Here is a 144179-nt window from a genome sequence, read left to right as displayed (position 1 = left end):
TGCTGCCATAGATTTCGGCTTTTCCTGTCCAAGGTGCCGGGCCAGCCACTCGTCACGGATATTGTGCTTGAAGGCTGCTAGGGCCTCAGCGTCCGGACAGTCGACTATTTCATTTTTCTTTGTTAGGAACCGTGTCCAGAATTGCCTAGCCGATTCCTCTGGCTGTTGAATTACGTGACTTAGGTCATCGGCGTCTGGGGGTCGCACATAAGTGCCCTGGAAATTGTCGAGGAATGCGGCTTCCAGGTCCTCCCAACAACTGATTGATCCTGTTGGCAAGCTGTTAAGCCAATGCCGAGCTGGTCCTTTAAGCTTGAGTGGGAGGTATTTGATGGCGTGGAAATCATCGCCGCGGGCCATGTGGATATGAAGGAGATAATCCTCGATCCATACCGTAGGATTTGTTGTGCCATCATATGATTCGATGTTTACGGGTTTGAAACCCTCGGGGATTTGATGATCCATTATTTCGTCTGTAAAGCATAGTGGGTGTGCGGCACCTCTGTACTGGGCTATATCATGACGTAGCTCCAATGAGCCTTGTCTACTGTGTTCGGCCCTGCCGAATTTGTGGCCGGCGTGACGGTTACCGTCTCGAGCCGTGGGGCGCCCACGCGATCCATAGATCGATCTTGTTTGCCTTGCCTTGTCCTCCAACGTGTCTCGTAAGTCCGGCGCATATTCCCGTGCCTTGGTACGGGGTGCGACTTGAGTGGAGGGCCAAGAGGCCTCTCTGTCGCGGCCACGAGGTGGCCGGTCGGCCGCATCAAGTGCTTCCTCCTCTAATCGGGGTAGCAACCTGCGCTTTGGGTAGCTCTTGGAGGGGCGTTCGAGTTTATGCTCTTCGGCCGCAAGGACATCAGTCCATCTGTCGACTAGCAAATCTTGATCAGCTCTAAGCTGTTGCTGTTTTTTCTTGAGGCTTCTTGCCGTGGCCATAAGCCTGCGTTGAAAATGCTCTTGCTCGACGGGATCCTCTGGCACGATGAATTCATCGTCGTTGAGGCTTGCCTCGTCTTCGGAGGGAGACATATAATTATCGTCCTCGACCTCTCTGTCTGCCGCTCTCTCATAAGGGCTGGTTTCTCCATCCTCCTATGCTAACTCTTGCTGGAGGGGATTTTCTTCGGCGCTTTCCGGAGTATTATTATCTCCCGTGCTGGAATCACCGTGTTTGTTTTGGCGGGATTTTGAGCGGCGCCGCTGGCGCCGGCGCTTAGGCTGTTTCTTGGAGGAGTCATCCTCCGCTGTTCCATCGCCATCTCCCTCTTTTGGGGTGTCCACCATGTATATGTCATATGACGAGGTGGCTTTCCAGGGCCTAGTAGGCGCTGGTTCTTCATCATCTCCTTCATCGGCGTCCATACCGTCGATGTCTTCGGAGTCGCAGTCGAGCATGTCGGTTAAGTCGTCGACAGTGGCTACAAAGTGGGTGGTGGGTGGGCTTTGAATTTCTTCATCGTCCGTACCCCAACCTTGCTGACCGTAGTCCGGCCAGGGCTCTCCCGATAAAGAGAGAGACTTCAGTGACTTCAGGATATCGCCGAACGGCAAGTGCTGAAAGATGTCTGCGGCAGTGAACTCCATGATCGGCACCCAATCGGATTCGATCGGCAGGGGAGCGGAGGGTTCGGAGTCCGGAGAGGAGTCCGGCTCCATGGAGTCACGAGTCTCGCAGAGTACGGGGCTGGTGTTCGGCTCAATCGCCGTTGGGGTCGCAGCCCCGAGGTGGCGTCCAACCGCCCATCCTCGATCGGCGCAGTTGGCTCCGAATTAAGGGTCGGAGCCGATGCGGGTGCGGCCTCCAGGGCACTGTTCGGCGGCAGAGCTAGATCATGCTCGTCGTGATAGTGCGGCGCGCTCGGCAGTGGCTCGAATCCGTCGAAGATCAAGTCCCCGCGGATGTCAGCCGTGTAGTTTAAACTTCCAAATCTGACCTGACGGCCAGGGGCGTAGGTTTCGATCTTCTCCAGATGGCCAAGCGAATTGGCCCGCAGTGCGAAGCCACCAAAGACGAAGATCTGTCCGAGGAGGAAGGTCTCACCCTGGACTGCATCGCTATTGATGATCGTAGGAGCCATCGAGCCTGACGGCGACGACACAGAGGAACTCTCAATGAAAGCACCAATGTCGGTGTCAAAACCGGCGGATCTCGGGTAGGGGGTCCCGGACTGTGCGTCTAGGCCGGATGGTAACAGGAGGCAAGGGACACGAAGTTTTACCCAGGTTCGGGCCCTCTCGATGGAGGTAAAACCCTACGTCCTGCTTGATTAATATTGATGATATGGGTAGTACAAGAGTAGATGTACCACAAGATCGAGGAGGCTAAACCCTAGAAGCTAGCCTATGGTATGATTGTTGATGTGTACGTTGTCCTACGGACTAAAACCCTCTGGTTTATATAGACACCGGAGAGGGTTAGGGTTACACAAAGTCGGTTACAATGGTAGGAGATCTTCATATCCGTATCGCCAAGCTTGCCTTCCACGCCAAGGAAAGTCCCTTCCGGACACGGGACGGAGTCTTCAATCTTGTATCTTCATAGTCCAGGAGTCCGGCTGAAGGTATAGTCCGGCTATCTGAACACTCCCTAATCCAGGACTCCCTCAGCCACTGTCGACACCGCCGGTGGAGCCCTGGCGGCGGCCTTGCCCCTGCCGGCATTGGCGGAGCAGTCGCTAAGCGACCACTCATCGCCAATCTTGGCGAGCTTGTTGTCAAGGTGGAGCCTGTCAGCCCTCTTTGCGATTGGGATGGAGTGATCGAGCACCCACGAGGCGGCGAGGTATGGGTCATTGCGAATCCATTCCGGCACCATTCCGCTCTTGGTGAATGCGGAGCGGCGACACCGACGGTGCGTCAGTCGTACTGCGCCTACTGTCTCGCCACCCGGTCCTCCTCGGATATGAGGGTCCTCGAGCCCGAGCCACCACCGTAACCACCTGCTCCGAGTGTTGGAAATATGCCCTAGAGGCAATAATAAAATGGTTATTATTATATTTCTTTGTTCATGATAATTGTCTATTGTTCATGCTATAATTGTGTTATCCGGAAATCGTAATACATGTGTGAACACATAGACCACAACACGTCCCTAGTGAGCCTCTAGTTGACTAGCTCGTTGATCAAAAGATAGTCATGGTTTCCTGACTATGGACATTGGATGTCATTGATAACGGGATCACATCATTAGGAGAATGATTTGATGGACTGTAGGATCGAAAGTATGTCTAGGGGGGTGATTAGACTACTTGACAAATAAAAACCTAACCTTTTCCCAATTTTAGTTCTTGGCAGATTTTAGCTATTGTAGGACAAGTTAAGCAATCATCACACAATTCAAGCAAGCATGCAAAGAGTATATTGGCAGCGGAAAGTAAAGCATGCAACTTGCAAGAATGTAAAGGGAAGGGTTTGGAGAATTCAAACGCAATTGGAGACACGGATGTTTTTCCCGTGGTTCGGATAGGTGGTGCTATCCTACATCCACGTTGATGGAGACTTCAACCCACGAAGGGTAACGGTCGTGCGAGTCCACGGAGGGCTCCACCCACGAAGGGTCCACGAAGTAGCAACCTTGTCTATCCCACCATGGCCATCGCCCACGAAGGACTTGCCTCACTAGCGGTAGATCTTCACGAAGTAGGCGATCTCCTTGCCCTTACAAACTCCTTGGTTCAACTCCACAACCTTGTCGGAGGCTCCCAAGTGACACCTAGCCAATCTAGGAGACACCACTCTCCAAGAAGTAACAAATGGTGTGTTGATGATGAACTCCTTGCTCTTTTGCTTCAAATGATAGTCTCCCCAACACTCAACTCTCTCTCATAGGATTTGGATTTTGTGGAAAGAAGATTTGAGTGGAAAGCAACTTGGGGAAGGCTAGAGATCAAGATTCATATGGTAGGAATGGAATATCTTTGTCTCAACACATGAGTAGGTGGTTCTCTCTCAGAACATATGAGTTGGAATTGTGTATCTGTTCTGATGGCTCTCTCCACGAATGAAGAGGAGGTGGAGGGGTATATATAGCCTCCACACAAAATCCAACCGTTACACACAGTTTTCCAATCTCGGTGGGACCGAATCAACAAACTCGGTCGGACCGAAAAGGTAAACCTAGTGACCGTTAGAGATTTTCGGTGGGACTGACATGCAACACGGTAGGACCGATATGGTTAGGGTTTGGGCATAATGTAATCTCGGTGAGACCGATTACACAAACTCGGTGAGACCGAGTTTGGTAATAAGCTAACCAGAGAGTTGGTCAGGTAAACTCGGTGGGACCGATTTGCTCTTTCGATGAGACCGAAAAGTTACAAAAAGGAAACGGAGAGTTTACACTGCAATCTCGGTGGGACCGATTCGCTCTTTCGGTGAGACCGAAAAGTTACGAAAGGGAAACAGAGAGTTTGCAATCCCATCTCGGTGAGACCGAGATCCCTATCGGTAGAACCGAATTGCTAGGGTTTGGCAGTGGCTTATGACAAGTGAAACTCGGTGGCGCCGGATAGAAAGAATCGGTAGGACCGAGTTTGGCTTGGGGTTTAGGTCATATGTGGATATGGGAAAGTAGTTGAGGGTTTTGGAGCATATCACTAAGCACATGAAGCAAGAGGCTCATTATGTAATACCTCATCCCTCCTTGATAGTATTGGCTTTTCCTAAAGACTCAATGTGATCTTGGATCACTAAAATATAAAATGAAGAGTCTTGAGCTTTTGAGCTTGAGCCAATCCTTTGTCCTTAGCATTTTGAGGGTTCCACTTTCACATCCATGCCATGCCAATCATTGAGCTTTCCTGAAATAGTCATCTTGGAATAGCATTAGCTCAATGAGCTATATGTTGTTATGAATTACCAAAACCACCTAGGGATAGTTGCACTTTCATGGACAAGACCCAATCCTAAGCTTAGCTCAAAGATCGTGTAGTTCGTTTGTTGTAGCTTTTCTGAATGTCAAGTATCATTCCCTTAGACCATGAGATTGTGCAACTCCCAGATACCGTAGGAGTGCCTTGGGTGTGCCAAACGTCACAACGTAACTAGGTGACTATAAAGGTACATTACAGGTATCTCCGAAAGTGTCTGTTGGGTTGGCACAAATCGAGACTGGGATTTGTCACTCCGTATGATGGAGAGGTATCTCAGGGCCCACTCGGTAATGCATCATCACAATGAGCTCAAAGTGATCAAGTGGTTGATCATGGGATCATGCATTACGGTACGAGTAAATTGACTTGCCGGTAACAAGACTGAACGAGGTATTGGGATACCGACGATCGAGTCTCGGGCAAGTAACGTGCCGATTGACAAAGGGAATTGTATACGGGATTGATTAAGTCCTCGACATCATGGTTCATCCGATGAGATCATCGAGGAGCATGTGGGAGACAACATGGGTATCCAGATCCTGCTGTTGGTTATTGACCGGAGAGCCGTCTCGGTCATGTCTACGTGTCTCCCGAACCCGTAGGGTCCACACACTTAAGGTTCGGTGACGCTAGGGTTGTAGAGATATGAGTATGCAGTAACCCGATAGTTGTTCGGAGTCCCGGATGAGATCTCGGATGTCACGAGGAGTTCCAGAATGGTCTGGAGGTGAAGAATTATATACAGGAAGTGCAGTTTCGCCATCGGGAGAGTTTCGGGGGTCATCGGTGTTGTACCGGGACCACCGGAAGGGTCCCGGGGGTCCACCGGGTGGGGCCACCCATCCCGGAGGGCCCCATGGGCTGAAGTGGGGAGGGCAACCAGCCCCTGGTGGGCTGGTGTGCCCCCCCTTGGGCCCCCCATGCGCCTAGGGTTGGGAACCCTAGGGGAGGGGGCGCCTCCACTTGCCTTGGGGGGGTACTCCACCCCCTTGGCCGCCGCCCCCCTAGGAGATCCCATCTCCTAGGGCCGGCGCACCCCCCTAGGGGGCCTATATAAAGGGGGGAGGGAGGGCAGCAACACCTCAAGTCTTGGCGCCTCCCTCTCCCCTGTTACACCTCTCCCTCTCGCAGAAGCTCGGCGAAGCCCTGCTGCGATCACTACTGCATCCACCACCACGCCGTCGTGCTGCTGGATCTTCATCAACCTCTCCTCCCCCCTTGCTGGGTCAAGAAGGAGGAGACGTCATCCGCTCTGTACATGTGTTGAACGCGGAGGTGCCGTCCGTTCGGCACTTGGTCATCGGTGATTTGGATCACGGCGAGTACGACTCTATCATCCCTGTTCTCTTGAATGCTTCCGCTCACGATCTACAAGGGTATGTAGATGCACTCTCCTCTCGTTTCTAGTTGACTTCATAGATTGATCTTGGTGAAACATAGGAATTTTTTTTGTTTTCTGCAACGTTCGCCAACAGTGGTATCAGAGCTAGGTCTATGCGTAGTTACTATGCACGAGTAGAACACAAAGTAGTTGTGGGCGTCGATATTGTCAATTTGCTTGCCGTTTCTAGCCTTATCTTGATTCGGCGGCATCGTGGGATGAAGCGGCCCAGACCAACCTTACACGTACGCTTACGTGAGACCGGTTCCACCGACTGACATGCACTAGTTGCATAAGGTGGCTGGCGGGTGTCTGTCTCTCCCACTTTAGTCGGATCGGATTCGATGATCAGGGTCCTTATGAAGGGTAATAGAAATTGACAATTCACGTTGTGGTTTTGGCGTAGGTAAGAAAACGTTCTTGCTAGAACCCTATTGCAGCCACGTAAAACTTGCAACAACAATTAGAGGACGTCTAACTTGTTTTTGCAGCAAGTGTCATGTGATGTGATATGGCCAAAGTTGTGATGAATGATGAATGATATATATGTGATGTATGATATCATGTTCTTGTAATAGGAATCACGACTTGCATGTCGATGAGTATGACAACCGGCAAGAGCCATAGGAGATGCCTTTATTTTTGTATGACCTGCGTGTCATTGAGAAACGCCATGTAAATTACTTTACTTTATTGCTAAACGTGTTAGCCATAGTAGTAGAAGTAATAGTTGGCGAGCAACTTCATGGAGATCATGATGATGGAGATCATGGTGTCATGCCGGTGACAAGATGATCATGGAGCCCCAAGATGGAGATCAAAGGAGCTATATGATATTGGCCATATCATGTCACTATTATTTGATTGCATGTGATGTTTGTCATGTTTTTGCATCTTGTTTACTTAGAACGACAGTAGTAAATAAGATGATCCCTCATAATAATTTCAAGTAAGTGTTCCCCCTAACTGTGCGCCGTTGCGATAGTTCGTTGTTTCGAAGCACCACGTGATGATCGGGTGTGATAGATTCTAACGTTCACATACAACGGGTGTAAGACAGATTTACACATGCAAACACTTAGGTTGACTTGACGAGCCTAGCATGTACAGACATGGCCTCGGAACACATAAGACCGAAAGGTCGAGCATGAGTCGTATAGAAGATACGATCAACATGAAGATGTTCACCGATGTTGACTAGTCCGTCTCACGTGATGATCGGACACGACCTAGTTGACTCGGATCATGTTATACTTAGATGACTGGAGGGATGTCTATCTGAGTGGGAGTTCATTGAATAATTTGATTAGATGAACTTAATTATCATGAACTTAGTCTAAAATCTTTACAATATGTCTTGTAGATCAAATGGCCAACGTTGTCCTCAACTTCAACGCGTTCCTAGAAAAAACCAAGCTGAAAGACGATGGCAACAACTATACGGACTGGGTCCGGAACCTGAGGATCATCCTCATAGCTGCCAAGAAAGATTATGTCCTACGAGCACCGCTAGGTGAAGCACCTGCTTTCCCTGCAGAACAAGATGTTATGAACGCTTGGCAGACACGTGCTGATGATTACTCCCTCGTTCAGTGCGGCATGCTTTACAGCTTAGAACTGGGGCTCCAAAAGCGTTTTGAGAGACACGGAGCATATGAGATGTTCGAAGAGCTGAAAATGGTTTTTCAAGCTCATGCCCGGGTCGAGAGATATGAAGTCTCCGACAAGTTCTTCAGCTGTAAGATGGAGGAAAATAGTTCTGTTAGTGAGCACATACTCAAAATGTCTGGGTTGCATAACCGATTGACTCAGCTGGGAGTTAATCTCCCGGATGACGCGATCATTGACAGAATCCTTCAGTCGCTTCCACCGAGCTACAAGAGCTTTGTGACGAACTTCAATATGCAGGGGATGGAAAAGACCATTCCTGAAGTATTTGCAATGCTGAAATCAGCAGAGGTAGAAGTCAAAAAAGGAACATCAAGTGTTGATGGTGAATAAAACCACTAAGTTCAAGAAAGGCAAGGGTAAGAAGAACTTCAAGAAGGACGGCAAGGGAGTTGCCGCGCCCAGTAAGCAAGCTGCCGGGAAGAAGCCAAAGAATGGACCCAAGCCCGAGACTGAGTGCTTTTATTGCAAGGGAAGTGGTCACTGGAAGCGGAACTGCCCCAAATACTTAGCGGACAAGAAGGCCGGCACCATGAAAGGTATATGTGATATACATGTAATTGATGTGTACCTTACCAGTACTCGTAGTAGCTCATGGGTATTTGATACCGGTGTGGTTGCTCACATTTGTAACTCAAAGCAGGAGCTGCGGAATAAGCAGAGACTGGCGAAGGACGAGGTGACGATGTGCGTCGGGAATGGTTCCAAGGTCGATGTGATCGCCGTCGGCATGCTACCTCTACATTTACCTATGGGATTAGTTTTAAACCTCAATAATTGTTATTTAGTGCCAGCTTTGAGCATGAACATTGTATTAGGATCTCGTTTAATTCGAGATGGCTACTCATTTAAATCCGAGAATAATGGTTGTTCTATTTATATGAGAGATATGTTTTATGGTCATGCTCCGATGGTGAATGGTTTATTCTTAATGAATCTCGAGCGTAATGCTACACATATTCATAGTGTGAATACCAAAAGATGTAAGGTTGATAATGATAGTCCCACATACTTGTGGCACTGCCGCCTTGGTCACATAGGTGTCAAACGCATGAAGAAGCTCCATGCAGATGGACTTTTAGAGTCTCTTGATTACGAATCATTTGACACGTGTGAACCATGCCTCATGGGTAAAATGACCAAGACTCCGTTCTCAGGAACAATGGAGCGAGCAACCAACTTATTGGAAATCATACATACTGATGTGTGCGGTCCAATGAGTGTTGAGGCTCGCGGTGGCTATCGTTATGTTCTCACCCTCACTGATGACTTGAGTAGATATGGGTATGTCTGTTTAATGAAACACAAGTCTGAGACCTTTGAAAAGTTCAAGGAATTTCAGAGTGAGGTCGAGAATCAACGTGACAGGAAAATCAAGTTCTTCCGATCAGATTGTTGGAAATATGCCCTAGAGGCAATAATAAATTGATTATTATTGTATTTCCTTGTTCATGATAATCGTTTATTATCCATGCTAGAATTGTATTGATAGGAAACTCAGATACATGTGTGGATACATAGAAAACATCATGTCCCTAGTAAGCCTCTAGTTGACTAGCTCGTTGATCAATAGATGGTTACGGTTTCCTGACCATGGACATTGGATGTCGTTGATAACACAATCACATCATTTGGAGAATGATGTGATGGACAAGACCCAATCCTAAGCATAGCACTAGATCGTGTAGTTCGTATGCTAAAGCTTTTCTAATGTCAAGTATCATTTCCTTAGACCATGAGATTGTGCAACTCCCGGATACCGTAGGAGTGCTTTGGGTGTGCCAAACATCACAACGTAACTGGGTGGCTATAAAGGTACACTACAGGTATCTCCAAAAGTGTCTGTTGGGTTGGCACGAATCGAGACTGGGATTTGTCACTCCGTGTAAACGGAGAGGTATCTCTGGGCCCACTCAGTAGGACATCATCATAATGTGCACAATGTGATCAAGGAGTTGATCACGGGATGATGTGTTACGGAACGAGTAAAGAGACTTGCCGGTAACGAGATTGAACAAGGTATAGGGATACCAACGATCGAATCTCGGGCAAGTACAATACCGCTAGACAAAGGGAATTGTATACGGGATTGATTAAGTCCTTGACATCGTGGTTCATCCGATGAGATCATCGTGGAACATGTGGGAACCAACATGGGTATCCAGATCCCGCTGTTGGTTATTTACCGGAGAACGTCTCGGTCATGTCTGCATGTCTCCCGAACCCGTAGGGTCTACACACTTAAGGTTCGATGACGCTAGGGTTATAAAGGAAGTTTGTATGTGGTTACCGAATGTTGTTCGGAGTCCCGAATGAGATCCCGGACGTCACGAGGAGTTCCGGAATGGTCCGGAGGTAAAGATTTGTATATGGGAAGTCCTGTTTTGGTCACCGGAAAGGTTTCGGGGTTTATCGGTAATGTACCGGGACCACCGGGAGGGTCCCAAGGGTCCACCAAGTGGGGCCACCAACCCCAGAGGCTTGCGTGGGCTATGTGTGGGAGGGGACCATCCCCAAGTGGGCTGGTGCCCCCCCCCACAAGGGCCCAAGGCGCCTAAGAGGTGGAAAGGGGGCAAACCCTAAAGGGGTATGGGCCTTAGGGCCCATCCTGGTGCGCCTCCCTCTCCCCTCCCCTCTTGGCCGCCTCCCCTTTCCCATCTAGGGCTGCCGCCCCCCTAGGGGTGGGAACCCTAGAGGGGGCGCACCCTCCTCCCTCTCCCCTATATATAGTGAGGCCTAGGGGCTGCCCATGAGACGCGATCTGATCTCTGCCTGTTGGTGCAGCCCTCCCTCTCTTTCTCCTCATGTCTCGCGGTGCTTGGCGAAGCCCTGCAGGATTGCCACGCTCCACCATCACCACCACGCCGTTGTGCTGCTGCCGGATGGAGTCTTCCTCGACCTCTCCCTCTCTCCTTGCTGGATCAAGGCATGGGAGACGTCACCGGGCTGTACGTGTGTTGAACGCGGAGGTGCCATCCGTTCGGCACTTGGTCATCGGTGATTTGGATCACGACGAGTACGACTCCATCAACCCCGTTCACTTGAACGCTTCCGCTTAGCGATCTACAAGGGTATGTAGATGCACTCTTCTTCCCCTCGTTGCTAGTCTCTCCATAGATAGATCTTGGTGACACGTAGGAAAATTTTGAATTATTGCTACGTTCCCCAACAGTGGCATCATGAGCTAGGTCTATGCGTAGTTACTATGCACGAGTAGAACACAAAGTAGTTGTGGGCGTTGATTTTGTTCAATATGCTTACCGTTACTAGTCCAATCTTGATTCGGCGGTATTGTGGGATGAAGCGGCCCGGACCAACCTTACACGTATGCTTACGTGAGACCGGTTCCACCGACAAACATGCACTAGTTGCATAAGGTGGCTGGCGGGTGTCTGTCTCTCCCACTTTAGTCGGATCGGATTCGATGAAAAGGGTCCTTATGAAGGGTAAATAGCAATTGTCATATCACGTTGTGGTTTTGCGTAGGTAAGAAACGTTCTTGCTAGAAACCCATAGCAGCCACGTAAAACATGCAAACAACAATTAGAGGACATCTAACTTGTTTTTGCAGGGTATGCTATGTGATGTGGTATGGCCAAAGGATGTGATGAATGATATATGTGATGTATGAGATTGATCATGTTCTTGTAATAGGAATCACGACTTGCGTGTCGATGAGTATGACAACCGGCAGGAGCCATAGGAGTTGTCTTAATTTATTTATGACCTGCGTGTCAACATAAACGTCATGTAATTACTTTACTTTATTGCTAACCGTTAGCTATAGTAGTAGAAGTAATAGATGACGTGACAACTTCAAGAAGAGACGATGATGGAGATCATGATGATGGAGATCATGGTGTCATGCCGGTGACGATGATGATCATGGAGCCCCGAAGATGGAGATCAAAAGGAGCAAAGTGATATTGGCCATATCATGTCACTATTTGATTGCATGTGATGTTTATCATGTTTATACATCTTATTTTCTTAGAACGACGGTAGTAAATAAGATGATCCCTCATTAAAATTTCAAGAATGTGTTCTCCCCTAACTGTGCACCGTTGCTAAAGTTCGTCGTTTCGAAGCACCACGTGATGATCGGGTGTGATAGATCCTTAAGTTCACATACAACGGGTGTAAGACAGTTTTACACATGCAAAACACTTAGGGTTAACTTGACGAGCCTAGCATGTACAGACATGGCCTCGGAACACAAGAGACCGAAAGGTCGAGCATGAGTCGTATGGTAGATACGATCAACATGAAGATGTTCACCGATGATGACTAGTCCGTCTCACGTGATGATCGGACACGTCCTAGTTGACTCGGATCATGTAATCACTTAGATGACTAGAGGGATGTCTATCTGAGTGGGAGTTCATAAGATGAACTTAATTATCCTGAACATAGTCAAAAGGTCTTCGCAAATTATGCCGTAGCTCGCGCTTCAGTTCTACTGTTTAGATATGTTCCTAGAGAAAAATTTAGTTGAAAGTTGATAGTAGCAATGATGCGGACTAGGTCCATAAACTGAGGATTGTCCTCATTGCTTCTTAGAAGGCTTATGTCCTTAATGCACCGCTCAGTGTGCTGAACCTCGAACGTTGTCTGTGGATGTTGCGAACATCTGACACACACGTTTTGATAACTACATGATAGTTTAGTTAACCGGTTTAGAATTAAGGCACCGAAGACGTTTTGAAATGTCGCGAAACATATGAGATGTTTCGAGGGCTGAAATTGGGATTTCAGGCTCGTGCCCACGTCAAGAGGTATGAGACCTCTGGCGATTTTCTTAGCCTGCAAACTAAGGAGAAAAGCTCAATTGTTGAGCTTGTGCTCAGATTGTCTGAGTACAACAATCATTTGAATCGAGTGGGAGTTGATCTTCCAGATGAGATAGTGATGTTTCTCCGAAGTCATTACCACCAAGCTGCTAGAGCTTCGTGATGAACTATAATATATCGGGGACATATATGATGATCCTTGAGATATTCGCGATGTTTGACACCGCAAAAGTAGAAATCAAGAAGGAGCATCAATTGTTGATGGTTGGTAAAACCACTAGTTTCAAGAAGGGCAAGGGAAAGAAGGGATACTTCATGAAACGGCAAATCAGCTGCTGCTCTAATGAAGAAACCCAAGGTTGAACCCAAACCCGAGACTAAGTGCTTCTGTAATAAGGGGAACAGCCACTGGAGTAGAATTACCCTAGATACTTGGTAGATTAGAAGGCTGGCAAGGTCGATAGAAGTATATTGGATATACATTGTGTTGATGTGTACTTTACTAGTACTCCTAGTAGCACCAGGGTATTAGATACCGGTTCGGTTGCTAAGTGTTAGTAACTCGAAATAAAAGCTACGGAATAAACGGAGACTAGCTAAAGGTGAGCTGACGATATGTGTTGGAAGTGTTTCCAATGTTGATATGATCAAACATCGCACGCTCCCTCTACCATCGAGATTGGTGTTAAACCTAAATAATTGTTATTTGGTGTTTGCGTTGAGCATAGACGTGATTGGATTATGTCTATCGCAATACGGTTATTCATTTAAGGAGAATAATGGTTACTCTGTTTATTTGAATAATACCTTCAATGGTCTTGCACCTAAAATGAATGGTTTATTGAGTCTCGATCGTAGTGATACACATGTTAATGCCAAAAGATATAAGATAGTAATGATAGTACCACCTACTTGTGGCACTGCCACTTAAGTCATATCGGTATAAAACGCATGAAGAAGCTCCATGTTGATGGATCTTTGGGCTCACTCGTTTTTGAAAAGTTTGAGGCATGCGAACCATGTCTATTGGTGTATATGCATGAAGAAACTCCATGCAAATGGAGCGTTTGGACTCACTTGATCTTGAATCACTTGAGACATGCAAATCATACCACATAGGCAAGATGACTGAAATCCTCGGTTTCAGTAAAATGGAACTAGAAAGCAACTTGTTGAAAGTAATACATTTTGATGTGTGCAATCCAATGAGTGCTGAGGCATGTAGTGGATATCGTTATGTTCTTACTTCACAGATGATTTGAGTAGATGTTGAGTATATTTACCTGATGAATCACGAGTCTGAATTATTGAAAGGTTCAAGTAATTTCAGGGTGAAGTTGAAAGATCGTCGTGACAAGAGGATAAAAGATCTATGATATGATCATAGAGATGAATATCTGAATTACGAGTTTGGCACAGAATTAAGACATTGTGGAAATTGTTTCACAACTAATACAGCCTAGAACACCATAGTGTGATGGTGTGTCCGAACATCATAACTGCACCCTATTGGATATGATGCATACCATGATGTCTCTTATCGAATTACCACGGTAGTTTATGGGTTAGGCATTGGAGACAACCACATTCACTTTAAATAGGGCACCACGTAATTCCGATGAGATGACACCGTATGAACTATGGTTTAGAGAAACCTAAGCTGTCATTTCTTAAAAGTTTGGGGCTGCGACGCTTATGTGAAAAAGTTTCAGGTTGATAAGCTCGAACCCAAAGCGGATAAATGCATCTTCATAGGACACCCAAAACAGTTGGGTATACCTCCTATCTCAGATCCGAAAGCAATAAGGGATTGTTTCTAGAATCGGGTCCTTTCTCGAGGAAAAGTTTCTCTCGAAAGAATTGAGTGGGAGGATGGTGGAGACTTGATGAGGTTATTGAACCGTCACTACAACTAGTGTATAGTAGGGCACAAAGAGTTGTTCCTGTGGCACCTACACCAATTGAAGTGGAAGCTTATGATATTGATCATGAAACTTCAGATCAAGTCACTACCAAACCTCGTAGGATGACAAGGATGCGTACTACTTCAGAGTGGTACGTAATCCTGTCTTGGAAGTCATGTTGCTAGACAACAATGAACCTACGAGCTATGGAGAAGCGATGGTGGGCCCAGATTCCGATAAATGGCTCGAGGCCATATAATCCGAGAGAGGATCCATATATGAAAACAAAGTGTAGACTTTGGGAGAACTACTTGATGGTCGTAAGGATGTTAGGTACATATGGATTTTAAAGGAAGACGGACAATGATGGTAAGTATCACCATTAAGAAAGCTTGACTTGTTGTTAAGATGTTTTCCGACAAGTTCAAGGAGTTAACTATGATGAGACTTTCTCACTCGTAGCGATGCTAAGAGTCTGTTGGAATTATATTAGCGATTACTGCATTATTTATGAAATCTTGCAGATAGGATGTCAAAACATTGTTTCCTCGACGATTTTCTTGAGGAAAGGTTGTATGTGATACAACCGGAAGGTTTTGTCAATCCTGAAAGATGCTAATAAGTATGCAAAGCTCCAGCAATCCTTCTAAGGACTGGAGTAAGCATCTCGGAGTTGGAATGTATGCTTTGATAAGATGATCAAAGTTTTGGGTGTATACAAAGTTTATGAGAAACTTGTATTTCCAAAGAAGTGAGTGGGAGCACTATAGAATTTCTGATGAATATATGTTGTTGACATATTGTTGATCAGAAATGACGTAGAATTTCTGGAAAGCATATAGGGTTATTTGGAAAGTGTTTTTCAATGGAAAGCCTAGATTAAGCTACTTGAACATTGAGCATCAAGATCTATAAGGATAGATCAAAACACTTAATGGTATTTTCAAATGAGCACATACCTTGACATGATCTTGAAGGTGTTCAAGATGGACCAGTCAAAGAAGGAGTTCTTGCCTGAGTTGTAAGGTATGAAGTTAAGACTTAAAGCTCGACCACGGCAGAAGAAAGAGGAAGGACGAAGGTCGTCCCCTATGCTTTTGTCATAGGCTCTATACGGTATGCCATGCTGAGTACCGCACCTGATGTGTGCCTTGCCACATATCTGGCAAGAGGGTACAAAGGTGATCTAGGAGTAGATCACCAGATAGCGGTCTAAATTATCCTTAGAGGAATAAGGATATGTTTCTCGGTTATGGAGGTGATAAAGAGTTCGACGTAAAGAGTAGAGATACCGGATACGTATAATGGAGCAACAATTTATAATAGCTCCAAGTAGAACAGTTATTTGAAATGGCTCCAAATATAGTGTAGTAGCTGCATCTACAAGATGACAAAGAGATTTGAAAAGCACACACGGATCTGAAAGGTTCAGACCCGTTGACTAAAACCTCTCTCACAAGCATAACATGATCAAACCCAGAACTCATCGAGTGTTAATCACATGGTAAATGTGAACTAGATTATTGACTCTAGTAAACTCTTTGGGTGTTAGTCACATGGGGATGTGACCTTGAGTGTTGATCACATATCGATGTGAACTAGATTATTGACTCTAGTGCAAGTGGGAGACTATTGGAAATATGCCCTAGAGGCAATAATAAATTGATTATTATTATATTTACTTGTTCATGATAATTGTTTATTATCCATGCTAGAATTGTATTGATAGGAAACTCAGATACATGTGTGGATACATAGACAACATCATGTCCCTAGTAAGCCTCTAGTTGACTAGCTCGTTGATCAATAGATGGTTACGGTTTCCTGACCATGGACATTGGATGTCGTTGATAACGCGATCACATCATTAGGAGAATGATGTGATGGACAAGACCCAATCCTAAGCATAGCACTAGATCGTGTAGTTCGTATGCTAAAGCTTTTCTAATGTCAAGTATCATTTCCTTAGACCATGAGATTGTGCAACTCCCGGATACCGTAGGAGTGCTTTGGGTGTGCCAAACATCACAACGTAACTGGGTGGCTATAGAGGTACACTACAGGTATCTCCGAAAGTGTCTGTTGGGTTGGCACGAATCGAGACTGGGATTTGTCACTCCGTGTAAACGGAGAGGTATCTCTGGGCCCACTCGGTAGGACATCATCATAATGTGCACAATGTGATCAAGGAGTTGATCACGGGATGATGTGTTACGGAACGAGTAAAGAGACTTGCCGGTAACAAGATTGAACAAGGTATAGGGATACCAACGATCGAATCTCGGGCAAGTACAATACCGCTAGACAAAGGGAATTGTATACGGGATTGATTAAGTCCTTGACATCGTGGTTCATCCGATGAGATCATCGTGGAACATGTGGGAACCAACATGGGTATCCAGATCCCGCTGTTGGTTATTGACCGAAGAACGTCTCGGTCATGTCTGCATGTCTCCCGAACCCGTAGGGTCTACACACTTAAGGTTCGATGACGCTAGGGTTATAAAGGAAGTTTGTATGTGGTTACCGAATGTTGTTCGGAGTCCCGGATGAGATCCCGGACGTCACGAGGAGTTTCGGAATGGTCCGGAGGTAAAGATTTGTATATGGGAAGTCCTGTTTTGGTCACCGGAAAGGTTTCGGGGTTTATCGGTAATGTACCGGGACCACCGGGAGGGTCCCGGGGGTCCACCAAGTGGGGCCACCAACCCCAGAGGCTTGTGTGGGCTAAGTGTGGGAGGGGACCAGCCCCAAGTGGGCTGGTGCGCCCCCCCCCCCACAAGGGCCCAAGGCGCCTAAGAGGTGGAAAGGGGGCAAACCCTAAAGGGGTATGGGCCTTAGGGCCCATCCTGGTGCGCCTCCCTCTCCCCTCCCCTCTTGGCCGCCTCCCCTTTCCCATCTAGGGCTGCCGCCCCCCCTAGGGGTGGGAACCCTAGAGGGGGCGCACCCTCCTCCCTCTCCCCTATATATAGTGAGGCCTAGGGGCTGCCCATGAGACGCGATCTGATCTCTGCCTGTTGGTGCAGCCCTCCCTCTCTTTCTCCTCATATCTCGCGGTGCTTGGCGAAGCCCTGCAGGATTGCCACGCTCCACCATCACCACCACGCCGTTGTGATGCTGCTGGATGGAGTCTTCCTCGACCTCTCCCTCTCTCCTTGCTGGATCAAGGCATGGGAGACGTCACCGGGCTGTACGTGTGTTGAACGCGGAGGTGCCGTCCATTCGGCACTTGGTCATCGGTGATTTGGATCACGACGAGTACGACTCCATCAACCCCGTTCACTTGAACGCTTCCGCTTAGCGATCTACAAGGGTATGTAGATGCACTCTTCTTCCCCTCGTTGCTAGTCTCTCCATAGATAGATCTTGGTGACACGTAGGAAAATTTTGAATTATTGCTACGTTCCCCAACACAGATCGTGGGGGAGAATACTTGAGTGACGAATTTGGCACACACTTAAGAAAATGTGGAATAGTTTCACAACTCACGCCGCCTGGAACACCTCAGCGTAATGGTGTGTCCAAACGTCGTAATCGCACTCTATTAGATATGGTGCGATCTATGATGTCTCTTACCAATTTACCGCTATCATTTTGGGGCTATGCTTTAGAGACTGCCGCATTCACTTTAAGTAGGGCTCCGTCGAAATCCGTTGAGACGACACCGTATGAATTATGGTTTGGGAAGAAACCTAAGCTGTCGTTTTTAAAAGTTTGGGGATGTGATGCTTATGTCAAGAAACTTCAACCTAAAAAGCTCGAACCCAAGTCGGAAAAATGCGTCTTCATAGGATACCCTAAAGAAACTATTGGGTATACCTTCTACCTCAGATCCGAAGGCAAGATCTTTGTTTCCAAGAATGGATCCTTTCTAGAGAAAGAGTTTCTCTCAAAGGAAGTAAGTGGGAGGAAAGTAGAACTCGATGAAGTATTACCTCTTGAACCGGAAAGTGGCGCAACACAGGAAAATGTTCCTGAGGTGCCTACACCGACTAGAGAGGAAGTTAATGATGATGATCATGAAACTTCAGATCAAGTTGCTACTGAACTTCGTAGGTCCACAAGGACACGTTCCGCACCAGAGTGGTACGGAAACCCTGTCTTGGAAATCATGTTGTTAGACAACGGTGAACTTTCGAACTATGAAGAAGTGATGGCGGGCCCGGATTCCGACAAATGGCTGGAGGCCATGAAATCCGAGATAGGATCCATGTATGAAAACGAAGTATGGACTTTGACTGACTTGCCCGTTGATCGGCGAGCCATAGAAAATAAATGGATCTTTAAGAAGAAGACAGACGCGGATGGTAATGTGACCATCTATAAAGCTCGGCTTGGCGCTAAGGGTTATCGACAAGTTCAAGGGGTTGACTACGATGAGACTTTCTCACCTGTAGCGAAGCTGAAGTCCGTCCGAATCATGTTAGCAATTGCCGCATTCTATGATTATGAGATATGGCAAATGGACGTCAAAACGGCATTACTTAATGGTTTCCTTAAGGAAGAATTGTATATGATGCAGCCGGAAGGTTTTGTCGATCCTAAGAATGCTGACAAGGTGTGCAAGCTCCAACGCTCGATTTATGGGCTGGTGCAAGCATCTCGGAGTTGGAACATTCGCTTTGATGAGATGATCAAAGCGTTTGGGTTTATGCAGACTTATGGAGAAGCCTGCATTTACAAGAAAGTGAGTAGGAGCTCTGTAGCATTTCTCATATTGTATGTGGATGACATACTGTTGATGGGAAATGATATACTCCCTCCTTCCATCTATATAGGGCCTAATGCATTTTTTGAGGTAACTTTGACCAAATACTAGAGCAATAATATATGACATGCAACTTACACAAAGCACACTGTTAAATTCGTGTGTGAAAGGAGCTTTCAATGATATAATTTTCATATTGTGCATGTCATGTACTATTAATCTTGTCAATAGTCAAAGGCGGTCTTAAAAAAATGCATTAGGCCCTATATAGATGGAAGGAGGGAGTAGAATTCTTGGAAAGCATAAAGGCCTACTTGAACAACTATTTTTCAATGAAGGACCTTGGAGAAGCTGCTTATATATTAGGCATCAAGATCTATAGAGATAGATCAAGATGCCTCATTGGTCTTTCATAGAGCACGTACCTTGACAAGATATTGAAGAAGTTCAAAATGGATCAGTCAAAGAGGGGTTCTTGCCTGTATTGCAAGGTACGAGATTGAGCATGGCACAAAGCCCGACCACGGCAGAAGATAGAAAAAAGATGAGTGTCGTCCCCTATGCCTCAGCCATAGGGTCTATCATGTATGCTATGCTGTGTACCAGACCTGATGTAAACCTTGCCGTAAGTTTGGTGGGAAGGTACCAAAGTAATCCCGGCATGGAACACTGGACAGCGGTCAAGAATATCCTGAAGTACCTGAAAAGGACTAAGGACATGTTTCTCGTTTATGGAGGTGACGAAGAGCTCGTCGTAAAGGGTTACGTCGATGCTAGCTTCGACACAGATCTGGATGACTCTAAGTCACAAACCGCATACGTGTATATTTCGAATGGTGGGGTAGTAAGCTAGTGCAGTTGCAAGCAAAGCATTGTGGCGGGATCTACATGTGAAGCGGAGTACATGGCAGCCTCAGAGGCAGCACAAGAAGCAGTCTGGGTGAAGGAGTTCATTACCGACCTAGGAGTCATACCCAATGCGTCGGGCCCGATGACTCTCTTCTATGACAATGCTGGAGCTATTGCCCTTGCCAAGGAGCCCAGGTTTCACAGGAAGACCAGGCATATCAAGCATCGCTTCAACTCCATTCGTGAAAGTGTTCAAAATGGAGACATAGAGATTTGTAAAGTACATACGGACCTGAATGTAGCAGATCCGTTGACTAAACCTCTCCCTAGAGCAAAACATGATCAACACCAGAACTGCATGGGTGTTCGATTCATCACAATGTAACTAGAATATTGACTCTAGTGCAAGTGGGAGACTGTTGGAAATATGACCTAGAGGAAATAATAAAATGGTTATTATTATATTTCTTTGTTCATGGTAATTGTCTATTATTCATGCTATAATTGTGTTATCCGGAAATCGTAATACATGTGTGAATACATAGACCACAACACGTCCCTAGTGAGCCTCTAGTTGACTAGCTCATTGATCAAAGGATAGTCATGGTTTCCTGACTATGGACATTAGATGTCATTGATAATGGGATCACATCATTAGGAGAATGATGTGATGGGCAAGACCCAATCCTAAGCTTAGCTCAAAGATCGTGTAGTTCGTTTGCTGTAGCTTTTCTGAATGTCAAGTATCATTCCCTTAGACCATGAGATTGTGAAACTCCCGGATACCGTAGGAGTGCCTTGGGTGTGCCAAACGTCACAATGTAACTGGGTGACTATAAAGGTACATTACAGGTATCTCCGAAAGTGTCTGTTGGGTTGGCACGAATCGAGACTGGGATTTGTCACTCCGTATAAGGGGAGGTATCTCAGGGCCCACTCGGTAATGCATCATCACAATGAGCTCAAAGTGATCAAGTGGTTGATCACGGGATCATGCATTACGGTACGAGTAAAGTGACTTGCCGGTAACGAGACTGAACGAGGTATTGGGATACCGACGATCGAGTCTCGGGCAAGTAACGTACCGATTGACAAAGGGAATTGTATACGGGATTGATTAAGTCCTCGACATCGTGGTTCATCCGATGAGATCATCGAGGAGCATGTGGGAGCCAACATGGGTATCCAGATCCCGTTGTTGGTTATTGACCGGAGAGCCGCCTCAGTCATGTCTACGTGTCTCCCGAACCCGTAGGGTCTACACACTTAAGGTTCGGTGACGCTAGGGTTGTAGAGATATGAGTATGTAGTAACCCGAAAGTTGTTCGGAGTCCCGGATGAGATCCCGGACGTCACGAGGAGTTCCGTAATGGTCCGAAGGTGAAGAATTATATATAGGAAGTGCAGTTTCGGCCATGGGGAGAGTTTCGAGGGTCACCGGTGTTGTACCGGGACCACCGGAAGGGTCCCGGGGGTCCACCGGGTGGGGCCACCCATCCCGGAGGGCCCCATGGGCTGAAGTGGGGAGGGGAACCAGCCCCTGGTGGGCTGGTGCGCCCCCCCTTGGGCCCCCCATGCGCCTAGGGTTGGGAACCCTAGGGGAGGGGGCGCCTCCACTTGCCTTGGGGGGTACTCCACCCCCTTGGCCGCCGCCCCCCCTAGGAGATCCCATCTCCTAGGGCCGGCGCACCCCCCTAGGGGGCCTATATAAAGGGGGGAGGGAGGGCAGCAACACCTCAAGTCTTGGCGCCTCCCTCTCCCCTGTTACACCTCTCCCTCTCGCAGAAGCTCGGCGAAGCCCTGCTGCGATCACTGCTGCATCCACCACCACGCCGTCGTGCTGCTGGATCTTCATCAACCTCTCCTTCCCCCTTGCTGGATCAAGAAGGAGGAGACATCATCCGCTCCGTACATGTGTTGAACGCGGAGGTGCCGTCCGTTCGGCACTTGGTCATCGGTGATTTGGATCACAGCGAGTACGACTCCATCATCCCCGTTCTCTTGAACGCTTCCGCTCGCGATCTACAAGGGTATGTAGATGCACTCTCCTCTCGTTGCTAGTTGACTCCATAGATTGATCTTGGTGAAACGTAGGAAAACTTTTTGTTTTCTGCAACGTCCGCCAACACCGAGGTCGTGGAGGATGTGGCCATGCGCCTTCATCATTGTGGGTGGCAACTCCTCCTTTATCGGGTCGTTGCATGATCTGGGCCGACAGAATGCGGCGCGACAAGTGGCGCAGGCGACGCGGGGGGGATTTTTGGGTCAGCTAGGGCAGTCAGAAGCAGACATGGCAGCGGTCCAGATGCCCGCACCCCCCACTTTGTCTCCGGTTTACGGGAAAAGTGCATCCGGACCATCGAGTGGACCGATACAGGACCGCGCTGGATGGCAAAACATGTTCGAACCGCATGGTCCAAATGTATGTTGACGCTTTGAGGGACGGCGTTGGAGATGACCTCAGGGCACTTACACTTGTTGATGTCTACTACACAACCTTCTTCTTATAGACGTTGTTGGGCCTCCAAGTGCAGAGGTTTGTAGGACAGTAGCAAATTTCCCTCAAGTGGATGACCTAAGGTTTATCAATCCGTGGGAGGCGTAGGATGAAGATGGTCTCTCTCAAGCAACCCTGCAACCAAATAACAAAGAGTCTCTTGTGTCCCCAACACACCCAATACAATGGTAAATTGTATAGGTGCACTTGTTCGGCGAAGAGATGGTGATACAAGTGCAATATGGATGGTAGATAAAGGTTTTTGTAATCTAAAAATATAAAAACAGAAGGGTAACTAATGATAAAAGTTAGCACAAACAGTATTGCAATGTGTTGAAACAAGGCCTAGGGTTCATACATTCACTAGTGCAAGTCCTCTCAACAATAATAATATAATTGGATCATATAACTATCCCTCAACATGCAACAAAGAGTCACTCCAAAGTCACTAATAGCGGAGAATAAACGGAGAGATTATGGTAGGGTACGAAACCACCTCAAAGTTATCCTTTCTGATCGATCTATTCAAGAGTCCGTAGTAAAATAACACGAAGCTATTCTTTCCATTCAATCTATCCTAGAGTTCGTACTAGAATAACACCTTAAGACACAAATCAATCAAAACCCTAATCTCACCTAGATACTCCAATGTCACCTCAAGTATCCGTGGGTATGATTATACGATATGCATCACACAATCTCAGATTCATCTATTCAACCAACACAAAGAACTTCAAAGAGTGGCCCAAAGTTTCTACCGGAGAGTCAAGACGAAAATGTGTGCCAACCCCTATGCATAAGTTCACGGAACTCGCAAGTTGATCACCAAAACATACATCAAGTGGATCACGTGATATCCCATTGTCACCACAGATAAGCACATGCAAGACATACATAAAGTGTTCTCAAATCCTTAAAGACTCAATCCGATAATATAACTTCAAAGGGAAAACTCAATCCATTACAAGAGAGTAGAGGGGGAGAAACATCATAAGATCCAACTATAATAGCAAAGCTCGTGATACATCAAGATCGTACCATCTCAAGAACACGAGAGAGAGAGAGAGAGAGATCAAACACATAGCTATTGGTACATACCCTCAGCCGCGAGGGAGAACTACTCCCTCCTCGTCATGGAGAGCACCGGGATGATGAAGATGGCCATCGGAGAGGGATTCCCCCTCCGACAGGGTGCCGGAACGGGTCTAGATTGGTTTTCGGTGGCTACGGAGGCTTCTGGCGGCGAAACTCCTGATCTATTCTGCTTCCCGATGTTTTTAGGGTATATTGATATATATATATATATATATATATAAGCGAAAGAAGTCGATCAGGGGAGCCACGAGGGGCCCACAAGGGTGGGGGGTGCGCCCAGGGGGGCAGGCGCGCCTCCCTACCTTGTGGCCACCTCGAAGCTTCCCTGACGTCTACTCCAAGTCTCCTGGATTGCTTCCGTTCCAAAAATAACTCTCCCGAAGGTTTCATTCCGTTTGGACTCCGTTTGATATTCCTTTTCTTCGAAACACTGAAATAGGCAATAAAATAGCATTTTGGGCTGGGCCTCTGGTTAATAGGTTAGTCCCAAAAATAATATAAAAGTGTATAATAAAGCCCATAAACATCCAAAACGGGTAATATAATAGCATGGAACAATAAAAAATTATAGATACATTGGAGACGTATCACTTGTCTGCTCCGCCTCAAGGTGTCTTCAAAATTAATGCATATGGTGCTCTTAGTAGGGACAATCATCGGGGGAAGTTGATGCAGTTTGTCGGGAAAAAATATATGGGATCATCTTCCATTACTCTCCATGGTGTCATGGATGTCCCTACCCTTGAATCCATGGCGTACCGGGAGGCATATGTACTTTCTCTCGACCTATTATCGTCTCGAGTTCTTATTGCATCTGATTGTAAGTCGGTCATTTAAGATATTGAAGCGAATATAGGAGGAGCCCATGCTTTGGTGATCAAAGAAGTTAAGAGCACTACAGTCGGGCACCTCATACCCATCTCAATCGCCCGGACCAAAAACCTGACCCACCCAGACGCCTCATACCGGCCTCAAATGTTCGGACTGACCGACAACACTCATATCCAGCCCAAATTTAGGAGCATATGGGGCTGCCCGGGTGAAACCCAACGGCTCGGCGGGTGACTCCTTTGGGGGTGTGAACGTCGTGCGGCGCCGCTCCGGCTCGCCATCAGAGGGTTAAAGTCTAGCTATTTAAGCCAAACGACGGCCCTCGGCCCTAGCCACATCCGCTTCCTCTCTGCGCCATCTACCCGAGCCAAAATCCACTCTTCCCTCTGTGCCTCCCTCTCCGCTCGCCCTCCGAGCTCACCATGGCCCGACAGAGGTGACCACGTACGCGATTCTGACGCCAGTGCGGCGCCTCCAGCTCTCAAGGAGATCCGAGCTAGGCGTGCCACCTGGATTGCAGCTGGCCTGCCTACGGACTCGCCAAAGCAGGAGGAGGAGGAGAAAGAGGAGGAGAGAAGGGGAGCCACAACCGGAGGGGGAGCCGCAGCCGGAGGCGGAGTAGCAACCGCACATGGAGGGGGCAGATCCATAAGAGGAGGAGGCAGTGAAGCCGAAGTTTGTTGCGACCTTCGCCCTGAGGATGTCATGGTGAAGTTTGAGGTTGCTCAAGCACCGGAGATGGCAGAGCAAATCACCATGTTCGAGTCCAATCAGGATAAGGCCTATGTGGTGGCCAACCGATGCTACATTCGGCAAGAACATGCGGAGATCGAAGAGCATTTGGCCGAACTAGAAGCAAAGGGCGAGGCGGAGGCCGACTCGGAGGCAGAGCCGGAGCAGCCGGAGTTACGGCTCCGTGCATGTGTCTGGAGCCCAGCATGGAGACCGTGGACATCTCTGATGAGAATGATAGTGTAGTGTAGGTTTTAGTTGATCTACGTAGCAGTAGCACGTATGTTTTCCTTTTTCATGCTTTGTATGGATTTAAGGTTTGAAATATGAGGCATTCAAATGCAGACAAGGAAAATTGAGGGTTGCTCGGTCACTGTCTGCGGACGCTCCTAGGCACGTCCGTGGGTGTTTGTGCGGACGGATCTGATGTCCACAACTATAGATGCTCTAATAGTAGAAAAATGGATTTTCAAGATTGTTATTTTATTCATGAGTCAAGATGTAGAAATTATGAAACTGACAGTGTAGCCAAAAAACTTATCTCTAGATTTTAGTAGAGATCGTGTGGTTCGGTGTTTCACATGATATTATAACCATTCCTCCGAACTTTATTGCATAAATAAGATGAGGTTTCTAGAAAAATGTATTAGTTAATGAAAATTTTATGGTTCATACATAGGGACCATTCATTATGTACTCGTAGAAAGAATTCCATTTTTTTGTTTAACCTTTTTTCCTAACGTAGCCCGGCAAGGTGCGAAAATGCCGTAGTCGTTCTGCTAGCTCTAACGGACTAGACTGTCTAGCCTCCTGTAAATAAGAATATATATAACCCCACAAAAAAAATTAAGAATATATATAGCTAGGATCTGATGTCCGCGGTTGTAGATGCTCTAATAATAGAAGAAGGGATTTTTAAGATTGTTATTTTATTCATGAGTCAAGATGTAGAAATTATGAAGCTGGCAGTTTGGCCAAATTTTCTTTATCTATTGATTTTAGTACACACGTGTGGTGTCAGGACCCTGATTCCAAGCCACATCAATCTAGCCGGTAACACCTCATATCACTTTGCGGCCTCACGCACGGTATCCCACGGGTGTCGCCTTACCATTACCCGGGACCGTTTGCGCCTTTTGGCTCACGTATATGATAGTGTCACTAGCATCCATATGACAGAGAACCCGGGCCGACATGGCTAGTCGTGAACCCAAAGCGGCACAGACCTATGGAGACAGGCATACATGAATCACATCGAGCATGTCGGTCATCAGCGAGTAATTCTGGGCTGTAGCACTGGGCTAACAGGACTCCGGGGAACCCGGGCTGTAGCAGGCTAGGCAGGACTACGGAAGTCACCGCGTGACATTTCCCTGAAGGGACAGACATAGGAACGAAGTGAAACACATGCCGGCCAGTCAAGTGTCCTGAACAGTAGTGCTGGGCTAGCAGGACTCCGGTGAACCGGGCTGTAGCGGACTACTATGGCTCGAGGAATACTAGACTACATTTCCCCATAAGAAAGGCTGCTAGATTGTCGGATCCCACTCATACCAAGCATTTCAATCATACACACAATATGCCCTATATGAGTACATACAACATGGCATCACAACAAAACTCTACAACTCAAGTACTTTATTTAAAGGCTCCAGAGAGCCATACATAATATGTTCATACAGATAGGGGTCACATGACCCGACACTCAAGTCATACAAACATACAAGCACAAGCGGAAGCAACTAGTCTGAGTACAGACACTAGAAAGAAAGAAGGCTTCTCGAAGCCTGATTATCTACATAGGGCCCTTCATGGGCAGGATCACCACCTGGGTGGCTAGTCACTCATCGACGTCAAGGTCTACGTAGAACCCATCGGAGGGGGCGGTGTTGTCGTCTGAAAACAGTAATTAAGCAAACATGAGTACAAAGGTACTCAGCAAGTCTTACAACAGAACCTACTATACATGCTTATTCTCAAGAAGGTGGTGGGCTTATTGCAGCAAGCCAGCTTTGACTCTTGGCTAAGCTATCCTACGGAACTCCACTAGTAAAATAGTTTTCGCACATGAGTCCACTACTCACCAACACAATACTCCACCAGGGATCCTCCCTCGTCATCCTACGAGAGGGCCATCCTCCGTACTCACACTTATCTTGAGTCTTTTAGTAGTATCCATTAACTTGTTTATGAACTGTATAGGCAACCAAGTAGTCCTTTACCGCGGACGCGGCTATTCGAATAGTTTTATACCCTGCAGGGGTGTACTTCGTCATACACGCTTTCACCACTTACCGCCGTTTACACGACATGTACTCGGCAACCTTCAAGTGGAAGCCCAGCGAGGGTGTCGGCCACGGCCTACTTAAACACTTAAGTCTCTAGTCCAGGTTTATCACCTATCCAGGTTCCATCCGCAGGGAGTCCGGCCGAGGTTTCCACATACGGCCCCAAACGATGTGAACAGGGTTCCCAGACACCAAACGGGTGACTCGGTACACCGTGTCACGGTGTATCTACCGCAACATAGCCCACCCCTAGGGTCAGCGCTACGCACGGCCGCCAACACATAACCTACAAGCACCAGAAACTATTTGCAACTCCTGGACAAAGTACTAGGGTGATTAAGAAGCCGAGAGGGTCCATTGGTTTCGGGCCCAATGTACGGTAGTAACTGCATCTTAAATCACACATACAGATCTCAGTTCTTATGGACGGCCTCAATGAAACAACCCACCATGTACTCCTACATGGTCTCTCATCGATACCTTTACCAAAACATGTTCAACACATTCCTCATATTACCGACATAATCACGTCACTCTAGCCCATCACCCAGATGAACCAGACCTGACACAACTCTAAGCATAGCAGGCATAGCAAGGTAGGAATCAGATACATGGCTCAATCAACTCCTACACATGCTAGTGGGTTTCATCTAGTTACTGTGGCAATGACAGGTCATGCAGAGGATAAGGGTTCAACTACCGTAGCACACAGCAGTTTGAATCGCGATGTCTTAATGCAGTAAACAAGAGCAGAAGCGAGAACATGGGTTGTATCGGAATGATCAATGGGTTGCTTGCCTGTTGTAGAGGTAGTAGGGTACTGCCCTTCAGACGGATACTCGGGGTTATCCTCGGAGGCAGAACCTACCACGAAAGACACACCAAAACATAATCAACACATGGCAATATGCAACAATATGATGCATGCTATGACATGGCAAGATGAAAGTGTCTTGGCCTAATGCAAGCTAAAACAGAAGGGAATGAACTCATTTGAATCAAAGATTCAAATATTAGCTCATTAAACATGGCCTTATTAGTGCATTACCTTATTCTTCTTAAACAGCAAGGTTAACTTGTTTTGTCATGCATGAAACCATTACAGATGGATAGATTGAATTTTTCTGATCATTTTTCATATATAAATCTTTGCATTTGGAACTATGGTTGATTTTCTATGATTTTTAGAAGTTTTGATTATTTTCTGGAATTTCCTATTAAAGAATAAATCTAGAAATTGAATTAATGCGTCAGCACTGCGTCACTGTGACGTCAGCGGGTCAAAGGCGCCATCCCAGGTCAAACCTGACTGGTGGGCCCCTTCTGTCAGTCTCTCAGCTAACTAACAGAGTTGGTTAGTGTTTAGTTAGCACTAAACTGGGTTAGTTAGGCTCTGGGCCCACATGTCAGTGAGAGAGGGTTACTTAACGACGTCATTAACCTCTAACAGAGTGATTAGCTCTAATTTAAACTAAACTAAATTAGTTAGGAGCCGGCCCCACACATCAGTGTCTCAGATGGAGTCAAACTGGGGTCAAACCCGCCGGACCAGGTCAACGGCTCGTCGCCGGCGACGACAGAGACGGCGGAGGGCTTCGGATTTGGTCCTCCGGAGGCCAAATCGCCGGTGGAGACGTGCTATGCGTAGCTGGGGAGCTGCCGCATCCAGTGGTGCAAGTGGTTGGACACGGGGACGCCGGAAACGACGCCGGCGAGCTCGACAGCGGCGGACGGAGTTCGGACGGGGTTGGGTTCGACGCTACGGTGCACGGGAGAAGGAGCTGGTGGTGGCTACGGGCTCCTGGTGCTGCGCTGAGCACAACGGTGAGCTTGGCTTCGAGCCACTGTGGCTCTAGCCACGACGGCGCCATGGCCGGCGGCGGGGAGCTTTCGAGTGCGGTGGAAGTGGCGACTACAGAGGCCAAACGAGCACGGGAGCTAGGGGAGAGGAAGAGGAGCTCACAGCCGTCACGTAGAGATGGACGGCGCCGTCGGGGACGAGCTGATGCAGTGGCGACGACGAAGAGGATCTCCGGCGATGGCGGAGTCGGGCGAGGTTGTTGCAGAGGCTGCGGGGCAAGCGAGCGCTCGGGGCTCGGCTTGCTCGAAGGAGTGGAGGGCGGCGGAGCTTCCGGACAGGGTGGCTCGGCGCGGGGACGACGGAGAGCGCGACTACGGTGGTGAGACGGCGACAGGTGCGTCGGCCATGGTGCGGGAGAGCGAGGGAGAGAGGCAGGGGGCGAGTGAGGTGTCCGCGGGGTCGGGGCGGCGACGTGGAGCCTATCCAGCGTCCAGGCGCGTGACGCGGCAAGCTGCTGGCGCCGTGGCGAGCTCGCGCCCGCCGGCGTCAGCTCTCTGCTTGCCTGGCGGAGACGAAGCAGCTGGTTGGCATGGGCCAGCACAGCGCTGGGCCGCCAGGTGGGCCGGCTGATGGGCTGCGGCCAGGTAAGTTCTCTCCCTCTCTTTTAATTTCTGTTTTCTATTTTTATTTATTCTGTAACTGTTGGGCTTTATTAAAAATACTAAAACGTTTCCAAAAATCCTGAAAATAATTGTGGGCTCTGTTTAGAATATTTCCAACAGCCCACACTTATTACCATAATTATTTGAGCATTTAAATTATTTTATAGCATTTAAATGCCCAAATTCAAATACTTATGAATTAATTCAATGACCTTCTGTTGACCTAGAAAATTGTGCACCAATTTTGCCAGAGGTTCTAACCCAAGACAAAGAGAGTGAACTTTTTAGAAGGGCATTCCAGGTTCATTGAAAACAATTTTAGTAAACCCTAGTTGTTTCCAGGGGGTGTGTTGGGGATTCTGTTTTCCCCATTTCAAATTTAAGAGAAATTTAAACATGATGCACACTCTAGTGCTTAAACTAACTAGGGTGTGACATGTGGTTTGGAGTTTCACACGATATTGTAACCAATCCTCCGAACTTTATTGAATAAATAAGACGAAGTTTCTAGAAAAAGCATAATATTAGTTAATGAAATTTAAGGGTACACAGAGACCATCCATTATGTACTCGTAGAAAGAAATCTAATTTTTATTGGATTTTTTTTTCTCCAACGGAGCCCGGCAAGGTAGGAAAATGCTTCACTCGTTCTGCTAGCTCTTACGAACTAGAATATCTAGCTTCGTCAAAATAAGAATATATAGCTGGGATCTGATATCCACGGCTGTAGATGCTCTAATGATAGAAGAAGGGATTTTCAAGATTGTTATTTTATTCATAAGTCAAGATGTAGAAATTATAAAGCTGATAGTCTGGCCAAATTTTCTTATCTCTTGATTTTAGTACACATGTGTGGTTTGGTGTTTCAAACGATATTGTAACCATTCCTCCGAACTTTGTTGAATAAATAAGACGATGTTTCTAGAAAAAAACCATCATATTAGTTAATGAAATTTGAGCATCCATTATGTACTCGTAGAAAGAAATCCAATTTTGTTGGATTTAATTTTTTTCCCCAACGGAACTAGGCAAGGTGCGAAGATACTGCAGTCGTTCTACTAGCTCTACCGGACTAAAATATCTGGCTTCCTCAAAATAAGAATATCTAGCTGGCCCAAAATTTAGATAGTGGGCGCCACGCATATAGTAGAAAGTTAGTCTCGACGTAGGCATCTCGAGATGGCAGCTCACCCTTGTGTGCAAGTGCAGCGCGCCACCATGGCCGTTAAGGGGGAAAAAAAATCTAATACAGGATCTTTTTCAGTTGAGTACGGTCGCAATGGATTTTTTTCCGGCCGTTAACGTAACCGATTGTATTGTTGCTTGGCATGGGAATCGCCCAGCCCTCCTTCCTCGGCGTCCTCGCCATACCAAAGAAGGGCGGCGCGTCGCCTCCGTTTGCACTCACGTACGTACGCACGTCCATCGGCGAATTTACATGGGATCCCTCCTGAGTAATGCTACACGGTATAAATGAGTTACAAAGTTTTATAAAAAAGATTAATTTGATTGATCAATAGATGAAAAGGCGGCCCATCTCTTGAAAATCGGAGGGAGGGAGGAGAGGACAAATTTGTGATTGGTTAATAGATAAAAAAAATTCTAATCAGCGTGTAATTACATGTAACTCTTTATATGTTTAGCATTATTGATCCCTCCTCTCCTCTTCAAAATACGCGCCGCCCCGGACAAGGGGAATCAAGCCAAACACCTGCGCCACGCTAGCTAGCTGCCTCCTCTCTCCTCTTCCGCCTACAGGTGCAGGAAGAAAAGAAAGTACGCGCAGCCGTCGCACGTCTTCGGAGATGCAGTCCATTGGCGCGAGCCAGCCGCGCTGCACGTTGTGCGATGCGGGGGCGGACGTGCACTGCCATGTCGACACGGCGTTCTTCTATGCGACGTGCCATGCCCAGGCGCGCTGGACCAGCTCCCTCGCATCCCACCACCGCCTCACGAGCGTCTAACCCAAGCCCAACCACGTACGCGCGGAGGTTTCGGCCAGGGCGATGGACCTGGAACCCTGGGTAGCGTGCCTACGTGCCGCCGCAGCTGGTAGCACGCGTGTGCCGCCGCCCAACGACGTACGCACGGAGATTATAACCATGGCAATGGACCTCAACCCTAGGCTGTGTGCCTACATGTAGCCGCCCAACGACGTCTGCATGGAGATTACAGCAAGGGTGATGGGCCTCGACCCCTGGGCTGCGCGCCTACATGCCGCCGCAGCTGGCAGCATGCGTGTGCCGCCGCCCAAAGACGTCCACACGGAGGTTACAACCAGGGCGATGGACCTGGACCCTTGGGTAGCGTGCCGCCAAAGCCGGCCGCACGCGTGTGCCGCCGCCCAACGACGTCCGCACGGAGGTTACAGTTAGGGCGATGGGCCTCGACCCCTCTGCCGTGCACCTACGTGCCGCCGAAGCAGGCCGCACATGTGTCCCACCGCCCAGCGACGTCCGCGGCCGCTGCGGGGCCACGCTCCTGCTTTTGGCCAGGCGGGTAGGCCTGGACGTGGGCTCTGCGCGCATGCGTGCCGCCACAGCCTTCCACACGCTCCGAGTCAAGTTCGCCGCCGCGCCGCGCATGCCCGCGATGGCTGCCGCACTGTGGAGGGAGGTGGTGGCTCACGGCGTCGTCCACCAGCACGGCTATGCGCTGCAGCGCCTAGCAACCTGGGCACACGTGCCGACGAGTTACCTTGTAGCGGTGGCGACGGCGATCGGGGGAGCGCGTCAAGTAAGGACGGCCGCAGTGGACATTGAGGAAGATTCGGTCAACTGCGTGATCGGGAAAGCGCGCTAAGTAAGCATGGCCGCAGTGGAAGTTGAGGAGGACTCAGTCGACTGCGCGATCGTGAGCCCACGCAGGATACCACAGGAGCTTTGCTTATTCGTTTAGCATATCTACTACTGGTCTACGCATATGGGTTGCAACAAGAGAAAATTGACGTATTGCTATGAAAAAAAGGCTAGTTTCGTCATCACCGAAACACCAGCACAAGCTTCGGAGTAAATGTAATATTTCCCGTCCATGCATTTAGTTGACTTACTCAATCACCCTAAGGGAACTTTTAATAAAATTATATTGTAATCTTACATATCATTTTGTATTAAGTCCAAATCTAGGGTGCAAATGTTTCAATGAACTACTGGCGTGACCCCTTTAACAAGGTCCGATTGGTTATGAGCATTGATACTTCCTCGTGTACGATATTAGCAGGCAACAATGAGAGTAGTTGATTTATGATCCACATCAGCTAGTCCCAACATGAATAAGAATTATGTGCTTCCGACATGACCATCCTTGCAAGACGGTTGTTTGCCGGTTTTCTAGTTTTTATTTTGACATCCTAATGATGCACTAATTGGTCAGGGTTAATGTGAGACATCGTGGTTTGAGAGAAAAAGAGAAGGGAATTAATGCTGAAAATATTAGCACCTTTTCGAGTAATCTAATCTATGAGTAGATAACAAACATGACAATCACAGTATGCAACTCATGCTCATACTCATACTTACGGATGTGAGCACGTACAGTACATAGAACTCAAACATCCAGAATATATATATACAGTTAGCACAACAACGGTTACTGAGATTTTTCTGTCGATCGATGCTAATACAATCCTAACCATCCCTATTAGCACAGTGCAACACGACGATTTTTGGGCGTGGGGTGAGAAAAGAAGGGTATCTTCACTGTAAAATCGGCATACCGTATGTTGATCTCTACAAAGATCCATTGAGAGGCGTCGCTCGAGGGTACTGGTGATTCATCGGATCCCATCAGAGAGCAAAAGTCTTGGACTAAACTATGGCATATGTTGATGTTCCATCGAAAGTGCGAGTTTTCCTATGGAGTTTAGCTCAATAGTCCATCCCTACTGCTGATCTAATAAACCATATAAATATGTCTACTTCAAGTAACTGTCAGATATGTGCTTCCGGGTTTCAATCCTTGATTCAGTGCACACACGCCCGATGCGTTTGGTCTCTCTGTGAAGACGACATGTGGTGCATCATGAACCTTTGGCGAGGAACTAGCTTTTCTCTATGTTTGAATCTCTAAACCATATTGAAGTGAGTAGGTTGGTTGTCACCATGTGGGATATTTGGCATGCCCAAATGAAATTAACCCACCAAGGGGAGCACCAGAGCCAAGCTAGTATGCACGGATTTTGTCAACTGTTTCATTGACGAGTTGCCAGTTTTGAAGAAGCCGGTTCAGAGATCGCACTTGCCATCGTCAGGCGTTGCACCACGATGGTTACCACCTATAGCTGGAACTTCAAAAGTTAATGTTGATGGTGCAGCTTTCATGGATGGCACAAGGGGATCATTCAGTGCAGTAGCTCGTAACGAGGCTGGAGCCTATCTAGGAATCAGGATCATCTTCTGTACAACGATCAAAGGACTGAACAACTCTGAAATTTTGGAAACTGTGGCATGCCGACAGGGGCTGGCTCTTGCAGCAGACTTGAAACTTGTCACATCTCTATTTCCAATCTAATCTAATCTAACCTAATTCTAATTCTAATAATAAAGCACGGGTGCTTTTGTCCCACCCGTCGCATTTTTTTGCAAAAAAGCCCATGTGTTTTTTAAAATCAACCAGGAGTCTGGACTTAAGTCACACCCAAACCGTTATTTTACATTTTTACGAAATCCCTTTGACCTTTTAGGTAATTCATCCGCAAATCATATTTAAGTCAAACAAATGCTTTTCTAAATTATCGATATTTTTTAAACTGTAACTCCGATTTAAATATGTTATATATGAAATTTGATTAGAAAAATATCTAGAATACAAATATGAGATTATTTTTACCTGTTAAGTATTTTTAAATATTATTTTAGAAGATATTTAAGTAAAAAAAATGATTTTCTAAATTATTAATATCTTTTAAACCGTAACTCCGATTTTAACATGTTATATATGAAATTTGATGAGAAAAATGTGTGTAATCTGAATATGATGTTAATTTTACCTGTTAAATATTTTTAAAATATTTTTTGGAAGCAAACTTATAATCTATAGCGCACGATCCGTTTTTCTTGTGTACCGGCGGCGATCCAGATTGTAAATAAACACCCACTATAACCATATAGGAAAAAGAAAATATCGATAACTACACATGCATACCTCTGAAAAATATCGCAGAGGAAAACAACAGATTTCTCATCGCAGGAGTGAGAGGAAGCGAGAGAGAGAGAGGGAGAAGGAGAGATAGACGTCTTAAGAATAACCACATTCAAACACGTTTTAATTTGTGTGAACACTGAGGCCACCGCCGGTGAGGGTGAGAAGGAGGATAAGCGGCAACACAAATATGATACCTTGCTAAAATAAAGAAGATGAACCTATTATGGTCTTGAGTGATGGTTGTTCGGTTCAGAGCGTGTGTTATATTTTTTTTTCTCTCATTGCAACGCAGGGGCTCTTTTGCTAGTAAATACTGTATAAAGCAAGCATCAGATTGCAAAGTTCTTCTCGCTGATTTGGCGAAGGGATCTTCAGAGAGCAATGCGACAATTATCTAGGAAATCCAGCAACGCGCACAAGCATTCAGTTCATGCACCTTTGCCCATGAAGGACGTGCCTCGAATATGGAGGCCCATAGTTTAGCAAAACACATTCTTTATTTGTCTTAAGGGCGCCATGTGTGGTTCTTAAGCACGTATGTCATTATTCTAATCCCTACAGAACTTGTTTTAGATCAATAAAAGTGAGTGTGTTAGCCCTAAAAAGAGTTAATGAAATTTTTAGGGTACATAGAGAACATCCATTATGTACCCGTAGAAAAAAAATCCACTTTTTTGGATAAAAAATCCCAATGGAGCCCGGAATGGTGTGAAAATGCTGCACTCGTTCTGCTAGCTCTAACAGACTAGGTTATCCAGTGTCGGGCTAGAATATCTAGCGGGCAAAACCACGTTCGGTACCGCTGGACCAAACTTCAGATAGTGGGCGCCAGACGATGTTCTAGAAAAACATCATTAAAAAATCTTATAGGTACATAGAGACCTTCTTTTTCTTCTTCTTCTTCTTCTTGTTGTTGTTGTTGTTGTTGTTGTTGTTGTACACATAGACCATCAATTATATATGTACTCGTAGAAAAAATTCCATTTTTTTGGATTTTTTTCAACGGAGCCCGACAAGTTGCGAAAATGCTGCACTCATTTTGCTAACTCGCAAGGACTAGAATATCTAGTGTCGGACTAGAATATCTAGCGGGCAAAACAACGAGGGTTAGCTAGACCAAAATTCAGATAGTAGGTGCCAGACGCCAGATGTGGTTTCTAGAAAAACATCATGTTAGTTAATGAAATTTTACGGTCTGTACATAGAGACCATTCATTATGTACTCGTAGAAAGAAATCCATTTTTTGGATTTAATTTTTTTTCCCAATGAAGCGCGGCAAGGTGCGAAAATGCTGCACTCGTTCTGCTAGCTCTAACGCATTAGAATATCTAGTGTCGGACAAGAATATCTAGCTTCCTCCAAATAAGAATATCTGGCTGACCAAAATTCAGATAGTGGGCGCCAGACGCCAGTCAGGTATAGTAGGAGTAGTTTGGAAGTCTAGTCTCGGGCCGTAGGCATCTCCAGCTGGCAGCTCCATACCATGGCCGTTAAGGAAAAAATAATCTTATACAAGAATATTTTTCAGTTGAGTACGACCAGGCCGCGTAGCGCGTAGGATTTTTTCCGGCCGTTAACGTTGTCGATGTTGCTTGGCATGGGAATCGCCCAGTCCTCCTTCCTCGACGCGTCGCCTCCGTTTGCACCAACGTATGTACGCACGTCCACCGGGGATCAAATCTGCACCGCCCAGGGCGACGGGAAACAAGCCAAGCACCTGCACCACGCTAGCTAGCTGCCTCCTCGTCCTCCACCCCCGTCTCTCCTCTCCTGCCTGCCTATAGGTGCAGGAAGAAAGAATGTGCAGCGGTCGCACGTCCTCGGAGATGCTGTGCACTTGCGCGAGGCGGCCGCGCTGGAGTGTGTCGCTCCGAGTATGATGTGTCAGGTGTCTTCTAGTGATTCGTCGTTGTTGCTATGTTATTTGCTTACGTGTTGCATCTTGCCATGTCATCATATGCATTGCATTTTTATGTTTTTAAAACTTTCATCCGATCACTTTCTTCGTTATCCGTTTCGGAATCCGACACTCTCACATGCGCCCGTCGCACCTCCCGGATCTTGTTTCATGAGCGGGAGAAAAACATTCTTAGAATGGGCCGAGATTTGTCGAGTGGCCTTGGTATATCATCAATAGACCGTCTATCAAAATTTGTTCCATTTGAAGGTCGTTTGACGCCCCAACGGTTAACCGCGTTAACCGCCAGACCACTTCTCTTTGCAGCCCAACACCCTTCACAACAGCCTACTAACTCATCTAAACCCCCTCCATGATCTCCGTCGTTGGATCACGATCGTGTGGGCGAAAACCGCACCCCAATAGCCCTCTCCTAGCTCCCAGAATCTATATAAACACCAACTCCCCTGAAATCTCAGCAAACCCTAGCCTCTTCCTCCTCCACGCCAACGGACGCGTCCGCGCCGCTGCCGGACATGTCCACCGCCCGCCCACGCCAACCGGGGCACGCCACGTGTCACCTCCACCGCCGGCTGTACCGCACGCCGTCGCGGCCCGCCAGGCCCATCGCGGGCCCGTGCGATCCCGGAGCCGCGCGCCGCTGCCCGAGCGCCCCGCTCGCCCCGCGCCGAACCCCATCGTTGTGCGTCGCCTCGCCGGTCGCCGCCTTCGCCGCCTCCCCACGCCGCCCCTCAACTCCGCCGCGGCGCGCCACCGCCGTCTCCCCGTGCCGCCATGCTCGCCGCCCGATCCGGCCACTCCGGCCCCGGATCCGGCTGGATCCGCCCCGTCCGCCGCCTGCCGACGACCTCCGGCCGGGCAGCCGCCCGCCCGGCCTCCTCCGAGCTCCGACGTCGCCTTCGCCCCGCAGGTCGCCGGAGAGGCTCGCCGATCCCGCCGTTGACCACCTCAGCTCGAACCCTAACCTGTTGAGGTCGTTTTTTCCCAAATCCCTAATTTTTCAGCTCATGTGTGCATATTGTGAGGCTCATAACTCCGTGCCCGTTGCTTCGTTTTGCGTGCATGATATGTCAAAATGTTCATCTCTGATTGCTCTACATGCTAGTGTCATTTGTATGCATGTTACTACTAATCTTGATGCCTTAATCATTGTTGTAAGAGTGCTGAATGATATAACCTACTGAAAATTGTTATAACTTGTTGATTTATCTTTTTCATAGCATTTTGTGTGTCTATCTTTTGAGCATCATGTCAACATGTTTTAGAAGTATATTCATACCATCTTTACAGTGGTACAATCCATGTATTTTTATATGCCCTATGGTGACTAGCACAAGCATGCAAAGTAGGCTATTTGTTGTTGCTGATTTCAGTGACTTGAAGTTTTCTGCCAAGTCTGAGCCTGCTACATTATGTTGCCATGTTGACTTGATGCTACAACTGAATCTATGCATCTTTTGAAGAGGCTCAGTAAGGATATTGTGTAGATCTTGTTATGCGCTACCCAACCATGCCCTTGTTTGCAATTATGGCCTGTTGTGGCTTGTCATTATCATGCTCTCAAATTGCTAAATAGTGTTGTTGTCAGTCTGTTAATAGTAAGTTCATTCTCGCCATGTGAATAGCTAGTGATCTATGCATACTATGACCATGTTCTTGCCATGAGTAGTTGGAAAAATATGTCTTCTTGCTGTTGGTTATATTCACATGCCATGATATGCTTTGAGATAAGTTGCACGAGATTGCAAACATGTCTACTTATCGCTGCTTTCTGCCATGTTCTGTAATTTTCACTAGTCTGGGAATTTGTTATAACTTGCAATCTTTTCTTGATGATTTCTATTGATCTAAAGGTTATATGGAGATGGTTAGTAATCATGTTTTGCCATGTTTAACCTTTACTTTAATCCCATGCTCCTGGTTGCTATGATCTTGCACTGTAGCATCCTTGTTTCATGCCTCCAACATGTCAACCTGTTATTCCTGCTCACTTGTATGCCATGTTTTTCACTAAGTCCTAATCTGTGATATTAAGTTGTTTCTTGCATTGATCATATTGGATTAATCCTGATGTCTATGAACATGAACCTTGATGTTATTTGAAGCATGTAATCTGTACTTTAAGTGCATGTCATGTTTGTGCATAGCTTGTTCTTGTAGCATGTCGTTATGGTGCTTGTAAGATGCCTAGTTGCTGTTTTGGAAAACTTGTCCTTTAAACTTGTATTGAGTGTATGTGTTGAACCGTGGCTCCGTTTGGAGCATGCTCCACATGAAACTTGCTTGGTTTTGCATGTACTTTCATCATGCCATGTTGCATCCATGTTTTGACATGTTTGTGATTGTGTTTTGCTTGCGTTTGCATCAATGTCATGTTTAACTTGTTTTGCTTATATCTTCTAGGCCGTAACTCTGAATTAATTGAACCTTATATGTAACTTGACTAGAAAGACGTGTAGATCATCTTGGTGCACTTTAACTTGTTGTTTAACAACTTTAACATAATGTTTTGTTCAGATCAGTACCATTTTCTAAATTTGCATATGAGGACTTACCGGAGTTGTTATATGTTGTTTCCGGCCTCATTTAAACTTGTTTTGATGTGTTGCTCTTGTATGCATCATCTCTTTCCATGAGTAGCATCATTTAGACTTGTCATGCATCATACTTGGTTGAGCATCATGTCATGTTTATGTGTTGTGTGTTTACCATGTTGTTTGCTTCTTTCTGGTTGTGCTCCTTCACGATAGTTCCTGTTTCGTTGCGATTGTGAGGATTCGTTCGACTACGTGGGATCGTCTTCTTCATGGACTCGTTCTTCTTCCTAGCGGGATTTCTGGCAAGATGACCGTCACCTTGGATCTCACTACTATCTTTGCTATGCTAGTTGTCTCGATGCTATCGCTATGTCACGCTACCTACCACTTGTTTATCAAGCCTCCCAAATTGCCATGACAGCCTCTAACCTTTTCACCCTTCCTAGCAAACCGTTGTTTGGCTATGTTACCGTTTTGCTCAGCCCCTCTTATAGCATTGCTAGTTGTAGGTGCAGTTGCAGGTTGTTCCATGTTGGGACATGGATATCATGGGATATCACAATATCTCTTATTTAATTAATGCATCTATATACTTGGTAAAGGGTGGAAGGCTTGACCTTTTGCCTGGTGTTTTGTTCCACTCTTGCCGCCTTAGTTTCCGTCATACCGGTGTTATGTTCCTTGATTTTGTGTCCATAACACGATGATGGTTTATGGGCCCCTCTTGACAGTTCGCTTTGAATAAAACTATTCCAGCAAGGCCCAATTTTGGTTTTTACCATTTGCCCAACATAATAATTAAACATGATAATAAATTTGACGCATAGGGAGTTAGCGCTACCTGAGGTTCGTTATTCAACCTAATACTGGGGGGCCAGTGCTGATGGTGTTGGTCCCAAACAGAGCCACTTGCGGTGCCGCCCCCTTCACCCGGGGTATTTGGTTGCCGTTCGTAGTGTTCATCCGGACGTGGTCTGAGACGAGATACACGCGGCTACTATCAGGGTGTCGGCACGCCGGGAGGTCTTGCTGGACTTGTTTTACCATTGTAGAAATATCTTGTGCACCGTGATTCCGAGTCTGATCGAAGGGTCCCGCGATGGAGGATTGTCTCCGCGGATCATGAGCTTGTCATTGGCTAAGTTGGGACACCCCTACAGGGTTTAAAGTTTTGAGAGCCGTGCCTGCGGTTATGTGATAGATGGGAATTTGTTAATATCCGGTTGTAGTGAACTTGAAGTAAACTCAAATAAAATACACTAACCGCGTGCGTAACCGTGACGGTCTCTTTTCGAGTGAGTCGAGAACACGGTGGGGTTATGTTTGAACGTAAGTAGTTCAGGATCACTTATTGATCATTACTAGTTTGCGACCGTTTGTGTAGTTTCTCATCTTACTTTTGTACTCGTAAGATAGCCACCATACAATGCTTAGTCGCTTGCTGCAACCTCACCACTTATCCTTTCCATACCCATTAAGCTCTGCTAGTTTTGTTATCCATGGTAATGGGATTGCCGAGTCCTCGTGGCTCACGGATTACTACAACAGCAGTTGTAGGTACAAGTTATGCGATGATCTGACGTGTGAGCGATGTTTGCTTGTGTTGAAGTAGTTCTTCTTCTTCGTCGATCTTGGGATAGGTTCAAAGCAGGATGAATGTCGTTTGAGTTTCTGTTTGTGTTTCATCCATAGTCGGATGTTGTTCTGATGTATGATGTTCGATGTATTCATGTGGCATTTGTTGCCTTTATATGTACCCCCAACTATTATGTAATGGTACGATGTAATGATGTCCACCTTGCAAAAGTGTCTCCAATATGCGCTTCTATCCTTGGTGGGACCTTCGAGTTTCTTTAGAATAAAGTCGCATATTGGGCGTGACATGCACGTTGCGCGGCGCGAGGGCAGACGTGTACTGCCATGCCGACGCGGCGTTCTTCTGCACGCCGTGCCATGCCGAGGCGCACTACAACAGCTCCCTCGCGTCCCGCCACCGCCTCACGCGTGTCCCGCCCATGCCCGGGTACGTCCACGCGGAGGTTACGACCAGGGCGATGGACTTGGACCCTTGGGTAGCGCGCTGTTACATGCCGCCACAGCCAGCCGCACGCATATCCCGCTGCCCAACCACGTCCGCGTGGAGGTTACGACCAGGGCGATGGGCCTCAACCCCTGGGCTGCGTGCCTACATGCCGCCGCAGTCGGCCGCATGCGTCTCCCGCCGCTCAACGATGTCCGCGCGGAGGTTACGACCAGGGCAATGGGTCTCGACCCCTGGGCTACGTGCCTACGTGTGGCCACAACCGGCCGCACGCGTGTCCCGCCACCCAACGACGTCTGCGACTGCTGCAGGACCGTGCTCCAGCTTTTGGCCAGGCGGGTAGGCCTGGACGCAGGGGCCACGCGCCTGCGTGCCGCCGCAGCCTTCCGCACGCTCTAGGTCAAGTTCGCTGACGCGCCGCGATTGCCACTGCGTGTCCCAATGGCAGCCGCGTTGTGGAGGGAGGTGGCGGCTCACGGCAGCGTCCACGAGCCCGGCCATGCACTCCAACGCCTGGCAGCCTGGGCACACATGCCTGCAAGTTTCATTGTGGTGGTGGCGGTGGCAATCGGGCGCGCGCCAAGTAAGGATGGCCGCAGTGGACGCTGAGGAGGACTCGATCGACTACGCGTCAGAGGAGCTTTGATTATTTGTTTAGTATATCTTCTACTACTGGTGTACTGCTATGTCAGTGCGTTGCAACAAGAGAAAATTGATGCATTGCTATGAAAAAAAAGGCAAGTTTGGTCATCCACAAAAACGCCCAACAGAACGGTGCAAGCTCTGCAGTCAACGTAATATTTGCCGCCCATGGACGCTAAGAGAACTTCTAACAAAATTATACTGTAGTATCATTTTATACTAAGCCTAAATCTAGGGTGCAAATGTTTCCATGAACTACTGGCGTGACCCGTTTAACATGGTGATGCTTCCTCGCGTACGACATTAGCGGGCAACAATGACGGTAGTTAATTTAGGCTGGTCGTAATGGGTAGCATCATAAGTTAGTACTATGCATCTGATGCTAGTGTATGATATTAGTACCTCCGTAATGCATAGTACTCCCTTTATTTTTATATACAATGTCACAAACTCAGTTACGGATATCAATGTAAAATTTAATGCCTGCCTTGTAAGTCGGCTTTTCTTTTCGTTTACTGAGATCATTAACACGCGGCATGCATGCAAGGAAACCGAGTGGAGGAAGTAGCGACTGTCATTATGACTACATGCATGCAAGTACGAGAAAATATCATTAATTTTACCTCGATTACTGTTGATGGCCTTGTATATATGCAAAATATATATTCCATAGCCTTGTATAAGTAAGTGGAGTATCAAACATTAGTACTACCCCCATCCTGGTTTATCAGTCCTCTTTGTATTTTGTTCCAAAGTTTGACCTTAGATTTTAACTAACAAAATGTTAATTCATATCGTAAAAAATAATGTCATTGGAAACTATGTTGGGATACGAATCTAACGATATAATTAGTGACATACACTAATATTTTGTTAGTTAGATCTATGATCAAAATTTTACACAAAATACGAATGGGGCGAATAAGCCAGGACGGAGGTACTATCTTATAGATAACCCTGAATTATTTATGCCGATGCAAGACACATAGTAGTACAGTAGTACTATTTATTATGATACGGTATCATGATATGATACTTAATCCTCTCTTTTTTTATTTAGTTCTATGACACATCATCAAAATTGCCTAGTTAACATGTATGATACTTTCACATTTTGTGCTTCGGACATGACTATCCTTGCAAGATGGTTGTTTGCAAGTATTTTAGTTATTCTAACCTCCTAATGATGTATTAATTGCCCGTGGTTAATGTGAGACCTTGTGATCTAAGAGACAGAAGAGAAGCGAATTAATGCTGAAAATATTAACACTTTTTTTATTAATCCAAAGGTGTGGCTAGGTCTCAGCTGACTAAAACTTAATTAAGTCGCAGCCAAGTGATATAGTATGTAAGAAGAAAAGAAAAAACTAAAAATAATTTTTTTACGAATCTCCATGCAAAATAAAAAAAGATAAGCATCGATTGAGATATAACAAAGTCTCAGTCATAGCAAAACTGTTAATCTAATCCACAAGAACATAACTAACATGGCATCGGGCGGCGCGACTCTGCTCCGTCGTGAGACGTGTGACACTGTGCGCCGCCTGAGACTTCTTCGGAGCCATCTTCTCCGACTCCTTCAACGCCATGTTATACAGACGCTCCCCTACTTTTTAAGATATTTTTGTTAAGATAAGGATAGTCGTAATGTGAGTATCATACTCCCTCCTTTCCGGTTTATAGGGTTTACTCAAAATTTTAGTTTTTCCATTTTATAAGGCTCAATTTGGTTGTTCCCCATCACATGTTCAGACTTCAAGGTGCATTAAATCATTGCATGCAAGTAAGAGAAAACTGACCAATGCATGCACTTTATGCATGCATGCATTGCAATTAATGCATTCGTAAACATAATTTTTTAAGGAAAACAAGAACATTAATTAGGTGCTTTTGCAAACTACAAAAAATATTCCACCACTCATCATCTACCTTGGCTGGTGAGATTTTTGAATTGAGCCTTATAAACCGGAAAGGAGGGAGTAGTTAGTATCATGCCTGCCAACTAAGCAATACTGATGAGGTGGCATAGAATTAAAGAAGAAAGAGATGTTTGAGTATTATATCACAATACCTTATCATATTAAATGATATGCTACCTTGTGTCATGAGGTAGTAAATATAGTCCGATATAATACTATCAACATATGATAGCATGCAGTATGAATGTAGTATCATACACTAGTATCATACGCATGATATTATATTTTTTCCAAAAGTATGCCAATGACATAGCATATTTTCATAGACATGATACTAATATATAATACTTCCCGTTACAACAAGTCTAGGAAACTCAAACTTGATATGGCCCGTTAACTAAAGCAACCACGTGGCTGGTTGGAGAGGATGGAGCTCACTCAGATAGCGACCGGCTTGTGTAGTAGGAGTACGTCCTAGTCCGAGAGGGAAGCGGTTTCGTGGCCAAAGGATCACTCTAGTCTAGCCATCCCATCCGTCCTCGCGTCGGCGCATCCCACCGATGGAGCCCCCCTCCAACTCGCGGCTCACGACGTTCCACCGCAGCCGCGCCGCACATGCATGGCCGTGGTTGGTGGTCGGAGTCATCGGTCATGGACGGGTACGTGGGAGTCGCGCGCGCGAGTGGCCCTCGCCACACCGCCCAACGTCGCTCTCGCCTCCGGCCGTTTGCATTGCATCCACGGAGTACAAAGCCGACCCCACGGGCCATGGGCTTCCTCCGTCGCCTTTAAATACGCGCTGCGACGAGGGGAAGCACGGCACGCTGCCGCCTCGCTCGCTCGCCGCCGGCCGAGGGCGCGTGGATGTGTACTACCGCGAGGGCGCGCTGCGAGCTGTGCGGCGCGGGAGCGGACGTGCGCTGCGAGGCCGACGCGGCGTGCGACGCCGAGGTGCACGGCGCCAACTTCCTCGCGTTCCGCCACCGCCGCACGCGCGTCTCCTCACCTCCCGGCCCCGAGGACGCGCTGTCCCGGACGTCCACGGCCGAGTCCGCGACCAAGGGCCAGAGGAGCCGCGCGCGGGGCAACGCGGTGCTCGAGGGCTGGGCCAGGCGAATGGGCCTCGAGGCGGTGGCGGCGCGACGACATGCCACGGCGGCCGGCCGCACGCTCCGGGCCCAGGTCGCCGCGGGGCCGCCACGCGTGCCGCTGCGCGTCGCGATGGCGGCCGTGCTGTGGTGGGAGGTGGCAGCTCACGGCGGCGTCCAGGAGCCCGGCGACGCGCTCCGGCGCCTGGAGGCCTGCGCGCGCGTGCCGGCGAGGCTCCTCCTGGCGGTGGAGTCGTGCATGGTGCGCGGCCGCGCTAAGAAGCGGACGGCCGCGGAGGGCTGGGGCGAGTGCTCACCACCCCACACACGAGACAAGACCAGACACATCTTCTCCAAGACATGACATGACTCGTTCGCTTAGCATATTTTTTGCTGTAAATAAGCTAAGCAGAGGTTGATCAAATCTTGTTGTTTTCCGCTTCTTCTTCTTCTTCTTCTTCTTCTTCTTCTTCTTCTTCTTTTTGTCGCTGATGGAGTATTGATGTTGGTTAGATGTAACCCAAATAGAAGAGCAAAGTGACCGGCTTGTTGCAAAATTCTTCTTCCAAAAGATAGCATTCGTCAGCCTATATGTACGACAATAAAAAGTGCTATATCTTTTCTTCTTCTTAATTAATCGATGAGGCAAAACTTTTGCCTCCGTTTCAAAAAAAAAAAACAATTCTAGCATAGCCGCATTTTCGGAAAAAGAAACATCCTCCTAGATTTCTATGGTATATGGAATTTATGGTTTCCTTTGGTGCAAATCCAATTATCTAAATTGGAAATAAGAAGCAATTCTCCCATTGGTAGCAAATGGTTATTCACTAGCAATACCCGCGCAGCGGCACGCCGCGCCCCGTCGATACGTTATGTGCATGCCTTGCTTTTTTGTGACTACAAACATATGCTCATTCACATGAGCATATGTTTGTAGTCACAAAAAAAACAAGACATGCACATGAACAATTTACAAAGGATATATTTATTATCAGCATGAGTGCTACATCTTGCAAGATGGAAATTACACATTGGCAATTTTTCCTAGCAACACTGGACACATTACAACTATTTGTAGCTTATATCCTTCTTGTGAATCCCCCCGTGGGATTGGGCACATGTGATAAAATGATAGAGAACCTTTACAAATTGTTTCAAGCGACCTATGGGTGCTTAGAAGCAGTGTATCCAACAATGATTATGAACAAATAAAAGAGGCATCAATATGATATGCATTTAGTTTAGAATTGACCACATTTGCTCTATCAATAAACAGAAAAGTGAGTTGAAACAGAAGCAAAATTTCTCATTCAAGCATATTTTCCCTCTTTGCCCTCCCATATATTCTATTATTTTTTGATGTTACATAATGATGTTCCTGGCATGTTTCATGTAAGATTTCATATGAAAGTTACATTTGTTAAAATAGTAATTCAAATAGTGTCATGTTGATTGCTATCAAGAACGAAAAGAAAATATACCAAATAATAAACTAATACTTAGCATTGTCAACACTGTTAATCAAAATGGATACTTCTTAAATTTAGACAACACTTTATAAAATCCAAGCAAATCTTTTGGTCCAATGTATATCCTAGCCCTTGATATCAAATTGTATATTTTAATTATTTTATTTATTATTCAGTTTTTGTGTGTTAACTTTTTTTTATGTTATGGTTTATGTCAAAAAATTATGTTCGTACGGATGCTGAAATATTCCAGCAAGAAAAACTTTATTGAATGAAAGGAGTCGGTGCATTATAGATAAATGGGGTACATAGTGATATTGCATGATATATATTTGATTCTTTGGTAATTCACAGTGTCCTTGTTCGACCGCCCACTGGATTTGTACCAGCGATAAGATGATACAGAGTTTTGTCTATACTTTGTGTTGAAATTCACACATGATAAAAGGAAGACTCATGTATTCATTTTTCAACTGTTTGATTGATTGCTAGTTTGGACATCATTTTATGTTCAGACGTACTGCATGTCATAAGGTGATCAACGAACCATGCTCAGGTGAACCAAAGTACTCGGAACCCAAACACCGCAGGATTCCGAAATTAACTTGTAAATATATTTAAGTGGGAGACACAAACATGACATATTTCAATGGAGCACCAGTTTTAGAATCATCTTCCCCGCCAGTAGCTAAAGCAAGAACCACCACAGAAGTAGCTCCGCTTTTAGGATTTGAATCATCTTTTGAAATGTTGACATAACCATTCCTTCTCCGGCAAAATCACTTTCTAGAATACACAAAGCAAAATCTCCTATCCCGAGGTGTAGTCCCACAAATTATGAACTCCTGCACCCCCATTTGCAGGTGCTATAGCATCATTAGGTCACAATTCTACCTGGCTGGCATCGAATGAGTTTGATAACAAAGGAACAACATTTGAGCTCATCTTTTTCTCTATCAGCCAAGGTGTTCCAACTTTCAAATTTGCGGAGTTGGAAGAAATGATTTTTGATTTGCCGTAAGTAATTGCCTCAGGCTGGTCTTGTATTTATAGTCAGGAGATATACATGGTGCAGAGTTTGTTACAACAAACATTGGCCGGATAGGAACAACTCTATCTCGTGCTAGATAAGCTATAGGAGATACTAACAGACTAGCTATACTAACTGACTAGTATCCTGGCTAACTCAATACGATTGCGTTAACATTCCCCCGCAATCTTAACCTATATGAAGGTTCAGATTGGTTCGTAATCGATTGAGCATGATCTTCGTGAGAGGTTTGGTGAAAGCGTCCGCCACTTGGTCTGCTGTTGAGACGAACCGAACATCAAGTGCTCCCATGGCGACCTTCTCTCTTACAAAGTGAAAATCAACTTCAATGTGCTTAGTGCGAGCATGAAATACTGGATTGGCCGTCAAATACGTAGCACCGAGATTGTCACACCACAGCACAGGAGCTCGGGGCTGAGGAACTCGCAGCTCTCTTAGCAATGACAGTAGCCAAGTAGCTTCGGCAGTCCCATTCGCCAACGCCTTGTACTCAGCTTCAGTGGATGAACGGGACACTGTTGGCTGCTTCCGTGCACTCCATGATACAAGGTTGGGTCCAAAGAAAACCGCAAACCCACTCGTAGACCTCCTGTCATCGCTGCAGCCCGCCCAATCGGCATCAGTAAAGACACTCAGAAGAGTGGAAGGTGATCGCCGAAGGGTTAAACCAGTGGACAGTGATCCTCGCACGTACCGCAAGATCCGTTTCACGGCCTCCCAGTGAGCATCAGTTGGTCTTGACAAGTACTGACAAACCTTGTTTACGGCAAAAGACAGATCAGGCCGTGTCAAGGTCAGATATTGAAGAGCTCCAATTGTACTACGATATCTGAAAGCTCCATCTTCACTAAGTCCATGACCTGAATCCCGTGTGAGCTTCTCATGAGTGCACATGGCGTTGAGACTGCTTTGCAATTCGCCATATCTGTACGTTGCAACAAATCAAGAGCATACTTCTGTTGTGTAAGAATAATTCCCCCGGAATTGGGAAGCACCTCAATGCCAAGGAAATAATGGAGAGAACCAAGATCTTTGACAGGAAAAGTAGCTGATAATTGGCGTTGCAAATGCGTCATAGCCGAAGAGGAAGAGCTCGCAATGACGATGTCATCAACATAAACAAGCATGTAGATGGTGACACTGTCTTGGGCAAAGATAAACAGCGAGGTGTCGGCAACCGAGGGAACAAAACCGAGCTGCTGAAGACGCTCACTGAGACGAGCATACCATGCCCGAGGCGACTGCTTCAGACCGTAAAGCTCTTTATGGAGCTTGCAAACATAATCTGGACAAGAGGGATCTTGGAAACCCGGTGGCTGCTGCATATATGCTTCCTTAGCGAGAATTCCATGGAGAAAAGCATTGCTGATGTCCACCTGCCGGAGATGCCAGCCACGAGAGACGGCAAGAGAGAGCACAAGACGCACTGTGGCTGGTTTGACTACCGGAGAGAATGTTTCCGAGTAGTCGATCCCATACTGCTGAGTGAAGCCGCGAGGAACGAGACGTGCCTTGAACTTATCCAGGGAACCATCAGCTTTGTGCTTGACCTTGAAAACCCATTTACAGCTAATGATGTTCTTCCCAGGAGGACGAGGAACAAGTGTCCATGTCTTGTTTTGCTGAAGAACCGAGAATTCAGACTCCATGGCTGGACGCCAGTGATCATCGACAAGTGCCTGACGATAGGAGCGTGGTTCGGCATGAAACGCCCGCCGACGTGGATCATAGCGAACAGTGCCGTCGCTTGGCACCAGCTTTTTGACGATGTTGTCCTTGAGCCTGGTCGTCATCGGATGTGGCGCACTCGCGGGCGCGACGTCAGGGACGGCCTGGGCGGTCGATGGAGACGGCGGGTCGACGAATAGCGGCCCACGTGCCGAGCTGGATGCGGAGTCGCTCGCCGCACTGCCCGCCCCGTCAGCAGCGGAAGGGCCAGCCGGTGACACGGGCGAGACCGGGGCATCCGGCCCAGTGGGAGTCGATGGAGACGTGGGCTCATGCGGCTGCTGAGAAATCCCATCTACATGGGAGTGACCTGGCGTGCATGCCGACGTAGAGTCGCTGGAGGCCAATCCAGCAGCACCTGCAGGAGACAAAGACGAACTGCACGTAGCATCAGATAGCAAAGTCGTGTCATAATTGCGCATGCGATCATCCATTAGAGCCGGCTCTGTGATAGGAAAAAGAGTAGGCGGTGTGGAGAGTATGGAGGAGGAATTTTCCGCTGGCAAACTAGTGGAGAACGGGAACACATGCTCATCAAATATGACATCACGTGAAATATAAATTCGACCGCTTGAGCGATCCAAGCATTTGTAACCTTTGTGCATGGAACTATATCCCAAGAAAACACATTACTGAGAGCGGAATTCTAGCTTGCGATTATTGTAGGGGAGTAGGTTTGGCCAACAGGCACAACCAAAAGCGCGAAGAAAGGTATAATCGGGTTTGTCACCAAAAAGACAGGAAACTGGTGTGGAGTTTTGGAGAACCCGAGTGGGCATGCGATTGATAAGATAGCAAGCTGTGAGAAAAGCCTCATCCCAAAAACGAACCGGAAGCGAGGAGTGAGCGAGAAGGGCGATGCCTGTTTCAACGATATGGCGATGTTTCCGTTCAGCGATGCCATTTTGTTGGGAGGTGTGAGGGCAGGAGACCCGGTGCGCAATGCCTTCCTTTTGGAAGAAGCGAGAGAGACGGCGATACTCGCCACCCCAATCCGTTTGTACAGTTTTAATTTTAGCATCGAGCATGCGTTCAACATGTTTTTGAAAAGTGTAGAAGGCTTGTTCAACATCGGATTTACGCTTAAGGAGATAGATCCATGTAAAACGGCTATAATCATCCAAAACTCACATAATATTTGAAACCACCCACAGAGGTAATAGAAGGACCCCATACATCCGAATGAATAATTTCAAGAAGAGCATGAGTGACATGAGTAGAATCTCGAAAGGGTAGCTGATGAACTTTTGCACGTTGACATGCATCACAAACACTGGAATTGGTAGAGGGTGCACAAGCAAATTTATTTATCCTAAGAACTGAATCAACGACGTTTTTGGACGGATGACCTAATCTTGTATGCCACAAATCTGAAGATAGCCTGACACTGGAGAGAGCTCGAGGACCGGACACGAGGGACGACTGCTTGTAGCTTGGCACCGGGTAGAGGCCATTGCGGCATCTACTTTGAAGAAGAACCGCCTTCATTGCTCGGTCCTTAAGACGAAACACATGAGGGTGAAATTCTCAGCAATGGCATCATTATCAGAAACAAGTTTGTGCACAGATAGGAGATGTTTGTTGACGTGTGGAACATGCAGAACATTACGTAGATGAAGATTTTTGCATGAGCCGGGTATAGTGGATTGACCAACATATGCAATAGACATACCTGCTCCGTTGGCTACGTGCACCTTGTCCTTTCCATCATAGCGCTGATGGAGGCTAAGACGATCAAGGTCGCTTGTCAGGTGGTCGGTGGCGCCGTATCTGCATACCAGTCCATGTTAACGGAGTAGGAGCCAGAGCCGGTGCTGGCGACGTTGCCAGAGCGCTCACGCTGCTCCTCCGGCTGGAAGGCGTGGTTGAAGCGATTGTGGCAGTGGAGAGCGGCCGTGCCGAATTTGGAGCAGACCTGACACTTCAGGTTACTCCGGCCATTGCGTGGCCGCGCCCTCCCCGACCACGTACGCCCTGATCGCCTTGTCCACCGCGTGCGCCTTGGCCGCCTTGACCGCCGCGGTGACCATCAGAGTTGCGTGCAGCAGCGTTGGCGGATGGGTGGATGTTGTCGGACGAAGCTTGTTGCTCGAGGCGAAGCTCAGCGCTGAGGAAGAAGGTGTAGAAGCTGCTGAGGCTAATGGGGTCGCCACGCGTCGTAATCGACGCGACCAGAGGCTCGAACTCGGGACCCAGTCTCCGGCGAGTATGTAGCCGAGCACCTCGTCGTCTTGGAGCGGCTTGCCGATGGAGGCCATGGCGTCAGCAAAGCCCCGCATCTTGCGGTAGTACTCCGAGGCAGTGAGGTCATTTTTCTTCAGATTGGAGAGTTGATAACGCAGCTGCATGATGCGTGCACGATTCTGTGAGGCAAACAAATCATGCAAGGTAGTCCAGACCTGAGCGGAAGTGGTGAGTTGGGTCATTTGCCCAAGGATGTCCTCGGTCATGGAGCCGAGGAGCGCGATCATGACGAGCTGGTCCTTCTGGTACCAGCTAAGGAACTCCGGGTTGGCGACCTCGACAGCTGCATCGCCGGTGCCCTGTGTGAGGGTCTGCGGCGGCGCTTTCTCGGTGCCCACGACGTAGCCGAACAAACCGGTCGAGGCAAGGGCGGGGACGGCTTGAGTCTTCCACAACAGGAAGTTGTCCCGCGTGAGGCGAAGCGTGATGAGGTTGCCAAGAGTGGTGACGGAGATCGGAGCGGAAGAGGAGGACCCGGCGGCAAGGGTGCCGGCGTTGATGGTGGAAAGGGCGCCGGAAGTGTTCGAGATGGGAGCAGCGGTGGAGCCAGCCATGATGGGCGAGATTGGATCTTACTGCTCTGATACCAAGTTGGAAGAAATGATTTTTAATTTGCCGTGAGTAATTGCCTCAGGCTGGTCTTGTATTCATAGTCAGGAGATATACATGATGCAGAGTTTGTTACAACAAACATTGGTCGGATAAACATTGGCCGGATAGGAACAACTCTATCTCGTGCTAGATAAGCTATAGGAGATACTAACAGACTAGCTATACTAACTGACTAGTATCCTGGCTAACTCAATACGATTGCGTTAACATGCGGACATCTTGACATCATTAAACAATGTTGGAAATATATCACTTTTGAATTAGATAAACTAACCTCTATCTATTGTCCCCGACTGCCCTTCATGAGGATATAAAACTAACTAAAAGTGTGCCTTAGCACGCATCAGCCATATACTCATATACACATAAACTATGAGCCAGGCCGATCACAACTGGAAAAACCTGATACAGTACGTACCCCTTGAAAGCCTTGGAGATGCACATGCAGGGAGGTAAATACACCAGTGATGCTTGAACTTGCCATGGATGTGCAGTTTAGTGCCTGAACTTGTAAAATACATTGAACTGATTCCATAACTTGGCATGGACGTGCATATACGGTTCAAATGACGTTTGTATACGTCCGCGACGCTGATGAGGCGTGCCAACATGGCATGGCACCGTTGTCAATGACTGGACAATGGAGACAAGGGTGTGTGGCCTGTTTTTTTTCTTTTGCAAAAACCCCTCCAAAATTATTTTTCGTACAATAAGGCCCTTACAGAAAAACTGACAAATTTTTTGCTTCATGATGATTCATAACCTTGCGCTACAATTATTTTTCATACTATAATTATAAAATAATAAAAACTAGCGCCGTGGTGGTTAGAAAGGGCGACCTACTAGTCAAGTGCATGCTGGGCTAGCCAATAGACCACTTCACATTTGCTGCTTCATGATGATTCATAACCTTTATAAACTAGGCGGAACAACATAAATAAAGGAATTTTTTGTGAAGTATAAATAAAAGAAATTTAATGAACCAGCAAAAATAGTACCAACTATATGACTCGAACATCCGACCAAAGCTTATAGACCAGGTACAGATGCCATTCCAACCAATGAGTTCTCATGTATCAAAAGTACAAGTAATCTATATGACTGTCTAACAAACATAATTTCAAAAGAATGCAAAAATCTTCATGTCATTAAAATATCACATGTTATTTTAAGACATGCTCATTCAATTGAAAATATTTATGAATGATAAACATGTTTATATGATTCAAGTATTATTCATATGAGGATCCGCAATCTAAGGGCGCACTAGGCTTGTATTTTTTTTAGAAAACACACAGTTTTTACTTAAAGCATTTAACACATTTATATACTACGTGACTATTTTATTTCGAATGTGGAAACTTTAAAATTATATGAGAATTTATTTACATATATGAACATTTGTAAAACCAATATAATATTTTATTAAAAGGCAAACTTTTTTTTCAAATTATAAGATATAATCTTAATTCATAATTTTATTATGTGTATTTTTGTTAAATTATTGCATTGGTATTTTATGAAATTATATGAAATTTTTAATGTAATTTGTTTTAAATATATGTCTATTGTTTGTAACAAATGATTATACTTTACGTATTTTTTACAAAATTTTGAAATAAAAAAACTGAGCCACGCCATGGTCTAATTTAGTGAGAGGGGCTTGTTATGTTATAAACCTAAATTTATCATTTTTATCATTCGATGTCGTCAGTTGGAGTGGTATGTGCGTCGGCTCTATAGCCCCTGGTTGTAGGTTCAAATAAACAGGGCTATATTGCTGGAATAAATTTTTAAATTTATGTTGTTCAGCTTTATATATGTATACAGTATGAATCCTTTTATGACGCTAAATTTGAGCCGGCCTACTGGCTAGCCACACTCACTTGCGCGTGTCAGGTTGCTGTCTTGAACCCCGTATGCATTTTTAATTATTAATATATTTTTTATAATTTATCTTTGCAAGGAAAAAGTATTCTAGAGGGTTCTCCAGAAAACCCAGGCCACACATCCTGCCCATGTCATGATGGCGCGATCGTCATGGACATGTAGAAACGAATTTAAACCGTATATGCATGTTTATGCCAAGTTAGAGAAGCAGTTCAATGTATTTTGCAAGTTCAGGCATTAAAGTGCACATTCCTGGCAAGTTCAAGCATCAATGATGTATTTACCTCACATGCAGGTAGTCACATCAGCTTTTGCTAGTGCATACAAACGCTGGCCAATCACAACTCTATGTAAACTAATAGAATACGTGGTTGCCATGCAGCAGACTAACTTTATTCAACAAGATAAAATCAAGTGGTACATAGCTTCAAGCCCGTAAAAGTACAGATACTCAGGAGCCCGTAAAAGTACAAACGCCTCGGCAGCCCGCGCTCCTCCCACGCGCGCTCGCCCTGGCCGCCGCCGATGGCAAACACATGTGTCAGCGACACGGTCCTGTACTGAAGCAGCCTGCGGCACCACGGCGGCAGCACGAAGGGCTGCCCTCGGGTCGGCAGCACGCGGCGGTGCTCCCCGTCCCGTGATGGCGCCCAGGCCGGCGCCGCTTCGATGCATCTCAGTCTGAGCACAGGGACCATGGCACTATGGCAGCAACCGACGCAGGAGCACACGGAGGCATCCCTCGGCATCGCAGACCGTTGGCATGCGCATTGCACACAGCCGGTGCAGAGGCGGACGTCGTCGCCGTGTGCCTTGGTCGACCGGGAGTGAAGCGACGGCGCGAACATGGCGTCTCCTCGCCAGGGAAGGTCACGGCTGAGAGTGCGATGCCTCGACTGCGTGAAATAGAGCATACATATGGACGCGACGGCGCAAACGCAGACGCTGTACTGACACGCCTTGGTTGACCAGGAGGGAGAGGATCGCCCGGACGTGCCCGCCACTCGCCAAGGAAGGCACGACGCTAGAAACCAACACTATGCAGACTGCTAGAACCACGTGAAGAGCGGCTGGCTACCGCCACAGGGGAGCACTGACAATGGAGTCGCGATCGAGCGCCACACGACGCCCGGAGGGAACCGCGCCGGGAGGTCGTTGCCCCCACGTAGCGCGCGCCTGTAGGACCATGGCCACGGTCAGCCACGTCGGAGGGCGTCGTTGTGCCGCGCGTCATGTGCCGGAGGTCGCTCACTGGATGGCCTCGCATGCCGCGACACCGCTCCACCACCGGGATCTTGGCCGAGAGTCGCCGCCTGCGCGGGGTGCTGCTTGTTCCACGTCGAGATGGGTCTTTCTCTGAGACCGGGCCAACTGCACCGACGGCCTACCCAGTCGGCCAGAACTGCAGGTTGAGGCCGCTGGAGCAGGGCTGCCCCGCAACCCGGAAGATGCCCTCAGCCTTTGAGTTGCTGCAGGTGGCCGACATCGAGGGTGTGCTCGCGAGCAGACCAACCTGATTGTGCTAGTGGGAACCGATGGGTGAAGTTGCCGTTGTGAAGCCGCCGCCACGCCATATCGGCTCCATCCGGCCGCCGCATCATGGTTGTAGTGCCTGGGCCTGGCTGGGAGGAGGGGGCGCGTCCAAAACATATGAAGCTGCAGCGACGGAGGAGAGAAGGGGGGAGGGGCCGCCGAATGGAGATGATGCCCGGCAGTGGGGGCTCCGGTGATGCACCGGCCGTGGGCATTGTCAGGAAGGATGATGGGTGTTGTGAGCTCGAAAGAACGCGTGAGCCTTTTATAAGCCCGTACAGCGGTGGCTTGGCCACGCGCCGCATAAGCGGTGGAGGGCGCATGCCATGCTATTTCACGCGAGCCTTCCATAGAGACACGCGGAGAGATTAGTTCATGTAAGCGCACCGTCGACAAAGCAGGGCGCCTACATACAACGGTCGAAGCGGTGAAAACGATTGTACGTGGACTGCACCGGAACAAACAGGAAACAACAACCGAACCAGCAGCGCCACGCATGCAACGATAGCGACAGGAACCAACAGCGGCAGAGATCGACAGCGACCAATCACAAAACCAAAGAAGCATCTGAAGCCAGAAAGCGACCCGGGCCAACAGCGGCAAAGATCGACAGCGACCAATCAGAACACCGAAGAAGCCTCGAAGCAAAAAGGACTGTCAGGAGACGAACTTCACCACAAAAACCAACCCACACACAATGGAAAATAGTAAACCAACCAAATCAACCTACACACACGTTCAAAAAATTTGAAATGAAAACCTAGACACACCACTCATTTGTACACATCCAGGTACCAAAATAATACACGTGCCAGATTCAAACCTAACCAAGAGTCACTTTCAACCAAGTGGGTAAATCTCAAGCCAAAAACTTTGCCTGGAATAGATGTTTGGATATTAAGCGGAGGAAATAGTAATAAAAAAAAAGGCTTATGCTCCTTTATCTTAAAAAAAGGACTAACAGAGTCAGCTACTTAGCCAACTTTCATAATTAAATACCGTCACTGTATGGATAAAGGTCGACCCGACGGAGAAGGTATTTTTTTCCTCGGTCAACTGAGTTAAAACGGTGCGTCGGCGTGGGCGCCGGGCAGTTGGAGTGGGACGAGGTTTCGTGGCCAAGGACGCCTCTATCGTCGCCGCATCTTCCCCCTCCCCTCCAAAGTACAAACTCGCGGCTCACGACGGTCGACCCGAAAATTCTAAATCAACGGACTATTACGGGGTCTCTTTGTTAACTAATCTTCCCCCCGATTTTCAAGGGGTGTGGGCCCCTCATCATTCTTTCTTTCAATCAAATTGTCCCAGATAAGCTTCCCCGTAAAAGCCCGTTGTCATCTGTCCGTACGTGTAGCAAAGCTCCGGTCGACCGCAGCCGCCAGCTTGTGCAAGCGCCGTGGAGTTTCGAGTGGCCGCGGTTGCGTTGCGTTGGAGTCACGGTCGGGTCAGGTGCGTGCGTGGAGGAGCGGAAAAGATCTCGATCGCGTGTTGCGTTCCAACTATACCTACTGAATGAACTTGCGCTCACTAAATCCACGTCGGCTAGACGCTCGAGCTGGTGCGAAGCCGTAAAAGACGATCGAGTTGTAGTCTGTTGTACTATACTTGTATTGAAGATGGGCGGCTGCATTTGAATCTCCCACCAAGCGGCGGCTCAACTTAATAAACTGAATAATACTACAATGTAGTGTCGCTTCAGTTTGGTTGGGGCCACATTTTTGTTCTTGTTTTCCCAAAAAAGTTATTTGGGGTTTTGGTTTCATGCATTTCATGGCCCCGATGACAAAGAGTTCACGGTAGAGATGCATCACAGGGGAAATACCCCTTGATTCCGGGTTGTATATACACCCTATATAAGGGGGAAAATACAAACAAAGTTAGAATAGCTCAGAAGTTTTTTTCTAGAATAAACGTGACTTTCTTTTGCACTAGCTAGTATATAAATTTTCACGAATAATAAACCAGTGTTGACTTCAATGCAAAAAAATAAATTATATATGCTATATAGGCATCGTTAAGGAAAATTTCCCACTGTTTTGCAGGGTTATGACACCACATGCTATGTGATTCCCTGCAACGCTCAAGTGCATGCAGTTTCAGTTATGAATACAATTGTGATTCCCTGCAACGCTCAAATGAAAGAAAAACTAAAACAGATCAAAAAAATTGTGAATGCGCAAAAGACTTGCATATCATTGTATTGATAGGGGGAAAAGAAAGTGATTGTTACAGGAGTGATCTCGTGAGCACATGCGCAAAAGAGATGGTGTGAATGAGAAAAACAAGGGCGCGGCTATGGGGGCCGTGCGACCCGGGAAGAACACACTATGTCTCGTCAATCAGTTGGCCAAGCCCCTTGGCCCCGGCGCGCACCCAAGCGCGGGCGTCTTCTTTGATGCAGTCAGAGAGTCTGGCGACAGAGGGGCTGGCAGCGTTGAACATGCAGTCATTGCGGTACTTCCAGAGTCTCCAGGTAGTGAGGATGATGATGGTGGCAAGCCCTCGACGAAGGGCGGTCGGAGAGTCATGTATGGAGGCGGAGAACCACTCGCGAAACTCGCAGTCCGGGCTGCGAAGGGTGGCAGTGGCGTGGCGCCAAGATAGGGTCTCGTGCCATACCTGCCGCGAGAACGAACAACCAGCAAGAAGATGTTGCATGGTCTCCTGCTCCTGGTCGCATAGAAAGAATCAATTATTGGCATTGATATTACTCTTTGAGAATAAACAAATGATTAAAAATCAATCAATGAAAACATTTGCACGCAATATTAACAAAAATTGTGCTTTTCTATATGTGCAAGACTAACCTTACAATAGCCCAATTTTCAGAGAAATGTATTTCACAAGAAGAAATGAATTAGCGGGATTGATATTGGTCTTAAACAAGAAATAAAATAAAAATAGTAACTGAAACAAAATCCATATAATGAAGTTTTCTAAGAAAAAATGAATTATTGGCATTGGTATTACTCTTTAAGAAGAAAGAAAATAAAATAAAAACCTAAACAAAATCTAAATGATGAATTTTTGTAAGAATGAATTGGTGGCACCGGTATTTCCCTTTAAGAAAAAAGAAAACTAAAAAAACTAAAACAGACAATGACAAAATTTGGAGATAACATACACAAAATTGTGTTTAAAAATATATGCATATATTAGTAGAATTTTCACAAAACTAAAGTTTTCTTAGAAGGAACGAATTAGTGGCATGGGTATTGCCCTTAAAGAAGAAATAAACCAAATAATAATTAAATCAAAACAGAATAATAAAGTTGTATTAGAAACAATGAATTAGTACCATAGGTATTACTCTTTAAGAATAAAGATAATGAAAAAGTTAAAGGAACTTGCACACAACTTTGCACTAAAGTTACACTTATGTAGTATGCAAACACCAATCATAAATTGTGTATTTTTTCTCGTATTGCATAGTATTTATTTATTTACATTTATACTCATCCAACATCTAAAAAATATCTAAAAACCTACTAATAAAGAAAAACAAAAGGAGAAACACATAAAAACAAAAGAAAAAAAAGGGAAAGAGGGACCGACTGGGAGGTACAAGTAATGGGCTTCAGCCTGATAGCAATTCGACTGACCCAAAATATGTGGCCAGTCAAAAGAAATAGCCCAAAGAAACTCATAGAACAGCCCGGAAGAAATGAAAATGTAGCATGAATCTTAGAGCAAGAATCAGCGGCCAGGAAATTGACTGACCCAAACTGAAAATTCAGGCGACTTGCATATAGCTAAAGTCAATGTTATTATCTTATGAATCAGACTATCTTTGGAGTCCTTTTATGATGCCTTGGTAAATATGGGCCGTCAGTCGGACTAGATTGGACGGTCCAGATCGGATGCAATACGCTGACGACGTGTATTATATTGCGGCCCGACGAGCATTTTCGGTAAAAAAAAACTCAAACAAATCAACATTTCCCTCACAAAGTATTGTAGGGGTATTTTTGAGAGAGAATTTTATCCATTTCATTCCCCTCACTGCAATTCCCCCCTATACCGCGACCATTCGCGGTAGTAGGGCTTGACCTCTAGCCGGCGGTAGGGTTTCATCCCTATCCGACAGGTTGGAGTAGCACATCTGCTGCACCCCATCACCCGCTCCGCCCCTTCCTCCCATTCTAATCCACTTCCCCTCTCGCACCTCCTCTTCATCGAAGAACATGAGCAGAGGCCGTCCTTCCTCCCCGCGGCCGCCGCCGCCGATGATCAATTCGTCGCCATCCACCTTCCGAGTCCTCTATGTGTGTGCCTCTAACCATGAGGTGAGCCGCTACATATTTCCTCCTTCCCCGTGGTTGTTTGCGTCCCCATGCATGTCCTCTGGCAGCAAAGTGGTTGCGTACCAAGGTGCCGTTCTCACTACTAGCGTGGTATTGCGGGACTAGGATGAAGCCGGCCGGCCTAGATGGTGAGCCCCATTTGTGCGAGCTCATCCACCTCACGGCCAAGATCTAGGTATGTTCGATTGTTGATAATGTACAATTATTCTGGAGTTCTGATACAATTATATAACTAACTGAATCTTTATTCCTTCAATTTGGCTGATAGGTGAGACTTGGTTGGTTTATTTAGGAAGAGGTGATAATCTATTAATTTCATATTGTAGTATAAACAATTGATAGCTTATGTTGGTCAGTATTTATGGTGCTCGCTTCTTCATATGCAATTGCTGGACTGGGGTAATCTATGAGACAGTATGTATGAGTGGTCGACTGATTTGGGCATGTGGTTTATATAATTTTAAGATTCATAGGGGATATATCCAGCATTTGAGGATAAGCGTAAATTCTTATTACGATGATTTAGCTTTGTTAAAGAGAGAGGAATGAGCATTGGATTGTAAAACCGTTGCTTTTGATTCTTGGAATATTAGTTATGTGCATCTTTTGTTAGTTGGATGCTCGCTTCTTCAAAAAGTTGATACCCTCTGAACTAGTGCCGGTGTAAGATAGAATACACGAACGTATATTACATTTTTCAAAAAAGAATAAGCTGCATGTTTACACTATGAACAAAACAATGGACAAAAAATAGTAATTTTTTCACTGTTTTGCAGGCTTATGATGCTACATGCTATGTGATTCCCCAACGCTCCAGTGCTGCTGGTGGGCAAGATGGAGGCGGGATGGAGGCGGGATGGATGTACCATGCCAGCCCGATGTGCTCCCGATGGTGGCCACCCCGTTCTGCTCCCGATGGTGGCTACAGCGAACGCTACTACATCGACGCGTAACTAGCAGTGTTCGAGAGGAGTACACGTTGCAGGCTAACCGCGTCCAGCTATGAACACTACTGGAGAGCTACTCCTTAGAGCATCTCCACTAGCCTCGCCGGCGGCCAAAAAAGTATCCACTCACGCCCTCAGGATCTTAATTATCGCCGGATTTGGATAAAAGTATGGCCGGCGCTCCCACCCAAACCCAGGATCCTGGGGGGCAGCTGGGGACGCCGGCAGTTGCCTTTTGCATGCACAGGTCCACTGTCAGCCCCTCTCTCCCCTCTCTCTCCTCTTTCCTCTCCTTTCTCTCTTTTCTCTCTCCTCTCTCCTCTCCCTTTCCTTTAAAACCTACCACACACAGCACATGGCCAGGGGCGTCCGGCAGCGCGAGCTGCGCGGCGATGGCCGAGAAGGACGACGGCTTGGACTCGAGCTCCAGGCGCTGGAGGAGGCGCCACTGCGAGATGAGCTTCGGCAGGTGCGCCTCGTCCGCGGCGGAGTGCAGCGGCAGGAGCGCGAGCCGGCGCAGTCTCGGGCAGTCGGCGGCGACGCGGTCGAGCTCGGCGGCCGGCGTGGAGAGGAGCGGCGGGAGCGCGAGATCGGACACGGAGCCCGCCGCGCGGGCGAGGCAGAGCATGAGGAACCCCGCGAAGGCGAAGCAGGCGACCCCGTGGCGGCGCGCGAAGGCGGCGGCGAGCGCGCCCCAGGGCATGAAGCGCGCGATGTGGTCCTGGCGGAGGTCGAGCGCGCGCCACAGGGACGTGATCACCAGCACCCTCTCGTCCTCGTCGGCTCCCGCTTCTCGCCTCCTAGGGGCGCAACCAGTGGCAAAATTCCCGCCCCCAGGCCAAAGTTCTCGCCGGCAGCCCCCCAGGAGGCAAAAAAATGCCTTCTGGGGGGCTCAACGGCAAGAGATGCTCTTAGCAGCGTTTGCCTGGACGCTGCTGGTTGTTGACTACCAGCGGTGCGATAGTAGCGGCGTTCCACTCAAACGCTGCCACAGAGCACATTCGGAGACCGCCAATGAGGGGGTTCTGTACTAGTGCATGGGTCAAATGTCGTTTGATGCCGGTCAAAGGGCTAGATTTGTCGGTCAAACGGGTTAGGGTTAGGCCGCTCCGGGGTCTTGGGAGGGTAGGAATCCTACCAAAACTTGCATTGTGTCCTAGCACATGTATATAGTTGTGGTGGTATGTTTAAATACTCAATACCTGGCTCCCGAGTGTGACCGGCTTCAGGAACGGCAATAACACCGAAGGAACATTCGACGGTAAGAGGGGGAAACTGCCACCACAAGTGACCCGGACGGAATCTTGTGATAACTTGGGTAACCTATGGTCTATGTCTTTGAATCTGATCTTTATATGGGTAAACTAGGGGGTCTAAAGAGTAAAAAGGCCATCAAATATTGAAGTGGCAAGTTGGGGTAAAAGAGAAAGATAGGGAAATTGACGACAGTGAAAATAAGGGCCATGAAATCTAGTCGGAAGAAAATGAATGAGAAATAGGAAACATAAATAATATTAAAAATAAATATAAATGCAATGGTCTGGAAACCTTTTTGTATTAAAAATAGATTTGCAAAAAATATGTAAAACTTAAGACGAGTGTGTAGAGTCATGGCACACGGCTTGTAACGTGTCTAAGCCGAGTGTAATGCTAGGGCACATGGCTTATAACTTGTATAAGCTGAGTGGTATGTCAGGGCACACAGCTGATAACTTGTATAAGCTGAGTGGTATGTCAGGGCACACGGCTTATAGACTGCTCTTTGACGGCGTCATCATCCACGCCGTTGTTTACACATGGCATATACCCTTACGAGAACTCGCTGTAAGCCGAGAGCCTTTTTGTTTACATACCGAGTGCCCTTTTTAAACTGAATACATGTTGTAGGCACTCGGCTTATAAGGTACTGTAAGCCGAAGCCTCCATGTTTGTTGTGTGTTCTTTTAACGGTACTCGGCTAGGGATGTAAGCCAAAGTACCCGAAATATTGCACTCGGTTTACACACATGGCTACACGGAAACGCATGATTTTGCTGTAGTGAATACTGGCAAATGATTGACATAATACATGCACAAAACAGTGGACAAGTATACCCATGGTGGTTGTTTGCGTGAAACATAATACTATGATGGTTTTTTTTGATAATCTAATACTATGATGGTTTTTTTTGATAATCTAATACTATGGTGGTTTTGCGTAATTACAAACAAAAAGTTCTCTAGTATAGTATGGACGTTTGCTCGCAAGAGAGACGCGTCCTTTCAAGTTCTCCTCTGTCGACTAGAGAGCGGACCAACGAGCTCGGATAACGACCGGCGGACACGTAGTACGGTACGTAGTTCGAGCGGGTCTAGGTTTCGTGGCCAAGGATGACTACGTACTTATCCCACCGATGGAATGGAGCCCCCATCCCCCAAACTCGCGGCTCACGTCGACCAGCCGCCGCCACTTGTGCAAGTGCAGGCGCGCCGCGGAGTATTTGTGCGGCCGTGGTTGCTCCTTGGACTGGTGGATGGGCACCAACGTGGAGGAGCGGAAAAGATCTCACGCCCCCGCCGTCGTCTATAAATACGCGCCCGGACGAGGGGAAGCAAACCACGCTGCCTCGTCGTCCCCCTCCGTCGTCTCCCTTGGTCCGTACGTACGTACTTGGAGGAGCTGAAAGAACGCTCGATTGTTTGGCGCGAGCTTGCTAGCATGTGTGCCGGCGACGGCACCAGGGAGCGCTGCGCATGCGCGCTGTGCGGCGCGGCGGCGGACGTGCACTGCGAGGCGGACGCGGCGTTCCTCTGCGCGCCGTGTGACGCCCAGGTGCACGGCGCCAACTTCCTCGCGTCCCGCCACCGCCGCACGCGCGTCTCGCCGACGCCTAAGGGCGTGGGCGTCATGTCCAGGACTGCTACGACGTCGAGCTCCTGCGTGTCCACGGCTGACTCCGCGACGACGGCGGCGCTGCACGGCAGGAAGACGACGCCGCCGCCGGCTAGGAGGCGCGCCGCGCGGGGCGAGGCGGTGCTTGACGGCTGGGCCAGGCGGATGGGCCTCGAGGCGGGGGCGGCGCACCGGTGTGCAACCGCTGCCAGCCGCGCGATCCGGGCCCAGGTAGCCGCGGCCATGCCACACGTGCCGCTGCGTGTCGCGATGGCTGCGGCGCTGTGGTCGGAGGTGGCGGCTCATGGCGTCCACGAGCCCGGCGAAGCGCTCCGGCGCCTGGAGGCCTGCGCGCACGTGCCGGCGAGGCTCCTCGTGGAGGTGGCTCCGGTGTCGACGATGGGGAACGCGCGCGGGAAGAAGAGGACGGCCGCAGTGGACGCCGCCGAGGACGGCTGGGGCGAGTGCTCGATCGTGAGCCCACACAAAACACCATCTTCTCCAAGACACGAGCTTCTCTTGTTCGTTTAGTACTACAGTACTACTACTAGTAAGTTCTACTGTAGCTCAGATGATCAAATTACAACCAAAGATATACATGACGTTACTGTGTATTAAATATAACATGAATAGAATTGCGAGGCATATGCATGAAGTATAACATGCAAAAAAAATCATCTAAAATACATTGAGTTGAGCGTATTTTGGCTAGGTGTCTTTTTTGGCAATCTCAAAGCTAATGTACAATCCACAAAGTTGGAGTATGATTTATGAAGGTACATAGCCTTAAATACGAAGTAAAAATGAATGACAGTCTGGATATAAAAAGAATTTAGGTCCAAGTATGGAAGAGTCTAGAATATAGTAGAAGTGTGCCTTGAGTTTTGTGCAAAATGTTCACATGGCTTCTAGATAGTACACATAGAATCTTCTAGATAGTACACATGGCATAATATGGTGAAGTAATGAGAAGATCCAACAGTCAACAACAATTCGATTTGCCACGTCACTACCGCCAGATCGGCTTAATCCAACAGTGGTATTCAAAGTTATTCGTGCACTATATGATGGTATAGATATAAATATAGATATAGATATAGATACAGATATATATAGATATTAATTGTTTAAATGTTGTAGTAAAAGTTGATCTAATCGATGACCAAAAACTTCATTCATAAACATACTCAAAATTTAAATCCCCAAAAATCCCCGGTATTGAGAGGGTGGCTCCTAATCGATGCACAAAACTTCATCCTCCAAATATTTTGAACTGCATTCTTCCATTTGTGCATTCAAATGAGCAAATTGCACTTTATAATGAACACATGAACAACATTTGAACATAGAGTTCATAATTAAACATGACTTTCAGCTTCACAGTTAGAGATACATAATTAAACTTAGCTCCGACGGAAGTCAAGCCTACCATAAGCACAACTAAACATAAATAAAGTTAGATTAATTTTTAAATATAAATAAAACTACCATATAATCCAAGTTTAATCCTTGCTACATTGCAAGCCTCCTCCTCCTCCTCCTCTTCCTCCGTCGCCACCTTAGTGGAAATGTCCTCATGTAGCTCGCCGAAGACCTCGTCGTGAGCCCTCCGACGTGCCTCAAAGGCGACCCGGTGCTCATAGTAGGCGAACTCGGCATGATATGAGGCCAAAAAGGCCTTGATTGCTTGGCGCTCCTCGCGACAAATTTCTCAATGGTGGAGCGTTACTCCGAGTTTGGCATGACACAAGGCCACAAAGGCCTCGATTGTTTGTTGTGTTGGAAATATGCCCTAGAGACAATAATAAATTAGTTATTATTATATTTCCTTGTTCATGATAATCGTTTATTATCCATGCTATAATTGTATTGATAGGAAACTCAGATACATGTGTGGATACATAGACAACATCATGTCCCTAGTAAGCCTCTAGTTGACTAGCTCGTTGATCAACAGATGGTTACGGTTTCCTGACCATGCATGGACATTGGATGTCGTTGATAACGGGATCACATCATTAGGAGAATGATGTGATGGACAAGACCCAATCCTAAGCATAGCACTAGATCGTGTAGTTCGTATGCTAAAGCTTTTCTAATGTCAAGTATCATTTCCTTAGTCCATGAGATTGTGCAACTCCCGGATACCGTAGGAGTGCTTTGGGTGTGCCAAACGTCACAACGTAACTGGGTGGCTATAAAGGTACACTACGGGTATCTCCGAAAGTGTCTGTTGGGTTGGCACGAATCAAGACTGGGATTTGTCACTCCGTGTAAACGGAGAGGTATCTCTGGGCCCACTCGGTAGTACATCATCATAATGTTCACAGTGTGATCAAGGAGTTGATCACGGGATGATGTGTTACGGAACGAGTAAAGAGACTTGCCGGTAACGAGATTGAACAAGGTATCGGGATACCGACGATCGAATCTCGGGCAAGTATAGTACCGCTAGACAAAGGGAATTGTATACGGGATTGATTAAGTCCTTGACATCGTGGTTCATCCGATGAGATCATCGTGAAACATGTGGGAGCCAACATGGGTATCCAGATCCCGCTGTTGGTTATTGACCAGAGAACGTCTCGGTCATGTCTGCATGTCTCCCGAACCCGTAGGGTCTACACACTTAAGGTTCGATGACGCTAGGGTTATAAAGGAAGTTTGTATGTGGTTACCGAATGTTGTTCGGAGTCCCGGATGAGATCCCGGACGTCACGAGGAGTTTCGGAATGGTCCGGAGGTAAAGATTTATATATGGGAAGTCCTGTTTTGTTCATCGAAAAAGTTTCGTGGTTTATCGGTAACGTAGCGGGACCACCGGGAGGGTCCCGGGGGTCCACCAAGTGGGGCCACCAGTCCCGGAGGCTTGCGTGGGCCAAGAGTGGTGAGGGACCAGCCCCTGAGTGGGCTGGTGCGCCTCCCACAAGGCCCAAGGCGCAGCAAAGGAGGAGAAGGGGAAACCCTAGGGGGCGCCCCCCCTCTCCCCCTCTTGGCCGCCACCCCAAGACCCATCTAGGGCTGCCGCCCCTCTAGGGGTGGGAACCCTAGAGGGGGCGCACCCTCCTCCCCTTCCCCTATATATATGAGGCCTAGGGGCTGCCCAATACACGCGATTTGATCTCTCTCGTTGGTGCAGCCCTCCCTCTCTTTCTCCTCATATCCCGTGGTGCTTGGCGAAGCCCTGCAGGATTGCCACACTCCTCCACCACCACCACGCCGTTGTGCTGCTGCTGGATGGAGTCTTCCTCAACCTCTCCCTCTCTCCTTGCTGGATCAAGGCGTGGGAGACATCGTCGGGCTGTACATGTGTTGAACGCGGAGGTGCCGTCCGTTCGGCACTAGGATCATCGGTGATTTGGATCACGACGAGTACGACTCCATCAACCCCGTTCTCTTGAACGCTTCGCTTAGCGATCTACAAGGGTATGTAGATGCACTCTCCCTCCCCTCGTTGCTGGTTTCTCCATAGATAGATCTTGGTGACACGTAGGAAAATTTTGAATTTCTGCTACGTTCCCCAACATGTTGCTCCTCCGTGATCTCGTTGTCCTCCATCTCTTGCTCACGCTATAGCTGCTCAAACCACGTTAGTTGAGGGGTGGACTTGGACGAGGAGTAGGTTGTTATCTCCATGTCCTCGCTACTGATATCACCAGAGGACGAGCTCAACAATGGAGTGTGCACAACAGAGCAGCCAGTTGCGATCGTGGAGGAGCTTGATGGACCATGATGGCGCGGCTACCACGGCAGCTACATGGGTACGACTGAGATGCCGTGACACATCGTCCGCAAGCAAAATTGGCATTGGGCATTGATACAACCTAAATGTATCTACTTTTCTGAACACTTTGCTATGTTTTTTCCACCTAATTTGCATAATTTGAATAAATACTAATCCGGGCTGACGCTTCAGCGAGATTTCTATGTGTTATTTTCTGTGCAGAAAAGTTACTCCAAAAATTATAGAAATTTTATCCGTAAGACAAGAGCCACGGAGTCAGAAGATGGAACCAGGGGCACCCGTGGGACCCATGCGGGCAGTCTACACGACCACCCCTAGCCGCATGGTGTGCCGACATGGGGCCCACAGGTACCGCCCTTCGATGCCTTTGGCATATATTAAATTGTGAGGTGGAACTCACATTGGGGTGTTTTGCAGGGGCGTGATGCTGAGCCCATAAATCTTGGGTGGAAATGCCACAAAGCAAGCTCATGCCTTGAAAATCAATAGTCGGGGATTGCGGACCACGCACCGGGAGCGCGCGGGGGGGGGGGGGGGGGGGGGGGGGGGGGGGGGGGGGGGGGATGAAATGAGATAAAGGGGAAAACGATGGTGGCAATGGCGCGTGTCAATGGCGCGTGTGAAGACGATTTTCAAACGCCTTTGGATCGGGTCAAGAATTTGGGGGATGTGGATGGCAAAAACACTACCTGACTGGAAGTTTGTCCCATTGTTCCACCCTAATTTGGAAAGTAGCGCAAATTTATGAGAAGTGGTTTTGTTTGGTTGAACACGTGAATTTCATAAAGTTGTCCCAATCTTCGACAAATAGCACTATCTTTTTGAAAATATGATGCGACTAGTCTGTGAGAAGAGTAACATGGGTTGTGGATGTGGAGGATTGAGGGAGGGGGTCTCATACCATCATTCATTGCCGATTCTTATTTAAGGCTACCACTTTTATATATCGACTATTTTAGCAAAAAAGACATGTGAAAGACACTATTATTTTCAGCTAAAGCTATAAAGATAATGAGACACCTTTGTGTCTTATTAAGGTGGAATACTAATTCAGTGGGAGGTGACACTTCCATTGATAACAAGGCTCCTGCGGTGGCTTCGTCAATCTACCTGCCAACTCAGTCTCTCAAAGATGCTCATATGATAGGGTATGTGTGCATGCATTTATCGGGGTGAGAGTATGTGCAAACTTCCATATCAATGATGTTGCAAAGGTCCTCACAAACCGATGAAAAGCCCTAATCCACCTATCGGTCCATGTAAACCAGAGTTGCTTCCTCTCACGGACATGTATAAAGAACTTGATGACTGCAACGGGTCACAAATCAAACAAACATGCTTGGAAAATGATAGACTCCATCAACTAACTGTTGGAACATCGAGACCAACTAGAGAGCTTACATGTATAACATTATGTTTTCACTACTGGTTACCCAAGCACGTACGATATGAATGAGACATATTCACGCAATTCATACATACATAAACAAATCATGTGACAGTGGTGCTAATATTGATACTATCAATGTATCGGTCTTGCTTCATGTTCATATTATCATATACCACCATGAGACCGCGTGTGATGGCACTCTATGCATATATCAAGCCATAAGGATGAGAGAAGTCGTCCCCTACATCTTCAGATAAGAAATTTCGGCATGCGTACAAGACCGCCGAGTTGAACCCCGATGGGTTTTCTATGAACTCGAGATGACCTCCCTGCATTGTAGCTAAAGCGTTAGTAAACAATACCAATATAGTAGATCTTAATCTTAGTTTATATATTGACATAGAGGAAAACAAACTGACATGTGGGACTCTGATGATTTCACAAGGAACTGGCATATCCTTGCGTGCTTGTTGCGCCCCTTGGTAATTCATCCAATCATCCTGGCCATATATGAAAGTAGTCGGCACTTTCCAACCGGATGCGCTGTTGCGTGTTATAGGATAGTGAGAAAACATCACAAAATATATTCATGAACTATGAATTACTCCTAGTATTGTGTTGGTAAGTTATTGCATTAACAAGATCACAAGCTCGTGAGTATTAAAAATATGTATGTACATTGATAGTATGATTAATAACTTATACACTAATACTCTCTTAAAGTGTGAATGGAAGACTGTCACAATCATATGCATATTAGGATGATCTCTACCATGAAATATTGTACTCCCTCCATTCCTAAATATAAGACCTTTTAGTGATTCCACTATGGACTACATGCAAGCAAAATGAGTGAATTTACAGTCTAAAATATGTCTATATACATCCGCGTGTTATTCATAGTGGAATCTCTTTAAGGTCTTATATTTAGGAACATAGGGAGTATCACCTAAAGTGACTTCTTGGCAGGGTAATTTTTGTCAAGACGGCTGAGAAATATAATGCAATGGAGTAAAAATAAAGAATAGTTAAATTGCATCATTATGTACTAAATCCTTAGCAAGCATGCATCATGTGAAGAATATTTTGAACCTTTGAAACCATAATCTAGTAAAAGAATCAATCTGGGATAGTGGGATCAACGACATTATGAAATGTATATCAGAATCAATAAGAGAATTACAATCAAAGTTCAACTTTTCATTTTAGACTAGCTATGATGGAATTAGAATATGTTTATGGTAACCATAGGCAGTATATCTAAAATTAACATGGATTTTAAGAGAAAGGGGAATTATCGACTAGTAGGGAAGAACATGAGAAACATATAATATCCAGTCTACATGAGATTTAGAAGTTGATAATAAATGAAAAGGAATTTCCTTAGCTAGTTGAGCCCAAACAACCATTTTCACCATTCTAAAGCAAAATATTTTTCCAATGGGGTGCTAACTAGTTGCAGCTATTTAAGTATTTTCATTTTCTATCATGTAGAAAAGTAATGAATTGTAGTGTCCTTCACCAGTACTAAGAACTGACAGCTCTAAGTAAAAAAATAAAGAAAGGTCTTATCTTAGAATTTAATGATTAATGAGAATAAAAATATGTTATCTTAAACCTCTTAATTGTTGATGAGAATCCAAAGAATATGTTATCTTAAACTTAATGAGAATCATATTTAATGTGCATGTTGTTAAGACATAAGAAGGATAAACAGGAAAGTTCGTGCAAACTAAGAACATAAAAAGATGAGCTAACCTTTGCAGAAGAGGTTTTCTTGCAAATGCCCCCAAAGAAAAAGTATAATTTAAGCACAACTCTCCACTGGCTTTGGCAACTAAAGTGTGGTAAATATAATCTTCATACATGTGAAAGCAAGAGTAAGGTTCAGCCGCAAGCATCATTTAGATAATGTAGTTGTTTATTTAATGTAGTAAAGAATGTTCACCTGTCAGCAAGATAGATTCATGTTTTGTTAGTAATTCACCATTTGAATATGATCCAAACCTAGTTGTGGTATATCTTCGAACAAAATATGGGCCCCAAGGACCCAATCCTCTGCTTAACAAAAACAAATGGGACATTAGGACAAATACATTCTTGCCCTTGGTTAGTTTTCACCCGTGGGTTTTGCCTAATTTTCAGCTCTCCTCATTTTTACCCCTAAACATTTTGTGTCACCCAAATGCTGTTCTATCACTCTACCATTTGGTCAAAGGCCTTTGATCCTTCTCCTGGATAACCAAAATATTTTTGCTAGCGGCTAGATGGGCTATATGCCCCTTACAGGTGGGACCCATCAAGAAAAAGCAAAAAAAAGATTATATATCTTCAAGCCAAGTCACCTCATGTGGGACCAAAAAATATAATAAAAAAGTAACACCCTCCCCATACCTCTCTCTATATCTAGCAAACAATAGAAGCAGAGGACGCAGTCGTAGTGAAGATACACGAGATGGAGACACATGGCACTGATTGGTTGGGTAATGCGTTCAACTCTCAGGGACCAACCGAGGCGGTACGGGGAACTAGGGTCACTAGAAACAAGGACGCCAACGAGCAGTAGCGGCGACTACGGGCGAAGCATGACATGAGTAATCTAGAAGGCACATGGGAGCATGGGAGAAGAGGGAAAAGGATTGTGCGCCCAATATGAGTACACCGTAGAGGTAGGGGTCAATTGTGGGGCACTGAAGCGATGTTTTCATTGACGGCGGCAACGGCAGAGCATGATCTCGTAGCAAGATGGTCTGGGAAGGAGATCCAAGTGGACAATGTTAGAATCTCGGACATGACCTGGGGGAGGTGGGGTGCTGTCAAGGACGAATGGGGCTCAACAACAAAGGAGATCAGGGAGCACTAGAGCGTCGTCGAAGGTAAGGAAGACAATGGACATGCCATCAATTACTGACCCCCCCTTAGTTCCTTCTACCAGGGTCCATTACGGGATATGGAGAACCTCCTGGACAAGGTTTCTCGGTATGAGATGACAGTTTACCGCGGACCGACCTCGACATGAACTAGGCGTCAGCTGTGTACAAAGCTCGAGAGGGTGCGCTCAAAGGAAGTGGAGGGTGTGGCAAGGCAAGTCGGATGGCGCAAGAAGGAGGAGACAAGGTGGTCAACAGAGGCAGCAGTTCTTGGCACAATGACCAACTTCGATTAGGTAGAGGACGGTTTCATCATCTTTGGGGCTCGAATCTCTACGCAAAGGGAAGGAATGGAACCATCCAGTCTTGGGGATCATGTTGGTAGAGGATAAATACGATGTGAAGTCAAAAATGGTGGTGAAAGGATCCGGTGCCCGGCGACGCTATGGGCGCACATTGGTGCTTCGGCTTGAGGTTGAAGGAGGTCGGGCCCAGTGGGCTGGGCTAGGCTAGGCTAGAACGGGTGAGAGAAGAGGTTGCACCTCGAGTGGGATACTCTGCTATGTTGTAGTTGGACTAGTTCAGGATTTTTTTCCTTGGTGGGTCCCATGTGTAAGGGAGATGGGCCATTTGCCAGCTACTTGGGGTATTCCCGTCAAATAACAACCAATGACCTTTAACCACATAGAATCTTGACGGAAAGGCATTCGAGTGACCTGAAATGCAATTTTATGGTCAAAACTAAGGAGATCCAATAATTAGGGGCAAAGTCCACATGTGAGAACTACTACGAGAAGAATGTATTTGTCCCTTACAAGAATAGTTATCTTCGCGATAAAATTCACATCAGAAGTGCTATTGCTTCCGCATTAGATCGGTCTCTCTACTTAAATATGAACATTGTACTCATATGCTTAGCTAGATGGATAAATCAAGCCCATTGAACATTTTCACCATGGGCAGAAGAGGTGGATTACTCCATTTTTCTAACGGTACCTACATTATTCAAATTTAAGATCGAAACTAGGCTTACCTCAAAATTTTCGAAGGAGTAAAATTGGACTCCCAAAGATGGTTCACTAGCATGCCTTTCCATGTTCCTCTAAACTTGGCTAATCGCTCAGCGCTATCATCTGCTTCTGGTGAAAAGCCAGCGGGACCAACCAAAATCAAGTGTTGCACGTGTTCAGGGTGCTGAAATAAGACATGGGTTTTAGTACAATCATAGGCATCGGTGGGGTAGCTTCACGTGTTAAATGTACTATCATAAATATACCTGTAAGGCATACTTAGCAGCAACATATCCTCCCAAAGAATGTCCAAGCAATATAAAATTGTTGAGGTTCTTTGCTTTGCGCCATTCTTCAAAAGAATCTAGGAACCAAGCATCCGTTTCTATTTGCATAGTTGACCGAAAGAAGGAAGGGGAGCAAATTAATCATTGTTTATAAAATGAATGTAGCAAGATCTAAACGCAAAGCAAAGTAAATCTACGTGGGGTTGTCACAGAAGTTGCTTACAAAATCACCTAGAACTCAAATAAAGGGGAGCATTTTGAGATGTTTTTCATAAAATTACATTCCATAGTATGCTAAACAACAGAAATAACATCTACAACTGAGGGTCACAACTAGCATAATGAAACACCTTACAACTTCTCAAAAAGTCGCACAACAAATAAAGTATTTGTATCTAACCTTCGGTACTTTTACAGATGAAGTCAGGTCTGCTTGATCCACCCCAACTGCAAAAGGAAAGCAAAATTCAACACTACGCAGTGTGGGGTAACAGAAAAAACAATATAAAGCGTTGTTATCATGCATAATAGTTGGCAAACACTTCATGTGTCATCACGCTAATTTTGAAATTCTTTATTTTAGATGAGGTGGGTTTTTCCAATGAATGTCATATAGGGCATATTCTCTATTCTAGGTTCATAGATCACATGAAAGAGGAAAACATTAAAACTAGGGGAAAAGGTAAAGAGGCAACTGCTTCTTTCTCCTAATTAACACCATGATATCATTCAAATTTTTATATAAATCCACATTAATGTATCCTTATTTGCATATAAATAACTAAAGCAAGCAACATCAACACCAATAGTTGTCAGCAATCAAAATAGTATCTGTGACATGGCAACAAGCAAGAGTCATAACCTAGTATGGGTAGGTAAAATACAATGTGTGCAAGTATTGTGATGCACAAAATTATTCAAATCAATTTCCCTCTTCTACAGGTACCAAGGAAAATTGTCACAATTAGTCAAGTCCTTTTAAACATTCTTAGAGCTACTTACCCAAGCTGATCAATGGCAATGACCCGGAAATGGCTTGCGAGGGCATCGTAGTTTCGAAAGAAGAGCCCATGTGAAGCACCATAACCATGGACCATGACAAGGGTGGGAGCATTCTCCTTGTTGCTACCAAATGTCACCGTGTTGATGAACCTTGGCTCTTCACTTGATCTAAACCATCTTGCTTTTGACCCGGTTGGAGCAAAGCCAATGTTAACTTTCTCTTGGACATACCCAGTTCTGTAAAAGAAAATAAGTTACATAATAAACGGAAAGGTCTTAAACAAAGCAATTAATATATACTACATGAATGCTATTTTTTAGCTGACGGATCTCAATTCGCTTCTATTCTATTTTTCTGTCTGTCTGATCTCCCTTGTGATTCTTGCTGAAATTTTCAGTGGACTGAATTTGTTCTGCCTTTAGTCCAATTCTAAATTTCTAAATTGGTCTCCCTTTTTTTCACAAGAGTTATACGCAAGTTGACTAAGACTTGATTATGTCTCAGTCGATGCTATATTCTTTTGATCTTGCATGAAGATCCGTACATTTTTTTTATTTTTAGTTTTTTTTCTTTTTCTTATATACTACGTCACGTGACTGAGAATACTTAACCAGAATAATTTTCCGGGCAACTTATGTGTAGCCAGTCTTTTTCCTATTGGGAGGGTTATGTTTATGTTTGGGACTTCCTTTTCTAACTATTTTTTGAATTTGTGCAATTTTTGCATACTATTCATTCCTGTCATCTTAGAATTTCTATCGTCAGTTATACTATTGGGCGAGCTCTCAAGCATTTTTATATGAAGGAGCAGACGAGCAAACGTACGAAGTTGCCTTACATTTGTGCATTTGTGAACGGGGATTAATATTTTGAACTACGCCCTCCGTTCCTAAATATAAGTCTTTGTAGAGATTTCATTATAGACTATATACGAATCCTCTACACTCGAAAATACATCTACATACATTCTTATGTGATTCATAATAAAAACTCTACAAAACTATCCCGCAAAAAAAAAACTCTACAAAAGAACGAAGGGAATAATTAAGATGGACTATTAAGCGGAGGGGGTTTTGGTACAAACTTGACTAGGGAGAGGAGGCGCTTCTCGGCGGCGACGATGCGGTCGGCGGAGGTGGGGATCCAGCGCAGCGCGGACGGCCACCTGCAAGAACCCGCCACGGCCGTGGGCGCATCCTCCGCGTTCGCCATCCCGATCCTGCCTACCACCAAAGCTTGTCTGGCTCGGAGACGGAATGGAAGGCTGCGTCGACTTGGTGGTGTTGGTGTTGGTGTTGGTGTAGGTGGCTGGCTGGTTCCGGTCGAGCTTTTATAGGGGCCGAACGCAGCGCACGTTGCCTGTGCTGTGCTGTGCTGTGCTTGCGTCGTTGATTGCGTTGCCTGCGTTTGCCTGGACTGCGGTGCAAGTAATGAGCGACGAAGAGTAGCAGCGCGACCGTTGACCGTCAACCTCTCCTGTTGAATCAAAGGCTATACGGAGAAAATTCACCCACAACTGCTCTTGCCCTTGCCATCTTCGTCACGGAAGTGACGGTCGAAGATGTAATATGGGTCGAGCCGGATCTGCTCACTCCCAGAGTTGTCCGATGCGATCAATCTTTTCTTTAGTCGTTTGTTCCCTGAATGTTCATATCAACCTCGGAGCTGTTACACTCTAGCGCCTCCACCTAATTTTTCCTGCAGTGTCAGTACCAACAACGCTCGAATACTGTCTAAATATACAAATCATGATGCTGAAAAAATAAAACTGCAACCTGTCAGAAATTTCTTCGATGAAAAAGTCGAACGCATCAAGCAAACCAAGTTCATATGCTCAATCAAGACACACTACACACGCATCAAATTCATGATACAGCAGGAACTGTAAAATCGGCCTTCACATCCAGCCTCGTATGTGAATTCGATAAGAGAACCCAATAACAATTAATCATACGAGGAGAACTGGGTTTGACCAAGGATCATTGCTTACATTAACATCCATATATACTTAAAAACCAGCAACTGCAGAGAACCATCTTGAGTAGGTAACTGGGATTGGTTACAGTGGAAGAAGTTGGTTGCAAAGAACAACGCTGCCGGTCGCAGTCCCATAATTTCAAAAATCAGACAGAATACAGTCACTTTCACGAGCAAACAAGCTGCCAGTTTTCAACAGAAAGAGCAGGAAGAAAAAAATACTACTACATGACAATGGCCCCATTCGAGGATGACAAGAGGACGGGCCTTATTATCTGAACAAAACAGAGACAGAAGAAAACAAGACAGAAAGGTGAGTGAGTTTCCAAACAGACTTCTCCTTGATATTTATTCAGCGGTGCACTCCAGCAAAACGTGTAGGTTGAGGAGCCATGCCGCTGTGATTCATGACGATGGATTATTATCGTCCGTGTCGGCGGATTTGGTGTCATCAGTTGCCCCGTCCAATTTGCTGGAGTTTGTGCCTCTGTTCCGGGTAGCAGAGGGGGTTTGGTCTTCCAGTTTGGCGGAGGTCTCTGACTGAGATTGATTGGTGCGACCCTTCTTGCTTGGTGGGAGATCGCTTTCTTCAGGCTGCCCGGTTTCAGAGGCTGGCGACATGATTTCACCACCTCGAGTTTTGCCTTCCGGCTGTGCTTGTTGCCTGGGTTCTTCAGGAGTTCTCGAGCTGCTCTCAGGTTTATTGTCTGCCTGGATGATACTTGGAGCATCTTTAGTTGGTTCATAGCTATTGTTTGTGTCATTTCTCTGCCGCTGAACCCTCCCAACATTTTCTCCCTGTTGTTGTTCCGAAGCAGCCCTTTGAGATGCTCCATTTGTGTCTTCGGGATAGTCAGTTGAAGTGTCTTGTGGCTCAGGTTCTTCAATTTGCTTTCTGTTGTCCTGTCTTGGTTGAAAAACATCTTGGTCAGCCTGTTGTTGGTTTCTGAATCCCTCAGCTGCCTGAATGTTTTCCTTCATAGGTGACGGTTGGTTGAGAGGTGATGGTTGTATATCTCCAGATGTTGTTAAGATGTTTGGGCTTGCGGTTTCACTGGCTTCTATGCTGTCATCTCTAGATGATCTAGTGCTGGATTGCTGCTGCTGCTTCGGTTTTTCTTCAGGTGATGTCCTTTCGAGGTTCTTTTGAGGAAATGGTGATACTGAATCATCAGAGGGTGCTCCTTTAACTGCACTATTTTCAGATTGACTATCTGCTTGGCTGGGTGACAGACTAACATTTGATTTTGTGTTGGCCTGGTCACCTTTGATCATAGTGGGCTTCCCATCGCCTGACAAATCAAAGGAACCTTCAACTGGAGGCTGAACTGTATCTGTACCTGATTTAGAGGCAAGAAATTTCATGACCGTTAGTTGTGCAAGTACAGACTTTTGTCCTAACATTACGCGCGAACTATGAAGGTAGAATTGCATTCTATATGGTTTATTTCCAAACTGGCATAGGTTCAGTGATCAGGGATTAATTCGTTTGGAGTCTGAACTACTGAGTTCCCACATTGTCCCTTGGTGTTGTTCAGACTAATTTCTCAAGGTTGTGAACTAAAACAAGTCTGTATGCTGTTCTTACCTGTCAAAGGAAGAATTGGTTTCTCTGACTTAGAGAGATAAGCATCAGGGCTAGATTCTTGTATTTTCTCTGAAGGAGGCATAGCATCTGAACTTGTGGTCTCTCTCAAGCCTGCTGGTGATACATCAGTTTGATCGGTGTTAGCAATATCTCTCCTTGATTCAACAGGAGGAGGCAACTGAGGAGACCGAATTGAATCTTTATCTGCAAAGTACAGCAATGAGTGGTGTTGGTTAATTAAAGGTGTGCAGAAGTTGTCAGATCTGGTTCTCAAAAAAAAAATGTTGTCAGATCTAAGATGGTCCAGTAAAAGGTGCATACATTATCCATACAAAAAAGACTGATTATCTAGTGTGGTAAATTTATGTTTAGCAGTGGCTGCTGCACATGTTGTGGTACCTTGCGGAGTATCTGGAGTTGGTGCTGGGCTAGTCAAAGGTGTCACAAGTTCTTGATCAGTGGAGGGTAGTCTTGGTGACTTGATCTTTTCCGAGAAAACAGCAGGTGCGTTCTGAGTTTCTGCAGGAGGCTGTGCCTGTGAATTACGTAAAGAACTTGTGGCTGGCCCATCACCACTTGTACGATTAGCATCACCACTGGTTGGTGCTGAATCAGGATTGATTTCTTCATGCTGGTCAGATCCAGTGTCTTGTGCCTCAGTTTCTTCAGTTTGCCTTTTGTTGTCCTGTGTTGATTGAAACACAGGGTCAGCCTGTTGTTGTTTTCTGGATCTTTCAGCTGCCTGATTGTTTTGCTTGAGTGGAGATGGTTGTATATCTCCGGATGTTGTCAAGATATTTGGGCTTGCGATTCCACTGGATTCTGTGCTATCATCTTTAGTTAATCTAGTGCTGGACTGGTCAGTTTGCTGCTGCTGGTTCGATTTTTCTTCAGGTGATCTTTTTTCAAGGTGTTTTTCAGGAAATGGTGATACTAACTCATCTGAGAGTGGTCTTTCAACTGAACTTTCAGACTGACCAACTGGCTTGCTGGCCGAGAGACTGACACTTGATATTGTATTCACCTGGTCACCTTTGATCATGGTAGGTTTCCCATTGCTCGGCAAATCAAAGGCAGCTACTTCTGGAGGCTGAACTGGGTCTGTACCTGTAATACGAGGACAAAACCGTTAGTTGCGGAAGTACAAAATTTTGTGGTATCATTATCTCTATTAAGGCAAAATAGTGTTGTGCATGGTTTATGCTACAGGTTCAATGAGGGATCACTCGTTAGGAGTAAAGCGAGTTTCCACATTTTCCTTAGTGTTGTTCAGCATGATCTTGCAAAAGTTTTCAGCTGTAACTTTATGGGCTAAAACAAAAATCTCTTACTGAATAAGTCTAGGGCATTACAGTTTTACCTTTCATGGGAAGTTCTTTTTCTGACTTGGTGAGATAATCATCAGGCCTAGATTCTTGTATTTGCTCTGAAGGTGTAGCATCTGAACTCGCGGGGCCTCGCAGGCCTGCTTCTGATATATTGGTTTTATCAGCATTAGCAGCATTTTTCCTTGATACAACAGAGGGAGTAAACTGTGAAGCATGATTTGAATATTGATCTGCAGTACATTGATTATCAGTGTTAACAGTGAAACAGTAATTTATTTATGTTGCGCAAAAATTGCCGTAATAGACGCATACAGAAAATACCAGTTATCTGGTGGAGTAAATTTATGTGTTTAGCAGTGGCTGCTTGGTACCTTGTGGAGAATCTGGAGCTGGTGTTGGGTTAGTCATAGTCAGAGGTGTCCTGACTTCTTGATCAGTGGAGAGTGGTCTTGGTGACTCCTTTTCCGAGTAAGCAGCAGGTACATTCTCAGTTCCTGCAGAAGGCTGTGCCTGTGAATCACGTAAAGAACTTGTGGTTGGCACATCACCGCTTGTACGATGAGCATCACCACTGGTTGGGGCTGAATCAGGGCTAATCACTTCAGGCTTGTCAAATGCAGTGTCTCGGGCCTTAGTTTCTTGAATTTGTGTTCTGTTATCCTGTATTGATTGAAAGACAGCTTGGCCAGACTGTTGTTGGTTTCTGGATCCTTCAACTGCCTGCATTCTTTCCTTGAGTGGTGAAGGTTGTATATCTCTAGACGTTGTTGAGGTGTTAGGGTTTCTAGTTCCACTGGCTTCGATGTTGTTATCTTCAGATGATCTAGTGGTGGACTGATCTGTTTGCTGCTGGTGGTTCCATTTTTCTTCAGGTGATGTTTTTTCGAGGTTCTTCTGAGGAAATGATGATACTAACTCTGCAGCGAGTGGTCCTTTAACTGCACCATTTTTAGGTTGACCAACTTCTTCGCTGGCTGAGGGACTGCCATCTGATATTGTGCTGGCCTGATCACCTTTGATCATAGTGGGCTTCTCACCGCTCGATAAATCAAAGGAAGCATCATGTGGAGGCCGAACTGGATCTGTGCATATGATTTGAGAACAATGTTTCATTACCGTTAGTTGTGTAAGTACACACGTTTGTCCTGACATTAAAAATGAAGGAACAAATGCATTTTACATGGTTTATGCCTGAATTGTTACAGGTTCAATGAGCAGGGATCACTCATTAATAGTCTAGCAAGTTTCTACATTGTCCTTAGTGTTGTTCAGCATGATCTCATAAGAGATTTTATATTCAACATCATGGGCTAAAACAAAATTCTGTATACTGAATAAGTCTAGGGCATTACTGTTTTACCTTTCATAGGAAGTGGTTTCTCTGACTTGGTGAGATAAGCATCGGGGCTAGATTCTTGTATTTCCTCTGAAGGAAGTTTAGCATCTGAACTCGGGGGCTCTCGCAGGCCTGCTTGTGATACATTGGTTTGATCAGCATTAGCAACATCTTTCCTTGATACAACAGAGGGAGAAAACTGTGAAGAATGATTCGAATCTTGATCTGCAGCAGTACATCAATGATCAGTGTTAACAGTGTAAAGATGATTAATTTCTATAGCACAAAAAGTGCCTGATGTAAAATTGACGAGTAAAAGGTGCACCAAAAGAACAGATTATTCAGTGGAGTAAATTTAATAATTTGTGTTTAGCAATGGTTGCTTCATGCAGTGCGGTACCTTGTGGAGCATCTGGAGCTGGTGCTGGACTAGCCGTAGGTTCTTGATCAGTGGAGAGTGGTCTTGGTGACTTGGTCTTTTCCAAGAAACCAGCAGGTACATTCTGAATTCCTGCAGGAGGCCGTGCTTGTGAATCACGTACAGAGCTTGTGGCAGGTTCATCGCCACTAGTACGATGAACATCGTCATCAATTGGTGCTGAATCAGGCCTAATGTCTGACTTTTGTGCTTGGCTAGATGGAAGTGACATCTTTTCATCAACAGCACCACGCAGATCAGTAATTCTTTGTTTGTCTGGAGTAGGAGTTATTCCTCGTTGACCACTTATAGGCCGTGCCTCGTTAGTTTGATCGGATGCAGCAACAATACCATCTTCTTCTGTTGGCTCAACAAAGGAAGGCCTTTGTGCAGAACGAGCTATATCTTGAGCTGAAATGCATGGAACAGCCGTATTACTGTCAGAACAGGTATTTAATCAACTTTTAAAGGAATCATGTTAAACACAATCAAATATAGCTTTGCTAGAATTACTATTGTTTGTCCACACTCATCAGAGTAAAGAACTTGATTACCTGACAAAGGGGAGTTTTGCCCATCATCAGTTATTTCATCAGATACTTTACCAAATTGAGTGTCTGATGCTGATGCTGGCACCACTTTAGGTGACATGACATCTTGATCACCAGAGGGTAGTTTGAAGGACTTAGGGGCATCTTGGTTAGATTTAGAGTAGACTGGAGTCTCAAAAGGTGGTGGTTTCTTAGTTGCTGCAGGTAGCTGTGCCTGTGCCTCTTGATCGCGTCTAAGTCTTGTAGTTGACTGTTCATCGCTGCTAGGACCAACATCAACACTCGATGGTAGAATTTGTGCTTGACTAGAAGGTGGAACTGTTTTTTTGGCAACATCAACACTCAATGGTAGCACATCACGTTTTGCATCTGGACTTTGTACTTGACTAGAAGAGGGAGCTGTCTTTCTGTCAACGAGGGTGCCATGCACATCAGGAGGTGGTCCTTCACGTGGCTCAGAAGCACGTTGATATTCTTCTTCCGTCGAAACATTATCAAGTGCTGGTTCTGAAATGCCTGGTACATGCTTAACGTCTTGCTGAGCGATGACTGGTCGAGACACTTTGCTTTCAGCTTCAGCAACAGTAATTTTTTCATTTCTTTCAACAACAGAAAGTGGTTCTGCAAAACAGAAAGAAGAACTGAGTACTGCCGAGAAATGGCATAATTGTGGTGAGACTGCTAGTCTTGTGGAAAGCTCTTGTTCGATAGTAGGTGTGCTGGAAGGTACACTATTTCTCCAGGCTAAAGAAAGGATAATTGCCTGATGGAGCTATGCTTTGATCAGCGGGGGTTACTACTTCACTAGTTGCTTGTGACGCCTTGGATTGATTAGGTGCAGCAACAGTGGACTGTTCTTTTTGTGGCTCACTAGAGGAAGACTTCTGTGTAGAGTTAGCTGAATCTTGATCTGAAATTCCGAATGAAATTCCGAAAGGCAGTTTTTTTTGTGAAGGCTGTAGGTTTTTTATGAAGCTTTATTATGTTAATCAGCTACAAATTTGCTAAAAGGTGCACTGTTTCGCACAGTAAGACCATTACCTTTCAAGGGTAATTTCTGTGCTGGGCGAGCTACTTCCCCTGATGCACTACCAAGATGAGTGTCAGGAGTTGATGCTGAGCCTGTAGCTTGTTGATCAATAGAGGATGGTTTTAGTGACTTGGCTTTGCCTAAGGTGTCAGAGGTTACATCTTGGGTGGATTCAGAGTCATATGGAACCACGAGAGTCGGTGGTGGTTGGGTTTCTGCATGTTGTTTTGCTACTTGATTGGGTAAAGATCTTGTGGAAGGCTCATCGCCATGGTTTTGGGTGGGATCAAGTTTTGAGTCTGAACTTTGTGCTTGGCTAGATGGAGGTCTCATAGTCTTTTCACCTATGACACTACGTGAATAAGGGACTGGGCCTTCAGGTAGCTCAAAATCAGGTTCGGTGCGGTAAACTTGTCCTTCGCCTGGAATTGATTCAACAATATGGTGATCATCAGGAGCAACTTCCTGAAATTTCACTGAAGTATTGTGGGTACCTGAGGATGGATATTCTGATGTTCCTGGTGCAGGCGCTTGTTGACCAATAGTAGGTTGTGAGTCCTTTGTCTGGTCAGGTGTGGCAGAGGAAAGTGGTTTTGCAGAACTTGGATAATTAAGCTCTTCATCCATAGGCTCAGCAGAGGATCTTGATTGTGTAGAACGAGCTGAATCCCGATCTGAAACGCAAGTGGCAGCATTAGTAGTAGCAAGAAAATTATACAAGGGTAACTTTGTATTTTCAGTAAGTTTTTCTGCATGTAATCATCTATAGGCCTGCATAGTCACACTGAGATAACTAACCTGAGGGTCCGGATTTCTGTTCTGGAAGGGCTACTTCATCAGATCTACCACTCTGAATATCAGCACGTTTATCTCCCGTGGGCTCGTAATCAAAGGTTGGAGTGCCTCTCATACCTTCTGTGTCTTTACCGACAATTGTTGGCAATGTCGGTTCAGCTGCAGCAACGATAGTCTCTTCTTTCTTGGTCTCAGCTGGGGAAGGTTGTTTTGCAGACTGAATTGAATCTTGATCTAAAATGCAAGAAGATGTTAGTAAGTAGCAGGGTATTTAGTTTTGACAAATGTAGCTTGAGGATGCTAGAAGGTGTGCTGTTTTCCAACTTAAAAGAGAATATAGTTACCTGATGGGGCAGATTTCTTTACAGCAGGAAATACTTCACTACCACTGATGGGACGAACATAACTATCAACTGGTGTTGAATCAGGCATATATTCTAAAACTGGTGCTTGCCTAGATGGATATTTAGTTATGTCCTTGGCATCTGCAGCACCATAAGCATCAGGAGATGATCCTTCATGTGGTTCAGTAGAGGATCCAGCATAGGAACCTTGTCTTTCACTTGAGACAGATGGCACTGTTAACTCATCAGTGCGATAATTGTCAGGCATAGTTTCCTGGACTTTTGCTGAAGCAATTTGGGTATTTGAGGCTGGGGAGTCCTTTGTGCCTGGTGCAGGTGCCCTGTCTTTTTTACTAGGGAATGCTTGTGGTGCATGGGAAACTTGTTCATGACTTGGAAAAGGTGGTATTGATGAATCATCGGTGGGAACATTATCAAGGGTGACTTGCTGGATTTTCCTAGTATCATGATGGGCATCTGAGGATGGAACTTGTTTTGTGATTGGCGCAGATGGTCTCGCTTCTTGACGAAAAATTGTCTGTGGTTTCTCAGGTTTTTTATCTGAAATTCATGAAGCAAACAATTAGCTTTGATGATCTTTCATGTTTCTAATCTTCCCTTGGTCTATTAGAAGGTTCATATTTTATCCAATGCTTGAGAGTAACGAGTCACCTGATGGAGCAAAATTCTGCTCAGAAAGTTGAGCCTTCAAACTTGGCGCTGGTCCAGCTGTATGTGGCATGCTTTCAGTTGAAGTTGGTCGTGCGGCACGAGCTAATTTTTTATCTGAAATTCATGAAGCAAACAATTAGCTTTAACAATATTTTCATGTTCCTAACCCTCCCTTGCTGACCTAGAAGGTTCACATTTTAGTCAATACTTAAGAGAAACTGGTCACCTGATGGAGCAAATTTCTCTTCAGCAAGCTGGGCCTTCGAAGTTGGCGTAGGTGCCTTGCCTTCAGTTGAAGTTGGTTTTGCAACATTGGTTTTGTCCAAGGCATCACTAGGTACATCTTGGGTTGATACCGAGTCACGTGGAGCATCAAAAGGTGATTGTGCTTGAGTTGATTCAGGTGGTTGTGCCCCTTGATCATGCAGAGTTGGTGCTTGCATTTGTACTGGTTCTCCATCTCTCTCAGCTCTGTCAGCTGCTGAGAATGATGATGGAGCGTTCAGAACATCGGGTGTTCGTGCTCCTGGTCGTGCAGGTGGTGCCATTCTTTGCTCTTTTTCTACCATCTCACTGGCACCCCGAGCACTGGGTATTGATTGTTCACTCATTGGTGTTGGCTTTTGATCAATGGTAGACCTACCCAGCACATCATCACCAGAATTGGGAGTTATAGCTTGTAACGGCACAGATGTGCGCTGCCATTGACCAATGGTGGAAGGTTTGCTGGACATATCTCCATCGGGAGCTGCTTCCTCCTGTGAAAGTTCAGTGGCACGTTGGACTTGGGAAGTTGGTTCTTGGCCCAATAGAGGTGGTGCTCCTTTTTGCTCATCAACAGTGTCTCCATTAAAAGGCTCTTCAGTAGGATGATCGTCACGAACTCTTGCTCTGGGTGGAGCTGGAGGAGTACTTGATTTCTCTTTAGGATCCTGTTGACGCTTTGGTGTAGAATCATCTGCTCTGCCACCAGTTGGGAGGGTTTGAGGTTGCTCATGGCTGTCTTGGGCAACCAGGTGGTCCTCCTGATATGCAGAAGGTGTTCTCTCCGCCTTGATAGGGCGCCGAGAAACTTGTGTGTCTTTACTGACGGTTGTTGGCAATGTCGGTTCAGCTGCAGCAAAGATAGTCTCTTCTTTCCTAGTCTCAGCTGGAGAAGGTTGTTGGGCAGACTGAATTGAATCTTTATCTAAAATGCAAGAAGCGATGTCAGAAAGTAGCAGAATATTTAGTTTTGAGAAAGGTAGCTTGAGGATGCTAGAATGTGTAATGTTTTCCAACTTGAAAGGGAATCTGGTTACCTGATGGGGCAGATTTCTTTACAGCAGGAAATACTTCGCTACCACTGATGGGACGAACATAACTATCAGCTGGTGTTGAATCAGGCCTATATTCTAAAACTGGTGCTTGCCTAGATGGATATTTAGTTATGTCCTTGTCATCTGTGGCACCATAAGCATCAGGAAATGATCCTTCATGTGGTTCAGTAGAAGATCCAGCATAGGAACCTTGCTTTTCACTTGAGACAGATGGCACTGTTAACTCATCAATGCCATAATTGTCAGGCATAGTTTCCTGGACTTTTGCTGAAGCAATTTGGGTATTTGAGGCTGGAGAGTCCTTTGTGCCTGGTGCAGGTGCCCTGTCTTTTTTACTAGGGAATGCTTGTGGTGCATGGGAAACTTGTTCATGACTTGGAAAAGGTGGTATTGATGAATCATCAGTGGGAACATTATCAAGGGTGGCTTGCTGGATTTTCCTAGTATCATGATGGGCATCTGAGGATGGAACTTGTTTTGTGATTGGCGCAGATGGACTCGCTTCTTGACGAAAAATTGTTTGTGGTTTCTCAGGTTTGTTATCTGAAATTCATGAAGCAAACAATTAGCTTTGACAATCTTTCATGTTTCTAATCCCCCTTGGTCTGTTAGAAGGTTTATATATTTTAGCAATGCTTGAGAGTAACTAGTCACCTGATGGAGCAAATTTCTGCTCAGGAAGTTGGGCCTTCGAAGTTGGCGCTGGTCCAGCTGTAGGTGTCATGCCTTCAGTTGAAGTTGGTCGTGCAGCACGACCTAATTTTTTATCTGAAATTCATGAAGCAAAGAATTAGCTTTGACGGTATTTTCATGTTCCTAATCCTCCCTCGTTGACCTAGAAGGTTCACATTTTAGTTAATACTTAAGAGAAACTGGTCACCTGATGGAGCAAATTTCTCTTCAGCAAGCTGGGCCTTAAAAGTTGGAGCTGCTGTCTTGCCTTCAGTTGAAGTTGGTTTGGCAACATTGGTTTTGTCCAAGGCGTCACTAGGTACATCTTGGGTTGATACCGAGTCACGTGGAGCATCAAAAGGTGATTGTGCTTGAGTTGATTCAGGTGGTTGTGCCCCTTGATCATGCAGAGTTGGTGCTTGCATTTGTACTGGTTCTGCATCTCTCTCAGCTGTGTTAGCTGCTGAGAATGATGACGGAGCGCTGAGAGCATCAGGTGTTCGTGCTCCTGGTCGTGCAGTTGGTGCCATTTTTTGCTCTTTTTCTACCACCTCACTGGCACCCCGAGCACCAGGTATTGATTGTTGACTCATTGGTGTTGGCTTCTGATCAATGGTAGACCCACCCAGCACATCATCACCAGAATTGGGAGTTCCTTGTATCGGCACAGATGTGCGCCGCCATTGATCAATGGTGGATGGTTTGCTAGACATATCTCCATCAGGAGCTGCTTCCTGCGACAGTTCAGTGGCACGTTGGACTTGGGAAGTTGGTTCTTGGCCCAATAGAGGTGGTGCTCTTTTTCGGTCATCAACAATGTCCCCTTTAAATGGCTCTTCAGTAGGATGACCGTCACTAACTCTTACTCTGGATGGAGCTGGAGTAGTACTTGGTTTCTCTTCAGGATCTTGTTGACGCTTTGGTGTAGAGCCATCTGCTTTGCCAACAGTTGGGAGGGTTTGCGGTTGCTCATGGCTGTCTTGGGCAACCAGATGGTCCTCCTGATAAACAGAAGGTGTTCTCTCCGCCTTGATAGGGCGTCCAGAAACTTGTGTGTCTTTACCGACGGTTGTTGGCAATGTCGGTCCAGCTGCAGCAACGATAGTCTCTTCTTTGCTAGTCTCAGATGAGGAAGATTGTTGTGCAGACTGAATTGAATCTTGATCTAAAATGCAAGAAGAGATGTCAGTAAGTAGCAGGATGTTTACTTTTACCGTTAAAAAAAAGGATATTTAGTTTTGAGAAAGGCAGCTTTAGGATGCTAGAAGGTGTACTGTTTTTCAACTTGAAAGAGAATCTAGTTACCTGGCATTGGTGAATCATCAGGGGGAAATTTAGCAAGGGTGACATGCTGGATTTTCCTGTCATGGTGGGCATCTGAGGATGGAACTTGTTTTGTGATTGCTGCAGATGGTCTCGCTTCTTGACGAAAAATTGTTTGTGGTTTCTCAGGAGCAGAAAAACTAGTATCTTCTTTACTTGATTCAGGCGCAGCAGGGGCTAATTTTTTATCTGAAATTCATGAAGCGGGCAATTAGCTTTTACAATATTTTCATGTTCCTAATCCTCCCTTGGTCAATTATAAGGTTTATATTTTAATCAATACTTAAGAGTAACTAGTCACCTGATGGAGCAAATTTCTGTTCAGCAAGTTGGACCTTCGAAGTTGGCGCTGCAGCTGTAGGTGTCATGCCTTCAGTTGAAGTTGGTTTGGCAGATTTGGTTTTGTCCAAGGTGTCACGAGGTACATCTGGGGTTGATACAGAGTCACGTGGAGCATCAAAAGGGGGTTGTGCTTGAGTTGATTCAGGTGGTTGTGCCCCTTGAGCACGTGAAAATCTTCCGACACGTGCATCACCACTGGTAGGTTGAGCGTTTACGGGGGTTGCTGTTGAACCAGGCCAAGTGTCTGAACCTTGTGCTTCACTGGCAGGCAATGCTGTCTTGTTGTCAACAGCAGCATCATGAGTTGATGGACTGGCATTCCGATCATCTTCACTGGTCATGGCTAAATCATGCTTAGCTTTCAAGGCATTCCATCTTTGGGCATCAGATTTGTTTGCAAACTCTTGATCACTAGTGTCACGAGCATCAGGAGTTGCTCTTCTGGTAGGCACTGAAGTAGGCCGAGCATGTTGAGTAGGTGCTTGCATTTGTACCGGCTCTCTATCTCTTTCAGCCGTGTCAGCTCTTGAGAATGATGATGGAGCACGCTGAACATCGGGCGTTTGTGCTCCTGTTCGTGCAGGTGGTACCATTCTTTGCTCTTTTTTGACCATCTCATTGGCACGCCGAGCACTGGGTATTGATTGCTCACTCATTGGTGTTGGCTTTTGATCAATGGTAGACCCACCCAGCACATCATCACCTTGTAATGGCACAGATGTGCGCCGCCATTGATCAATGGTGGACAGTTCACCATCAGGAGCTGCTTCCTGTGACAGTTCTGTGGCACGTTGGACTTGGGAAATTGGTTCTTGGCCCAATTGAGGTGGTGCTCCTTTTCGGTCACCAACAATGTCTCCTTTAAATGGATCTTCAGTAGGATGATCGTCACGAACTCTTGCTCTGGGTGGAGCTGGAGGAGTACTTGATTTCTCTTCAGAAATAGATGGAACCACGGGATCTTGTTGATGCTTTAGTGTAGAGCCATCTGCTCTCCCACCAGTTGGGAGGGTTTGAGGTTGCTTATGGCTATCTTGGCCAACGAGATGGTCCTCCTCATAAACAGAACGTGGTCTCTCCACCTTGATAGGGCTCCGAGAATCTGCAGGTTGTGCTTTGGATGGTGTGGGTGAGGTGGATGTAGAGTGGGGAGTCCTTCTTTCTCCATATGTGTCATGAGCATCTCTGGACACCATTTTCTTTGGTGCAGAAACAGTTTCCATACCTTCTCTGTCTTTATCCTGGACATCTTCTTCCTCTTCTGCTTGCTGTGACAGAGGACGTGCAGTTTCTCTACCTTCTCTGTATTTATCCTGGGCATCTTCTTCCTCTTCTGCTAGCTGTGACAGAGGACGTGCAGTTCGTGGGGTGTAAGTATGTCTTTCTCTGACAGATGGTGCAGAATCAGCAACCTTTTTTTCTTCAGTGTGTTCATCTCCAATCTGCCTTGGCCCAAAATCAGTGTCTGCAGCTTGCCTAGTGCTATCTTCAACATAAGGACGAGTCTTGTCAAATGCTGAAGTTGCACGAGGATCTTCAGTTGCTTCTTTCTTCCATGATGGAGCGTCAGCTCTCTGAGAATACAAAGGTTGCCCTCGTGATGGAGCATCAGCTGCTTCTTTCTTCCATGATGGAGCATCAGCTCTCTGAGAATCCAAAGGTTGCCCTCGTGGTGGTGCAGAATCAGAAATTTTTGTTTCTTCAAAGGTAACTGTTGATTTCTTGGCCACATCTTTGGCATCAGGGTATCTCTTTTGCAATGGTGTGGAATCAGCAACCTTTGGCTCTCTAAAGACATCCCTAGCATCTTGAGCTGCTATATGTGTTGGTATAGAAACAGGGGCTCTAGGTTGTTTGCTGGTTTCTTCAGCTCTTGGATATCTTGCTGGGGATGATTGACTCACTCTAAGAGCGTCTTCAGCTGCTGCTTCCTTTGATGGAGGAGCTGCAGCCGGCCAGGCATCTGGAGATGGTCTTCTAAACAATGCAGAGTTACGAGTCTCTGCTTCTTCAGAGGTGTCTTCCACAGGTTGAGCTCGGGATGATGCAGATTCCACGAACTTTGTTTCTTCCAATGTTTCCTCTTCAGTGCTGCCTTGGGCATCATGAGGCACTGTCGACCTTGATGCAGGACTTCTCCTAGCTTGCGTTATCTCTTGAGCAGCTGGGTATGGAGTGGTTGCACGTCGAGGGCCTTCAAATACTGCTTGTTTGGGCGGATGAACAGCATCCTGTGGTGTGGTTGTTCGCCTTGGTGCAGATGCAGTTTCTCTGGCTTCCTGGTTGGTATCATGATCATCATCATATAATGGGGCAGCTTGAGTTTTATCTTGTGCATGCTTTGGGAAAGAAGCATCTTTTCTGAGAGCAGCAGGGACAATTCTTGCTTCCGCAGTATCCTTGGGTGCATAAGGGGGCCTTACAGCACCTCCCTGATCAGATGATGCTCTGTCCTCAGCAATTCCTTGAACATCAGCAGCTTGTCGCCAAAGCATAGAAGAAACATCTCTTCTCTTATCAGTGTGGGGTGTTCGAGCTGTCCTTTCTGGTCCTTGCACCAGTTGTCCATCCATGCCTGCTGGTTCTTGTGCAAGAGGCCAAGTGTTTGCTTGTTCTGCATCTTGTGGTGAGATATGTTGGACATCTTTGCTAGGTTTTGCTTGTTGAGTAGGAGGCATCAAATCATCAGCTTCTCCCTTTAGCTTACTCAAACCAGTTGTAGCAGCATGCCACTGCTCAGACTGCAGTTTCTGATGAGCATGCTTAGCTTGTTTGGCCGTATCTTCATCATCAGTATATCTTTTCTTGGATGGTGAAGCAGTAGTTTCAGGATCTTCAGTTGGCCGTTGCTTTTGTGGAGGAGCATCAGCTTGCCAATGATCTGATGTTTGTGCTTCAAATGCTGCAGAATCAGTCATCTTCGTTTCTTCAAAGGCATCTTGAGACATCATCCGCTTTGGAGCAGCAACGCCTCTATCTCGCTTCTCATTATATGGATCATCTGTATCTCCTGTTTGCAATGGTGTAATTGCACCATAACCATCTTCATCCAAAAATTGGTTAGGTGGACGAACATCAGCCAGATGAGAATCCAATGGATGTGCTTTGGATGATGATTCCACAGTCTCTTCTTCAGTGCTGCCTTGGGCATCATGAGGCACTATTAGCCTTGATGCAGGACTTTTCTTACCCTGCTGGAAGACCTCTTGAGCAGCTAGGTATGGTGTGGTTGCACGTCGAGAGCCTTCAGATGCTGCTTGCTTGGGTGGAGGAACAGCATCATGTGGAGCATTGACAGGATGTGGTCTAGATGATGAAGAGTGGTAAGTTCCTATTCCTTCAGAGGTATCATATGGATCTTGAGCCCTTGTTCGCCTTGGTGCAGATGCAGTTTCTCTGGCTTCCTGGCCGGTATCATCATCATCATATAATGGAATAGCTTGAGTATCATCTTGTACACGCTTCGGGAGAGGAGCATCTTTTCTGCGGTCAGCAGGGAACCTTCTTGCTTCTACAACATCCTTTCGTGCATAAGGGCCTTCAGATGTTGCTCGCTTGGGCGGAGGAACAGCATCATGTGGAGCATTGACAGGTTGTGATCTAGATGATGTTCCTTCAGGGGTGTAATATGGATCTTGAGCCCTTGCTCGCCTTGGTGCAGACGCAGTTTCTCTGGCTTCCTGGTTGGTATCATCATCATCATCATATAATGGATTAGCTTGAGTGTCATCTCGTACACGCTTCGGGAGAGGAGCATCTTTTCTGCGGTCAACATGGAACCTTCTTGCTTCCACAACATCCTTTCGTGCATAAGGGCCTTCAGATGTTGCTTGCTTGGGCGGAGGAACAGCATCATGTGGAGCACTGATAGGTTGTGATCTGGATGATGTTCCTTCAGAGGTATCATATGGATCTTGAGCTCTTGTTTGCCTTGGTGCGGATGCAGTTTCTCTGGCTTCCTGGTTGGTATCATCATCATATAATGGAATAGCTTGAGTGTCATCTCGTGCACCCTTAGGAAGAGAAGCATCTTTTCTGCGGTCAGCAGGGAACCCAGCTACAGCAGCATGCCACTGCTCAGACTGCAGTTTCTGATGAGCTTCAGTTGAATGGGGCTTCTCAGGAGAAGTATATGTAACTCTCTGGTCAGTAGCTCTGCTAGAAATATTTCCAACAGGTCTTTGTGAAGTACGCTCAGTGTATCGAACTGATTTCTTATCCTGAGTATCAGCAGTGGGGGCTGTGTTCTCAGTCCAGAAACCTGACGTCCTGAGTCGGTCAGAATCTTCTTTAGCTGATCTTGGACTGGTTTCGGCATGATCAATGGCATTGCTGGGCCCATCAGTTTCAGATATCTCGTCCAGCATTTCTGAAGGTTTTTGTGAGATGGATCCAGTATAAGGTTCTGCTTCATCTGTATGTCTGCTTGCCTCATAGAAATCGTGAAGGTTATCAGATGCTTTTTTGGATGAACTTGGCTTGGATTTAGTAGGGAGGTCTATTTCAGTGGCTTCAGAAGGAAGTGGGGCATCTCTAATTCTGGACTTATCAGCACCGTTTCTTGAGGGTTTCTCAGTGATAGGAGAGGTAGCTGGGGTAAAAAAATTGATTCTTCTTTCGACAGGAATAGGAGATTTTTCAGGAATTCTAGGAGTACTTTGGAGGGAGGCTGGTGGTCTTTCTTCATGTGTAGTAGAAATGATAGTGTGTTTGCTTCGGATATCTGGAGCTTTATGAGTGGTAGGAATACTTATGCTTGAGGAGACTGGTGTTTCATCACGGGAAGTTTCAGTAGGATGAGGCTCCTCTGCTTGAGGAGCCTTGGGAGCGATGATACTAGCAGGGGGGCGAACCAATATCGTGTGAGGTTTTGTGCTGGGTTGCTCCCGGGAGTCTAGACGGAACGGGGATCTGCTGGTTGGAGGATGCTGTCTCCGCCACTGACGCCGTTGCTGCTTCTCAAGTTCCTCCTGTTTGCGCTGCTGCTGCTTGTCAAGTTCCTCCTGTTTGTTCTGCCGCTCCACCTCATGCATAACCTTCAGCACCTTCTGCCAAGAACCCCGGCTAGAAATATCATGCCACCACCTCTGCACATTCTTCCTTGAATCATACAGGTACAGAAACTTCTCAGAATTTGTGATGTGGTAGGAGTTTGGCAGGTGTACGAGGTCAGCAAGAGTGAACTTGTTGCCAGCAAGGAATTCACTGTCACCAAGCCTTTGCTCATAAACTTCCAGAACATCTTCTAGCTTTCTCGTCTGCAAGTCTATATCATCATCTTCTTCAGCAACAGGAAAGGCCAAGTGGCAGAACAAGGATCTGCTCGGAGGATTGAAATTATGTTCTTCATGGTGGAGCCATTCCTCGATGGAAGCCCTCTCAAGGGAATCCTTCCCAAGGAGAAATGGGTATCCATGATCTTCATAAGTCTCTGCTATATGGCGGCAGATTTCTCTTGATTCTGGAATTAAAGACAAACATAAATTTTGAATATGCATAAACCAATAATCATTTTCATGAAGACTTCTTTTCAATAGCACAGAAAAAGTGCCAGAAGAGTGGAATATAAGAAAATCTAGGAGCAGTTGAAATTTAAATATATATTTCAATGTTAATGATAAAATTTCCTTGTTACTGGCAAAATAGACATCGGTTCTACTTTATGTGCCACCTACTATGAGAAATACTCCCTCCGTCCGGAAATACTTGTCATCAAAATGAATAAAAGAGGATGTATCTAGATGTATTTTAGTTTTAGATACATCCATTTTTGTCCATTTTGATGACAAGTATTTCCGGACGGAGGGAGTAAGTATGAGGAGCAGTTCATCCTGGATCATGTTGCATCCCCTCAATGGAAAGTGTGTGCTCTCAGGAACTGCCAGGCTCCTTGGGTCACAACATGATCTTCTGGAGTGTCAAAGTGTACTGGTTTTATATTCAGCCCACTAAAGACCTATACCTATTAGCATGCCAAAGATTATCGCCTAGTGTTAATTATAAAGATAGTATGACAATTATTACATCAACTGTCGAAAGAAACATTATATCAAATTTCAGCTTAAATACTTCGTATCACATCTTACATAATTATTCTGTTGGAACATTTATTTGCTCCTCTATTTTTGTTATATACTTATGCTGGTACATAATTTAAAATATATTGCTTGAGTGCCTTCAACTGTATCTAGGACGAGAGAATTGTTGTTGTGATAAAAAAACACAACATGAGAAAAATTATGTGTTCATTTGGATAAAACCCGCTCACTGTCCTTGGCATGGCAATATGTACTAAAGCCAATGTTCTTCAGGCACAATTCAGCATATATATTTTTACAGTTGGCAAGTTTAAAGGAAGCAATTTCCCATCTTGGCTGAAATACTAACAGTTTACAGCTTAATCGGTCAAAAGGACATCATAGCTTAATCATAAATGGACAGCATAGCTTAATCAAACATCATTGTCTATACAGCTTAAATAGTCGATCAAAGTCCATCTACACATGAAGAAACATCACAGTCACACATTCATTAAAGTTACCCAACACAAAGAAAAAAGACTGAAATTCCACCAATAATCATAACTGTCCAGTGTAAAAAGCCATTTAAGAAAAGCTTGCACTATTGCAGTTTCATAATGAGCTCCTGACAAGCACTGAAATATACAGACTGGAACATTTACATGATCTATGATGTGCCTTTAGTTTGTTATAGTTTGTTTTGGAAGGAAGCTCTTACCCAGCCCCACATAACATGGCTTCCATCTCAAGTTCTTGATGAGATTTTTCAGTGTAGGCTCAGCCAATATATGGGAGAGCTTACATAGTGTTCTAATGCTCAATTTTGTTATTTATTAACACACAAAACATATAGCAGTGACAATATTCATCCTACAGATTTTATTTATGAATTAAAGGATTGTTTTCCCTTACAATCAACACATAACCATGGCAAACCTAGGATTTATCTTCCATGGAAGAATTTGTCATTGGATAATATTAGTCACACAAAATGTAAAAACAACAATATAATCGGTCATCTAGCTTCTAAGAACAAATTACACGAAAATAAAATACTAGTGTTTAGCTGATGGAACAAATTACATCAAAGAAAATAACAGTGTTTAGCTGATTCGCGTCCCCAAGTAACGTGAATTTCTCCGATCTATCCTTTTTATGGAAGCTATATTTCTGGAATCTGCTTATGGCAAGTTAATCATGATCGTAGTTATTTCAGCGTGGTGTAAGTCCGTAAAATTCACTATGCTGTTCTGGATCAAGCTATTTGGGAGTCTTTAGGGACAAGCAGGAAGTACTAACTACATTGATTAACTATCAGTGCAAAATGAAAGAGATATGGTATGGTGAGTGACTGAAAATGGAGCCTGCATATGCCAAAAGTCTCGAGAATAAAATTTGACAAGAAGCACTAGTGTGTTTTAGCAGATAACAGTTTTACCAGACTATCTGGATTTTTCACTTGTTTCTGATACAGATTCCTAGTCAAGGCCCAATGAATGTCCTTGTAGCAGGCTAACTAACAAGATCATTTAACTGTAGAAAAGAAGGATAAGCATCCAGACATGTAGGACTAAAATGAAATAGTAACTGGACTTCACAAATCTGAAACCTTACCTTCTAGGAATTTATTAGGTCCATCATAGAATGGAACTGGAACATGGCCCGATGCCTGTAGAGCGCACATGAACAAAATGTAATGATGGTATTGAACTGTTTTGCTAGAAACTGATATTAGACTGCTTATGGTCTTGAACAGCTAATTCCATGCAGAGTTGAGAATTAGAGACACCACGTACCTGAAGTCTGAGTAGGCTCTTGTAAGAGGAGAATGTCTCTCTCGTAAAGTCGATTTCCTTCTCGTACAGGCATGCAAGCACCCTTGACACATCTGGTAAGATTATAGATTTCTCATGATACACCTTCACGATTGGTGCTCCAGTACCAAGCCCTGCCATGGTGGCCAGAGCCTAGGTTACCAGCGCTGAAATGAGGTGAAGTATATGTATTAACCCATCCACAGGCAAATATGATAGGTTCCATGACTCTCTGATCAAGCAAAGAGAAGATGCTTAAAGTGGGAAAGCAAAGAAGGGAATCGATTCAGTAGGAGAACAGACCAAAATGAGTGAATACTGAGGAAGGACAAGAAGGAAACAGAGGGAAAAAGAAAAGGCAAAAGGCAGGCTTTGGATCTATCCATCTAATCATGTTTTACAACAACAAATTCACGCTACAAAACCTTTTTACACTTGACATTTAAGGAACTGTTGTGACATCCTAAAATTAAAAAAGTAGTTCCTTGGGAAATCCAACAAGAAGCAGATCTTGTATGTCCTTGTCGTCGACATGGAATTGGTGCAGACAAATGCAGTCAGGGACTGCAAACAAGACATCATATGCCACCATTAGTGTTTTTTTTTACATGGCCACCAGAAGTTATTTTTCATAAAAAGAAGCAAACGTTCAATTTTTTGAGATAATACAACCATAACCGAATGGTTATATTTTTAATCCAAGCCAACAGCGTAGAACAGGTACGTTTCATTGACGGAGTACTAGGTAAAAACAGTGACTCTGCAGGCAAAGAGTAAAAGCTAAGCGTTGTCACCTGCTGCAGCACCACTTTATTCATTTCTTGGCCATTACATCAAAGGAGAGCAGAAAAGTAAGCTAGTGATGCAAGTTTAGCATCACAGGGGCTACGGAGCATCAAAAGGAACAAAAATATTGGCAGGAATGAGCAGCCAACTCCAGCTCGTCTTTGTTCAGAGCAGAGTTGCGCATGCATGTGCCTTTGCCGTTTCACAAGACAAAAACACGCCGCAAGCTGATAAGAACATCAGGATAGTATCATGCCAAGACGCCATTCCCAGAAAACAAAAAAAATATTGGGGAAAACCCGGAAAACCAGCCATGCAAGAACATTCAAGCTGCGAGCAGGATGTAAAGAGGTAATTGGCAAGTGAAAGAATCACAGCACGCCCTAAGCTAGGCTTATTATTTCATGTGCAAGTTACAGCCTGTTAGAGGAATCAGATTAAATAATGTACAGTCCACAAGCACTCTCTCCCTATGTTACATGTAATAGAACCCGGAAGTAAATAACCAGACAAAAAAAACTATTGGCTGCAGCCGATGAGTGGGAACTACAACTGAAAAGTTGTCATCCGGCTCAGTTCACTGATGCAGCAGGCATCCATCTGGATGTACTGGCGCTGGGTATTCTGACAAACAGGCGCTGATCTTCGCTCAGGCCCGTCCAAATGGACTGCAAACCATGTACACCTGCGCCACCTTAGTGTCCTCGCCCCCTCAGAGACGAAAAGAATCCCCCCAGGGATTTGTCCTTGTGCTTCCCGTCATGCTCATCTCCAACCTGCACCATCGCTTTGAATAAGAACGTAAGCCTCAATGCATTAAAGTAAGTCGGTGTGCAGTCTTGGTCACAAACCTCCTCTGCTATTTTCTTAAGAGCTTCTAATATCTCCGAGAAATCTGGCCTTTCAGCAGGGTCCTGCTGCCAGCACTTCTGAAGGAGCTCCGCAAGCTTTGCATGAGCATTTTTTGGTATTGTGGGCCGCAATCCCTGAGAAGCAAGATTGACATGTTAATAAGATTGTACTCCCTCCGTTCCTAAATATAAGTCCTCAATATGGACTACATATGACGCAAAATGAGTGAATCTACACTCTAAAATGTCTATATACATCTGTATGTGTCCGCACTGAAATTTCTAAAAAGACTTGCATTTAGAAACGGAGGGAGTATAAGGTAATTATATCTTTGCATTTATCTTTAAATTAGGAAGTACTCCCTCTTTAAAGAAATATAAGAGCGCTTAGATCACTACACTGATGTCCAAATATCATTCGTTTTGCTTGTGCGTCAGCGAACCATTCCTAAGAGTATGTTAACACTGATCATATCTTGAAATCCCATGATATCATGGGACAAAAGAAACTCAAACCAGGTTATGTTATCTGTGCGCAGTAGTCCAAAGCATATACGATCATTATTATGGTTGGTGGATATGATAAATTGAGTAAGAATCCATGTCTGAACATAGCAATAGTCCAAAACATATATGATCATTACCATGCTACTGTGTGGTGGACATGATAATTTGAGTAAGAATCCATGTCTAAACATAACAAGAACAAAGAAGACTGCGGTCATGGAGAAATGACAAGCAATTTTACCTTCTGAACCACACCTACAGCTGCTTGTAATGGTGTCAGGTACTCGTAAGGAATCTGCAAGCAATAGATGTATAAACAAAACTCATTTAAAACAATGCAGTTAACATAATGAACTAACAGTGGCAGAAGAGTGATGCAAGTACCTTCCCAGTGAGCAGTTCCCACAACAAAATTCCAAAACTAAAAACATCAGCCTTGTGGTCGTAGGGCTTGTGTTCTATAACCTATAACAGACAAAACTTTGTAAGGTGATATATCAATCAAAAATATTTCACTGATGACCTCTATTTCTTGAATTCACCGCCACTGCACTATTAAGATACAGAAATGGTAGTAGATGAATTTATTGTGAAGAAAGGATAAAGAGGTAACAATCAAAGGATGCAAGTCCGTAAAATATTCTCTCTAATGACAGCGGTTTGCACACTATCTCTACCAATAAATAATAATTTGCTGGCTAAAGATTAAATACAGGTTTTTGTTTTCGTTGTGGGGAATTAAATACAGGTTTAAGAATGAAACTTCCCCTTTCGTTTCAAAAATAGCAAAGAAACAAAATAATCTCCTTGCTTCTATCAAGCATATGGAGCAATACAATGTTGTCCACATGTCAAGCAATGCCATCGAAATGAACTCAGAGCAGTGCCTCGTCTCATTTGCGAGGCGATTCAGAATGTTTGGTTTGAGCTTTTCAGAATTGATAAGTGGTGAATCAATGTCCAAATGAAGGATCAGTCATACTAAAATTGAGATGCAAACATGATTACTTCTGCATTATGGTTAATCTAAAAAGATGAGGAATGATTTACATTTTAGCAAAATATCATGTGCTAGTTTGTTGATGTTTTTGCGGTGCTTACAGCAGCTTCTCAAGACATAAGACGCCAATATGCCAAATTCTGGAACTGAATCAACTAGAGAGAAGCAATGGGGAACTGGAGGCCAGGAGAGAGCGACCCTCAATCGCGTGGTACTGACGAAAAGAAAGCTTCAGGAGTTGGGAGATGAAGAACATGAGGAAAAATGCAACTGCTGCTACACTACAATACACTACCATCTGATGGGTGAATATCTGAGTAAGATTATGTCTAGCATCCTTGTGTAGGTCTGGTAGCAGTTTTTTTACTCCTTTTTAGAGGATAGCAGTTCTATTTTGGTCTCACAAGTGTTCATCCTTGGGGTGGTGCGATGGTGCCGTATTCCAAGGGTTGTAACTAAAACATTGATAGGTTGCTGTTGCACCAGAATGCTTTAGATCACAAGTTCACAACTGTTGAACTCTGTGGTTTCTTCTTTTTCAATGAAAAAAAGTTGATGGCCAGGTGTTTCCTACCCTGTCAATCTGTCAACCTGAACTCAGAGCTTGGGTATTCAGGCTCGCAACCTCTAATGGACGTATCTGCTCTTTACAGCTTAAATTTAGCATTGGTATTACATAACAACCAAGTTGTGGTAGCGGTAGTAATGATAGAGAAATCACCTCTGGGGCCATCCAACGGTATGTCCCAGTTTCTGCAGTCATTACTCCAGACTGAACTTTAACACGTGCAACACCAAAATCAGCAACCTTAACCATCTGTAGAAGGAAACAATCAGTTCGAACAATTAGCCAATTCTTCTTACTGAATCATGCACTAAACGAAACAACGGTTTGCAGTAACACATTCATCACATGTACTCCCAACCAGGAAGAAGGTTCAAGATACCCAGTGGCCAGCCACTCATCAATCACAAACAAGATTTGGCTAAGTAGACCAAAAATACAGCTAAACATTGTGTTATAGGAGAACCCCTCTTATTTTTGTGATAAAACATTTTTTGAGCTGGAGAAGTAAAGGCATGTCTAGGAGTTTGGGCTAAGATTTGTGGAACATCATTTCCAAGGATGCATGCATCATGAATAACTGAAAGTAGACAATACTTACCCCATTTTCATCCATAAGAAGATTGGCGGTTTTCAGATCCCGATGAATAATATTATTTTGGTGTAAGTAGCTCATGCCTTTTGACACATCCATTGCAACTCCAACTAAGGCAGGGAGCTTGAAGATACCTTTATGCTTATGAAGATAATCATACACACTCCCACCGGACATAAATTCTGGACGAGTGAAGAAAATGCAGGTTCAGTCATTGTTACTGTTACTGCCACAATAGGAAAATGGAAACTTGGAAGGGAAGGCCTTTGTTTAATCATACCTGTGACTATGCATAGCCTTGGGGGTTTAGTGCATGCACCAATAAATTGCACAACATTCTTGTGACGAACCTTCCTGAATTCCAATGTATACTTCATAAACTTAGAAGGTAAATGGAAAAACAGAGGAGCACTTCTGGAAGAAACTGATCGCTAAGGGTGATACTTTTAACATGTAGCTATAGTTACATAACTTGTACTGTGAGACATCAGTTAATAAGCAAGCAAAGAACTGAGAGAATAAGATGTTGACAGGTAAATGACAGCAAGGGTGGATCTTTATCATCTTAGCATCCTAAAAGTAAATATTTCAGCAGAGAAAACGTGACAACCGGAGCATCTGAGAGATTGAGACTAAGTGGCTGTTTGGTTTGAGCCCCAACTTGCCCCACCAAAATTTTGGCAAGTTGTTGGTGTTTGGATTGTGACCATCATATCCTCCAAAATTTTGGCAATGAGACTGTTGTTTTGTTTGGTTTGCGACCAACTGGCATGACGATTATGCTAGTCGAAAAATATTTAACTACATCTATTACAAAATTGAGAAGAAATACATTTCAATACTTCAATGTGTTTTTTTTCTGTAAAAACTTATATTTAATCAATGTTAACAGAAGTCACCAAAAGAATGACATGGCATGCTGCATGCACTTCGTTTTGCTATTGTTTGGATACTGAAGAATTACTGTATGCAATTGCTAATCACACACAGGACCGCATATCTTTGAATTAAAAGGTGCCGCTGATTGGTTACAGCCAAAAAAACGGCTTATCCTAACTTCATGCATGCGGCAGAGCCCACCATAACAACCAGGGTCCAGCGCCAAAATATTGGCACAGCTTTCTTGTGCCCTCGTGACGTTCACGCGTTGGCGAGAAATACATGGAGGCGCCGGGCAAGTCTGGTGAGCCAATTTTTTGGTGCAGATCCAAACAGCTACCAAATTGCATGGGCTAGCCAATTTTTTGGCAGGGTCAGCTTTGGTAGCAATCCAAACAGGCCCTAATATTTTTAAGAATGGTATTCATTGTGTAACAGAAGAAAATGACTAAGTGAGATGACATAAATACACAGAGGGGGGAAACACAGGTTTATGTGCAAAAGCCTTTTTTTTATAAAAGAAGGGCTTCTCCGTTCCGATTTTCATTAACAAAAACCTAAGCATCCAAACTAAACAAGCTACGACAGGAAGCAAACGCGAACAATCTACCATGCTCCTCTCTCTCAACTCCACCCCAAACCTCCACAGGGAGGCCTGTCAGAGCTAAGTGAAGAAGAAACACACCTACGTCCCCAGTTTATACTTTATTGCCATTTAGTTAGTCCCCAGTTTCACATGTGCAAAAGCCTTAAACCTATATTGGGAAAACAGAGTATATGATGTAACAAACCTCATAATATAAACTTCCTGGGCAAATTCACGCTGCATGTCCACATTTACCCTCTCAGGTTTGAGCACTTTAATAGCTACATCTTGACTACAATATGTACCCCGGTAACTGGTAAAAGAACGAGTCAGTTACGTGATTGCCTGAAAACTCCACATAAATTTTCATGATAGCCAGGAGTGAACACTCACAGATCACCATATGATCCAGATGCTACTTTATTCCCGAAATCGAGTAGTTTTATATCAATTTCCCATTCACTGGCACCATCTGTAGGTATAGCAACATGATCGGCTGTTGAGTTCTCCACGATCTGCATATTTTCAACTGGAGAAGACCATGAATGAGATGTAGACCATGCTTGTGTCTGCCCAATTCAAGCCAAAGCAAAATATGAGCACGAAGAAAACAAGCATGTGAAACTGGGGACTAACTAAATGGCAATAAAGTATATGCGTCTCTGTTTCACCTCCTCAATCTTGCTGATTTCTTTTTTTAATTCTTCTATCAAATCCTCCGTTTCCTAAATAAATGAACAGATCATTAAATGTTAAACAGCAACAAAACACAAAATCATAGGTCCAAAGACAAAATGAGGTACTGAAATACCTCAGCATGCCAACCAACAACGACAAACACATCGAGTGAGTAGCCATCATTTGTTGAAAATGCATGTGCTTCTTGAATGTTGAGACCAATTTCACCAAGCAGACATGTCAGCTGGGGGCATCAGAAAACATGGCATCACTAAACAAATAGATGAAACACACATATTCAGCGAACTGGTATTTATTCAGGTTAGATACCATGAATTATGTTGTTAAAAAATCTAGGGATATATAGATAGATATCCTAAATAAAATCCACAAATGTACATAGATCCCTGTTTACCTCACTGAGAAGCTTTGGTTTGTCAATGGTAGAGAAAGTGATTTCATGCATGGGTCTGTATGGCATACAAATACAATCAAATCAGTGTCCTCGGCAGAGGAAATAGCACTTGCAGAACAAGAAAATGCAATAATTATATACCTATAATATGTTAACTGTCAAGTGACATAGTGATTTAACAAGAATATTATTGTATGAGGATAAAATAGAGGCAAAGGTAACTAGCAAAGTCTTACCTGTAGAGAGATCGAACATTATCTGAGGTGCTATCCTGATCTTGGCCTTGCGACTTACTAGCTTCAAGCGCAAGGGCCTCAAGGTTTGTAGATGAACCAAAAGCAGGAGGAGGGTGGATGCTGAACATAACTTGTACATGTTAGAAATGAAGGAAAATTGAACCACTGGTAGAGGTAGTATTTTGCAATGCATGGCAATAAGAAAGATACAAGACATTTTCCAATCAGCAAAAATATTTAGTAGCAGATTGAAAAGCGCAGGTACCTTTGTTGCCTATTCAACAGCCTTGAAGCAACTTCCTCCCCTGCAGTGTGTGAATCAGCATCAGTCTGATTCCCATCAACAATTGGAGATACCTAATGAATCAAGACTCAAATAAGGACAATGAACAGCATAGAAGTTTTACATCTGACTGCAAGTTAGCAACTATTTTTGCAGTTAAAAGAAAAAAGAAATGCACAACTTGGAAATAAAATAATGCATCGGCGCTGCCAGCTAATAATGGGAGAGCTTAAACTTTCACTCAGTAAGTAAGTGGTTAAAATCAATCAAATTATGCTACGCTCAGAGGGGACGTTCAGGCTTTTTTTTATCTCATTTTAAAAATGCTTGAGGACCCCCACCCTACATCTACTCTTTGAACATCATATTCATAGTAGAGCAGATTTTTAACAGTTTGATACTCCATCAGTCAAGTAGTAAATACCAAAAATAATACTTCCTGACAGTGTTAGCATTTAGACGATTCAAAAGCCCTAACGTGGCAACTCTCAAATCTCAAATACAGTGGTGATGGGATACCCATAAGGCATCTTCTCAGTTGGTGCTGCTGACAGTATAAACAAGTGATGTATCCGGAAGTGGTAATACCAAGTGCCAATGAGCCAATTCCTTGGTAGAGAATACCAATCCAGTTTAAGAGAATACTAATAAAATGTCCCCATTCTTTCCGGACGGTGAAAGACGTGTTACCACCGAGAATGAGTGTCATTGACTAGGCTTCAGTGGTGATGGGATGGAATGATTATAAAAAAGGAAATCTGAAGGGCAGAAAACTGAACCCCCAGCCCACCGAGGCCAGCCAACCAGGGACGATGAGCACATAAGTCAGACCATATAATACAACTCGGGACAATCGAATTTCAAGTCATGTACAGCGGTCGATCACATCAGTGGCGCTCCGAATCGCATTCCTAAACCAGCACGAGCACGGGGGGGGAAGAAGCCCGTCGTGATGAGGAACGAACGGCTCACCTGCACGGCCCGCACGGCGAAGGCCGGGCGCTGCGCCGGATCCCTGGCCAGCTCGAGGAGGCGCTTGTGCGTGAGCACGTCCTCCGCCCTCTCCACGTTCACATCCATCGCGTAGCTGCAACCCAGGCCGAAACGCCAAATCGAGAATCGTCAGTACCGCCGCGTCGCAGCCGTCAGTGGGAGGGACCGGGAGGAGGAGGGGGCGGGGGCGTTACCGCGCGGGGAGGCGGTTGAAGTGGCTCCAGAGGTCGTCGTCGAAGCCGGGGGCGCGCTCCTCGGCGGCGTGGAGGCGCGCCAGCACCTCGGTGTAGACCTCCAGCTTGTGGTGGTGCTGCTGCTGCTGCTTCCTGGACTGCGCCCCCGCCCCCGCCCCCGACCCCGCGGCGCCCGGCGGGGACGAGGACCCTCCGCCCCCGCCCCCGCGTCCGCGTCCGCCGCCGCCCGCCGCGGCGGCGTGGCTGCCGCAGCTCTCGGCCACCTCCTCCACCGCCATTACCGCCGGGCCCGATCTCGGTCAGTCGCTCGCGGATTGAGGGAGGGAGGGGAGGCAAATCGCGCGCGATCGATCCCTCGGGCGAGGGAGGGTGGGGAGAAAAGGGGGAGGAAAATGGAAAGAGGGAGAGGGATTTCGAGAGAGAGAGAGGGAGAAGTTTGTGGATGCTGGTGGCCACAGTGGTTTTATATACGTGCCCGCCCGCCCGCGAGTTTATCTGCCGCCCCGCGAGTGTGCGGAACCCCTTTTATTTTCTTTATATTTAATACTCCCTCAGTAAACTAATATAAGAGCGTTTAGAATACTAAAATCCCTCTGTAAACTAATATAAAAGCGTTTGGATCATTATTTTAGTATTCTAAACGCTTTTATATTAGTTTACGGAGGAAGTATTATTTATGAAAAGGAAAAACGAAATGGAGTCAAATTCATCTGCTCGGTCGCAAATAAAACGGGGGCTGTGGCCAACTCGGCTTTGGTCTGGGGCTCTCTCAGGTGCGGTGCATCGGCGCTGCGGCCATTGTGGAGCACACTGTCTGCAGTGTAGGAGTAGGATGCTAGTACTATTATTTTTTTGCGTTATTTTTAAATCAAACCAGTGTGTCTGCCATGGACGTGTAGTAGCCGAAGCTGAATTGGGTTATTCACCGCATCTTGGACGAATATCTGCGGCTGCTTGTGTTTTGTAAGTAGCAATGAGTTTGGGGTTTGATAAGTAATTGTGTCGTCCGTTGCTTAGGAACGAGGCAACCGGCCGAGCGGCTACTAAACGTTCTTATTTTTTTTATGACGAGGCCCTTATGGCTTTCGCTTTGGACACTTCCATCTAGTGTATATATCTAATAAATATGCCAGAAAAAAGGCCGAAATGGGGAAAATAAAAACGTGGAGCGCGACGCTTGAACGCAGGGTTTATTTGGCGTGGGGAGTGAGTTAACATTCCGCACAGAGTATCACGGACAAATTTGGCTTCCGTGATCGGAAACGAGCACGATAAGTAAGAAGAGTTAATTCTCGGCTTATGTGGATGGAACTCGTTAACAAGCGTGCGGCGGCGTTCATGCTCGTGTCACGCTCGGCCATTCGCGTGGCCTGGCAGGTAAACCGCACGTAACTGCCAGTCTGCCACGCTTCCACGTTCATTTCGCTTCATTTTATTTTCCGACGATTTTTGTTCGTTTGGTTTGGTTTTGAGCGGAGGAATTGTGTGCCATTTCCCCCCGGAAAAACAAAGTGTGCGATTTGGCAGGCCACCGACAGGTCGGGCCCGCGCCGCGTCACTCGTCGGGACGGCACTTGAGCGGGCGCGACGGGCCGACGGAGCGATCGAGCGGAAGGAAACTGTTAAACAAAGGCGGGAGCGGAGGAGCGGCGTGGGAATATGCCCCCACCCCAGCGACGCGCGGCAGCCGGTAGCCGCTCCGCTGCGGTGTTGTGCTCGCATGGGATGCCGCTTTTTGGATTCGGCTGCGCGGGGGATAAGATGGATCCGTCAGCACCTGGTCACCCCCGACCCGCCCCACTACCCACCCCTAGTAGACGGGATCATCATCATCACAAAGCTAATCACCCCACCCACACCCAGCACCAGTATACTATACTAGTAGTACTACAACGAAGTAGGAGTACGTAATATTTTATCAGTGGAACTCGCCACCAATTGTTTTTCTACTGGTAACTAGCATGGCACTGCGCTCGGTCTCGTTTCGCCGGTCGTCCTGCCATCATTTTTCAGAATATAAAGGATTTACGTTCAGGATATGCCATATGGCCCCTGCGACGAATTTTGCAGGATATGCTTCTGGGCTGGGGCAGCCACGCACTCCGGAACAGTGCCTCCGCACTCCGCTACGTTCTCTTGAGGCGACGGAGATGCAGCGCGTTGGAGAGGCTTCCAGTGGGTTTGGTTCGCGCCGCACGTAGAGTAGAGTACCTGCCTAGTACGCGCTGCTAGGTAGCTCCACGACCACGATCCAACCAACAGGATGGATGACTGGACCGCGCCAACCGACCAACAGTGCATCGGAGGGGATATTCGGATCCATCTGCTCGGGTCACCGGATCTCCTTCCATTCTCAGCTCATCCCCACGTTTACCTTTTTTTTTCTTCGACAAAGGAAGGACGGTTTATTCAATTTTTTATGTCCAAGTGATATAGCCGTACCGTAGGAATGGCCGGCGGCTGCATTCTGCATACTCCCTCCGTCCGCGAATAAGTGTACTTCTAGCCTTTGTTCTAAATCAAAATTTTAAAATTTTAACCAAATATATACAAAAGAGTAGTAACATATATGACATAAAATTCGTCGGCCGGAGCGGGGCGTTGGCGTGGTGGTCAGAGTGGGATGCGGCGCGGCGCAGGCGGCGGCCGGAGCGGGGCGTTGGCGTGGTGGTCAGAGTGGGATGCGGCGCGGCGCAGGCGGCGGCCGGAGCGGGGTACGGGCGCGAAGCAGGCAGCGAGCGAGCGGCCTGTCGAGCAGCGGGCGCAGCAGCAGCTGCCGACGGACGAGCGAGCGCGGCGTCCTGGCCAGCTACGGTCGCGCACGCGTGCACGTCGGCCGAAGCAGGGCGCGTCGGCGGAGCAGGGCGCTCCGGAGCAGACCGCGGCGGGCAGGCGCAGGCGGGGGCGGGGGGTGCGCAGGCGGCGGCAGGAGGCGGCTGGTCGGACGCGGCCAGGACGAGCGGGGGCGGGCTGGCGCGACGGGCGCGCGGGGGGAGCGGCGATGGCTGCCGCTGGCGCGTGGCCGAGCATGCACGGGAGCGCGGCGGCAGGCAGCAAGCGGGGCGCGGCGGGGGCGGGCTGGCGCGACGGGCGCGCAGGGCGAGCGGCGACGGCTGCCGCCGACTCGTGGGCGAGCGCGCGCGGGAGCGCGGCGGCAGGCGGCAAGCGGGGACGCGTGGGCACGAGCGGCTGCCGGGGGAGGCGCGCGGGCGACTACTACATCTGCAGCGGCGGGCTCGACGGGGCGCAGCTGTGGGCGGTGAGGTGCAGCGACGAGCGGTGCGGGTCGGTGCTGCGGGCAAGCGGCGACGACAACGGCGGCAGCGGTGGGCTGGCGTGGCGGGCCTATGTAGGGCGCGGGCGCACGGGCACGGCGAGCGCGCGGTGGCAAGCAGGCAAGGCTAGCGAGCGGCGGAAGTGCAGCGGACATTTTGGGTTCGGTCGGTCGCGGTGGGCGCCGTCAACAATGAGCGGACAGAAATGTTCGTTTTGCTATCTATTCCCACCCCAAACGGACGAAATCTGGACAAAGCGGACGTCCGTTTGGGGTCGTGGCTAACTCCACCGCACGACCCTAAACGGATGTCCGCTTTATCCGGATTTTGTCCGTTTGGGGATGCCAATGGGTCGTGTCCGCCCGGATTTGGATTTGCGTCGGCCGAGCGCCCACCGCAGCATACCTATCCCAGATATTGTCCGGCTCGGTCATTTCTTCAAACACATAAAAGACAGCTGGCGTTGTCCTCCCAAGCGGTCGCCGCTCGCCGGGCCGACCGCGGCAGCTTGCGCGCCGTGCTCGCCCGTCAGCGACAAACCGCGCGCGCGTCACAGTTCGCCCGCCTGCCGCGCTCGCCATTCGCCGTGTCGCCCGCCGCTTGTCGTGCCGCCCGCCGCTCGTCGTGCCGCACACGCCCACGACGGCAGCGGCTGGCTAGCTAGCCCGCACGCGTAGCGGCTTGCTAGTTTAGCCCGCACGCGGAACGCAAACACGGGCGCAGTGGCCCGCTCGCTCTGCCACGCGACGCGCGCGCCCGCCCCCGCGACCTCACCATGCCCGCTCATCGCGCTTGCCGCCGCCCCGCGCCCCCTGCTTCGTGCGGGCAGGCCGCGGAGAGCTCGGTGGCGGCAACAGCAGCACGAAGCAGGGGGAGCGACGCCCCCTGCTTCGTGCTGCTGTTGCCGCCACCGAGCTCTCCGCGGCCTGCCCGCCCCGCCGTACTTGCCGCTCACCGCCACCCGCCGCGCCACCGCATCCTGCCCACCCTTGCTTGCGCCACCGCGGCCTGCGCGCCCTCGCCTGCGCCACCGCGGCCTGCCCACCCCGCCGCACTTGTCGCTCCTCGCCGCCCGCCGCACCGTGCGTATGCGCGTCAGCCTTGCGTGGTTGGTGGGATGGTGGGTGAAAAGGAAAAGAGAGAGGGGGGGGGGGGGGGGGGGGGGTGGGGTCCCTTTTTGTTTCGATGACAGATGGGGCCATCATCTGCATGCGCGGACGCAGCCAGACGCACGGGCAAGGAAAACGTCCGCATTCTGTCCGCTTTGACCCCAAAATCAGACCATGTTTGGCCGAAGATGGGTCGAAAGTGGACACAAAACGGACAAAAGTCCGTTTGTGCTCGCGCGCTGGGCCGTTTGGTTTGTCCGTTTTACCCCAAACAGACGGGGACAGACAAGGCCAACTCCAACGCACGACCCTAAACGGACGTCCGTTTTATCCGGATTCTGTCCGTTTGAGTAGAGCAATAAGGTTGTGTCCGGGCCTGATGCGGTGCTTGTGCGCCCAACGCACGGACGCATCCCGGCTGCATCCTGTCCACCTCCTTTTTCAAACGCCAATTTTTGAAACCATGCCCTAATTCAGGCCAGCGGCCCTAGTTCACACCGGCAACACAGCCAGCGGCCCTACACGTCCTGGCCGGCAACACAGCCAGCCCCCAAAATGAATAGGTTTCTCGCCGGCACACAGCCAGTGGCCAGCACCCATGCCAACCTCCAAAAAGAACGGGCACGACCGAACAGATGACCTAGTTTAGGCCGTCGGCGTCGAACATCTCCTTCTGCCTGGCCTCGAACTAGCTCCTTGTCTTCTCGCTCATCTTGATCAAGTCCACGCTCATGATCACTAGGGCCACCTCCTTTGCTTTGGTTGCGGCATTGGTGGCCTCGATGTCGAGCTGCCTATGCCTGGCCGACGTGCATTCCGACCGCGACTTCCTTGAACCCTTGGTCGCCTTCTTCTTCACCTTTTCGGGCGGGTCAACGGCCAGGCCGTCAAAATTCGGCGAGGCGTCGGGCATGGACAGGGGAGGGTGGCGGGCGGGGCGTGGGAGGGTTTGGGGGGAAATGGCGCGAAATGGGGCGCCGGCATGGTGCTTTGTGCCACCGACGAACGGGCCAAGGGAGGACAAGCGCGCGCGTCCCGCCCGTCCGCGCGCTGTCCATTTCACCCCAAAAGCGGCCCAAAATAGGGCCCGGGATGGGTCGAAAGCGGACATAAAATGAACAAAAGTCCGTTTGTACCCGCGCGCTGGGCCGTTTGGTAGTCCGTTCTATCCCAAACGGACGCACCCGGACAGGATGGGGTCGCGCGCTGGAGTTGGCCTTATCACACCCACATGTGTTGCGCCTCCTTGCATCGCCATCGCCTCCGAACAAGAGACCTACCGGAGTGTGGGGGCACTGTTCTAGATCCCTACATGTGTAGCTGCTCATCTCTGAACGCGGATCAACTAGCAACTCCAATGCACGATCCCAAATTGTCTGACCACGTCCGTTTAAAAGTAAACAGACACAAATCGTGGAGTAAACAAACAAACGTCCATTTTTTATTCACTTTTGACCTGTTCCTTACTCAAATTTGGTGGTAGTCCCGTCCCGTCGGCTGAGTGGCGGATGCCCCCGAGCCTGTTGGCTCTTCGTCCCTCCCCGAGGTCTCGTGTCGGTGGCTCAGAGAGACAGCATTGATGATTCGGTGAACGTGGTGGCACAGGTTGGTGAGCGGCAGTTCTGGTGGTGTACTTCAGATCGTCCGGGTGGTGGTGGTCGTTTGGGTGGGAGAAATCCCTGGTGGCTCGTCCGTCATCAACGCGGTGACGCCTGCGGGCGCCGCCATACCTTCCTGAAGGGCATCGGTTATACCCCTTTTCCCACTGCCCTCTGCGTACCAGGGGAAACCCTTGGACTTGCCCGGGCAGCAGTGGCATCGTCGTCGCATTCCTTCTTGAAGGTGTTGCCCGGTACGCGACGTCTCGGAGTGCTAGAAGCGCGGTGGTACTTCTCTGGAGGGTGCAGCGGTTGTCGACCATCTTTGTTTCATCAATCTGCTGTTGTTGGTATTTATTTCTCTTTCTTTCTCTCTCTCTTTTTTTTGGACTTGTTTGTGCTGCGGCCCCAGCAAGCTCGTTGTATTGGATGGTTGTTTTAAAATCTAAACCCGGGAAACCCTTTATCATCAATAGGGGACGGAAGGAAAGTCGGAGCGAAGACGGCGGCGAGGGGGGGCGAGGGTGAAGGGAAAGGAGGTCACCGCGGCGGATCGAGGGCCCCCGTGACGCATGCGCAGGGCGTGCCGTGGGAGCGTGGGGAAGGAGGGACGATTCTATAGAGTGCCTTAGTGAAGTCAGATGAACCTGGCCAGGATCATGTATGAAAACGTCTATATTCAGCGAACCACTTGTTCCTCGGTCTCACCTAGTAGGCATGAACATTGTAATTGTCCAGAAAATACTGTAGTACGTGACATGATCTTTGGAATAGGTGTTATTTTGATTAGCTGTCGTTAGACTGTGTATAAGGGCATCTCCAGCCGTGCCCCGAGGAAGGCCTCCCCAGGCGTTTTTTTTGCGCCGGCGCCGAAAAATCGGCTCAGTCGCGTCCTCAGGAGCCTGATTTTCGCCGGCTTGGGCCGAAAACAGCGCCGGCGGACCCAGGCCGAACCCGGCGCGCTGGGGGCGCCCGGGGGCGCCGAGGCAAACTGTTTTGGCGCGAAACAGCCGCGGGCCCGCCGCGTCAACGACTCTACCCTCTTCTCGGCCCTTCGTCGTCCTCATCGCCTCGTTTCCCGCGGCGAATCAATGCCAAAGCTGTCGCGCTGCCGCGCCGGTCAACCTGCGCCATTGATGCTTCACGGGCGGCGCAGTGAAGACCGGATGACGCGCGTCCCTCGCCCTCCCTCGCCCGCCATGCGTACTCACGGCGGCTCGCGCACGGGCGGCGCCTCGGCCTATATAAGACGTGCCCCAGCGCACTCGGCGACTCGTACTCTCTCGCCGTCGTCGTTCCTCCCTCTCCTCTCTCTCGCCGTCGTCGTTCCTCCCTCTCCTCTCTCTTGCCGTCTCCAGCACCCATGGCCGAGCGCTTCCTAGGCGACGGCGCGGCGGCGAACGGCTTCGCCCGCCGCCATCTTCACGAGAGCGAGGCTCGCCTCCTTTTCGAGGCCGAGTACCCGGTCCCGCCGGACATGCGGGTACCCGGGGCGTGGAGGATCAGCGTCGGCGGCGTGCCGGTGCCCCCGATACCCACCGGCGCGGCGCGGCGTGCGGAGATCGCACGCATCCGCTCGTCCCTGCCGCGTGCAGCGAGGGAGGGGCCACGGTACGTTCCGGACAGCCCGCTCTGGGAGCCCTACTTCCGCCGCCGTCACGCCGAGCAGCTCGAGGCCACCAACGGCGTCGAGCCCTCCGGCAGACTCAACGCCGTCGGCCGGCATCGGTGGTGGGGCGTGCCCGGGCGCACGTTGGAGGCCGTCCTCGAGTACATCGAGGGCGGCAACACGCCGCGCCTCGAGTACCCCGCTCCCCCGTCCTTCACACGCCGCCGGGGAAGCTCCTGGACCCCGAGGCGCATGGAGACCGGGGGGTCCTCCTCCTCGTCCGGCGGCTCCCCCTGCCTCCACCTCCGCCCCGTCAAGCCGGAGGCCCAGGGCGCGCCTGTCAGCGCGCGCACCCGCAGCTCTGGCGTCCGCATCGGCGGCAACGCCTCCCCCACCGGCCGCTTCGTCCTCGTCGAGCCCAAGCCGGAGCCCGGCCTCCCCGTGGAGTATGAGGAGATAGCCCGGCGTGGCTTCTCCGACAAGGACGCCTTGCGGTGGGCGCGGGACGACTACCTCCGCGACGAGATGGTCCGGCAGCGCCGGGCCCTGGAGGAGATCGCCGCCCGCAAGCGTGGGCGCGAGGACGAGCACGGCGTCGTGGTCCTCAGCGACGACGCCGCCGCCGCCCCCGGACCGTCCAACCCGCCGCGCCAACCGGGGGAGGGATGCAGTAGGGACGGCGGAGGCGTCAGCGGGGGCGATGACGACAACGACGACGGCGGTGACTACACGCGGTTCTACTGCCTCCTCGGCATGTAGAACCGCGTGGGCGGGCGGCGAGGGAGACGGTGGGGGTAGCCCGCGGTAGTTTTTTCCTTTTTTTGTAAAGTATGTTTAAATTTGAACGAACTCGCCGATATTTGCGTTAAATTTGAGTCGTCTTTGCGCCGTATTTGACTTTTTTAAAAACCCGTGGGGGGCCGCAACGGGAAGGTATCACGCCCCCAGTACGCGGTTTAGCGCCGGTGCGCCCCGGGGGCGATTTTTTGCCCCTCCTAATGGGCCAAGATGCCCTAATGCCGCAGCTGTACTCCGAATGAACAATGCCAAGATCATGGGATTGTTCACGTTCAACGGATCACATGCTCCCAACAGTTTTTGCCAGTGCTCTCCACATTAGTTGAGGACCAGCCGAACTTTCTTTATTCATGTATAATTGTCAGTAGTACTACTAATTACTTAATGCATCAGACTTGAAAAAGACTTTCAGAACTAAATTTCAGCTGGCTTTCATGCATACGCCGTTGACTTGGCGATTATAGTCATGTTTAGGAAACTGTGTACCAATATTCAAGAGAACGAATACTGCAACTGTAACTACCCCCAATCTTGTAAATTTTCCTACTAGAAAAAAACGTAAACGTTAACACATCCTTTGGATTTCATAAGTGTGCATCATAGAAAATAATGGCCAAAGTTGTACTATTATGAAGATCCTATGATTATCACAAGTTTGAAACAACAACCATTAGAAGGCCCCAATGGGTACAACATCGGGTTGTGTGCAATCCCTTGAGAACATACGTGCCTGCTCGAATAAATTTCTAAATCATGTACTCCTAACGATTCATTTTACTTGTTGGTTTGTTGCTTAAATGGATGTATCTAGCACTGAAATATGTTTAGATACATTCACTTGAGCGACAAGTAATATGGTTCGGAGGGAGTAGGATGTAATGTGTGTGATGGTAAGAATAATTAAAGCAGATAAATTCCGCAAAAAAAAACGAAAGCAGGTAAGATATATATTTCACAACACCATCAAGCATATATTGGTAAATCAAAAGGTATAAGTATTTTGTGTGTGTGTGGAAAGTCTATAAACGAACCTCTGTACTGTATAAAGAATCTTAGAACATCTTCTCTAAGAATATAACATGCAAGCCACTTGTATCTGAATCAAAACATATTACGTGACAGGAGAAGCCATTTCTTCCGTTGTTATTTCGTTTAGTTCCCCTCACATTCGGTAGTTGATCAGGCAACTAGAGGCGAAGGAACCCTTGGATCAATGTAGGATTGCAGTTTTTGGTATGTTTGTTTTGTATATATTTGGTGACAATGTCTCAATTAATGATGGATGTGGCATGCACGCAATACAATTTCCGCGGCTCTATCTTTTTCTTGACGTGGTGTGGCTAACATAGTCAACACCGAGAAGCATGTGATGCCTTTTGTCCTGCACAAGCTTTCACATTGTCGTCCAACGATTCAACCTACCTTGATGGTTCGACCTTTTTTCAGTGTTATTGGCGTCGATAGTGGTGTGCAGTTTTTTTCGGTTAGTGATTCCCACGGTGGGATGTTTGGTTCCAAGATGCACTTTGCCACAACTCAAGTTACGCAAGTTTGATCAAGTTAAGTGGGTGTTTGGTTCTAGCCACACCTAGACAATAGTGTTTTGTGCAAAAGTCTCACATGTCATACACACAAAAATATATGATAATGTGTCATTGGGCAAGACAAAGTGTGGCTAAGAATTTGAACTCCTAAGATTAGCTAAGTTTGCCAGAAATAGTGTGGCAAACTATGGCAAAGTTAGCCAGCAATCAAACAAGCCCTGGTTTTTGTGCTTTATTTTTTTCTCTTCAAAATATGACGACAAATCATCAGTTTGATGACTGGCCTTGCAAGGCGATGTGTCCCAAGACATACCGCTTACGGCGATCTTTGGTTCTCACAAGTTGGTTTGCGCGGTTCAAGTGCTTTTGGAATCGTTGGGATCCATCCAGCTCATTCAAATTTGGTCATATGAAATTCATGCACTATAAGATTCGGAGAGTGGCAAGGAACACAAGTCAGAGTTTGAAACCTTGGAGGTATCTCTTGATTTTACTTGGCAGAGCATAGTTGTAGGTATTCAAACTTTCCAGAGAGGGTGCATTTGGCATGTAGGTACGGGAGCACATATTGATATATGGCGGGATCCCTGGATCCCTTCGAGTCCTTCAAGGAAGGTAATCACCCCTAGAGGTGCAACGATGCTCAGATTTGTGGGAGAGCTTATTGATCCACACATTGGACAGTGGGACGAAGTGCTAATTAGAGATGTATTCTCTCCTGTTGATGCTCATAGGATCCTCCAAATACCTTTGAATGTGCAGATTATGGAGGATTTTATTGCTTGGAACTACACGCGATCAGGAACCTTTTCAGTAAGATCAGCATATCATAGGGAGTTCGAGCACCAATATAGGCGGCGTCTTACAAGAACAGATGGACAAGGAAATATACAGATGAATACGATATGGAAGGAAGTGTGGAATCTAAAACTCCCAGGAAAAATTAAGCACTTTATTTGGAAGGCGCTGAATGGCTCATTGCCTTGTTTTGGAGTACTAGCTAATAGGCATATTCCGGCAGTGCCCCGATGTCCTTTTTGTTCTATTGGGTTGGAAGACATCCAGTATTGTTTGTTTACGTGCAAACGGGCAAAGGAAGTCTGAACTGAATTGGGTTTGCTGGAAATCATCTCGGATGCGGTCGTGAAGGGCGAAGCGATTCAAACTGCGGATAGAGCTGCTACATCAACCAGAGTTTTAGCTACAAATTTCATTAGAGCATACACGAACAAGCAGCCGGATAGAAGCCATGATCACATGTGGAAGCGTCCACTCAGCGACGTGACTAAAATCAATGTCGACGCGACCTTCCAAGCTGAAACTTTGTCAGGAGCAACAAGTGCGATCGCTCGCGACAGCCGAGGGAAGTTTATCGCTGCAGCAACTTGGCACATCCCTCAGGTTGGCACTGTTGACTCTGCAGAGATAACAGCAATTCGTAATGGCCTATACTTAGAGGGGAAGATTGAATGCAATAAGATCCTAATTGAATCAGACATCAACTTTGTTTGAATCAGTACAAAATCCAGATGCTCATGCTGGACTTGATGCGGTTATGGTGGCAGAGTGTAAACAGCTAGCTCTGGATTTTGCTAGTGTTGAATACTCACATTGCTTCCGCGAGGCGAATGAGGTGGCACACAGATTAGCACAATAAATCTTCTATTTTTGGAATCGTTTATCCCTGACTTTATTTCTCATTCCATTGTAAATGGCATGGCTATTATTTGAGGAATAAAGTCTTATTGGTTAAAAAAATTCTCCTGATTTTATGGGCGAGGTATTGGTTATTTATGCGAGCGTGAATGGGCCCCGAGACACGAATGAGTTGCTGGGCCTGAATACAAACCTGCTCCGGCCTCCGGGCCTGAAGACCCCATTTAAACGACCATGAAAATCTCAAAAATAAATAAATTTAAACGACCGCGAGGATGAGCGCTCGAAAAATGGCAATCGTGCGCACTCGTGCCTCACATTTCCAGCGCGGCAGGGCCACACACACAGAGACAGGACGATGGTCGATGAGCTGAAGCAGCTTAAGGACAAACTGGTCCACGTATTGGTTCCCAAAAATAGGTGTCGGTTAGATGCCATGAGAGGCGAGTGCGATCGATGGGAAATTGTTGGTCGCAGCTCGCAAGTGCTCCCTACAGGAGTGGTTATCTCTTCGGCCGCAGAAAACACATGGCCCAATGCCGGCCCTAATCTAACCACGCAGGAGTGCTTTCGCCATCAATCAAAGGCACTACTAGCTAGTAGTGGTACGAACGAGACGACTCGCCAAGGTAGATTATAGATAGAAAGCATCAATGGCTTGTGAGTTGGAACTACTTGCATCTAATTTCTTCCTCCACGGAAAGCACATGGTTCATTATCCCTCTGGGGTACGTACGTGCTCCAGCGGCACTTTAATAGCGCCGCCAGTCGTAATCTAATGCTGAGGAGATTAGGCCGGAGCTGTGGAAGATTATATGAGTGATTAACCGGCAGTAGTACGTACGTAGCAGTTGCTGGGTAGCGTCTCCGGGCTCCTGCGGGGAGAGGAGCGAGCGAGCAATGGAAAGCGACGTGGATCATGATTGTCAGACCGTGGATAGGATAACCTTGCTAAATAAATCCGTCCACCGTCTACGGTGGGGCGACGGAGCGCCCGGCCACGGCAGCCGTACGAAGCACGTGGATAAGATGAGGCGCTGTCGTGCGACGCGGCAATGCGAGCACCCCTTGGCGGGCGGCAAGGGCCACCTCTTCTTCTTCTTCTCGGGGGAGTCCGTCGTACTACTGCAAGCTGCACGTGCTGGGTGGCGACGCGTACGACGATGGATGGATGGATGAGACTCCCTTTTTCCTACACTAGAAGCGACGAGGATGGATGGAGCTCAGCTTACCGAGGAGGCGAAGAGGCAGTTAAAAATGGCCTCTCATCCTCGCATGCACAAGGGAGGAAACCTTGCATGACATGGCATGCAGTGTCGACTCAAAGTCAAGCTCGTCTGATGGAGCGGATCCTTGCACGAGATCTGGCCGGCCGGTGATGTTTGCGGCGCATGTTTCACACATTTGTCGAGTTTTTATGTTAGTATTACTACGACGAGAAGATCGGCAGAGCCAGCCATCATCCCTGGTCCAACATGCATGTTCAACCTCGCAACAGTGCAACCGCGATTCTCACAGCACACGTACCTGTCAGCTGGTATCTCTTCTTTGGTGCGCGGACGCTGGCTCGCTCGCTCCGTGACTAGCTACACGCCCTGGCCTTACGTGTCGACAGCGCATGCACGTTGGTCCCATGAGCATATAACAATCCTCCCGACATCGGACGGGATCCGGCCGAGTGCGCTAGTACTACAAAGAATACAGAAAAAGGCAGGGATTCACTTGAGGAATCAAATAAACCCGGCACGGTTCACGGGAGATGCGGCGGAGCGCTCGTTGGTTCTCCACCCTCGCGCATCGCGGATCGCTTTTCCATGGCGCCGAGTTGTCGCCGCGTCAGAGGCCTCGTGTTTTTTCCTTCCTCATTTCTTTCCCGATGCGATCCCTTCTTCCATCACCGATCCCCCGCCGCGCGGTGGTGGTTTCCGGCAAAGCGATGGGTCCCCGGACGCCATCGCACGATCGAGATGCCATGGCACGGCGCCATCGCCATCGCCACAGCGCGCCCACGGGCAGATCGATGGTGGCCTCACGTGAGCATAGCATATAGCGTGCACTAGCAGCAGCTTGCGACGGCTCACCGCCGCTGACAGTAACAGTAGCAGGTGCCCGCTCCGGCCCCTGGCTGGTTCCGTGGCTGAGAGACTGCGCGCAACAGTGTGATGAGTGAAGGAGGCCGGCGGCGGAGCGCGCGCCATGAGCCGGGCATCTTGGCGATGGCCGGCGCGTCGCTGTCACAGCAGTTTCTCAGGCTTGCTAGCTAGAGGCAGGAAGAGGGAGGGGCTAGCCGAGTAGGATCAGCTCGACTCGACTCTATGGATCCCATCTCATCGTGTACGTGCGGTTGAGCTACGCGTGCGAGTCTTTGTTTTCTCTAGCGTCAACTCCTCCGCTCCTCCTCCAATGGGCGCACGAAGAACTTTGTTTAGCTAGCTTACCTATAAACCTAGGGAAGGAACTGCATCGTGCTAGCTACTCCCTCCGTCCATGAATAAGTGTACTTCTAATTTTTGTCTTAAGTCAAAATTTTAAAACTTTGACCAACTTTATAAAAAAAAAGCAACAGCATTTATGACACTAAATTAGTATCACTAGATTCGTTTTGAATTGTAATTTCATAATATATCCGCGCCGCTCCGGTAGACAAGCCCGTGGCTGCATGTGTTGATGGGTGGGTGGACACCGTGGGCCAGGGGAGAGAAAAGAGAGAGAGAGGGTGACATGTGGGGCATGCCCGGACACAGCGGATGAAGAGGATGCGGAGGCGTCCGTTTTCTGTCCGCTTTTGCCTCAAATCAAGACCAACTTTGGGCCAGAGATGGGGTGAAACGAATACGATGCGGACGAAAAAGTAAAACGAGGTCCGCCGTTGAGTCGTTGCATATGTCCGCTTTTATCCAAACTGCGTCCGGCGTACAAGACAGTGTCGCGTGGTGGAGTTGGCCTAAGCAACCCTTGGGTAGGTTTCCAGTGGGTTTGGCTGGTTCGCGCCAGCCAACCAACCAAGAGTGCACCGGAGAGGATATTCCTAGCTGATCCATCAGCTCGGGTCAGCGGATCCCCTCCGGTTCCTGGTGCTCCCATTGGAGGAGGATGAGAAGAGTTGACGCTAGCTAAAACAAAGACCTGCACTGCACTCGATGAGACGAGTCGGCCGACGAACCAATCCTCCTAGCTACTAGTCCTCTCAACTGGAACGAAAAAACTACTGTGGCAGCGACGCGACGCGGAAAGATTCCCGGCTCATGGCGTGCGCTCCGCGGCCGGCCTCCTTCACCCATCAGACTGTTGCTCGCAGTCTCACAGCCACGCAACCTGGAAGGGGCCGGAGCCAGCACCTGACCTTCAGTAGAAGCTGCTAGTGCGAATAGCCATGATGTATCTCTATCTATGTGCGCCCGCGGCGACGGGTCCATGGATGGCGCCGCGCCATGGCATTGGCATCTCGATCGTGCGATGACGTCCGGGGACCGATCGCTTTGCCGGAAACCACTACTCCGCGGCGGGGGGTCGCTGATGGAAGAAGGGAAAGAAATGAAGAGAAAGGCGGTCGTGGGTGGACAGGAGAACCAAGGAGCGCTCCGCCGCATCTCCGGTGAGCCGTGCCGGGTTTATTTGATTCCTCATGATGAATCCCTGCCCTTTTCTGCATTCTTTCTGTCATTCTGTGTAGCGAGCGCACTCGGTCGGATACAGTATCCCGTACGTCCCATGTCGGAAGGATAGATGCTCATGGGGCCAGCGTGCATGCGTTGTCAACACGTAAGGGCGTCCATTCCATTCCCCTAAAGAAGATACTACTACTACTACTACGTACGTCCTCCTCACCACAGTGGTGATCAGCCGTTGTTGCGCTGTTGCGAGGTTGAACATTGGACCAGTCCAGAGATGGCCGGCTCGATAGATCGATCTCGTCGTATAATAAATAAAACTCGACAAACGTGTGCAAACGTGCATGCGCTGCAATCACCATCGGCCACATCTCTTACAAGGATCCGCTACACCAAAACGAGAGCTTGAGCAGACTAGTGCTTCTCTGCATGCATGTGTGCATGGCATGCAAGGTTTTCTGCATGCGGGGACGAGAAAAACAATACAGTAATTCCGTGCCGTCCATCCTATTGCCATGCATGGCTACACACACTACACGACCAGTACACAGCAGGGTCAGCTGAGCTAGCCCTAGCAGCGCAACTCCCCGGCCGGGAAGCAGTGGCCCTTGCTGGCTGCGAAGGGGCGCCGCCGCTGCTGGGTTGCGTCGATCCTCGTGTGTGCAAGTAAACGAGGCGGCACGGCCACGTGCTTCGTACGGCTCCACGGCAGGCACTCTCTCATATCCCACCCCCACCGTGGACGCTGGGCAGATTTACTTTATCCGATCCGCATTCGATGATAATCCACGTCGCTTTCGGTCGCTCCTTCTCCTCTCCTCTCCCCGCAGGAGCCCGGAGACGCTACCCAACTGCTACGTACTACTACCGGTTAATCATTCATATAATGTTCCACAGCTCCGGCCTAATCTCCTCGGCATTAGATTACGACCGGCACTACTCTAGTACCTTACGCTGGAGCACGTACGTACTCAAGAGGGATAATCAACCATGTGCTTTCCGTGGAGGAAGAAATTAGATGTAGTAGTCCCAACTCCCAAGCCATTGATGCTTTCTATCTATCTTGGCGAGTCGTCTCGTTCGTACTAGTGCCACCTTTGGTTGATGGCGAAAGCAGTGCGAGGTTAGATTAGGGCCAGCACTGGGCCATGTGTTTTCTGCGGGGGAAGAGAAACCACTCCTCTCCTATTGCGCGGCTCGCGGGCAATGATTTCCCGTCGATCGCACTCACCTGTTATGGGCATCAAACCGACACCTATTTTAGGGAACCACATACGTGGACCAGTTTGTCCTTGAGCTGCTTCGGCTCACACCCATCGCTACTAGTATGTCTGTCTGTGTGGCCCTGCCGCGCTGGCGCTGATGCGTACGATTGCCATTTTTTTTAGACAAACGGTTAAATGGTTCTTCAGGCCCGGAGTAAATTTGTATTCAGGCCAGGCAACTGATTCATCTCACGCGGCCCATTCACGCACACATAAATAGTGAGCATCTTGGAGCAACTAACAAAAGAGGCCTCCTTCGTGAGCCTCCTCAAGAGTCACTTGTGATGAGCGGAGAGCACGTCACTCGGTTTCACCGTCACGTGTTACGCTTTGGGGCTTCTTCCGGATTTTATTTTATTTTTTATTTTTCTGCATACATTTTTGGATCTTTAGATGTTTTTGGGCTTTTTACCAGCCTTTCTTAGCTTTTTGGAGAAAAAAATTTGGCGCGAAAAACAATGTTTTCTTTTTTATTTCCTTTCGTGAGAGGCATGAGTTTGCTTTCATGAGATGCATGGCCGTGCCTCCCAGAGATGAGAAAAAAAATGTGTTTTTTTCCTTCTGGGAAAGGCATAAATTTGCTTCCGCGAGAGGCGCGGTCGTGCCTCTCGGAAACGAAAAAAAACCGTTTTTCCTAATTTTTCCCTCCACGAGAGGCACGGGTTTCCTTCCATGAGAGGCACGACCATGCCTCCCGAAAACGAAAAAAAACACTGTTTTTTTCCTTCTGTGAGAGGCATGACCGTGCTTCTCAAAAAACAAAAAAACGGCTTTTTTCCTTTCGCGAGAGGTACGGATTTGCTTCCGTGAGAGGCACGACCATGCATCCCGAAAACGAAAAGAAAACACGGTTATTTTTCCTTCCGTGAGAGGCACGACCGTGCCTCTCGAAAACAAAAAAACGGGTTTTTTTCCTTTCGCGAGAGACACGGGTTTGCTTCCGCGAGAGGCACGACCATGCCTCCCAAAAACGAAAAGAAAACATGATTTTTTTCCTTTCGTGAGAGGCACGACCGTGCCTCTCGAAAACGAAAAAAACGGTTTTTTTCCTTTCGCGGGAGGCACGAAAAAAACTATTTTTTTCCTTCCACGAGAGGCACGCCCATGCCTCTCGAAAATGTAAACAAAACATTTTCTTTTTTCTTTTCCTTCCGCGAAAAACATGGCTTTATTTCCACGAGAGGCATGGCTGTGCCGCTCAGAAACGAAAAAAACGTTTTTTTCGTTCCGCGACAGGCACGGGCTTGCTTTCGTGAGAGGGACGACTGTGCCTCTCGGAAAAAAATGTCTCATTTTTTCATTCCGCGAGAGGCACGGCGGCACCTGTCGAAAATGGGGAAAAACAAGTTTTTTTTCTTTTCCTTCCGCGAGAGGCATGGCCATACCTCTTGATACGTCTCCAACGTATCTATAATTTTTGATTGTTCCATGCTATTATATTATCTGTTTTGGATGTTTATGGGCTTTATTATGCACTTTTATATTATTTTTGGGACTAACCTATTAACCCAGAGTCTAGTGTCAGTTTCTGTTTTTTCCCTTATTTTAGAGTATCGGAGAAAAGGAAAATCAAACGGAGTCCAATTGACCTGAGACTTCACGGAACTTATTTTTGGACCAGAAAAAGCCCACGGAGTATCGGAGATGGACCAGGAGAGTCCCGGGCTGCCCACGAGGGTGGGGGGCGCGCCCCCCCTGCCTCGTGGATAGCCCGGAGATCCACCGATGTACTTCTTTCTCCCATATATACCCATATACCCTAAAAACTTCTGGGAGCAAAATAGATCGGGAGTTCCGCCGCCAGAAGTCTTCGTAGCCACCGAAAGCCAATCTAGACCCGTTCCGGCACCCTGCCGGAGGGGGAATCATTCTCCGGTGGCCATCTTCATCATCCCGGTGCTCTCCATGACGAGGAGGGAGTAGTTCTCCCTCGGGGCTGAGGGTATGTACCAGTAGCTATTTGTTTGATCTCTCTCTCTCTCTCTCTCTCTCGTGTTCTTGAGGTGGTACGATCTTGATGTATCGCGAGCTTTGCTATTATAGTTGGATCTTATGATGTTTCTCCCCTCTACTCTCTTGTAATGGATTGAGTTTTCCCTTTGAAGTTATCTTATCGGATTGAGTCTTTAAGGATTTGAGAACACTTGATGTATGTCTTGCGTGGGATACCCGTGGTGACAATGGAGTATTCTATCGATCCACTTGATGTATGTTTTGGTGATCAACTTGCGGGTTCCGCCCATGAACCTATGCATAGGGGTTGGCACACGTTTTCGTCTTGACTCTCCGGTAGAAATTTTGGGGCACTCTTTGAAGTACTTTGTGTTGGCTGAATAGATGAATCTGAGATTGTGTGATGCATATCGTATAATCATACCCACGGGTACTTGAGATGACATTAGAGTATCTAGGTGACATTAGGGTTTTGGTTGATTTGTGTCTTAAGGTGTTATTCTAGTACGAACTCTAGGGCTGTTTGTGACACTTATAGGAATAGCCCAACGGATTGATTGGAAAGAATAACTTTGAGGTGGTTTCGTACCCTACCATAATCTCTTTGTTTGTTCTCTGCTATTAGTGACTTTGGAGTGACTCTTTGTTGCATGTTGAGGGATAGTTATATGATCCAATTATGTTATTATTGTTGAGAGAACTTGCACTAGTGAAAGTATGAACCCTAGGCCTTGTTTCCTAGCATTGCAATACTGTTGGTGCTCACTTTTATCATTAGTTACCTTGCTGTTTTTATATTTTCAGATTACAAAAACCTTTATCTACCATCCATATACCACTTGTATCACCATCTCTTCGCCGAACTAGTGCACCTATACAATTTACCATTGTATTGGGTGTGTTGGGGACACAAGAGACTCTTTATTATTTGGTTGCAGGGTTGCTTAAGAGAGACCATTTTCATCCTACGCCTCTTACAGATTGATAAACCTTAGGTCATTCACTTGAGGGAAATTTGCTACTGTCCTACAAACCTCTGCACTTGGAGGCCAACAACGTCTACAAGAAGAAGGTTGTGTAGTACACATCAAGCTCTTTTCTGACGCCGTTGCCAGGGAGGTTAGCGCTTGAAGGTATATCTTTAGATCTGGCAATCAAATCTTTTTGTTTCTTGTTTTATCACTAGTTTAGTCTATAAAAGAAAATTATAAAAAATGGAACTAAGGGTACCTCATATGCTTCATATTTTTAATATCTATCATGAAAATAAGGATTCCGATAATTGTGCTCAAGTGCTAGAGGAAGAATGCATTAGAATATTTGTCACTAAATCTTTGAATGATGAGCATGATTTCAATGTTGTTAGTATGAATTCTCTGAATATACATGATGCTAATGATATGTAAAGCCACAAGCTTGGGGAAGCTATGTTTTATGAAGATGATATTTTTTGTCCCCCAAGTTTTGATGAGAAAATTTATTATGATGAAAGCATGCCTTCTATTTATGATTATTATATTGATGAAAGTGGATTTGGAGAGGTCATGACTTTATTTTGTGATGAATCCACTATTCCGGAAGAGGTTCCAATTGATTATGAGAACAAAGTTGCTATCTATGATGATTATTGTGATGACTTGTATGCTATAAAGAATAATGATATCCATGAAACTTGTCATCCTGATTTTAGTTTTAAATTGGATTATGCCTCACATGGTAATTATTATGTTGAGTTTTCTCCCACTATTACTCATGAGAAGAAATTCGCTTATGTGGAGAGTAATAAAATTTCTATGTTCGTAGATCATGAAAAGAATGCTTATGTGATAGTTATATTGTTGAATTTATTCATGATGCTACTGAAAATTATTATGGGGGAGTAATATATGCTTGTAGGAATTGCAATAATATCGAGTTTCCTCTCTATGTGCTTAAAGTTTAGAAGTTATGCTTGTTTTGCCCTCCTATGCTAGTTGATTATTGTTCCCACAAGTTGTTTGCTCACAAAATACCTATGCATAGAAAGTGGGTTAGAATTAAATGTGCTAGTCATATTCTTCATGATGCTCTCTTTAAGTTTCAATTCTTATCTTTTATGTGAGCATCATTGAAATCATCATGCCTAGCTAGGGGCGTTAAACGATAGTGCTTGTTGGGAGGCAACCCAACTTTATTTTTGTTTCTTGCTTTTTGCTCCTGTTTAGCAATCAATAATTTATCTAGCCTCTGTTATGATTGAGTTTTTATGTTTTAATTAGTGTTTGTGCCAAGTAGAACCTTTGGGAAGACTTGGGGAAAGTCTTGTTGATCTTGCTGTAAAAAACAGAAACTTTAGCGCTCACGAGAATTGCTGCCATTTTTATTTGGATAGTGCTATTTAGTTCATTATTTTTGCAGATGATTAATAGATAAATTAATCATGTCCAGAAATTTATTTTAGAATTTTTGGGGTTCCATAAGTTTGCGTTAATTACAGATTATTACAGACTGTTCTGTTTTTCGTGTGTTGTTTGCTTATTTTAATGAATCTATGAGTACTATGGGAGGGTATGAACCATAGATGAGTTGGAATACAGTAGATATTACACCAATATAAATAAAGAATAAGTTCATTTCAGTACCTTGAAGTGGTGTTTTGTTTCTTTCGCTAACAGAGCTCACGAGTTTTCTCCTTTAAGTTTCGTGTTGTGAAGTTTTCAAGTTTTGGGTAAAGATTCGATGGACTATGGAATAAGGAGTGGCAAGAGCCTAAGATTGGGGATGCCCAAGGCACCCCAAGGAAATATTCAAGGATAACCAAGAGCCGAAGCTTGGGTATGCCCCGGAAGGCATCCCCTCTTTCGTCTTCGTTCATTAGTAACTTTACTTGGAGCTATATTTTTATTCGCCACATGATATGTGTTTTGCTTGGAGCGTCATTTTATTTTCTTTTGTTTTGCTTGCTGAATAAAATACAAAGATATGAAATTCTTTAATGTTAGAGAGTCTTCATATAGTTGCATAATTATTCGACTACTCATTGATCTTCACTTATATCTTTCGGAGTAGTTTGTTATTGCTCTAGTGCTTCACTTATATCTTTTTAGAGTACGGCGGTGGTTTTATTTTGAAGAAATAGATGATCTCTCATGCTTCACTTATATTATTTTGAGAGTCTTTTAGAACAGCATGGTAATGTGCTTTGGTTAGGAATTTAGTCCTAATATGATGGGCATCCAAGAGGGATATAATAAAAACTATCATATAAAGTGCATTGAATACTATGAGAAGTTTGATACTTGATAATTGTTTTGAGATATGGAGATGGTGATATTAGAGTCATGCTAGTTGAGTAGTTGTGAATTTGAGAAATTCTTGTGTTAAAGTTGTGATTCCCGTATCATGCATGTATGGTGAACCGTTATGTTAAGAAGTCGGAGCATGATGTATTTATTGATTGTCCTCCTTATGAGTGGCGGTCGGAGACGAGCGATGGTCTTTTCCTACCAATCTATCCCCCTAGGAGCATGCGCGTAGTACTATGCTTCGATAACTAATAGATTTTTGCAATAAGTATGTGAGTTCTTTATGACTAATGTTGAGTCCTTGGATTATACGCACTCTCACCCTTCCACCATTGCTAGCCTCTCTAGTACCGCGCAACTTTCGCCGGTACCATAAACCCACCATATACATTCCTCAAAACAGCCACCATACCTACATATTATGGCATTTCCATAGCCATTCCGAGATATATTGCCATGCAACTTTCCACCGTTCCGTTTATTATGACACGCATGATCATTGTCATATTGCTTTGCATGATCATGTAGTTGACATCGTATTTGTGGCAAAGCCACCATGCATAATTTATCATACATGTCACTCTTGATTCATTGCCCATCCTGGTACACCACCGGAGGCATTCATATAGAGTCATACTTTGTTCTAATATCGAGTTGTAATCTTTGAGCTGTAAATAAATAGAAGTGTGATGATCATCATTAATAGAGCATTGTCCCCCCAAAAAAGAAAGGCCAAAAAAGAAAGGCCAAATAAAAAAAGAAAGGCCAAATTGAAAAAAGGGGACAATGCTATTATCCTTTTTTTTCCACACTTGTGCTTCAAAGTAGCACCATGATCTTCATGATAGAGAGTCTCTTGTTTTGTCACTTTCATATACTAGTGGGAAATTTTCATTATAGAACTTGGCTTGTATATTCCAACAATGGGCCTCCTCAAGTGCCCTAGGTCTTGGTGAGCAAGCAAGTTGGATGCACACCCACTTAGTTTCTTTTGTTGAGCTTTCATACATTTATAGCTCTAGTGCATCCGTTGCATGGCAATCCCTACTCCTTGCATTGACAACAATTGATGGGCATCTCCCTGGCCCATTGATTAACCGCGTCGATGTGAGACTTTCTCCTTTTTGTCTTCTCCACATAACCCCCTCATTATATTCTATTCCACCCATAGTGCTATATCCATGGCTCACGCTCATGTATTGCGTGAAAGTTGAAAAAAGTTTGAGATTACTAAAGTATGAAACAATTGCTTGGCTTGTCATCGGGGTTGTGCATGATGAGAGCATTCTTGTGTGAAGAAAATGGAGCATGACCAAACTATATGATTTTTTAGGGATGAACTTTCTTTGGCCATGTTATTTTGAGAAGACATGATTACTTAGTTAGTATGCTTGAAGTATTATTATTTTTATGTCAATATTAAACTTTTGTCTTGAATCTTATGGAACTGAACATTCATGCCAAAATGAAGAGAATTACTTAGAGAAATATGTTAGGTAGCATTCCACATCAAAAATTCTGTTTTTATCATTTACCTACTCGAGGACGAGCAGGAATTAAGCTTGGGGATGCTGATACGTCTCCAACGTATCTATAATTTTTGATTGTTCCATGCTATTATATTATCTGTTTTGGATGTTTATGGGCTTTATTATGCACTTTTATATTATTTTTGGGACTAACCTATTAACCCAGAGCCTAGTGCCAGTTTCTGTTTTTTCCCCTTTATTTTAGAGTATCGCAGAAAAGGAAAATCAAACGGAGTCCAATTGACCTGAAACTTCACGAAACTTATTTTTGGACCAGAAGAAGCCCACAGAGTATCGGAGATGGACCAGGAGAGTCTCGGGCTGCCCACAAGGGTGGGGGGCGCGCCGACCCCCCTGGGCGCGCCCCCCCTGCCTCGTGGACAGCCCGGAGATCCACCGACGTACTTCTTCCTCCCATATATACCCATATACCCTAAAAACTTCTGGGAGCAGAATAGATCGGGAGTTCCGCCGCCAGAAGCCTCCGTAGCCACCGAAAGCCAATCTAGACCTGTTCCGGCACCCTGCCAGAGGGGGAATCATTCTTCGGTGGCCATCTTCATCATCCCGGTGCTCTCCATGACGAGGAGGGAGTAGTTCTCCCTCGGGGCCGAGGGTATGTACCATTAGCTATGTGTTTGATCTCTCTCGCTCTCTCTCTCTCTCTCTCTCGTGTTCTTGAGGTGGTACGATCTTGATGTATCGCGAGCTTTGCTATTATAGTTGGATCTTATGATGTTTCTCCCCCTCTACTCTCTTGTAATGGATTGAGTTTTCCCTTTGAAGTTAAATTATCGGATTGAGTCTTTAAGGATTTGAGAACACTTGATGTATGTCTTGCGTTGGATACTCGTGGTGACAATGGGGTATTCTATTGATCCACTTGATGTATGTTTTGGTGATCAACTTGCGGGTTCCGCCCATGAACCTATGCATAGGGGTTGGCACACGTTTTCGTCTTGACTCTCCGGTAGAAACTTTGGGGCACTCTTTGAAGTACTTTGTGTTGGCTGAATAGATGAATCTGAGATTGTGTGATGCATATCGTATAATCATACCCACGTATACTTGAGGTGACATTGGAGTATCTAGGTGACATTAGGGTTTTGGTTGATTTGTGTCTTAAGGTGTTATTCTAGTACGAACTCTAGGGCTGTTTGTGACACTTATAGGAATAGCCCAACAGATTGATTGGAAAGAATAACTTTGAGGTGGTTTCGTACCCTACCATAATCTCTTCGTTTGTTCTCCGCTATTAGTGACTTTGGAGTGACTCTTTGTTGCATGTTGAGGGATAGTTTGAAGGAAATATGCCCTAGAGGCAATAATAAAGTTATTATTTATTTCCTTATATCATGATAAATGTTTATTATTCATGCTAGAATTGTATTAACCGGAAACATAATACATGTGTGAATACATAGACAAATGATACTCCATTTTGCATCATGCTTTTATATCAATATTTATTGCATTATGGGCTATTATTACACATTATGTCACAATACTTATGCCTATTCTCTCTTATTTTACAAGGTTTACATAAAGAGGGAGAATGCCGGTAGCTGGGATTCTGGGATGGAAAAGGAGCAAATATTAGAGACCTATTCTGCATAGCTCCAAAAGTCCTGAAACTTCACGGATGATGTTTTCCAAATATATAAAAAATACTGAGCACAAGAACCTCACCAGGGGGGCCACACCCTTCCCACGAGGGTGGGGGCACGCCCTACCCCCCAGGGCGCGCCCCCTACCTCGTGGGCCCCCTGGTGGCCCTCCGATGGCCATCTTCTGCTATATGGAGACTTTCGATGGGAAAAAATCATAAGCCATCTTCTCGGACTAAACTCCGCTGCCACGAGGCGGAACCTTGGCGGAATCAATCTTGGGCTCTGGCGGAGCTGTTCTGCCGGGGAAACTTCCCTCCCGGAGGGGGAAATCATCGCCATCGTCATCACCAACGCTTCTCTCATCGGGAGAGGGCAATCTCCATCAACATCTTCATCAGCACCATCTCATCTCAAAACCCTAGTTCATCTCTTGTATCCAATTCTTGTCTCCAAGTCCGGGATTGGTGCTAGTAGGTTGCTAGTAGTGTTAATTACTTCTTGTAGTTGATGCTAGTTGGTTTAATTGGTGGAAGATCATATGTTCAGACCCTATATGCATATTAATACCCCTCTGATTATGAACATGTTTATGCTTTGTGAGTAGTTACTTTTGTTCCTGAGGACATGGGAGAAGTCTTGCTATTAGTAGTCATGTGAATTTGGTATTCGTTCGATATTTTAATGAGATGTATGTTGTCTCTCCTCTAGTGGTGTTATGTGAACGTCGACTACAAGACACTTCACCATTACTTGGGCCTAGAGGAAGGCATTGGGAAGTAATAAGTAGATGATGGGTTGCTAGAGTGACAGAAGCTTAAACCCTAGTTTATGCGTTGCTTCGTAAGGGGCTGATTTGGATCCATATGTTTCATGCTATGGTTAGGTTTACCTTAATACTTTTGTTGTATTTGCGGATGCTTGCAATAGAGGTTAATCATAAGTGGGATGTTTGTCCAAGTAAGGACAGCACCCAAGCACCGGTCCACCCACATACCAAATTATCAAAGTACCGAACACGAATCATATGAACGTGATGAAAACTAGCTTGACGATATTCCCATGTGTCCTCGGGAGTGCTTTACATCATATAAGAGTTTGTCCAGGCTTGTCCTTTGCTACAAAAGGATTGGGCCACCTTGCTGCACTTTATTTACTTTCGTTACTTGTTGCTCGTTATAGTTTACCTTATTACAAAACTATCTGTTACCACTTATTTCAGTACTTGCAGAGAATACCTTACTGGAAACCGCTTATCATTTCCTTCTGGTCCTCGTTGGGTTCGACACTCTTACTTATCGAAAGGACTACGATAGATCCCCTATACTTGTGGGTCATCAAGACTCTTTTCTGGCGCCGTTGCCGGGGAGGGAAGCGCCTTTGGTAGGTGGAATTTGGTAAGGAAAAATTTATATAGTGTGCTGAAATTTACTGTCACTTGTTACCATGGAAAGTAATCCTCTGAGGGGCTTGTTCGGGGTATCTTCACCCTGACCAGTAGAGCAAAGAGTTGATCCTCAACCTACTGAACCTACTGAAAATGAATATGAAAATGAAAATGCTTGCTTTGAAGTTCCTTCGGGTATGATAGAAAAACTGCTAGCTAATCCTTTTTTAGGATATGGAACAAAACATCCTGATGAACATCCGATATATGTGGATCAAGTTTGTGGATTATTTAAGCTTGCAGGTGTACCCGGAGATGTTGTTAAGAAGAAGGTCTTTCCCTTATCTTTGAGGGGAGATGCATCGACATGGTATAGGCTATGTGATGATATGAGGTCTCGGAATTACAAACGATTGAAATTGGAATTTCATCAGAAGTTTTATCCTATGCATCTTGTTCATCGTGATCGCAATTATATATATAATTTTTGGCCTCGCGAAGGAGAAAGCATCGCTCAAGCTTGGGGGAGGCTTAAATCAATGTTATATTCATGCCCCAATCATGAGCTCTCAAGAGAAATGATTATTCAAAAAAATTTATGCTCGGCTTTTTGGTAACAATCGAACCATGCTCGATACTTCTTGTGCTTGCTCTTTTATGATTTATTGGAAATAATTAAACGCAACTCTGAAGATTGGGACCTCGACAATGGTAAGGAGTCAGGTATGACACCTACTTTTGATTGTGTTAAATCTTTTATGGATACCGATATTTTTCATAAATTTAGCACTAAATATGGACTTGACTCTGAGATAGTAGCTTCTTTTTGTGAACCTTTTGCTACTATGTTGATCTCCCCAAGGAGAAGTGGTTTAAATATCATCCTCCCATAGAAGTAAAAGTAGCTGCACCTATTAAAGTTGAAGAAAAGACTATTACTTATAATTATCCTATTGTTCCTACTTCTTATGTTGAGAAACCATCTTTCCCTGTTAGGATAAAGGATCATGCTAAAGCTTTAACTGTGGTTCGTAAAAGCAATATTAAAACATATACACCTCGTGAGAAAGTTAAAGTTGAACCTAATATTGCTATTGTTAAAGATCTCTTGTCTGATAATATTAATGGGCATGTTATTTATTTCTGTGATGAAACTGCTAGAATTGCTAAACCCCGTGATAAAGATAAACCTAGACCTCTAGTATGCATGCTTGTTATTTCTGTTAAAATAGGAGATCATTGTTATCATGGCTTATGTGATATGGGTGCTAGTGCTAGTGCAATACCTTATTCCTTATACAAAGAAGTTATGCATGATATTGCACCTGCGGAGATGGAAGATATTGGTGTCACAATTAAACTTGCCAATAGAGATATTATTTCACCAATGGGAATTGTTAGAGATGTTGAAGTCTTGTGTGGGAAAACTAAATATCTTGCTGATTTTCTTGTTCTTGGTTCCCCACAAGATAGCTTTTGTCCCATTATATTTGGTAGACCCTTCTTAAATACTGTTAACGCTACCATAGATTGCAAAAGAGATGTTGTTACTGTCGGTTTAGATGATATGACTCATGAATTTAATTTTTCTAAATTTAGTAGACAACACCGTGAAGAAGAATTACCTAGTAAGGATGAAATTATTGGTCTTGCTTCTATTGCCGTACCTCCTAGTGATCCTTTGGAACAATATTTGCTAGACCATGAAAACGATATGCTTATGAATGAAAGAAGGGAATTAGATGAAGTATTCTTTAAACAGGAACCTATTCTGAAAAATAATTTACCTGTTGAAATCCTAGGGGATCCTCCTCCACCCAAGGGTGATCCCGTGTTTGAGCTTAAACTGTTACTTGATACTCTTAAATATGCTTATCTTGATGAGAAAAAGATATATCCTATTATTATTAGTGCTAACCTTTCAGAGCATGAAGAAGAGAGATTATTGAAAACTCTGAAGAAGCACTGTGCTGCTATTGGCTATACTCTTGATGATCTTAAGGGCATTAGTCCCACTCTATGTCAACATAAAATTAATTTGGAAGAAGATGCTAAACCAGTTTGTGATCATCAACGCCGGCTGAATCCTAAAATGAAAGAAGTGGTAAGAAAGGAGATACTAAAGCTCCTTGAGGCAGGTATAATTTATCCCGTTGCTGATCGTCAGTGGGTAAGCCCTGTCCATAGTGTCCCTAAGAAGGGAGGTATTACCGTTGTTCCTAATGATAAAGATGAATTGATTCCTCAAAGAATTATTACAGGTTATAGGATGGTAATTGATTTCCGCAAATTAAATAAGGCTACTAAAAAAGATCATTACCCCTTACCTTTTATCGATCAAATGCTAGAAAGATTATCTAAACATACACATTTTTTCTTTCTAGATGGTTATTCTGGTTTCTGTCAAATACCCGTGTCAGCCAAAGATCAATGAAAGGCTACTTTTACATGCCCTTTTGGTACTTTTGCTTATAGACATATGCCTTTTGGTTTATGTAATGCACCTGCTACCTTTCAAAGATGCATGATAGCTATATTCTCTGACTTTTGTGAAAAGATTTGTGAGGTTTTCATGGACGACTTTTCCATCTATGGATCTTCTTTTGATGACTGCTTGAGCAACCTTGATCGAGTTTTGCAGAGATGTGAAGAAACTAATCTTGTCTTGAATTGGGAAAAGTGCCACTTTATGGTTAATGAAGGTATCGTCTTGGGGCATAAAGTTTCTGAAAGAGGTATTGAAGTTGATAAAGCCAAGGTTGATGCTATTGAAAAGATGCCATGTCCCAAGGACATCAAAGGTATAAGAAGTTTCCTTGGTCATGCCGGTTTTTATAGGAGGTTCATTAAGGACTTCTCAAAAATCTCTCGGCCTCTGACTAATTTATTACAAAAAGATATACCATTTGTTTTTGATGATGATTGTGTAGAAGCATTTGACATACTTAAGAAAGCATTGATCTCTGCACCTATTGTTCAGCCACCTGATTGTAATTTACCCTTTGAAATTATGTGTGATGCTAGTGATTATGCTATAGGTGCTGTTCTAGGACAAAGAGTTGATAAGAAACTAAATGTTATTCAATATGCTAGTAAAACTTTAGACAATGCTCAAAGGACCTATGCTACTACTGAAAAAGAATTCTTAGCGGTTGTATTTGCTTGTGATAAGTTTAGACCTTAAATTGTTGATTCTAAAGTAACTATTCACACTTATCATGCTGCTATTAAATATATTATGGAAAAGAAAGATGCTAAACCTAGACTTATTAGATGGGTTCTCTTACTACAAGAATTTGATTTGCATATTGTTGAGAGAAAAGGAGCTGAGAATCCCGTTGTAGACAACTTGTCTAGGTTAGAAAATGTGCTTGATGACCCACTACCTATTGATGATAGTTTTCCTGATGAGCAATTAAATGTCATAAATGCTTCTCATACTGCTCCATGGTATGCTGATTATGCTAATTACATTGTTGCTAAGTTTATACCACCTAGTTTCACATACCAACAAAAGAAAAAGTTCTTCTATGATTTGAGGCATTACTTTTGGGATGACCCACATCTTTATAAAGAAGGAGTAGATGGTGTTATTAGACGTTGTGTACCTGAGCTGGAACAGGAACATATCCTACGCAAGTGTCACTCCGAAGCTTATGGAGGACACCATGCTGGAGATAGAACTGCACATAAGGTACTGCAATCTGGTTTTTATTGGCCTACTCTCTTCAAGGATGCCCGTAAGTTTGTCTTATCTCGTGATGAATGTCAAAGAATTGGTAATATTAGTAGACGTCAAGAAATGCCCATGAATTATTCGCTTGTTATTGAACCGTTTGATGTTTGGGGCTTTGACTATATGGGACCTTTTCCTTCCTCTAATGGTTATACACATATTTTAGTTGTTGTTGATTATGTTACTAAGTGGGTAGAAGCTATTCCAACTAGTAGTGCTGATCATAACACCTCTATTAAAATGCTTAAAGAAGTTATTTTTCCAAGATTTGGAGTCCCTAGATATTTAATGAATGATTGTGGTTCACATTTTATTCATGGTGCCTTCCGTAAAATGCTTGCTAAATATGATGTTAATCATAGAATTGCATCTCCTTATCACCCTCAGTCTAGTGGTCAAGTAGAATTGAGTAATAGAGAGATCAAATTAATTTTGCAAAAGACTGTTAATAGGTCTAGAAAGAATTGGTCCAAGAAACTTTATGATGCATTATGGGCCTATAGAACTGCATATAAAAATCCTATGGGTATGTCTCCGTATAAAATGGTCTATGGAAAAGCATGTCACTTGCCTCTCGAACTAGAACACAGGGCTTATTGGGCTATTAAAGAACTTAATTATGATTTTAAACTTGCCGGTGAGAAGAGGTTATTTGATATTAGCTCACTTGATGAATGGAGAACCCAAGCCTACGAAAATGCCAAGTTGTTTACAGAAAAAGTTAAAAGATGGCATGACAAAAGGATACAAAAGCGTGAGTTTAATGTAGGTGACTATGTATTGTTATACAACTCTCGTTTAAGATTTTTTGCAGGAAAACTCCTCTCTAAATGGGAAGGCCCTTATGTTATCGAGGAGGTCTACCGTTCTGGTGCCATAAAAATCAACAACTTCGAAGGCACCAATCTAAAGGTGGTGAATGGTCAAGGAATCAAACACTATATCTCAGGTAATCCCATAAATGTTGAAACCAATGTTATCGAAACCGTAACCCCGGAGGAATACATAAAGGACACTTTCCGGAACGTTTCAGACTCCAAAAAAGGAATAGGTATGTGGTACGGTAAGTAAACCGACTCCAAAACAATTTTTAAGGCAATATTTCTCCGTTTTGGAATATTTAGAAAAATAGAAAAATAAGTAGCAATCCGTGAAGGACACGAGGGCTCCACGAGGGTGGAGGGTGCGCCCTACCCTACTGGGCGCGCCCCCTACCTCGTGGGCACCTCGTGTGCTCTCCGGACTCCGTTTTCGTACACGACACGTATTTTGGTCGGTAAAAATTCATTATATAATCTCCCGAGGGTCAAAAATCTCCTGTCTTTGTTTCGAGCTGTTTTTCTGACAGATCTAGGTTGTCATGACGTCTCCAAGTGCCACCAAGGACAAGTTCTTCGAGAAGGTCATCAACCCTTACCTCGCGGAGGTGCAGCGACACCCTCAAACCATTGAGATGCGTGATGGGTTGCTGCACATCCGTGATGCTGAGGGACCAAAGGGGACCGAAAGCGTGGAGACGAGGCTTGAAGCAATGGAGCAACAAGTTTTCAAGTATCTGGGGATGGTGGAGCATGGACTCAACTCCAACTACATGATGATCGTAGAATTCACCAACAAACACAAGCTGGATGCCGACAACATCGGGGAGACCATCTTCAAGCTTCACGAGAAAATCGAGCACCTTCAAGCTCAAATCTATGACTTGCAAAACCAAAACTATGAGTATGAATATAGATTCAAAAGGATGAGTTTGGCTGCAGATTTGAGGATCCCGGAGACTTAGTCATCCTTCTATGATGGTGAGCCTATGCCTTGGAAGGAGGACGACAAGCCTACGCCATCAACAAAATCACCACCGTCTCCACCAACAAAGAATAATTGAGTATCTGGTATGGGCACTCCACTTGGCAACTGCCAAGCTTGGGGGAGTGCCCCGGTATCGTATCACCATCACTCTATCTTTACCGTTTTTCTTAGTTCGATCCTTTTGGTAATATCTTGATCTAGTAGAATAAAAGTTCTTAGTATGATCTAGTTGTGAGTTTTGCTTTATTATCCTTCTATGTAATCGTGTCCGTGAGCTATATAATAAAGATTAGTGTTGAGTCAAGGGCTTGATTATTTTGCCATGATCCTATAGGAATAAAAGAAAAGAGAAAGAAATAAAAAGAAACAAAGAGATCATATGAGTCTTATGGAGAGTAATGAGCTCACATAGAAAGAGTATGGTGAATAAAAGTTATTGAGGGTTGACAAACACAGTTTTGGTCATCGTTACAATTAATAGGAAGTAATAAAGAAAGAGAGGTCTTCACATATAAATATACTATCTTGGACATCTTTTATAATTGTGAGCACTCATTAGAATATGACATGCTAAAGAGTTGACATTGGACAAGGAAGAGAACGTAATGGGTTATGTTTTCTTACATCTGAGATAAATTATATTGTCTTGGATCTTCCAAAATGATGAGATTGCCTTTCCCCCTCATGCTAGCCAAATTCATTGCACCAAGTAGAGATACTACTTGTGCTTCCAAACACCCTTAAACCAGTCTTGCCATAAGAGTCCACCATATCTACCTATGGATTGAGTAAGATCCATCAAGTAAGTTGTCATCGGTGAAAGCAATAAAAATTGCTCTCTAAGTATGTATGATTGATTGGTGTGGAGGAAATAAGCTTTATACGAGCGTGTGATATGGAAGTAATAAAAGCGACAGACTGCATAATAAAGGTCCATATCACAAGTGGCAATATAAAGTGACGTTCTTTCGCATTAAGATTTTGTGCATCCAACCCATAAAAGCGCATGACAACCTCTGCTTCCCTCTGCGAAGGGCCTATCTTTTACTTTTATCTCCTACATTGCATAAGAGTCATGGTGATCTTCACCCTTCCTTTTTACATTTTATCCTTTGGCAAGCACAATATGTTGGAAAGATCCTAGTATATATGGCTAATTGGATGTGAGTTTTCATGAACTATTACTGTTGACATTACCCTTGAGGTAAAACATTGGGAGGCAAAACTATAAGCCCCTATCTTTCTCTGTGTCCGATTAAAACTCCATACCCATAAGTATTGCATGAGTGTCAGCAATTGTGAAAGATTATATGATAGTTGAGTATGTGGACTTGCTGAAAAGATCTTATACATTGACTCTTTCATATGCTATGATAAATTGCAAATGCTTCAATGACCGAGATTGTAGTTTGTTAGTTTTCAATGAAGTTTACGATTCATACTTGATATTGTGATTGAATTATTACTCTAGCATCAGATATTATATGACAAAGAATTATGTAAGTTGATGTTCTAAGAATGATCATGATGCCCTCATGTCCGTATTTTATTTTTATCGACACCTCTATCTCTAAACATGTGGACATATTTTTCGATTTCGACTTTTGCTTGAGGACAAGCGAGGTCTAAGCTTGGGGGAGTTGATACGTCCATTTTGCATCATACTTTTATATCAATATTTATTGCATTATGGGCTGTTATTACACATTATGTCACAATACTTATGCCTATTCTCTCTTATTTTACAAGGTTTACATAAAGAGGGAGAATGCCGGCAGCTGGGATTCTGGGCTGGAAAAGGAGCAAATATTGGAGAACTATTCTGCACAGCTCCAAAAGTCCTGAAACTTCACAGATGATGTCTTCCAAATATATAAAAAATACTGAGCGCAAGAACCTCACCAGGGGGGCCACACCCTTCCCACGAGGGTGGGGGCGCGCCCCCTACCTCATGTGCCCCTCGGTGGCCCTCCGGTGGCCATCTTCTGCTATATGGAGTCTTTCAATGGGAAAAAAATCATAAGCCATCTTCTCGGACGAAACCCCGCCGCCACGAGGCGGAACCTTGGCGGATTCAATCTAGGGCTCTGGCGGAGCTGTTCTGCCGGGGAAACTTCCCTTCCGGAGGGGGAAATCATCACCATCGTCATCACCAACGCTCCTCTCATCGGGAGAGGGCAATCTCCATCAACATCTTCATCAGCACCATCTCATCTCAATACCCTAGTTCATCTCTTGTATCCAATCCTTGTCTCCAAGTCCGGGATTGGTGCTAGTAGGTTGCTAGTAGTGTTAATTACTCCTTATAGTTGATGCTAGTTGGTTTAATTGGTGGAAGCTCATATGTTCAGATCCTATATGCATATTAATACCCCTCTGATTATGAACATGTTTATGCTTTGTGAGTAGTTACTTTTGTTCCTGAGGACATGGGATAAATCTTGCTATTAGTAGTCATGTGAATTTGGTATTCGTTCGATATTTTGATGAGATGTATGTTGTCTCTCCTTAGTGGTGTTATGTGAACGTCGACTACATGGAACTTCACCATTATTTGGGCCTAGAGGAAGGCATTGGGAAGTAATAAGTAGATGATGGGTTGCTAGACTGACAGAAGCTTAAAGCCTAGTTTATGTGTTGCTTCGTAAGGGGCTGATTTGGATCCATATGTTTCATGCTATGGTTAGGTTTACCTTAATACTTTTGTTGTACTTGCGGATGCTTGCAATAGAGGTTAATCATAATTGGGATGTTTGTCCAAGTAAGGACAACACCCAAGCACCGGTCCACCCACATACCAAATTATCAAAGTACCGAACGCGAATCATATGAACATGATGAAAACTAGCTTGAGATATTCCCATGTGTCCTCGGGAGCGCTTTACGTCATATAAGAGTTTTTCCAGGCTTGTCGTTTGCTACAAAAGGATTGGGCCACCCTGCTGCACTTTATTTACTTTCGTTACTTGTGGCTCATTACAAATTATCCTATCACAAAACTATCTGTTACCACTTATTTCAGTACTTGCAGAGATTACCTTGCTGGAAACCGCTTATCATTTCCTTCTGCTCCTCGTTGGGTTCGACACTCTTACATATCGAAAGGACTACGATAGATCCCCTATACTTGTGGGTCATCAAGAAACAGTATGTCACTAGTATGCCTCTACTTGACTAGCTCGTTGATCAAAGATGGTTAAGTTTCCTAGCCATTGACATGGGTTGTCATTTGATTAACAGGATCACATCATTAGGAGAATGATGTGATTGACTTGACCCATTCTGTTAGCTTAGCACCCGATCGTTTAGTATGTTGCTATTGCTTTCTTCATGACTTATACATGTTCCTATGACTATGAGATTATGCAACTCCCGTTTACCGGAGGAACACTTTGTGTGCTACCAAACGTCACAACGTAACTGGGTGATTATAAAGGTGCTCTACAGGTGTCTCCGAAGGTACTTGTTGGGTCGGCGTATTTCGAGATTAGGATTTGTCACTCCGATTGTCGGAGGTATCTCTGGGCCCTCTCGGTAATGCACATCACTTAAGCCTTGCAAGCATTGCAACTAATGAGTTAGTTGCGGAATGATGTATTACGGAACGAGTAAAGAGACTTGCCGGTAACGAGATTGAACTAGGTATTGAGATACTGACGATCGGATCTCGGGCAAGTAACATACCGATGACAAAGGGAACAACGTATGTAGTTATGCGGTCTGACCGATAAAGATCTTCGTAGAATATGTGGGAGCCAATATGAGCATCCAGGTTCCGCTATTGGTTATTGACCGGAGACGTGTCTCGGTCATGTCTACATAGTTCTCGAACCCGTAGGGTCCGCACGCTTAACGTTTCGATGACAGTTATATTATGAGTTTATATGTTTTGATGTACCGAAGGTTGTTCGGAGTCCCAGATATGATCACAGACATGACGAGGAGTCTCAAAATGGTCGAGACATGAAGATTGATATATTGTAAGCCTATGTTTGGATATCGAAAATGTTCTGGGTGAAATCGGGATTTTACCGGAGTACCGGGAGGTTACCGGAACCCCCCGGGAGGTTAATGGGCCTTAGTGGGCCTTTACGGAGAAGAGGAGAGGCGGCCAGGGCTGGGCCGCACGCCCCTCCCCCCTAGTCCGAATAGTACAAGGAGAGGGGGAGGGGCGCCCCCTTCCTTTCTCTCTCCCTCATCTTTCCCCCTCCCAAGTCCTAATCCAACTAGGAAAGGGGGGGGAGTCCTACTCCCGGTGGGAGTAGGACTCCTCCTGGCGCGCCCTCTCTCCTGGCCGGCCGCACCCCCCCTTGCTCCTTTATATACGGGGGCAGGGGGCACCCTAAAGACACAACAATTGATCAGTTGATCTTTTAGCCGTGTGCGGTGCCCCCCTCCACCATAGTCCACCTCGATAATACTGTAGCGGTGCTTAGGCGAAGCCCTGCGTCACTAGAACATCATCATCGTCACCTGATACGTCTCCAACGTATCTATAATTTTTGATTGCTCCATGCTATATTATCTATTGTTTTGGACGTTATTGGGCTTTATTATCCACTTTTATATTATTTTTGGGACTAACCTATTAACCGGAGGCCCAGCTCAGAATTGCTGTTTTTTTTGCCTATTTCAGGGTTTCGAAGAAAAGGAATATCAACGGAGTCCAAACGGAATGAAACCTTCGGAAACGTGATTTTCTCAACGAACAAGACCCGGGAGACTTGGACCTACGTCAAGAAAGAAAAGACGAGGCCACGAGGTAGGGGGTGCGCGGGGGCGCGCCTACCCCCCCCCCCACAGGCGCGCCCTCCACCCTCGTGGGCCCCATGTTGCTCCACCGACGTACTCCTTCCTCCTATATATACCTACGTACCCCCAAATGATCAAAGACGGAGGCAAAACCCTAATTCCACCGCCGTAACTTTCTGTATCCATGAGATCCCATCTTGGGGCCTGTTCCGGAGCTCTGCCGGAGGGGGCATCGATCACGGAGGGCTTCTACATCAACACCATAGCCCCTCCGATGAAGTGTGAGTAGTTTACTGATGTCTACTACACAACCTTCTTCTTGTATACGTTGTTGGGCCTCCAAGTGCAGAGGTTTATAGGACAATAGCAAATTTCCCTCAAGTGGATGACCTAAGGATTATCAATCCGTAGGAGGCGTAGGATGAAGATGGTCTCTCTCAAGCAACCCTGCAACCAAATAACAAAGAGTCTCTTGTGTCCCCAACACACCCAATACAATGGTAAATTGTATAGGTGCACTAGTTCGGCGAAGAGATGGTGATACAAGTGCAATATGGATGGTAGATAAAGGTATTTGTAATCTGAAATTATAAAAACAGCAAGGTAACTAATGATAAAAGTGAGTGTAAACGGTATTGCAATGTGTGGAAACAAGGCCTAGGGCTCATACTTTCACTAGTGCAAGCCCTCTTAACAATAATAACATAATTGGATCACATAACTATCCCTCAACATGCAATAAAGAGTCACTCCAAATTCACTAATAGCGGAGAATGAACGAAGAGATTATGGTAGGGTACGAAACCACCTCAAAGTTATTCTTTCCAATCAATCCGTTGGGCTATTCCTATAAGTGTCACAAACAGCCCTAGAGTTCGTACTAGAATAACACCTTAAGACACAAATCAACCAAAACCCTAATGTCACCTAGATACTCCAATGTCACCTCAAGTATCCGTGGGGTATGATTATACGATATGCATCACACAATCTCATATTCATCTATTCAACCAACACATAGAACCTCAAAGAGGGCCCCAAAGTTCCTACCGGAGAATCACGACGAAAACGTGTGCCAACCCCTATGCATAGGTTCATGGGTGGAACCCGCAAGTTGGTCACCAAAACATACATCAAGTGAATCACGTGGCATCCCATTGTCACCACAGATACGCACGGCAAGACATACATCAAGTGTTCTCAAATCTTTAAAGACTCAATCCGATAAGATAACTTCAAAGGGGAAACTCAATTCATTACAAGAGAGTAGAGGGGGGAGAAAACATCATAGGATCCAACTATAATAGCAAAGCTCGCAATACATCAAGATCGTATCACCTCAATAACACGAGAGAGAGAGAGAGATCAAACACATAGCTACTGGTACATACCATTAGCCCCGAGGGAGAACTACTCCCTCCTCATCATGGAGAGCACCGGGATGATGAAGATGGCCACCGGAGAAGGATTTCCCCCTCCGGCAAGGTGCCGGAACGGGTCTAGATTGGTTTTCGGTGGCTACGGAGGCTTCTGGCGGCGGAACTCCCGATCTATTGTCTGTTCTGGAAGTTTTAGGGTACGTGAGTATATATGGGTGCAGGAAGTACGTCGGTGGAGCTTCGGGGGCCTCACGAGGGAGGGGGCGCGCCCTAGGGGGGTGCCCCCCCTCCCTCGTGAGCACCTCCCTTGGCTCCTGACATGGGGTCCAACTCCATCCGGTAGCTTTCCTTCCAAAAATAACTTCTCCAGTTGATTTCGTTCCGTTTTGACTCCGTTTGATATTCCTTTTCTTCGAAACACTAAAATAGGCAAAAAAACAACAATTCTGGGCTGGGCCTCCGGTTAATAGGTTAGTCCCAAAAATAATATAAAAGTGGATAATAAAGCCCAATATTGCCCAAAACAGTATATAACATAGCATGGAGCAATCAAAAATTATAGATATGTTGGAGACGTATCAAGCATCCCCAAGCTTAATTCCTGCTCGTCCTCGAGTAGGTAAATGATAAAAACAGAATTTTTGATGCGGAGTGCTACTTGGCATAATTTTAGTGTAATTCTTCTTAATTGTGGCATGAATATTCAGATTCGAAAGATTCAAGACAAAAGTTCATATTGACATGAAAATAATAATACTTCAAGCATATTAACTAAGCAATTATGTCTTCTCAAAATAACATGGCCAAAGAAAGTTCATCCCTACAAAATCATATAGTTTAGTCATGCTCCATTTTCGTCACACAAGAATGCTCTCATCATGCACAACCCCGATGACAAGCCAAGCAATTGTTTCATACTTTAGTAATCTCAAACTCATAAACCTTCACACAATACATGAGCGCGAGCCATGGACATAGCACTATGGGTGGAATAGAATATAATGAGGGGTTATGTGGAGAAGACAAAAAGGAAGAAAGTCTCACATCAACGAGGCTAATCAATGGGCTATGGAGATGCCCATCGATTGATGTTAATGCAAGGAGTAGGGATTGCCATGCAACGGATGCACTAGAGCTATAAATGTATGAAAGCTCAACAAAAGAAACCAAGTGGGTGTGCATCCAACTTGCTTGCTCACGAAGACCTAGGGCACTTGAGGAGGCCCGTTGTTGGAATATACAAGCCAAGTGCTATAATGAAAAATTCCCACTAGTATGTGAAAGTGACAAAACAAGAGACTCTCTATCATGAAGATTATGGTGCTACTTTGAAGCACAAGTGTGGTAAAAGGATAGTAGCACTGTCCCTTCTCTCTTTTTCTCTCATTTTTTTATTTGGCCTTTTTTATGGCCTTTCTCTTTTCTCTTTTTTTGGGCCTTCTCTTTTTATGGCCTTTCTCTTTTTTTTATTCCTAACTTGGGACAATGCTCTAGAAAATGATGATCATCACACTTCTATTTATTTACAACTCAATGATTACAACTCGATACTAGAACAAAAGATGACTCTATATGAATGCCTCCGGCGGTGTACCGGGATATAAAATGAATTAAGAGTGACATGTATGAAAGAATTATGAACGGTGGCTTTGCCACAAATACGATGTCAACTACATGATCATGCAAAGCAATATGACAATGATGAATGTGTCATGATAAACGGAACAGTGGAAAGTTGCATGGAAATATATCTTGGAATTGCTATGGAAATGCCATAATAGGTAGGTATGGTGGCTGTTTTGAGGAAGATATAAGGAGGTTTATGTGTGAAAGAGCGTATCATCTCATGGGGTTTGGATGC

The 144179-nt window shown here is 46.0% G+C and overlaps 5 protein-coding genes and 1 long non-coding RNA gene across 18 annotated transcripts; 2 read left to right on the top strand and 4 right to left on the bottom strand.

The window, feature by feature from the left end:
- Positions 1–45117: 45117 nt before the first annotated feature.
- Positions 45118–45906, top strand: LOC125556523 (B-box zinc finger protein 32-like). The gene has a single exon (XM_048719240.1). The coding sequence runs from the start codon at positions 45145–45147 to the stop codon at positions 45730–45732; it is 588 nt and encodes a 195-aa protein (XP_048575197.1). The 5' UTR covers positions 45118–45144; the 3' UTR covers positions 45733–45906.
- Positions 45907–50895: 4989 nt separating this feature from the next.
- LOC125556522 lies at positions 50896–51403 on the bottom strand. Its single transcript, XR_007305115.1, has 2 exons — positions 51289–51403; positions 50896–51113 (listed from the first exon to the last, which is right to left on the bottom strand). It is a non-coding gene; the product is annotated as an uncharacterized LOC125556522 (long non-coding RNA).
- Positions 51404–63759: 12356 nt separating this feature from the next.
- Positions 63760–65071, top strand: LOC125556521 (B-box zinc finger protein 32-like). The gene has a single exon (XM_048719239.1). The coding sequence runs from the start codon at positions 63845–63847 to the stop codon at positions 64547–64549; it is 705 nt and encodes a 234-aa protein (XP_048575196.1). The 5' UTR covers positions 63760–63844; the 3' UTR covers positions 64550–65071.
- A 3871-nt stretch (positions 65072–68942) lies between these two features.
- LOC125556520 (probable 1-acylglycerol-3-phosphate O-acyltransferase) lies at positions 68943–75612 on the bottom strand. Its single transcript, XM_048719238.1, has 9 exons — positions 75408–75612; positions 74323–74559; positions 73721–73767; positions 73300–73418; positions 73057–73217; positions 71102–71211; positions 70912–71011; positions 69573–69696; positions 68943–69482 (listed from the first exon to the last, which is right to left on the bottom strand). The coding sequence occupies exons 1-9, from the start codon at positions 75533–75535 to the stop codon at positions 69354–69356; spliced, it is 1155 nt and encodes a 384-aa protein (XP_048575195.1). The 5' UTR covers positions 75536–75612; the 3' UTR covers positions 68943–69353.
- A 662-nt stretch (positions 75613–76274) lies between these two features.
- LOC125510266 (microtubule-associated protein futsch-like) lies at positions 76275–96858 on the bottom strand. Of its 13 annotated transcripts, XM_048675389.1 has the most exons (21): positions 95835–96858; positions 95653–95707; positions 87978–93479; positions 87659–87865; positions 86562–87518; positions 86336–86449; positions 85664–86224; positions 84589–85551; positions 84363–84476; positions 83691–84251; positions 83350–83580; positions 83046–83225; positions 82563–82973; positions 81525–82142; positions 80953–81381; positions 80577–80777; positions 79588–80298; positions 79249–79446; positions 78288–78995; positions 77889–78092; positions 76275–77640 (listed from the first exon to the last, which is right to left on the bottom strand). In XM_048675389.1, the coding sequence occupies exons 1-21, from the start codon at positions 95991–95993 to the stop codon at positions 76706–76708; spliced, it is 14019 nt and encodes a 4672-aa protein (XP_048531346.1). In that variant the 5' UTR covers positions 95994–96858; the 3' UTR covers positions 76275–76705. The 13 variants fall into 13 exon arrangements, with proteins under 13 accessions (XP_048531346.1, XP_048531345.1, XP_048531349.1 ...); XM_048675388.1 differs by having other exon boundaries at positions 82563–83225; XM_048675392.1 differs by lacking the exon at positions 82563–82973.
- A 143-nt stretch (positions 96859–97001) lies between these two features.
- LOC125510268 (serine/threonine-protein kinase STY46-like) lies at positions 97002–104845 on the bottom strand. The gene is made up of 16 exons (XM_048675402.1): positions 104421–104845; positions 104206–104320; positions 103216–103307; positions 102951–103070; positions 102715–102769; positions 102433–102543; positions 102293–102346; positions 102015–102190; positions 101827–101934; positions 100437–100510; positions 100163–100338; positions 99718–99813; positions 98381–98461; positions 98238–98291; positions 97490–97624; positions 97002–97414 (listed from the first exon to the last, which is right to left on the bottom strand). The coding sequence occupies exons 1-16, from the start codon at positions 104696–104698 to the stop codon at positions 97334–97336; spliced, it is 1806 nt and encodes a 601-aa protein (XP_048531359.1). The 5' UTR covers positions 104699–104845; the 3' UTR covers positions 97002–97333.
- Between the last annotated feature and the right edge of the window lie 39334 nt (positions 104846–144179).

Source organism: Triticum urartu, chromosome 5 (assembly GCF_003073215.2).
Source record: "Triticum urartu cultivar G1812 chromosome 5, Tu2.1, whole genome shotgun sequence".
NCBI classification, from domain to species: Eukaryota; Viridiplantae; Streptophyta; class Magnoliopsida; order Poales; family Poaceae; genus Triticum; species Triticum urartu.
Note: the sequence above shows the minus strand (reverse complement) of the source record. Positions and strands in the feature narration are given on the sequence as shown.

Coding starts and splice junctions, on each gene's coding strand:
- LOC125556523 (XM_048719240.1), top strand. CDS start 45,145: ATGTGTACTACCGCGAGGGCGCGCTGCGAGCTGTGCGGCGCGGGAGCG.
- LOC125556521 (XM_048719239.1), top strand. CDS start 63,845: ATGTGTGCCGGCGACGGCACCAGGGAGCGCTGCGCATGCGCGCTGTGC.
- LOC125556520 (XM_048719238.1), bottom strand. CDS start 75,535: ATGGCGAACGCGGAGGATGCGCCCACGGCCGTGGCGGGTTCTTGCAGG. Junction 73,218..73,299: donor CTGCTAAGTATGCCTTACAG/GTATATTTATGA, acceptor GTCTTATTTCAG/CACCCTGAACACGTGCAACA. Junction 69,697..70,911: donor AGAAAACCTCTTCTGCAAAG/GTTAGCTCATCT, acceptor AACACGCAACAG/CGCATCCGGTTGGAAAGTGC.
- LOC125510266 (XM_048675388.1), bottom strand. CDS start 95,993: ATGGCAGGGCTTGGTACTGGAGCACCAATCGTGAAGGTGTATCATGAG. Junction 86,450..86,561: donor AGAGAAATTTGCTCCATCAG/GTGACCAGTTTC, acceptor CATGAATTTCAG/ATAAAAAATTAGGTCGTGCT. Junction 78,093..78,287: donor AACTCCAGATACTCCGCAAG/GTACCACAACAT, acceptor TGTACTTTGCAG/ATAAAGATTCAATTCGGTCT.
- LOC125510268 (XM_048675402.1), bottom strand. CDS start 104,698: ATGGCGGTGGAGGAGGTGGCCGAGAGCTGCGGCAGCCACGCCGCCGCG. Junction 103,071..103,215: donor CTGTTGAATAGGCAACAAAG/GTACCTGCGCTT, acceptor AGTTATGTTCAG/CATCCACCCTCCTCCTGCTT. Junction 100,339..100,436: donor AAGGCTATGCATAGTCACAG/GTATGATTAAAC, acceptor TCACTCGTCCAG/AATTTATGTCCGGTGGGAGT.